Source organism: Tripterygium wilfordii, chromosome 2, assembly GCF_013401445.1.
Source record: "Tripterygium wilfordii isolate XIE 37 chromosome 2, ASM1340144v1, whole genome shotgun sequence".
NCBI lineage: Eukaryota > Viridiplantae > Streptophyta > Magnoliopsida > Celastrales > Celastraceae > Tripterygium > Tripterygium wilfordii.
Window position 1 is genome coordinate 10,357,736 of NC_052233.1, and position 138,686 is coordinate 10,496,421.

General features: G+C 38.7%; 18 protein-coding genes, 1 long non-coding RNA gene, 1 other non-coding gene and 1 pseudogene across 29 annotated transcripts; 7 read left to right on the forward strand and 14 right to left on the reverse strand.

Moving 5' to 3' along the window:
- Positions 1-1,033: 1,033 nt before the first annotated feature.
- LOC120004576 (nicotinate-nucleotide pyrophosphorylase [carboxylating], chloroplastic) lies at positions 1,034-6,129 on the forward strand. 2 transcript variants are annotated; one of them, XM_038853945.1, is made up of 11 exons: positions 1,048-1,360; positions 1,937-2,075; positions 2,276-2,446; positions 2,690-2,823; positions 2,940-3,003; positions 3,099-3,181; positions 3,828-3,911; positions 4,031-4,183; positions 4,370-4,546; positions 4,968-5,035; positions 5,695-6,129. In XM_038853945.1, exons 2-11 carry the CDS (start codon positions 1,946-1,948, stop codon positions 5,789-5,791), a joined length of 1,161 nt encoding a protein of 386 aa, XP_038709873.1. In that variant the 5' UTR covers positions 1,048-1,360; positions 1,937-1,945; the 3' UTR covers positions 5,792-6,129. The 2 variants fall into 2 exon arrangements, with proteins under 2 accessions (XP_038709880.1, XP_038709873.1); XM_038853952.1 differs by lacking the exon at positions 1,937-2,075 and having other exon boundaries at positions 1,034-1,360.
- A 4,287-nt stretch (positions 6,130-10,416) lies between these two features.
- Positions 10,417-18,726, forward strand: LOC120008607 (putative 1-phosphatidylinositol-3-phosphate 5-kinase FAB1C). 6 transcript variants are annotated; one of them, XM_038859012.1, is made up of 13 exons: positions 10,490-10,662; positions 10,855-10,902; positions 11,871-11,937; positions 12,151-12,903; positions 13,001-13,154; positions 13,238-13,582; positions 14,091-14,762; positions 14,853-15,184; positions 15,264-15,387; positions 15,500-15,664; positions 15,813-17,336; positions 17,411-17,677; positions 18,174-18,428. In XM_038859012.1, exons 1-13 carry the CDS (start codon positions 10,599-10,601, stop codon positions 18,426-18,428), a joined length of 4,770 nt encoding a protein of 1,589 aa, XP_038714940.1. In that variant the 5' UTR covers positions 10,490-10,598. The 6 variants fall into 6 exon arrangements, with proteins under 6 accessions (XP_038714925.1, XP_038714940.1, XP_038714933.1 ...); XM_038859021.1 differs by having other exon boundaries at positions 10,528-10,682; XM_038858997.1 differs by lacking the exon at positions 10,490-10,662 and adding an exon at positions 10,417-10,483 and having other exon boundaries at positions 10,855-11,937.
- A 317-nt stretch (positions 18,727-19,043) lies between these two features.
- On the reverse strand, positions 19,044-22,072 carry LOC119982567 (U-box domain-containing protein 10-like). Of its 2 annotated transcripts, XM_038826036.1 has the most exons (5): positions 21,502-22,072; positions 21,365-21,456; positions 20,955-21,071; positions 20,443-20,868; positions 19,044-20,346 (listed from the first exon to the last, which is right to left on the reverse strand). In XM_038826036.1, the coding sequence occupies exons 1-5, from the start codon at positions 21,656-21,658 to the stop codon at positions 19,276-19,278; spliced, it is 1,863 nt and encodes a 620-aa protein (XP_038681964.1). In that variant the 5' UTR covers positions 21,659-22,072; the 3' UTR covers positions 19,044-19,275. The 2 variants fall into 2 exon arrangements, with proteins under 2 accessions (XP_038681964.1, XP_038681955.1); XM_038826027.1 differs by having other exon boundaries at positions 21,365-22,070.
- Positions 22,073-23,734: 1,662 nt separating this feature from the next.
- On the reverse strand, positions 23,735-27,218 carry LOC119981675 (multicopper oxidase LPR1-like). Its single transcript, XM_038824764.1, has 3 exons — positions 26,961-27,218; positions 24,179-25,630; positions 23,735-23,965 (listed from the first exon to the last, which is right to left on the reverse strand). Exons 1-3 carry the CDS (start codon positions 27,168-27,170, stop codon positions 23,912-23,914), a joined length of 1,716 nt encoding a protein of 571 aa, XP_038680692.1. The 5' UTR covers positions 27,171-27,218; the 3' UTR covers positions 23,735-23,911.
- A 1,261-nt stretch (positions 27,219-28,479) lies between these two features.
- LOC119982445 (multicopper oxidase LPR1-like) lies at positions 28,480-31,452 on the reverse strand. The gene is made up of 3 exons (XM_038825825.1): positions 31,109-31,452; positions 29,092-30,543; positions 28,480-28,805 (listed from the first exon to the last, which is right to left on the reverse strand). Exons 1-3 carry the CDS (start codon positions 31,316-31,318, stop codon positions 28,752-28,754), a joined length of 1,716 nt encoding a protein of 571 aa, XP_038681753.1. The 5' UTR covers positions 31,319-31,452; the 3' UTR covers positions 28,480-28,751.
- A 2,529-nt stretch (positions 31,453-33,981) lies between these two features.
- LOC119981333 (heavy metal-associated isoprenylated plant protein 37) lies at positions 33,982-36,285 on the reverse strand. Its single transcript, XM_038824429.1, has 3 exons — positions 35,807-36,285; positions 35,553-35,628; positions 33,982-35,240 (listed from the first exon to the last, which is right to left on the reverse strand). Exons 1-3 carry the CDS (start codon positions 35,843-35,845, stop codon positions 34,204-34,206), a joined length of 1,152 nt encoding a protein of 383 aa, XP_038680357.1. The 5' UTR covers positions 35,846-36,285; the 3' UTR covers positions 33,982-34,203.
- A 5,064-nt stretch (positions 36,286-41,349) lies between these two features.
- Positions 41,350-42,988, reverse strand: LOC119981235 (heavy metal-associated isoprenylated plant protein 20-like). The gene is made up of 3 exons (XM_038824294.1): positions 42,783-42,988; positions 42,584-42,659; positions 41,350-41,873 (listed from the first exon to the last, which is right to left on the reverse strand). The coding sequence occupies exons 1-3, from the start codon at positions 42,873-42,875 to the stop codon at positions 41,581-41,583; spliced, it is 462 nt and encodes a 153-aa protein (XP_038680222.1). The 5' UTR covers positions 42,876-42,988; the 3' UTR covers positions 41,350-41,580.
- Positions 42,989-44,858: 1,870 nt separating this feature from the next.
- LOC120013014 (beta-glucuronosyltransferase GlcAT14A) lies at positions 44,859-49,100 on the reverse strand. Of its 2 annotated transcripts, XM_038864624.1 has the most exons (5): positions 47,774-49,100; positions 46,116-46,191; positions 45,910-46,025; positions 45,279-45,805; positions 44,859-45,186 (listed from the first exon to the last, which is right to left on the reverse strand). In XM_038864624.1, the coding sequence occupies exons 1-4, from the start codon at positions 48,255-48,257 to the stop codon at positions 45,291-45,293; spliced, it is 1,191 nt and encodes a 396-aa protein (XP_038720552.1). In that variant the 5' UTR covers positions 48,258-49,100; the 3' UTR covers positions 44,859-45,186; positions 45,279-45,290. The 2 variants fall into 2 exon arrangements, with proteins under 2 accessions (XP_038720552.1, XP_038720542.1); XM_038864614.1 differs by having other exon boundaries at positions 44,859-45,805.
- Positions 49,101-49,344: 244 nt separating this feature from the next.
- LOC120011100 lies at positions 49,345-50,130 on the reverse strand (annotated as a pseudogene).
- A 3,677-nt stretch (positions 50,131-53,807) lies between these two features.
- LOC120016623 lies at positions 53,808-54,418 on the forward strand. The gene has a single exon (XM_038869481.1). It carries the CDS (start codon positions 53,846-53,848, stop codon positions 54,284-54,286), a length of 441 nt encoding a protein of 146 aa, XP_038725409.1. The 5' UTR covers positions 53,808-53,845; the 3' UTR covers positions 54,287-54,418.
- A 5,603-nt stretch (positions 54,419-60,021) lies between these two features.
- LOC120016608 (probable ribose-5-phosphate isomerase 2) lies at positions 60,022-61,592 on the forward strand. The gene has a single exon (XM_038869458.1). The coding sequence runs from the start codon at positions 60,290-60,292 to the stop codon at positions 61,115-61,117; it is 828 nt and encodes a 275-aa protein (XP_038725386.1). The 5' UTR covers positions 60,022-60,289; the 3' UTR covers positions 61,118-61,592.
- Positions 61,593-62,301: 709 nt separating this feature from the next.
- Positions 62,302-63,522, forward strand: LOC120016641. The gene is made up of 2 exons (XR_005472014.1): positions 62,302-62,531; positions 62,900-63,522. It is a non-coding gene; the product is annotated as an uncharacterized LOC120016641 (long non-coding RNA).
- A 9,002-nt stretch (positions 63,523-72,524) lies between these two features.
- On the forward strand, positions 72,525-77,470 carry LOC120016512. Its single transcript, XM_038869326.1, has 9 exons — positions 72,525-72,914; positions 73,343-73,527; positions 74,408-74,586; positions 75,232-75,516; positions 75,607-75,665; positions 75,753-75,789; positions 75,886-75,957; positions 76,195-76,531; positions 76,758-77,470. Exons 1-9 carry the CDS (start codon positions 72,803-72,805, stop codon positions 77,190-77,192), a joined length of 1,701 nt encoding a protein of 566 aa, XP_038725254.1. The 5' UTR covers positions 72,525-72,802; the 3' UTR covers positions 77,193-77,470.
- A 368-nt stretch (positions 77,471-77,838) lies between these two features.
- On the reverse strand, positions 77,839-78,640 carry LOC120011110. The gene is made up of 4 exons (XM_038862162.1): positions 78,491-78,640; positions 78,242-78,429; positions 78,047-78,192; positions 77,839-77,897 (listed from the first exon to the last, which is right to left on the reverse strand). Exons 1-4 carry the CDS (start codon positions 78,638-78,640, stop codon positions 77,839-77,841), a joined length of 543 nt encoding a protein of 180 aa, XP_038718090.1.
- Positions 78,641-86,763: 8,123 nt separating this feature from the next.
- On the reverse strand, positions 86,764-93,507 carry LOC120016540 (sulfhydryl oxidase 2-like). 2 transcript variants are annotated; one of them, XM_038869375.1, is made up of 12 exons: positions 93,056-93,506; positions 92,299-92,323; positions 92,123-92,215; positions 91,125-91,306; positions 89,931-90,000; positions 89,756-89,824; positions 89,612-89,685; positions 89,369-89,525; positions 88,451-88,491; positions 87,642-87,788; positions 87,121-87,567; positions 86,764-87,011 (listed from the first exon to the last, which is right to left on the reverse strand). In XM_038869375.1, exons 1-12 carry the CDS (start codon positions 93,259-93,261, stop codon positions 86,996-86,998), a joined length of 1,527 nt encoding a protein of 508 aa, XP_038725303.1. In that variant the 5' UTR covers positions 93,262-93,506; the 3' UTR covers positions 86,764-86,995. The 2 variants fall into 2 exon arrangements, with proteins under 2 accessions (XP_038725303.1, XP_038725296.1); XM_038869368.1 differs by having other exon boundaries at positions 86,764-87,567; positions 93,056-93,507.
- A 10,821-nt stretch (positions 93,508-104,328) lies between these two features.
- LOC120011122 lies at positions 104,329-104,862 on the reverse strand. Its single transcript, XM_038862182.1, has one exon. It carries the CDS (start codon positions 104,860-104,862, stop codon positions 104,329-104,331), a length of 534 nt encoding a protein of 177 aa, XP_038718110.1.
- A 1,189-nt stretch (positions 104,863-106,051) lies between these two features.
- On the reverse strand, positions 106,052-107,902 carry LOC120016592 (GDSL esterase/lipase 6-like). The gene is made up of 4 exons (XM_038869436.1): positions 107,291-107,902; positions 107,042-107,187; positions 106,491-106,956; positions 106,052-106,411 (listed from the first exon to the last, which is right to left on the reverse strand). The coding sequence occupies exons 1-4, from the start codon at positions 107,523-107,525 to the stop codon at positions 106,176-106,178; spliced, it is 1,083 nt and encodes a 360-aa protein (XP_038725364.1). The 5' UTR covers positions 107,526-107,902; the 3' UTR covers positions 106,052-106,175.
- Positions 107,903-108,067: 165 nt separating this feature from the next.
- On the reverse strand, positions 108,068-113,160 carry LOC120016560 (tetratricopeptide repeat protein 5-like). The gene is made up of 13 exons (XM_038869398.1): positions 112,856-113,160; positions 112,331-112,440; positions 112,123-112,233; positions 111,939-111,996; positions 111,602-111,691; positions 111,431-111,525; positions 111,150-111,203; positions 110,423-110,560; positions 110,092-110,149; positions 109,849-109,963; positions 108,892-108,961; positions 108,610-108,681; positions 108,068-108,414 (listed from the first exon to the last, which is right to left on the reverse strand). The coding sequence occupies exons 1-13, from the start codon at positions 113,049-113,051 to the stop codon at positions 108,298-108,300; spliced, it is 1,284 nt and encodes a 427-aa protein (XP_038725326.1). The 5' UTR covers positions 113,052-113,160; the 3' UTR covers positions 108,068-108,297.
- A 479-nt stretch (positions 113,161-113,639) lies between these two features.
- LOC120016495 (vacuolar-sorting protein BRO1-like) lies at positions 113,640-120,118 on the reverse strand. The gene is made up of 8 exons (XM_038869308.1): positions 119,299-120,118; positions 117,794-118,744; positions 117,523-117,612; positions 117,232-117,300; positions 116,870-117,010; positions 115,901-115,949; positions 114,885-114,988; positions 113,640-114,515 (listed from the first exon to the last, which is right to left on the reverse strand). Exons 1-8 carry the CDS (start codon positions 119,974-119,976, stop codon positions 113,934-113,936), a joined length of 2,664 nt encoding a protein of 887 aa, XP_038725236.1. The 5' UTR covers positions 119,977-120,118; the 3' UTR covers positions 113,640-113,933.
- A 3,484-nt stretch (positions 120,119-123,602) lies between these two features.
- Positions 123,603-123,709, reverse strand: LOC119983991. Its single transcript, XR_005464820.1, has one exon. It is a non-coding gene; the product is annotated as a small nucleolar RNA R71 (small nucleolar RNA).
- A 5,071-nt stretch (positions 123,710-128,780) lies between these two features.
- On the forward strand, positions 128,781-130,871 carry LOC120016578. The gene is made up of 2 exons (XM_038869415.1): positions 128,781-128,895; positions 129,397-130,871. Exon 2 carries the CDS (start codon positions 129,402-129,404, stop codon positions 130,560-130,562), a length of 1,161 nt encoding a protein of 386 aa, XP_038725343.1. The 5' UTR covers positions 128,781-128,895; positions 129,397-129,401; the 3' UTR covers positions 130,563-130,871.
- Positions 130,872-138,686: the final 7,815 nt, after the last annotated feature.

The window sequence follows — 138,686 nt, forward strand, 5'->3', positions numbered from 1 at the left end:
GGGTTGTCCCACTTCCAATCCCTTCCAGCACGAGTTTCGACTTAGTCAACTATCTGAATGATATGTTAGACTGGGTGAGGATAGGGCCATTGGCCGCATGAGTGTATAGGGTTTAATTAATTCAACATCACAAGTTGGTAGCAAGGTTTGTGTTATTAGATAATTAGATTTGGTGAAAGGGTTCTCTTTTCTTAGTTTTAATGTTAGTTTAATGGATAAGAGTGGACAACAATGTTTACCGTTGAAACTAATAACATTATTGAAATTGACATATTTTTTTTTTAAATTAGATTCCGATAAATCATAAATATTTATAGTCAAAAGGGTTGATTTATTTATCTTGTCTCATCCCGAGATTTGTGGCCAAAGTTTCGCACTTGTTCGTTGTCATGATGAAAGTATTTTTCTTGTTAAATCTCCAAACTGATTTGAGTTTTGACCGATTTGATTCAAAGCAACAAGTTTCTTGTTAATACTAATCTTCAAATGGGACTGGACGTTTGGACTTATTTTACTTTTGGACTGTTTGGTTGGGTTTGAAGCTTTGAAATTGACCTCAATTTAATGGGCTGAGCTCAAGTAGTCAAATTGAGCCCAAGATGCCAAGATGCAGAAACGGTTATGGAAGTGTTATTCCGGCGGCCTGTCCATAAAGCGCCTATGGGGCCTTGTCGAGTCCAAAGACTTTGAAATGGATCAGCCCATACTGTCATCGGTAATGGGCCTCATGCCTCAACACTATTCCAGTCGTCTCTTTGGAGTTTCAATATCGATATAGAAATCTCGGTTTTTTATTTTTGACGAGGACGCCATTCAAGACCAAGATTCTACTACGAATCTGATCGGCAGAGGTCGAGCGCCGCTCTGATCAGAAACAAGTAATAGCAGCCAATGTAGAACACACAGTAACCATTGATTGTGGATTTTTTTTGTTCTGGGTTAATTCGATAAATGACATTCGCTGTTTTCAAGGTTGCCAATATTTGACAATAATTGAATGTTTGGATTTTGGTTGTGCGGGTGTTAGATGTGGACTAATCGTGTATTCCAAATGCTCTAAAACGTGACAAATATACAAATCTTTTATGCTATAAAACGTCAAAAGTATGGTGCTGCTCTCTCCCAACCAAAATCGGATAATTTAAACCCAAATAGTTTGTGGTTGATTATAAATTGGAAGGTATGGTTGTAGAGAACTGTGTGCGCGCTGGCTGGTAGTAATAGAATTTGCCAATTTGGGGAGGTGGGTCTCCGTCGATGAGAAGAAGGCTTCAACTTGACTCTTCACTGTCTCTCAGTCAGACACCAACGCAAACACAAGCCCTGCAACTTCTACCCTGCCCCAACTCCCCTCTTTCAGGTATGGCTTCAACAAATCTTCATTCTTTCTGTTTTGTTTACGTTTTATTGAATCTCAGATTCTATTTTGTTCATCTTCTCGTCACTCAAATTATTGTTAGCAACCAACCAAGCTAATGATTTCGCATTTGGGTTATCGATTTTATTCTTGAATGTTTTTGATTGTGCGGTGAATCGGACCACGTTATGTAGAAGATAAGCTGTTTGTGATAATGTTCCACTCTGTGTTGAAGCTCACACAACAAGAAATGTTCTTTGTTTGTTTTGAAGTTTTTTTTAATGGGATTTCGTTATGTGTTTTAGATGTCAAGCTGAAGGATTTAACTTTGCATGTCTAATAATTTGGGTCATGTCCCGAATCATGTTTGAGGACATGTACGATTGCGTAATGTGTTTAGACGGGCTTGATACGAGATTACCTGGTCATGATATGTGGACGACCAATAATTCTGTAGATTTGCGTTTGTGGGATCTCTGGGACCTAATTTGGTTACTTCAAGGAGTTATTGACATTTTTTTTTTCTTTAACAAAATTAACAATTGATGCTGGTTTAAACAATGGAATCACTGCGTGCAGATTGTTAGAATGTCTGCTTCTTTAGTCAGAACTCTTGGAATATCAACGGATTCGATGGCAATAAAGCCACCTTTGCATCGTAACTATGATACGAAGAGTTTCATCAAGCTAGCTTTTGCCATAGATTCAGGAAATCAAGGTTCAATTTAATTTGTTTCTCTTCCTCAGTCTATTCTAATCTTATCAATTGTTTCAGTGGTTTGATATCTTCTTTATCTAATTTTGATTTTGAGACTAGGCTTAAATTATGTTTAGACAGATCTTTGTAATTCTCTGTATATGCTAACAGGAAGGATCCTATAGCAGGTCCTGATATTCCTTGATAATTACCATATACAGGCAATCATAGAAAGGCTCCTACAAACAGGCGGATTGTTAGGATGTCTGCATCTGTAACCAGAAATCCTGAAATATCAATCAATTCAATGGCAATAAAGCCTCCTTCTCATCCCACCTATGATATGAAGGGTGTCATCAAGCTAGCTCTTGCTGAAGATTCAGGCGATCGAGGTTCAATTTATTGACCATCTTTTGTTTCTCTTCCCTGTTCACTGCATCGACTGCTTTCAATCCTTCAAATGTCATAATATTCAATAAAACTGGTTTTACGATGGAGTTGAAAATCTGTTTAGACCGTTATTAATGATTTTGCATATTTGTTACATTAAAGGTTACAACAAACAGGCTTGGATGTGATAGTTACTAATTTACTCTCATTTGAACATATGGCCAATGATATAAGTTATATTGCAGGAGATGTGACATGTATGGCCACCATTCCGTCTGAAATGGAAGTGGAAGCCCATTTCTTGGCCAAGGAGGATGGTATCATAGCTGGGATTGCACTTGCAGAGATGGTATTTCATGAGGTTGATCCTTCTCTGAAGGTATGAAGGCTTTGTTTTCTATTTGTCTCGGGCTGGTACAGTTTGGGGTTACGGAGGGAAATTATTTATCTCCCTCACTTGCACACTTTTTAATTTTGGAGATGTTTCAATGACAGGTGGAGTGGTCTCGAAAAGATGGTGATTACGTTCATAAAGGGCTGCAGTTTGGAAAAGTGTCTGGTACACCAATGGGAGAGAGAAGAAGATAATGAATCTTCATTGTAGTATTTGAAGCATCAATTGAGATGTTATCGTACTTTTGTTTCTTTTTGCAGGACGAGCACACAACGTAGTCGTAGCTGAAAGGGTTGCGCTAAACTTTATGCAGCGGATGAGTGGAATAGCGACTCTGACTAAGGTCTTTCAAAAATCCTTGAATTTTGCAATCAAGCACATAATTATCATAATTAACAACTACTATTTTTTGTTTTAGCAAATATTAAATGCCACATTATACGTTAAAGCACATAATGGGTGGTCAGCATTGGATGGTATATGATCTTATGTTGCTATGTGGATATTCATTGGTTGGGGAAGCACGGGAACTAGAACTTGGAGAAGTTTAAGCTCTACCTTTCGACGTCGATGTTTAGTTGGGAAAGAAAAAGAATTGTGCTTCTATTGTTTGTGATTTTTTCCCTTTTGAACAGAGCGACAAAAAATTTATTTGATATCTCTGTCAATCTTCTATCTAGTTTCTATGGAAAGTTGCGGGAACCTCCTACTTTATTAAGGATGGTATGGTCCATTGAAGAGGCTGATAATCCTTCACTATCTGTATGTGTTGGGGTGGACAAACATTATTGATGCATAATAATATTTGGTTAGAGGGTCTATCTCTGAACATGATGTACAAAAATTTGAGTTTTCCAATCAATATGGTCATAGAACCGTAATGCATCATATAGATTGTGTAAGTGATGACACTAGCAGCACATCCTCACTGGTCTGCCAAATTACTAAATGTGCAATAGAGCTTTTTAAAATGCCCATGTGTCCTGCAGGCAATGGCAGATGCTGCATACCCTTCATGCATTTTGGAGACGAGAAAAACTGCTCCAGGTTTACGACTAGTGGATAAATGGGCGGTATGGATCAGTTCCTTGATTTTCTCCTCTTTCCCCCCTTGTCCTTGCGTTCTTGATTTCTTCCTCTCTCTCTCTGATATTTCCTTGTCTGGTTGACATGTTGAATTATCTTGTTATAGGTAATGATTGGTGGTGGACGCAATCATAGAATGGGCTTATTTGATATGGTGATGATAAAAGATAATCACATATCAATAGCTGGAGGTATTATAAATGCCATCAGAGCTGTTGACCAGTATCTAGAGCAAAACAATCTTCAAATGGAGGTTGAGGTATGCTTCTTAAAAAATTGAGAGGGTTTACGAATAAACTACTTAATAATCAGAGGTTAATTAATCTGCAAAACGTAATCCCAAACACCCCCCCCCCCCCAGGCCCCAGGTGGGTGTGTGTGTGTGCATGCTCTGTACAAGCTGCTATTTGTCCTTCTCATAAATATATTTCCACTCTCTCAATAGGTTGAGACCAGGACTCTTGAGGAGGTAAAGGAGGTATTGAGCTATACATCTCTAATGAAATCGTCATTGACCCGGATAATGTTGGATAATATGGTTGTACCTCTGCCAAATGGGGATGTCGATGTGTCTATGCTTAAGGAAGCTGTGGAATTGATCAATGGGAGATTTGAGACCGAGGTACTTCCGATGTCTGTTGTATATTTATCTTCTTGTTCAATACCTTGTGTTTGTCTTCAGAAATCAGTACTCAGAGAAGCATTACTACTGTTGTCTGTTAAAATTTCTCTGTGCTGAAGCAGATAAGAACCTTTGTTCATATTATTTTTATCTAACCCTGTCCTGTCTGTTTAGTATTGATCTTGCACATCTTATTTGATAATCTTATAATTTCTGAGGCCCATCTCTTTTAAGTGCATTTTAACTGAATTCTCATTGTGTCTGTTAACTTTTCATTTTGAGGCATCCCAGTGCAATCTTTGGTATTAACAGATATTCTGAATGTTATATTGACTTTACCTGGAATATATACCTGATGCTTTCATTTTATTTGGTACTTCTTAATAAACAAAATTTGTGATATCTTTATTCATTCTGGCAGGCATCGGGCAATGTTACTCTAGAAACAGTACACAATATCGGACAAACAGGGGTGACCTACATTTCTAGGTAAAAATGCAACTTTCTTTTCAGAGTTTCTAATGTGTCAAGGCTATTCAGCCTGTTCCATCTAGACCTCCTATTCTCTTTATGATAGCACGACCTTTGGTAAAAAGAGCATATCAAAGACAAAATTCCTTAAAATTTCAGCCTATCCATTTCATGAAATAGACAAGCAACCATGCATTGGATATCAGTAATCTTTTTGCGTCGTAGCATTTCCTATGTGCATTACAATTTCACTTTGAAAGCGTATAAATCACTTCTTAGAGAAGTGGTATATGGTTTCTGATTTAGATATAACCACACGAGTATTATATTCCCCTCTTTGCGAATAAATGATGTAGAATGTACAGCCCAAACCAATGAGCTGTTTAACATCTGCCACTAAAGTAACTGTTTGCATCTCACGGAATCACTTGCCTCTTGACATTGATATGGTGAAACGGCTGCAGGGTTGCAAGAAAGTAGTGATCAACATTTCTTATCTTGCTTTTGCGGTCTCTCATCACATGGATGAGCCATAAAATTAGATTTTAGACATTTAAATGAGCTTTCCATAGACATGTCTGGGTTACATAAACATTTTATATTTCACATTAGTGTTTCTCTGGAAACATCATAAGATTGTGGAAGAAAAGTTGAGCTTTTCTTATCGATTTTTGCAGTGGTGCACTGACTCATTCTGTAAAAGCCCTCGACATCTCCCTCAAAATCGATACGGAGCTGGCCCTTGAAGTTGGACGGCGTACAAAGCGGGCATGATTTTGTTCAGACTACAATTTATTTCTTTCTTTGATGACTTTGTTAAGTGTTCATGAATCATGACTCGGAAAATAAGGTAATAAAAATAAGGGGAACTAGTCACCACCTTCTGTATTTCTATCAGAAGGGTGGTGGTGTGGTTTTAGCAGAAAAGTCTCTCGTTGGTTATTCTTCTTTTGCTGATAATACATAATTATGTATCTCGACAGCCTGACATAAGGATAAGGTGGCATGGATGTGTACTAGGTAGTTGTTGAGACTTTAATTAAATTACCGTAAAGTTTGATAAAGTTTGTGTTTCTCTAATGTTTAAAGGGGGTGTATGTGACTGGTTCTTATTTGTATTTTCTTCCCCACTTTTTCCTTGTATCAACAGTAGCAGCCTGCCTTGAAAATGCATCTGAATGTGAAGTCCACCTACTTTGGTGTCCACTCCCCCCCCCTAACAAATCAATATTCCTATTTCTTTTTTCTTTTGGTAACCCAGGAATAATCCAATTCAACATACTCTTTGAATAATTGAGCGGGCGTAAATCTCGGGTGGTCAGGACAGTTTGTATCATGTTGACGATAGATAAGATTGAGACGAAATCCATGAAGATGGGGGACTAAGAAGTGGGACAAGCCCATGGAACCATGATTTGACAAAGAAGTATCCTAGTTGGTTGATTTGAACTCTCGATCTTGGACAATGTACACCAAGATCTCAGACATTGTACACCCTAAAATCGGAGAGAGAACCGACTAAACTATCGTCAAGTGGTTCAATATTCTTTCCCTCTCCATATCATAAAGGCTAATCTCTAGAATTCTTGTGTTTGTATTGACGATGAAGCACTTAATGACCAATGCTTGAAATTCTTTGTAGTATACTCTCCATGTTTTTTCATGGGTACGTAGTGAATAACAAATAAAAGGAATCTCGACTGGAAAAGCTGCTGGTCATGTTTCAAAACTTCCAATTTATAACCTAATAGTCAACCATGAAGAATCAACAGAATACAATATGAATCATGAATATTACTTGTGCACTGTTTGTATACAAATATGATACAACGTTGTTTCCACATTTATGGAGAACTGGTGGGTTGGAATATGACGTACGTACCTCATACATCTTGTGAAACATCAAATTGAAATGACAACTTGGAATGACAAAAGTGGGTGAAGAGATAAGGCTGTACAGGAGCTATAATCGAACCGCCTATCACCGCCCTCTATCTATAAGCTTTGATGGGGAAGTGCGTATATACATATGTAGTATAGTAGTTGGTCCATTGATGGAAAAAAAAAGATCAAAGCACGTGAAAAGTACATAGGTAGCCAATAATCTAAACAATTTTACTAATTTTTTAAAAATGGATCAATATATATATATATATATATATAAAATTATACCTCTGCATGAGTCTAAATGAGAAATTCGTTTGGGGCATTCTCTGAGCATGAGGCGTTGCATCGGAACCTAAATGCAACGATAAATGATTAAGGATTGACATTGGCATACTTCAATTAATATTTAATAGCGACGCACTGCATTGGATTAGTTTAATAAAGACAAGTTAGGGCATCCCGCAAGCGGTGTGCACTTGAAAATAACACAATATCAATATGCAATTCTTCACATGAAAATCTATGATCGTCCAGCATGTTAATCTTTTTGGGTTGAAGCCACACTTTTTTTTTTATAACATCGGAATCCACAGCAACTATTGTTGAATATGCACAATAACCTTCAAACCACAAGTGTCAAAATACGCACATGATAATTTCATGTACGGAGGAGTCGGTAAGGATTTGAACTTACAACTCCAAGAGAGGACTCCCCTATAATGAATTAGGTTAGGAGTTGATACCAAATTTCAATTCCAACTTAATTATCTTTAACGAATTCATCCCATCTCATCATACATGACTGATAGTTATAGCTCTGAATTTTTGAAAATGGAATCTTGAGAAGAAAAAAATTAATTAAAAACGTCATCCTTAACCAGGCATGACAGACAAGTCCATAATCCCTCCTGTGATTAGTCAAATATCATCCCAAAACCGGTATTAACAAGCGTGAAATCGCATGCACTATATAACATCAACTCAATATAGGAGGTTATGCACTCACCAATTACACAATAATACACACTCAAATCACTAATTAAAGTGGTAAAGATTGATGATCAGGGTTTCGAATCCCCCTTGTTTCAAATGAAAAAGAAAAAGACACAATAATACACTTCTCTAATGGAACGTAAAATACCAAAAACCATATTAAGACAGGAATGTCTAATTCAACAATTCTGTGTCAAGGTCAAATTATCTTCTAAAAGTGGACAATGATACCATAGCAACATCGATCATAGCCTTCCTAAGCATAATTTTGTGCTCTCATAACAAAACAAACTCATCAATCGATCAACTTCTTAGCAATATTCATGCCATGCGTTGACCATTGGAAATGTTAAGATACTGTAGGGATATTTTTGGGATCTCAAGAAATGGATGATATATATATATTCAATGTGGGGCGGGGCCCTTTGTAGCCCTAGTTTGACGATCAATGTTCAATAAAAGCATACGAGGACATGGAGAGAGAGGTCATGGAATCTCCGAATACCATCCAAACCAAAAGTAATCCACCAAAATAACACCTCCTCCACATGGAGATGAGTCATGAACGTTGAAACATGATCATGATGATGAAGACCATTAGTTTTATGTAGGGGCGGCTCAATTGTATTGTTATTATTATGCCCTTTTTAGTGGACTATTCGGATGTAACCTTTTTTTTTTTTATATCAATAGCACGTCTTACAGATTTCAGTATTTCTTGTCTCAATTATCCCAAAAGATGAGATGGACTATGCACATAATTTCATATCAATCATGTGTGACATCTGGAGACTACTATTTCACATGGATCATGTATGTTTATCTCAACATTTAGGATAATTGACAAAAAAAAAATTGGGATTCTTAACATTTTCGTTTTTATATATACCAATTTGGTCACACCATAAATTTGGGTTCATTGAAAATTATTGTATTTGTTTTGTATGAGAGGAAAGGCCAACTAGATGAAGTGTATTAATTAATTGAAAAAAAAAGCCACATCTTTCGGCACCCCCTTTTGCAGATGTGGTATTGTCACCAACCCATATTTTGCCAAACTAATGCTACCAAACCCAATTCTATACAAGGGAGGGGACATCCCATCTTACACTATTTCTATTTGTTTAGGCAGTTGATGACCAGTACTATCAAGGCAATGTTGGAGATTAATCAAAAGCCTCCATTTTTATACCTAGCTGATAGGACAAGTCCACGCTATAAATTTTCTCTCGAAGAGCATATTTGGGAATTAAAGAAGTGTGATTGGTCTTTTTTCTTAAAAAAAAAAACAGTAATATTAGGTAGTCCATATAGTGGTAGTCTATGGGAACTCAAATCTCTTAAACGAAATTTTAAAACGTTTTAACTCTTAAAATACATGTTAGATTTTTAAAAAAATTACATATTCAGAATCAACACATAAAACTCTTTCTAACAATATCCATTGTCGATGAGTTTTATCCTGTAAATCTTAATTCCATTGTTTTTTTCAATAGAATTTCTTAATTCCATTATTTTTTTTCAATGGAATTTAAAAAAAATGGAATCTCAAAAACAAATGAATTATTCCATTGATTAAATCAATTGAATAAACTTGTTGGGCTCCCATGAGCTACCAAACTAATGGGTTATATGTCATTTTTAAAAATAATAAAAATTGAGAGTGAGGATTCAAACCCTGACTACGAGGATGATACACACCATTCTTACTACTCCAATTAGTGGATTGGGTGTAGTGTGATTGGTTTTTAGTCATTAGTATTATAATCTTAACCATTCCTTAATTTGTCATTAATCAATAGGAGTGCATTAAGGGGCAGGGGCACGTGATGCCTAATTAGTACTTTACTCATCCTCACACGACTTCACACGTGTATTGCATGAATTTACCATTAGTGAAAAATCAAGTATGTTGTCCCTTTTAATGACCCAATTTTCCAAACTTTCTGCGGCCCTCGCACGCATTCGCAATCACAAACGTAATTGAGATTCATTCAAATCAAAGTTTCTTCAAAACATTAGAAAAAAGTTGGAATACTAGGGAATCTCGTGAAAAAGGTCATTCAAATCGTATCGATTCAGGAGATTCTGAATTCGATTCTCACTGAGAATAATATTTTTGTTGACACGTATTGAGTTTTTACCCAATTTATAATGTTGATATATAGAAAATTTCTGTACGGATGTGCTTGACGGCTAAAATTTAAGTCTATCTCGAATATCGAAAAGACAAACTTATAGGAGATTGGTTGACCAAGAAAGTGTAAACCCAAACAAAGGAAATTCGAAACTCTAGACCCATCCAAAATTCGGGTGCGAGATTTGACCCGTTAAATCTGACCATCAAGGCTACAATTCTTGAGCTGGATCCCACGCGCACGGCAATAAATGCATGCGAGTGAATAAAATATTCAAATACAATACTAAATCCATGAACTAATTAAATATGATTACGTATAATAATACTGGTGCTGACTGTGAAATTACGCACCCATGAAAACCCTAAACACAAACCCATAAAAATGCATGAACCTGCAATTAAGCAAAGTAGAAGATGGTGAAGGAAGCGAAGGATAGAGAGAGAGGGTACGTGTGTGTGCCAGTGTGCTTTATTTGAACACCAATCGATATATACATATTTAAGGGTAAAAGCAATATAATAATAATAATATAGAGTTGGAGAGAGGGGGGAAGGGGGACGATGAAAGTAGGGGAACCGGGAAAGATGGAAGATGAAGGTTTTATTGATGTGCGAGCGGATTCCGGTAGAGAAGGAACCTTCTCTGTACTTCTTCTCTTCCTCCTTTTGATCCTCATTTTGCCTCGCATTTAATCTTTCTTTCTCTCTCTGTCTTTTCTTCCAATTGTTGGTGTTTAATTCGCTTTTGTGACTCTTTTTTTTTGAGTTCTTGATTGGGTAATTTATAATTTGACTTTGATTGGGGGTTTTCTTGCAGTGATGCTAAACTTGATCCATGGACGCATTCTTGATGATTCTGGATTAGGTTAGTTAGCTGTCCATTACTGTCTCTCTGAGATTAGGATTTTCTAGGGTTCGTTCTTTACTGATTCTATATAGGGAAACTCCGTTCCTGTTGTGACAAATCTGTGGTTTTATTGTGATACGATTTGGTGTATATACTATCAAGATTTGTGAATCTTGTGGTCTGATTTATTCCCTCGTGTTCCTCCTTGGATGTATTTTGTGGCTCTAGGAGGATTTTCTTTCTTTTTTTAAAGCAGTTGAACCGGGAAACTCGTCAATTGTGAGCTCCTAAGACACACTATAATCGCCACCCACCATTTTTATTGTGGGTGTTACTTTTATCATACCAATCTTTCATGGAATTCATATACTAAGCATTCAAGTCTACTTGAGTCAAACTTTAGATTTTTGTGTTTTTTTACCTGGAAAAGAAAAAAGTGAAAATACTCAATTTAGGAGAATATAGAACAAAGAAAGTTTAGAGCTGGGTAATTACTTTTATGGGAATACCTGGTCCTTCACTATTAGATCTATTGGAGAAGAAGGTTAGGTCTTGGATTTCCTGGAGAAGTGATCAACCTCGATTGTCTCGTGATTTTGAAATGGCCAATAACGCTGCAAAAATGTGTTGTGAGTGTGAAACGGAATTCACCCAGTTTTCTAATGAATACCATTGCGAAAGCTGTGGTCGGTGGTTTTGTGCGAAGTGTCTATGGGGCTATGAATCAGATAATGCCAAGAATTTCGACGGTGGAGATAACTTTAGGTCTTGCAAGTTCTGTGATGGGATTCATTTAACGCATGGAGACAGAAAGAAGTACAGTAAGAAAGTGCATCCTTTTAGGTCTCACCGGGACAGCCCTGAACCACCATCACCTTGTTTTAGTGGTGAAAAAATGGATTGTCCCATGAATAGCAAATTTATCCAGAGTGATCGTCTTGCCCACTATCTTGAGATACAAAATTACGGCTATTCTCCTCGTGCAGCAACTGGCAGGAGTATGAACTCATTTAGCAATCATCTTCCGCTGGAGAATGTTGAATCTCCTAGCAGGTATTCTGTTAATTTCTATTGAATATGTCATGGTTATTTTGCACGGAAGTGAAAATTTGACATTTGGACTCGTTTTGGTGAAATTCCAATCATGAATGTCTAAATTTGTCAAAAGAAACTCTAAATCGCAAAATATGCTCTTATTTCGACCACCTTTTTTTTTTCCTTTCCCTTTTCTGGTGAGTGGCATTTAATATCTATTTACTGATGTAGGAGCGATGGAGAAGCGGAGAATCGCCAATCAAGTGAATACTATCACGATGTTTCGGATGTAGATTCAGGTAATGCTATTGCTAGGCATGAATTTTACTGCAAGTCTGTTGGAACAAGTTCTTCAGACAGCCCCTCTAGGATTAATTTTAGTCCTCACAGGGCTGGGCATTCTGTACAGAGTGGGCAAGAAGGTAGCCCTATGTTAATGTCTGAGAACAAAGGTCCCTTTGATCAGGAAACCATGGCTGTTTCAAGAAGATCCGATGATCCCGAATATACAGATGATTACTCTGATGAGTCATTAATTTTGCGTCACCAAAAGCTATTAGATTTTGAAAATAATGGTCTTATCTGGTTTCCTCCACCCCCTGATGATGAAAATGATGAGGCAGATAGTAATTTCTTTTCTTATGATGATGAAGACGATGATATTGGGGACTCAGGCGCAATGTTCTCTTCCAGTAGCAGCCTTTCTAGCATGTTCCCTGCTAAAGAGAAGCAAAATGAGGGTAACAAGGAACCTCTTCGAATTGTGGTGCAGGGGCATTTTAGGGCTCTTGTGTCCCAGCTCTTACAGGGGGAGGGAATCAAAGTCAGCAAAGAGGAGAGCATTGAGGACTGGCTTGATATCCTTACAACAATAGCGTGGCAAGCGGCAAATTATGTTAGACCAGATACTAGCAAAGGAGGTAGTATGGATCCTGGTGATTATGTAAAAGTCAAATGTATTGCGGCAGGAAGTCGAACTGATAGGTATGACATGTTTTAAGTCATTGTATAAGCTCTGCATTTTAATACTATGGATCTTTCTCTCGTGCATCTACTATTTATTTACCTTTTGTTTGTGCAGTGCTCTTGTAAGGGGAGTTGTTTGTACAAAAAACATAAAGCACAAGCGCATGACCACCCAATACAAAAATCCAAGGTTGCTTCTTTTGGGAGGAGCACTAGAATACCAGAGTGTCTCAAATCAGCTGGCATCTTTCAATACGTTAATGCAACAGGTTATTTCTTAAAGAGCTGATGTTTTCTATTTGGCTGTTAAATGAAAGTAGCTGAAATGAAGTTGATGGCTTTTGTTGAACAGGAAACTGACCATCTTAAGATGATAATGTCAAAAATAGAGGCTCTTCGCCCCAATGTTCTTCTGGTGGAAAAAACTGTCTCTCCACGTGCCCAAGAGTATCTTCTTGCAAAGGAAATTTCTTTAGTGCTTAATGTGAAGAGGCCATTAATGGAGCGTATAGCCTGCTGCACTGGTGCTCTTATCAGTCCGTCCATAGATAGTATCTCTACAACACGATTGGGACACTGTGAATTGTTCCGATTAGAGAAAGTGTCTGAAGAACATGAGAATCCGAATCAGTTGAACAAAAAAATGTCTAAAACATTGATGTTTTTTGAAGGGTGTACAAGGCGTTTAGGTTGCACGGTAAAGTGTGTTATATTTTGGTACTTGAATTGTTAATGCATTTTTCTTTTTACCATGATGGATGTATGGTTATGCCTTTTTCTTGCCCTTGTCTTTTAAATTAGGAGCCGTGTTACTTTCAGTCTTGAACTTCCCCAAATGCTTTGAATGTATTTTCTATGGTATCCAGCTTACAGAATTTGACAACAGATTTTGATTGAGTCATTCTTACATGTCTCTGTTTATCTCTAATACTCATAGTTGCATCTAGACAGAATGGTTGAACTGAGTTTGTGGCATTGATCAATTTTCTTGCAAGCACGATCAATATTTTATTGAAAATGGTTGGATATGAATGTTTGGGCTCCAAAATAATATATTTCTGCTGCAGGAATTATTTTTTCAGCATACATGTTGATGAGTTTTTTGAGTTCATTAATTGGTCTGTTTCTGATGTCTTTGGCAACCAGGTTCTTCGATTGTCACCTTTTTAATCCTTTCTTTGATTTCCATGTGGTTACCTCTGCAGGTCCTGCTGAGGGGAGCTTGCCGTGAAGAGCTAAAGAAACTTAAACATGTTGTTCAATATGCGGTTTTTGCAGCCTATCACTTGTCTCTAGAAACTTCATTTCTTGCCGACGAAGGTGCTACCTTGCCTAAAATGACAATTAGACACTCAATAACCTTACCAGAGAAGACAACTGCTGATAATTCCATATCAATCATCCCTGCCACTATTGCTGCAAGGAATTATCAGGTGGCAGAAGCTTCTGCCCACGATGAAGGAATTGTTTGTCATGGAGGATCTGAGTTATTTTCTGAGTGCCTTGATCTTGGTAATTGTAGGGTTGGAGATGTGATGTTTGATGCACATGGTGATGAATTAGCATATGATGTGGCTTGGCATTCATCTTCTTTGAATCAAGGCAAAGAGTTGAAGGATTCTGCCCTACCATTTCAAGGGGAGAGGCAAGTCAAGGCAATCCATGAACAGACAAGATCTGACAGAACTGAGGAAGGTGAAGCCTCCGGGGAGTATTTCACCTCCACCGATAATCATCAGAGTTTATTGGTATACTTTTCAAGTCGCTGTGTACTGAAAGCAAGTGTATGTGAACGCTCTCGACTCTTGCGAATAAAGTTCTATGGCTGTTTTGACAAGCCACTTGGAAGATATCTTCGTGATGACCTGTTCAACCAGGTAACTCATTTTTGGTTCTTTTTGTCTTCTGTTTGCAAGTCTTATCATGTGGCAGAATATTGTGAATTAATGGAATTTATCATTGTCCAGACTTCATGCTGTCAGTCATGTAAAGAGCCAGTTGATGCCCATGTCCTGTGTTATACCCATCAGCAAGGAAATCTTACGATCAATGTTAGACGCCTTTCATCTATAAAGCTGCCTGGAGAACGGGATGGTAGAATATGGATGTGGCACCGATGCCTAAGGTGTGCTCATATAGATGGAGTTCCACCAGCAACTTGTCGGGTGGTTATGTCCGATGATGCCTGGGGGCTTTCTTTTGGAAAGTTCCTAGAGCTTAGCTTTTCAAACCATGCTACCGCCAATCGTGTTGCACCTTGTGGTCATTCATTGCAAAGAGACTGCCTTCGCTACTATGGGTAATTTCAGTGAAGTCTGGTCTTAATTACCTCTTGATGTTTTAATATGCTGGTGATCAATTAAAGTGTGATTGAACAGGTTCGGAAGCATGGTTGCATTCTTCCGCTACTCTCCTATTGACATTCTTTCAGTCTATTTGCCTCCTTCAGTACTTGAATTCAATCTTATTCAACAAGAGTGGACAAGAAAAGAGGCGGCAGAGGTAATTTTAAGAATATTAGATTGCAAGTTGCAGTTTTTCTGATGTAAATAACTGTTTATTAATTTCTGCATGTTTTGTAGTTGTTCATTCAACTTCCTATGTATTTTTGCAGCTTACGCATGAAATGGAAACCTTCTATGTGGAGTTATCTTGTATGCTTGACAGCATGGAACAGAGAAGTAGATGTATTGGACATGAATCATCAGACATGAGCGAGATACATAATCACATCATGGAGCTGAAAGATATGCTTAAAAAGGAAAAAAGTGATTATTATGTAAGCCCAATTATGTGCATCATCCGTCAATCATTATTCTTGCAGTTTTCGAAAGTGCCTGTCCTGATATATGTAACTTTATATCTTGATATTTTTCTTGTTTTATATGGTGGATATGCATGCTTTTAAATTATCTTCTCTTAAATAGGGTTTACTACAACATGCTGTTATGGACACGTTACAACTGGATCAAACAGCAACGGACATTCTAGAACTGAATCGCTTGAGACGTGAACTCTTAATTGGTTCTCATGTTTGGGATCGTCAGCTTTATACACTTGACTCTTTACTTCAAACAAATTATGGTTTCCTGGGTATGGGAGTGGATGCATCTCATGCCCAACTGAAAGAATTGAGTGATTCATTGTGTAAGGATGACAAGCTTAATTATGGTAATGAAGAAAATGTGTCCACTGCTACAAAATTTTATTCCTCTCCGGAGAATGATGTAGAGCCAGAGGTGAAGGACGCTAGTTTAAAACCCTTTGAACCTTCAACTGTTGAAGACTTAAGGTTGCCTTCAAGTGAACTTGTCAGGGAAAAAGAAGTACATTTAGATGGGGAAATTGCTGGCGGTAATAGATTGCTTGAAAATGCGCTCTCTGATGCATCCATTCTGTCTGAAAAAATAGATTCTGCATGGACGGGTACTGAACTTTCGACAAAAGTTCAGCTTGCACAGGCACACCAGGTGGAAGGACTCCAAGTTAGTTCCGTCAGGCAGCTTAGTCAAAATGATAATCCTTCTTTTAAAAGGGTGATGTCACCAATGAGATTTCATTCATTTGATTCTGCAGTAAGACTAAAAGAAAGAATCAATAAAGGATTGCCACCCTCTTTATTGCATTTGTCAGCAGTTAGATCATTCCATGCTTCTGGAGAATACCGAACTATGTTGAGAGATCCTGTTTCTAGTGTGATGAGGAGCTACTCCCAAGCATTGCCATTGGAGGTGCAAAAGTTGAACTCGTTACCGAGCTCCAATCCCTCCTTCATTACTTCTGTCTCTAATTTGGCTGGAGGGGCTCGATTGCTACTTCCTAAGAGGAGCAACAATGATATTGTTGTTGCTGTTTATGACAATGATCCTGCCAGCATAGTATCATATGCTCTTAGTTCTAAGGAATATGAGGATTGGGTTGCTGATAGGTCGAACGAGCGTGATGGAAAGTGGAGCACAGATGAGAGCTTCAAAGAAGATTCTGCATTTTCTGCTTGGCAATCCTTTGGCTCCCTGGATGTGGATTATATCCGTTATGGAAGTTATGCTTCTGAAGACACTTCTTCCATGAGTATGTTGTTTATGGAATCCAAAAAATCGCCACATTTAACAGTTTCTTTCGCTGATGAATCTACAATTGCTGGAGGCAAAGCGAAGTTTTCTGTTACCTGTTATTTTGCAAAGCAGTTTGACTCTCTTAGAAAGAAATGCTGCCCTAGTGATGTTGATTTTGTACGTTCATTGAGCCGCTGCCAGAGATGGAGTGCAGAAGGAGGAAAAAGCAATGTATATTTTGCCAAGTCATTGGATGAGAGATTCATTATAAAACAAGTCAAAAAGACAGAACTAGAATCCTTTGAGGAATTTGCTCCTGAGTACTTTAAATATTTGATGCACTCTCTTAGCTCGGGAAGCCCGACTTGCCTTGCTAAAGTTATTGGTATTTATCAGGTAATACGTAATTCCTTGCATGTATGAGGACTGGCCCAATGATCTTTTGACTCTTATCAAGTGTATTTTGACAGGTCACTGTAAAGCACCTGAAAGGTGGCAAGGAAACAAAAATGGATTTGATGGTGATGGAAAACCTTTTTTTCAGGAGAAATGTCACAAGAATCTATGATCTTAAGGGCTCTGCACGAGCCCGTTACAATCCTGATACAACAGGGGCAAACAGAGTACTGCTAGATATGAATCTGGTAGAGACACTGCGTACAGAACCCATTTTCCTGGGGAGCAAAGCCAAGCGAAGCCTGGAGAGAGCTATATGGAATGACACATCCTTCTTGACGGTAAAACTTTTTTTCTCTTTTACTTTTGAGATCTCATTTTTATGTTGAATTCTCAAGTTCTCTTCCTTTTTAGGTATGTGTCTGGGTCTGAATTTCGTTGTCTACCCAATTTCATTTTGTTTTGGTAGAGGCCAAAATAATGTAAATTTGGAGCAATTGATCTAAATGACATTTGATATTCTTGGCGCCTATAATTGAGAAATATTCAGTTTTTCCCTCTCACGTATTCAATCGTTGAAGTACTTTTTAAACATGGCCCCAGTAATAGGGATATTTGTTAGTATGTTGATGGTCAAGAACACCTCCAATTTGTGTCTACTAGGAGAAGTAGTAACCATCAATCTGTTAGTTTCCACAGTTCTTTCTGCTTGTAATACAGATTTCCACCCTGATCTGTTTAAACCAGGTGAAGGGTGTAGGAAAAGTTTATCTTCAGTTCTGCACTCACTTTTTTAAATCATTCTGGTAAGTCTTTTTCTGTCTCGTGCATTTTCAGTCTGTTGATGTGATGGATTACTCGTTGCTGGTTGGGGTGGATGAGGATCGCAAGGAGCTGGTGTTAGGGATAATTGATTTCATGAGGCAATATACATGGGACAAGCATTTGGAAACGTGGGTCAAGGCATCTGGGATACTTGGAGGCCCAAAAAATGCTTCCCCAACAATTATTTCTCCCAAACAATACAAGAAAAGATTTCGAAAAGCGATGACTTCCTACTTTCTCACAGTACCTGAACAATGGTCTTCATGAAGTAAGCCATTGCATTCTTTTTGTTAGACGCATTTGTTAATAAAGCTTAGAGATAACATATGCAGAGATAAAATGGAGATACTTTTCTTTCTGCTGAGAGCTTTTGTGTATAGGGCTGAAATAGCCCGAAGAACTGTGCATAGAAGAGGGGGAATATAAAATATCTTGTTGAGAGGTCATTGTACATCCTTTTTTATATATGTGCAACCACACCTCGATGATTGCTTAAAATGACTTGTTTGTATTGTACATTTCTTATTTTGATCTTAGCAATCTAGAAGCAAGAATATTTTATGCATTGTGAAAAGTTTAAATCTTTGCTGATGAAGTTCCTATTGAAGGGCTATTCATTGTGATAGAAAAATAGAGAAATTTATCATCAATGGCTAAGTAAGATGTATAAGCTACTAGCTTCTTCAATTTTTCAACAACAGCTAGCACTGTTCATGGCTGGATATCGGTCGATTTTTTTTTTTTGACATAAATTTACCTGAAATTGTCAGTTTTGGGTTATTGGTATGTTCTTTATAGAAATATCTAAATTTGGTTTGGTTATGATCGGTAATTTTGGACAACCCTAACAACATCTAGTACCATAATTCCAGAAGCAAAAGCTACCATCAATCCTCACAAGTGAAATTCAAAGATCAAATGTATTTCTTACACGTGGGAACCAAAAATCAAATGGAATAAATGCAAATTAAAAAAGCAATGAGAATGATTTTGTATCTCATGCTCTCATCCTCAGTTCACAGGCCAAAGGGATGGTGTGGTAATCACTGTCAAATAATTGGAATTGAAGAACTACAAAAGAAGTTAGAGAAGATCATTGCTTTCACTTGAGCAGCTACGGCCGCTGCAACTTGCGAAGATGTTCCAACAATGAAGTGGCCTTTCGCTTGGCTCTCTCTGTGCCACTCCGAGCAAGTTCCGTCAAGGGTATGACAGCACCTAGCCTACTAATACAGGCAAGATTATCTGTTTCTTTCTTACACAGAGCAAGTAAGATTGCGGCTGCATTCTCTTGGTTGCACGGCAGACCTGTTCTCAGAAGATCTATCAGAACAGGTATGGTGCTAGCCTTAACAATAGCTATCTTAGCCTCTTGGTTGCTAGCGAGAACTGACAATATAGTTAGAGCCTCATCAACCATGCAGTTTCTTGAATCTGTCAACATCTTCAACAGCGCTGTAATAATCCCTGCCCTCACAGCCCGACCCTTGTTACCTTGATAGATGCAGAGATTAAACAGTGCTGTTGCAGCATCTTTCTTCCCACGGATACTTCCATTTTGGAGCAATTCTACCAATGCAGGAATTGCACCTGAGGCACCTATGATAATTTTGTTCTCATCTGCAAGTGACAAGCTAAAAAGGGTTGCTGCAGCATTCTCTTTTGCTTCCATGCTTCCAGCTCTCAGGACTTGGACAATAGAAGGAATAGCACCAGCGAGCATTATTAGGCCTTTATTATTTTCAAATATGGAGAGGTTAAGAATGGAAGTAACTGCATTTTCCTGTATCAAAGTGTCATCTGTAGTTGAAAGGCTGACCAGAACTGGAATCACTCCTGCTTGTGCTAGGAGTATCCTGTTATCTGTGCTTCTCTTGGATAGTGAACGGATTTCCACCACAGCAGCTCTACGCTCCTCCATTGACCTGCTTGAGAGCTTGCGAACTAGTGTTTGGATGGCTTGCACATCACCACTAACATCATGTAAAGATCCATCACTCTTTTTCATCTTCCCATTCACTAATCCATTCGGCTGCTCAATATTGTGCTCAGTGCACCACTGAGTTATTAGATTTCTCAAAACATAATTGGGGGTCAGAGTTAAATTTTCTAACTTCTGCTGAGTTTTTGGGCACGTTGCATTCTCGCCATCTATCCATCTTTGAATGTAAGATCTCTCATATGTCTGCAAAATCATCAGAAAGAAAAGTTAGGAGGCCAAAATAACAGAGACATTGTGTACACACATATGTTAAATGGAAAATTGGCTATGGAATTTCACCTGTCCAGTGGCCACAATAACAGGGTCCCTCATTAGTTCCAAGGAAATAGGGCATAGAAAATCATCAGGGATTACAACTACTTGTTCTTTTTCTTCCTCTATATCTGTACTTGAGTTCTCTTGCTTGGCAGCATCAATGTCCTTCGACAAAGAGGTATCAGATGATGTAAACAAGGTCATTGCGCTTTCCGTTATACTAACCATCTGAACTGCTCCTCGACGCTTACGAACATTACTTCCAGGAACCATCTCCAGCTTAGCTGTAACTTCATGATTGTTACTGACACTATGCGCAATCATCTTACTAGATTGTGCCCTATCAAACTGTCTCTCCAATGGTTGGGATATGGCATGGGAGATCATTTTCGCACTACTACACCCGTATCTTTTTGCGGCCCTTCTCAATTGTGTTCTCACCAATTGAACCTAGTATAAAGAAGATACGTCAAGAAGGCTCATTTCAGCTGCGCAAATGAAGATCAAACAAACAATAAAGGTTCCCTGACTGGTACCTGTTCTTGAACTTCCTCAGAGATGTCAAAATGCTCATATGGAATGTTGCCAAGCGCCTTCTCCAATTTGGATGTCACACATTGAAACTGGAAAGCAATTCTCTTGGAAGCTCCATCCTAAAACAGAGATGAACGAAAATTCAGGGGCATGATTTCAATTTCTTGAGGTAATATGCATAAATAAAGATAATTTATCCAAACAATGTGTGTATTAACAGCTTCAAAACAACAAACAAGAATTATCTAACTATTAATTGATATAAAAAAAAAATTTTAAAAAAAAATTCTGCAAATTCTACAGCAAATCAGTAATGGAATCTGCTTCGTCAAGCCAAAAACACTGAATGGACATTCTTTCTTTGAGTACTAAAATTTCGGAAAAAACAGGGGAGAGGAGTAGAAATCCTTACAGAAATGGTGTTAGAGCTGTAGGAACTTGCAACTGATAGCAGGCGCTGAGCGGCCTGAAGCGCAAGCACCAGATCGGATCCCCAATCAGGCAAAGTAGACGCATCGGACGGCTGAGAATCTCCCTTGAAGTCCCTAATCTCCTCCAGTAAATGCGTCAACAACGCAACACGACGGACAAGATCCGTGGAATCCTTCTTAAACAACGGCGCTTCTTTACTGCCATTGCTTCCGCAGGAGAAGCTAGATATTTCCTGCACCAAGTCGAGTAGCATCGGCTCGCCACCTCCAGCCATTGCAAGCGAAATCTTGGCTAGCTTTCTCAAATTCTTGTATTCTTTCTCTGAATTGGAGCTACATGTGCAAAGCAGGATAAATGGGGAAGGGAGAATTCATTGAATTAGCGTTTGCAACTCAAAATTCTAGAAAATACTTACATATTTTAAACGGAACAAAAAAATTTTGTGTGTGAACCCAAAGTTATATGTTAAAATTTGATTTTATCCGAGCCAAACAAATCCGATCATTCGGATCAGATGAAATTTTATCTACGCTTAAGCTCTAAAGAAGCTGTTATTATTGCTGTAGACTTTATATTCTCCAATACAAATTTATTTATGTTGTGAACTTTATGATTTATGTTCAATCATGGAAGGCCGTGCTGACAATATCGGTGATGAGGAAGACAACTAATTAACATTGTTGAAAAAGGAGGTCCAAAAATTCTTCAAACAAGAAGATTAGGTCGGAGGCAGAGAAAATCATTAGAACGTGCAATACAAATTCATAGTGACTGACTTACTTTCCAATGGAGCATAGCTCAGCTTTTGCCAGCTAGCGACCAATACCTATGGTTACCTTTTCAATTTTCATGTTTTTAGAATGATTTATATCATATACTACTATATAATATAATTTCATTGTGCCATCTATATCTATATATTCTTTATAAACGGTTGTTATGCGCTTATGCCGGATTAATCAGAATCCTCCAGATGAAGACTCCAACGTGGGGTGGGTGAGGATGCAACTATGCATTGATGTGTACATGGCCGCACTTGGTGCTAAATTTTTTTGGGACAAATCATAAGGATTTAAAAATGTCTTTAATTTGATTTTCACTAAGAATAATAATCTTGTCGTCAGATTTTGACATGACTTATCATATTGTCATGTGAAAAATTCATGTGTGAGGACTTGGCGATCTAAGTAAGTCCATATGCAAACTTATTCATGTTTTGTTTTTTGTTTTATTTTTTTTATTAAATTGTTTTCACTTCACAACTTCATTTGGTAAGGATTACGAAGGTTAAGGGTGACGGATGATGAATAGTTCATAGCCTTGGAGGAGATGATGACTTGTGTGATGATGAAACAATGGCTCGTCTTTGGGATAATAATGCGAACAAATTTGTTCGTAGGAGGCAGAGGCATTGAGATTGTAGCGTAATTTTTAATCCTAAATATGTAAACAATATTAAGTTGTGTGATATTTAAATTGAACTATGACCATTTATATTTAAAAAATGTTTGAACTTGTTAATACATATTATATAACAAAGTGAAGTTATTTATTTGTTAATTTACCAAACACTACACGATTTATTCACTAGCTTATAAGCTAGTAACAGCTTTTAATTCGCTAAACACTTCACAACTTTTTACACAATTTTTATTGTAACTTTTTTCACAACTTTTAAATTAGCGTTAAAAATTAATGCAACTGCTCTATCAAACGGAGTCTAAGTTTCAAAACTCTCTGTTTTCTCTCTAAAAACCAAATTCTCTCTACCATCTCTCTAAAAACCACCCTCCCACTTCTTTCGAGTTTATCGGTGACCTCTTCCACCATCTTCTCCTCATTCCTAGCAATTATTTTACTGTTTTTTCCTTAGTTTTGTTTGCTTCAATAATAAGGACATACGGTGGGTTGCTCCCCTGGATTTTCATTTGAGAGATGATTTGGTTTCAAGAGCAGTGTATGATTGGAGATCCCTTTGCACGTTCTGGATTTCAAGCTTCAAGCTTCAAGTATAGATATGCATGATTTCGGTGGATCTGAATCTAGATCTACTTTGAGATATGTTCGGAGAATTGCTCAATTTATTAGATATGCTTTGTTCAAGTTGTTTTTTTGGTGTTGGTTGTTTGTTTAGTCTAGTCGGATTTATCACTGTGTAGCTTGTAGTCTAGTGATTTTTCGATGTAGTTCGACGTCGTTTGACAATATCCGGTGTCTATACTTTTTCCTTTTGAAAATTTTCTCATATTGTGGGATGTGTTCCATTTTTCTGGTGGCTCGAGTGATTTTGGGGCCTCAAATTCTCTTATATAATTTATTAGGTAAATGAATACAAATAGGTCCGTGACCTTTTTCAAAATAACTAAAAAAAATAATACTAGCTTTTTTTTTCGTAATTTATAATCTAACTTATTTTGACAGAAAAAAAACTCTACCAAATAGAGTCTGTCTAGAAATTAAACAGCCAAAACCTCAATTATCTGAATTCTTCTGTCACATATCCTCTAAAGTCTGAACTCGATCCTACTTATTTAGTCAGCTTCAATGGCCTAATCATATCATTGTCTTCATGGTCCAGTATCTGCATATGTGAAACAGGATGATGTGATTCCCAACAGGACAATATCACGATATCTATTGTTAGCTCAAATGTTGAGATAAAGATATATGATTCATGTAAAAATCATGAGTCTCACATGATTTATATGAAATCGTGTATGTCTAATCTAACATTTAGGATAGTTCGGACAAAAAATATTAGGGTTTGTAAGACTGAAGGAAATGAAACACTTACGTGGCAGTGATACAGATATCCTGGCTCTACTGTTGCATCAAACGGATAGGACTCATTTGAGTGTACGTACGAAAACCTCACGAGAATCTTCGTTGCGTATCCTGGTATTATCGGGTACGCATTCTTCCACCCCTTCTCTTGTGCTACAACCTCTACTTTCTTGCCACGTGCATACTTCTCAATCTGGCACTTGATCGCGTCGTTCATTTTCAACATACATGCTTTAAACTCTTCCACATCGACCAGCTCCGTCTGATCCAACACCACAAACAATCCAAGATGAATGTGCAGCGGATGATTATCCTCCGTTAGATTGATCACATCCCAAATCTCTGATGTCCCCACCTTAGGCGTCTCAGTTGCGGGTGCTTCGAATGGTTTCCCATTAAGAAGAAGATGAGTAGGCTCATCAATATCGCTCGCATACTCATACATAACTATGTATCGCGTGAGCACTGCACTTGATGGGTCCGCAGATGGGTATTCAATCAACCGCTCAGGCACTCGCCACGTGTCAACCTCTCGGTCCTTCTTGATCATAAATTTCATTACTTTTCCATTGGCTTCATTGACTGGATCTCCAGACGGATACGGATACGCTGCGTCATTGGCTAGGATAGCAAAGTCTGACGTTGACTTTGAAAAGTCAACAACCACGTCAGCAATCTCAGAAGGAGCAAGTAGAGTTTCATTCGTCATGACTGGTTCCCTAAGATAGGCCGAATCAGATGCCACGTGGATAAATTGCAAACCGTTGGTGAAAAAGAACCTGAAGAATCTGGCATTGCTGGCGTTGATTATTCGAAACCTGTACCTACGACGTCGTACGGTCATCTTTGGCCATGCCCTGCCGTTGACAATAATTGCATCACCGAAGTACTCCGGTTGCCATTGCGGGTGTATGGAGGGATTGTTTCCTGTAGAATTCATGTAGATGGAACCATCAACAGAAAAACTTCGATCAAACACAACCAGCGTACGATCAAATTCATCAAGATAAGGTAGTTTAAGTGGGGCCTCAACTACCGGATGACGTATAATGTAGGTCCCAAGCAGGCCAGCCAATAGGTTTTCTCTAGTCAACCCGATAGCATGATCATGGTACCAGAGATTTCCTGGTTGTTGATTGTTACGGTACAGATACGTTTTCTTAGACCATGTGGGTCCCCTTTCTTTGAAACCAGCGGTGAACCATGCATTGGCGTTTCCATCACTCTCCGGCTCTTCTATGCCGCCGTGAAGGTGTACCACTGTAGGGACTCCCGTCTTCGGCATTGCCGTAGGAATCGTAGGGTCCCAAGGCAGTATGTGTTTTGAAGGGAGTTGATTATGCCACGTCACGTATGTGGCAATCCCGTGGCGGGCTTCGATTGTTGGACCAGGTACTGTTGCGGTGTCCTCTGATGTACCGAAGGCGAAGACCGGTGTTGGAGGTATGTCTCTGTGAAATTTCTGTTAATGGAGATTAAGATGATAAAAGCAACCGTTAATCAGATAGTCCAAATTTTTGTGTTTAGTGACCAACATTCTAAACACAAAAATTTGTAACATAATTTATACAAATGAATTACTTTCTCCGAAAATGACACCACGACACAGTGTAGCTGCTTCTTTGAACATTCGATATAGATATAAAGTAAATGAGCATGAATCAATGAATTAAAATTTAAAGTGTGGCCACAATGTTATTATTATCAATGAGAATCGAACTATAAATATCTGTGAATTGCCTGATGTGAGTTGTGGTGAACTAATCCCAAATTGGGTATGGATTAAAAAAAAAAGGTTTCCAACTTGAGCATTGAAAAACATAACAAAAGGCACAAAGGCACAACAGGGTATGCCTTGCATGGTTCCTAGAACTTAAGTGAAACAAGGGTGGATCCAGGCTTTTTTTTTTTTTTTGAAAGACCCACAGGCCACACACACGCTAAGCCATGTCCGAGGGGCATGAAGACCACCACAGCGGATGGAAAACTACCCAAATCCCAAATCCCCCTGGTGAGAATAGAACCCTGGATCTCAAGGTCCTGGGCAGATAACCTGACCAACCAGGCTATCTCCCATTCTCGTGGATCCAGCCTTTTGAGCTATGATATCAAATTTAGAAAAAATAATCTAATAAAAAAATATTAAAAAATATTTAGGGTGGGAAAAGTCTTTGGGAGGGTACGAGGGCAACACCGTTGGAATTTTTTAAAGTTATTTATTAATTACATCTTCAAAAATATGGAAAACTCAAAAATCAAAATATTATAAAATAAATATATGTAATAATTGAAAGTTGATTTACAAATGTTGTCAATGATTTTTTTTTTATATCTTTAAAGTGGATTATCATGTCTTTTTATAAAGACTCTATTATGAAATATGAATCTATGATAGATCTTTTTGTTGGAACCAACTCACCAAATGAGGGGTCTTTTTACAATTTTATTGGACCTTTAAATAAAATTACAATGCTAAGTCCATTTTATATGGACCTTTTAGATTACTTCTATCTCAATTAAACATTAAGAAACATAAAAATTAGGCGTAGTCAAAATGAAAAATTTTGTGAGATCAAAATTAAAATTTTATGGGGTCAAAATTTAATTTTTACATATATGTATATATGAAGGAAAAAAAATGGTCAATTGACCACACAATCTTGTGTGTGGGTCCGTCCCTGAGTGAAACAAACAATGAAGGGAACTGCAAGTCTGCAATGGAGTGTAATAACTTAAGAAATATTGATATATAGATAATAAAAAGAAGGAATTAATTAAGGGATGAAGCATACCCATTTCTTGTTGTACATGCCAATTGTGAGGTTCTTAGGCATGAAAGCACCATTCACAACATCAAAACCATTGAGTTTGGGCATATCTGGAAGCTCATCAACAAACATTTCTAGCTTGGATAGATTTATAAGCAGGTCTTCTGCACATATTTTGGTCACCTCTCCTACCACAACCAATAATATGAGATGGAACACCAAAAGCCTCTCCATGGAAACAATCAACTAAGGCACTTCTTACATGCAAAGAGAGAGATACAGAGAAAAATATGAGGGTGAGTATGATGTGGGTTTACTCTTGTGTTTGGTAAGCAATTTTAGGTAGGCTTATGTAGTCCTTTGCTCACCAAACAACCATTTTGGGGCAAACAATTTTAGGACAATTTTGGTACAATAAAGGTATCATTTCAAAATGGCACTCATATGAACCATTTTGGGAAAACAATTTTAGGACAATAAGATAGCATTCCAAAATGGTATTCATATTAACCATTTTTGGAGAATTTCAATTTTGTATCCCAAAGATATCCTCAACTTATAACGTAAGTGACGAAAATACCCCCAAACCTTCGTTCGCTACTTTCCCCTTATATCGGTTTCAACTTACATTGGTGTTAGGTGAAAAATTTCTATATGTGTAGACCTAACTCCTTGAGTTTAAGCTCATATCGAATGTTCAAATGACAAATTTAAATGATATCATTCTCAGTTAAAAAAAATGTCAATAATGACAACATTAAATTTCTTTGAAATTTAGTGGCATATATGTTTGTTTTGTTAATCCGGATGTCGTAAGAAAAGTTTTCTATGAGTTGAGTTACACCTCTGACCTTATTTCTTATTCCCAATGAAGAGTATAATAAACTCACTCTTGAATTTTTATTTTTTTAATATGGGATTAGGTTCACAAACACCAACTTTAACCATTTCATGTGGACACTTTTGGGATTAATTTCTCATTCCCCAATATTGATTTTTGCAATGTAAATGTACAACGCTTATCTACACTTAAGAGATGTACATACTCAACTTTGGACCCGTTCCAAAAAACTTATGGGTCTCACATTTATTTGAGCTCAAAGTAGTCCCATTACCACCAATATCCAACATGTTTATCATCAACCGTTTTTGATATAGACAAACCATTTTTATTAGATAATATTATTTGGAAAAATGTGGATTAATTGAAGGTTGCAATCCTCCTAAGCTTAGTAATCTCCCATGTAACAAAGTATACAGCAACTAAATCCAATTTAGTTTTCAAAATTTTTAAACTGAATTGTAGTTTTTGACCCACATGAACATGCTTTGGGATTAATGAATACCTCGAACCAATTTACTGGGCCCAATTAAATAGAGTGGGCCTTTAATTTGTTGGACTTTAGATGGCTTTAGTTCAGCCCTCTGATCAGCCTTAAGGGCCTCATTATAGTATCTCGGTGACTACAGAAGCCACCTTAGGGATTGGGGTTGGGATAAAGCCTAAAGGTCTCTAGTTTCTACTCAAAAAAAGCTTGTGAAGTTTCTTACGAAGTAATGAAAATACATTATTTATCAATATCTCAACATATGTTAAACAGTTATAACATCAATTTATTAAGGTTTACAAAATAATCACGACCGTTGTTATTCTTACCGCTGTGTTCCCAGGTCGAACCTATATTCTAGTGATCCATTACATATCTGCTGCCGTGGAATCATTTCCTATGTTTTCATCCAGTGGAAAGAGATTGTCTTAGAAACCAAACGCTGAACTCTTCTGTCACATATCCTATGAATTGAAAACAATCCTTCTTATTTAATCATCTTCAATGGCCTCATCATGGCATTGTCTTCGTGGTCCAGTATCTGCATATGTGATACAGAGCAATGTCATTCCCTACAGGCTACATGACAATATCACCATATCGATTTCTTCAATTTGAAAATGTCGTGACCGGATTGTGCAGTGGTTATCATAGACGTCCATTCTACTTATCAAATATAAAAAATTGTGTGAACCTCACACTGATAAAAAAAAAAAACCGAACATACGTAATTAAAACTACAGTGACTTCTACTGCATGGCCCTTAACCCTGCATGGCCCTTAACCCATGTCGTGACCTTATGCGACTATAGAGATGAAATACTTACGTGACAGTGATATACATATCCAGGCTCCGCTGTTGCATCGAACGGATAAGACTCATTTGAGTGTACGTAGGAAAACTTCACGAGAATCTTCGTTACATATCCGGGTGTTATCTTGTACACATTCTTCCAACCCTTCTCATGTGCTACCACCTCTAATTTCCTGCCACGTGCATACTTCTCAATGTGGCACTTGATCGCGTCGTTCTTTTCTAACATACACGCTTTGAATTCCTCCACATCGACCAGCTCCGTCTGATCCATCACCACAAACAATCCAAGATGAATGTGCAGTGGATGATTATCCTCCGTTAGATTGATCACATTCCACACCTCCGATGTCCCCACCTTAGGCGTCTCAGTCGCGGGTGCTTCGTATGATTTCCCATTCAGAAAAAGATGAGTTGGCTCATCAATATCGCTGGTATATTCATACATAGCAATATACCGCGTGTGCACTGCACTTGATGGGTCCGCAGATGGGTAATTCATCAACCGTTTAGGCACTCGCCACGTGTCAAGCTCTCGGTTCTTCTTGATCGTAAATTTCATCACTTTTCCATTGGCCTCATTCACGGGATCCCCAGACGGATACGGATACGCTGCGTCATTGGCTAGGATAGCAAAGTCTGACGTTGACGTTGAAAAGTCAACAACCACGTCAGCAATCTCAGAAGGCGCAAGTAGAGTGTTATTCGTCATGACTGGTTCACTAAGGTAGACCGAATCAGCTGCCACGTGGATAAACTGCAGACCGTTGGTGAAAAAGAATCTGAAGAATCTGGCATTGCTGGCGTTGATTATTCGAAGCCTGTATTTACGACGTCGTACGGTCAACTTCGGCCATGCCTTGCCGTTGACAATAATTGCATCGCCGAAGTACTCCGGTTGCCACTGCGGGTGTATTGAGGGATTGTTTCCTGTAGAATTCATGTAGATGGAACCATCAATAGCAAAACTTCGATCAAACACAACCAGCGTACGATCAAATTCATCAAGATAAGGTAGTCCAAGTGGGGCCTCAACAACCGGATGACGGATAACGTAGGCCCCGATCAGACCAGCCAATAGGTTGACTCTAGTCAACCCCATAGCATGATCATGGTACCAGAGATTTCCTGGTTGTTGATAGTTATGGTACCGATACGTTTTCTTAGTCCATGTGGGTCCCCTTTCTTTGAATCCAACGGTGAACCACGCATTGGCGTTTCCGTCACTCTCCGGCTCTTCTATGCCGCCGTGAAGGTGTACCACCGTTGGGACCCCCGTCTTGGGCATGGCTGTAGGAATCGTAGGGTCCCAAGGGAGTATGTGTTTTGAAGGGAGTTGATTGTACCACGTCACGTAGGTAGCAATCCCGTGGAGGGCCTCGATTGTTGGACCAGGAACTGTTGCGGTGTACTTTGATGTGCCGTAGGCGAATACTGGTGTTGGAGGTATGTCTCTGTGAAATTTCTGTTAATGGAGATTAAGATGATAAAAGGAACCATTAACCAGATTGTCAAACGCGAAGAAAAGATGAATCAACAACAATGGCTACCGACATATCACCGACACTAGTTCAATTTGCATTATGTGAAGCAACTACAATTTTAGTGACTAACATTCTAAACACAGCAATTGTAACATAATTTACGAATCAACCAATGAAATATGAAACTAAATTAGGATCGTTAGGTCCGCGTAATTTTCAGGGTAATTTGTGCAAGAACTCAATTCATCGTCACAAGGATATCTATGAATTAAACTTATTACCTCCGGACTCCATACTTCTTGACATTATCTATGAATTGACTGATGTGAGTTGTGGTGAAAAAATCCTAAACTGGGTATGCATTAAATTAAGTTTGAAGCTTGAGTATTGAAAAACAGAGCAAAAGGCGCAACAGGGTATGCATTCCCTAGAAATTAAGTGAAACCAACAATGAAGGGAGAACTACAATGGACTGTAATAACTGAAAAACTATTGAAATATATATATATAATAAACGAAAGAAATAAATTGAGGGATGAACCATACCCATTTCTTATTGTACATGCCGATTCTGAGGCTCTTAGGCTTCAAAGCACCATTCACAACATCAAAACCATTGAGTTTGGGCATATCTGGAAGCTCATCAACAAACATTTCTAGCTTGGATAGATTTATAAGCAGGCCTTCTGCACATATGTTGGTCACTTCTCTTATCACAACCAATAATATGAGATGGAACACTAAAAGCCTCTCCATGGAAACAATCAATCAATCTCTTCTTAGTTCTTACATGCAGAGAGAAAAACAGAGACAGGGAAGCAGAGAGAAAGATGAGGTTGAGTCTGGGGTGGGTTTAGTCTGGTGGGACTTCCGATGCATTCGAAAAACAGTATATGTAATGCTAATAAGGACACTTTGGGTTGTGTCCAAAGCAATGCATTATTTTGACTGCAACTTTTTGTGACATTTTTGTCGGTTTCCCTTCTTCTTTGCTTGTGACTGCTACTTCCACTTTTTGCAAAGATTGAACTTTTCTTCTTCTCTACATGTATGTTTGCATTAGATTACTTGCTAGAAAGAGAATGGAGAACTTTGTGTCAATTCCTAGGCTTAATTCGGCTATCAAAAAACCACCTAAGGAACAGCTTGTTCTGGTAGACCATGTATGGTAGAAAAACTAGCGCAAACACTAAAAGTTAATATTGGCCTTTTTGAATAAAGATACATATGATTTTGTTCTTTTTTAGCCCTCGTCACTAGTTCTTAGGTCCATAAATTTGGACCTTTAATTATATGTCACTCAGTTAGGTTATGTCAATTCAATGTTAAACAAAGTTTAAACAATCTCCTACGCTTGTGAGTTAGGTAGTATAAGACCCAACAAGTGAACAGATAGAAGTAATATTCAAATAGACCGAGTTTTAGCTCTGATACTATGTTAAAAAATCCAACAAACCAAGATTGTCCGCTTTGGCCAAAATGCTAGCACGACTTCGTTTTTCTTGGGTCATTGTCATTGGTTTTTAAGCCTAGAAAACGTATTAATTGTGTAATATAGACTTAACCATCACTCGGATCGGTTGTGTTATCACTGTCATCTCAATCACATGCGAGATAAAATATTAACAATGGAATGAGAGATTTTTCTATATCCAGCCTGTACGTTGCACTAACCTAATTAATCGGATGCATGAATCATTACTGCTTATGCTAATCAATCTAGTGGAGTACAGTTTTCTTGCTTTTGATGTTGTGATTCCATTCACATGGGTTTTTCCACAATTTTATAAATTCTCTGTTTGACTAGTTTGAGTACAAAGTAGAAGCATCTCTTCATCTTTGCCTAGAATAATATTATGTGGCTTAGATTGTTTTGGTCTTTATTTGTGCATAAACTGATATTTCTTCATCAACTCTTGCCACTCCTTATTCTGTTTTGTGTGTTTGTAGCTTTAGATGCCGAGAAAGATAGACCACATAGTCGATAGACAGATCCCCATCTCCATGGGACCTTGATTTTGGAAAAAATTGTTCCTCAACCTCAAAAGTCTTGGTCTTGTTTTACGATGACATCAATCTGAGTCTTCTTTTCCCACGAGATTTCAAAATGAAGCAGTTACATCGCTTCAAAAGAATTAGCACTGTTGAATCTGTGGAAAAAAGGACAAATTAAATTTATGTTAATATACCCCACATGATGTTGAGATTTCTAATCCAAAACATATGGAAGATATTGTCGACTCTGGGTCACGGGACTGTACAAACTTTTTCTTCATAATCCATCGTTATTGGTTCGTAGGTTCAAAAAACGCACCTTCAATTTAGGAAGAGTTAAACTATATTTATAAACTATTTAATTGGGTTATGTAAGACCTATTGAAATATTGTCTCCTCACAAGACTGGAGTATTTCATAAAATTTAAATTATTATGCATATACTTACACACATCGTTAGGTTGATATGTTTGCTTCATATTGTACTTCCACTTGCTGCCTCCACCTTCCAGTGGCTCTTAATTTTCAGCTTTGTAGCTCATCATATCGTGTGTTCTTTTCGTGGGTGTCCATCACACGTGTAAGGCACTAGCAAGCATTATCTACTAATTTTCCAGTTGAGGCCGAAAGATGACTAATGATAGCACTCTAAAGTGCACTTACAAGTTAGAAAGGCACTTCTAGACTTAGGGATGGAAAAACTCTATATTGTTCGGATGATCGAATTTGTCTAACCTAGAATAAATCAAGTTTGGATTTAAGTTATATGTTCGAAATATGGGTCCAAACACGAAATTTTTGTCCGATTTAAAATATGTTCCGGATCCAAACACAACGGTTTACTTGTTCAGACCCTAACCCGAATTAGATTATTATCCGATTTACTTGTCCGGAGTTAAACAAATCCGGGTTTGGTCAATTAAGTACGTCCGAAATTCAATCTTGGTTAAAGTCCAGACATATAAATATTTCATAAACATGTGATGTTGTCCGACCCGGAACCAAATTTTTACCACCCCTACTCCTAGTATTATATACCATTGTTATCATAATAACCTTGACTACACATGTTTCTGGAAGGACATACTTTCCTTCTTATCCACTTTTGCTCAAATTACAAGCACATGCCTCCGCCACATTTTCCCTAAAACTACTATTTCATCAAACCACAAGCCCAAGCCCATATAAAAACCCACAAGCCCAAGTTTGTGCCCCTAGTTTTTCTGTTTCACTGTCCTGATTCTGTAGGAGCTTCAGTTGCAGGTACGCACGTGAAAGACCATTACCTAACTTTCACTAAACTAAGAAACAGAAGTTGGCTTGTCAACGCAGCTGCTGTTCCTTGTTCGGATGTTCTTACTACTCTCTGCACACAAAAAATCGCAACTGTCTCCCTCTCCTGTCTGGTGTGAAGCATATTAATTCGCAAAGGTCCTAAAAAATGTATTAATTAAACCAATCAACAGTAACCCATCAACCAAGGAAAGTAGATGGAGATAATTACAATAGTACAGTGATAAGATTCACTTGGGCATATGCCATCCAAGCACTACAAAACACTGTCAAAAACTCGCTTGACTCATGGAATTTCAAGTCAGAACAACCCAAATGCAAACCTCTACACATAAATTTGTTTTACCAATTAATTACATAATTGAACAGCTACTACTGTTCTCATCATTGATGGCTGAAGCACCACTGTGATCACCACCAAAATTGGGTTCTTCTCGTTGTTGTTCAGGATAGTAAGAGGGAGCAGGGTAATAACCATTGTAGTAATAGCCAGTGCTAGGAGGAATGTAAGGAGACCTATTGTACATCATCTGTGGTTGTTGCCTGTTCATCATCATTGATGGATGGTTGTATCCACTCATGTTCATTAACATTGATGAGGGGAACTGTTGACCTGCACCATACCCACCGTTGGGGAATAATCCTGCAGATGATGAACCCTGAAACCCACCATTATTGTTACTGTGTTGGACTTGAAACCCTCCAAGACCATTGGGATTGCCTCCTAAAGCAGCAGGATTGACAACATTAGCCACGTTGCCACCATTTGTAGGAAAACCTGCAAGACCCATCATGGCACCAATGTCACTTGTCCTTCTCCCCTCCCCAGCATTGATGTTTCCACCATTTAGATTCAGATTGTTCATCTTCAGTGCTGCCAAGGTTTTCTGATCAATCCCACTAGGATTTATCTTCATTCCCATATTTTGAATTGGGATCTCTTTCTTACCACCATTGACATTTCCAAGGTTGTTGTTCATCTTGCCATTGTTGGTGGGTTGCACACCAAGGCCCTTCTTAGCATTGCTCGCATTAATTGCCTGTCGGATTACACCCAATTGGTTGGCATTGTCCCCAGGAAAAGCGAGCTCATCTTCTTCATACATATCTTCATCATCATCACAAAACTCACCCTCTTCATCGATGTATAGAGGGAAATTCTGCTGGTTCTTGAAGTTCACAACACCTTTGACCTGACCTTGTTTCTGGCCTTTGTTGTTCTTGTCATCTTTTATGCAGTTGTTCTGCTTTGGGTTTTGGGTAGATTTATGGGACCAAAGCTCAGCATGTTTACCAGCTCTGACTAGTTTAGTGATCAAAGTTGCAGCATCTACACTTCCTGACACAGTGACTCTTTGCTGCTCTGCATCTATGCTGACTTGATAGACACCTATAAATCAAAGAAATCCAAACAAACAAGCTCTTCAAGGCTCACAATGGCAATCTTGGACAGAGAACAAAATAAAGAATGCTCTGCTCCAACTGATTTACAAGTTTGTGTTTAGTTATTAACATTGACAATTCTTCAAACTCACAAATTAAAATCCATTTTTGAAAGGTTGAGGTTCCCATTTTTGTCCACCTTCTGATCATTCATTTATAAAATTCCCAAACTAGAGTATAAAAAAGGCAAGCATCGCAAAAGGTAACAGATAAGCCAAGAACAAAAACAGAGAGTTAAAAGACTTTAAAAAGTTAGCACCTTCAATCCTCCGAAGCAATTTCTTCACTTTCTGCTTACACCCATCACAATGCATGTTCACCTTGAGAACACAAGTCTAGATAAAAAGAAAAAAAAAAGAAGCAAACAATAAAAACAAGAAGAAAAAGATTCTTGAGAAATAGACTAACACTCAAACTTTGCTGCAAAAAAATGTTTTTAAAAAAGGTTAAAAAGAGTAGCCATAATAGGACATAGAGGATAAGGTTAAGCAAGAGAGAATCAGAGAAAGAGACCTGGATCTTGAGAAGCTTAAAGTCCTCGCCTTTAGTCATTTCTTCAGTGCTGTTTGGGAGTGAAATAGGCAATCACACACACTGCTACAAAAGAGGGGGGAAAAAAGCTATATAACAACAGCAAAGCTACTGGGGAACATGGGGGTTAAAAGATTATCCTTGTGAGTTTCTTGTAGTTCTTCTCTACAACACTACAGAGATTCTCTTGACTTCTTTCTCCTTCATTTCCTTCTCAAAAGCAAACAAAAGGAAACCCACATGGGGGTTACAGGTGCTCTGCAGAAGTACTTAGTTCATAAAAAAATCAAAAAACAAAAACAGAGGAAAAAAGCAAGCAGGCAATGCCGAGACAAAACAAACAGTGGAAATATTACAGTGCTAGATAGGATAGAGAGAGTTTAGAGACTTGGCGAGGAGTGGGGTTCGCTCTGTGAAATCTGAAATGATGTGATTTAACATTAGATACTGAGTGATAAACAATAAAAGAAGAACAGCGACTGGACAGGCCCACTCTTCTTCAACCCACTGGGTACCGTTTGTCACATGTAAAAGTGGTTCGAAATATTAATTTGATTAAAGAAATGGTTGTATGTTTGTTATTCTTCTGCTTTGGTATTTGGGAGTGAATGTTTTCTTGCCTTTTCAAACTCACTTGGGAAGCGCCAATTTTGATGGAGATGGAGTCAGTACTTTGATTATTGGGTCCAACGGGCTCTGTCTCTCTCTGTCTCTGTCTCTCTTGTATTGAAAGCAGTTTAGTTAAAGTTCTTGTTCTGTTCTAGTTGGAGCACACTTTTGTTGGTTTGGTTAGGAAACAACTAACTGAACTAATGGAATCAAATCAAATCAAATCAGTCAATGGATTATATATGATCTTTGTATGCATAAAATTTGAAATTAGAGTGACAGAGAGAAAATTCCATCCATCATTGGTTACTGAGCAATGAGCATTCAAAATGAGTTTGAGCAAAAAATGATTTTAAGGTTGATTGTGTAAATGAAGATTTTTATACCTTCTTTTTCATAAGGAAATTTGATGAGGGGATTTGAACCCTAGATGACCTCATGATTGTGTGTGTGTTATATGTTCGTGAGGTTGTTCAAGACAATTTGGGATATCAAATGTGTAAAAAGGTAGTCCATAGTGGGGGCATCATGGTTTTCTCTTCCATTTTCTATTTATAGTCGCCCAAAATGATGCATATGTGGTTGTGGCTTTATCTCTGCCTTATATAGTTGTCTTCTGTATAATATTACTTTTTATGAACAAATGCCAACCACTTTAATGTTTTTTTTTATCTCAATTATCTCAAATGTTGAGATTGACACACATTATTCATATGAATTCGCAAGCTCTATATGATTTATATGAAATTGTGTGTATTCATCTTAGTATTTAAGATAACGAGAATTAAAAAAATGAAGCCATAATTGTCACTGACTAAATGATTGGAGGAAAGATGGCAATGGTGGTTCCTAAATGTATCAAATTTTATTTTATTTTTCTTGGGGTTTAATTTCTTGCTGGGTTGGGCCGGATGGATTGTTCGGCCCATTAACACAGTCGTTTTGAAAAAAAAAAAAAAGAGAAATTGACTGCTGTATGCGAATCCCCGTGACTCGTGGGGCCTACCCTTAGTCTGAAGGACAAATAGGGTTTTGGTTACGAGAACAAATAGTAATTTGAGGATTCTTTTTCCCATCCATCCTGTTTTAACATTGGGGAAAGGACCTTTTTATTGCTTTATTGCACGCAATCACACACAAAAGGAAGGCTATGAACACTGTGTGGTGCACGCTAGGTCATCATTACTTGCTTCCCCCTTACACCTGCATTCTGTCAACCAATGAACCAGTACTTAAAAAATTACTACAGCAATAAAAATTAAAAAACCAACCGACCCCCCCCCCCCCCCCCCCCCCATTTATTTCAATTTGCTTCAATGTCAAGGCTCTTTTGTCACGTTTCACTGCCTTTGGCTTGTTTAGGTAGTATCACTGGATCGGGACCTTGAAATCTCAGTTATTGACTTTATGTCGAAGATGATGACGAAGTTGGAGGCCTCCGCTGGCGAAGATGGCGCTGCATAGGCGGACTCACGAAGGTTCGCTGGAGATTGGACTCGCATAGGTACGGCGTTGGTAGAAGAAAAGGCAATGCTAAAAGAATTCGTTATTTGTATAAGAGATATGTGATAATGGATAAAATGGAAATAAAACTCAAAATGTTGCAAAAATTGTTCAAAATAGAAGCTTTTTGAAAAGGTTTTAAAATCCTTTAAATATTGCCTCGGACTTTGTGTAGGAAAAATGTTGTTTTGATGGGTATTATCATTAATATTAATAAATAGTGCAAATGTTTGTAAAAAAATCTTTATTAAACGGGCCCTTCTTCTCATCGTTACTTCGGTATTGTGGCATTTGTAGTCACATTTTATGGGCCTGTGTAGACCTTAGCCCATTAAATTTTACATGGGCAAGATGACCCATATCAGAAGAAAAATTTTATCTATGCACTATAAAAATACTAATTTTATCCCATTTTTCAATTTTTTTTATAGTTTACATAAATATTATTGTATAGAATGACATATTAACCCTTAATCTTTTAATCCACTATCTTTTCAACTCTCTCTCTGATTTCTCTCATCGACCATAAGAATTTGGCGTTTGCCATTCAACGCATTCATTGTTGAATTCCAAATCTATCTTCCCAGATATTCTGTGTACGCCTTTGTTCTTAGTATGTTTTAATGGCTTCCTAAACGGTCTTATATCTACGATTTTTGAGGCTTTGACTGGGTATAAATTTACCCTTTTCGTGTAATCATTGAATTTACCCATCCGTCTTGTTGCTTCTCCAGAGCTGACATCTCGCGCCTCCAAAATCCTTGTTCTTGATGCTTCAACTGGGTTCAAAAAGTAAACTTTGTATTGTTTGCTTAAAAATTGTTGGGAAAAGGTGATAATTTGCAAATATTGTCGTCTTCTTTTTTTTCTCTGTGTTTTATAGATATTGGGTTCTGATTAATTCATCATATGATGAACAATAGACGAGCAATTCTTTTCTCTCATTTTTTTAAAGTGAGAATCAGTGATAGCAATCATCTTGCTAATAGTTAAATCGGTAAGATAAGACGGCCCATGAATTTGGGGTAAAAGAGACAATGTGTTTGTCAACTTAATAATAAAATTTCTAATATTTTACATGTCAATGATAAATAGGACTTTTCACTATAATTTTATATGTAGACTTATAAATTTTTGATGTAAATTTATCATATTCAAAAAATGATGTAAAAATAATATTTTTATGACGTGTAAATAAAATCTCTCATATTAGAATTGGCAATACAAACGGGAAAGCCACCAACAAGTGATCCTTCCAAAGCCCTCTTGAACGACACCATATTAAATGCCCATAAAAGGGCCTATAAGTTTTAGGCCCAATAAATCTAAAGTCCAATTACTCGAGCCCATAGTTTACAAGGCTGAGGCAAGTTTTGACCCATGACCAAATCACCAAACATCTATCATGATCCAACCAATAGAAGGGACACATTTGTTTTGTAGGCGCAGCTTTAGGAAACGACGAAAGGCAATTGCTATTGTCCTATTAAGTTTGGACGTCAAGTCTATTATAGTCTTGCCTGCCCTACAAATCTAAACATCTTAGACTCTTTGACCCAGAAAACCCAGAAAACGCATTCACTATATTAGAAGATTTAACCTTGTTATATGCTGAAATTCACGTTCCTCGGAGGATGTGGAATTTAAAACACTGTCTACCTTTACTCGGTGGGTTCAACCTTCTTCTAAGTTATGCGCTAAATCTCTTAAGCTGATCTGGCTACTTCTAACAGAACTCGTCTAGTTGATCAACTGGTCTGGGTACCATTATGTTTCATTTGACTTTTTAAGTTATGCGCTTTCTCTGTTAGGCTGATCCGGCTACTTCTAACACACTTGTCTCGCCTTGTTGATCAACTGTCTCGGCACCATTGTGTTTCATTTGACTGCTAGGTTAGGGTAGACAACTTAGATTAGAGTCGGTGTGCGATAGAAACAAGCACCACATATGACATATCCAATACATTATCATTCCATATTACTATTTAAAAGAAAATTCCAAACCGATACTACTTGTGAAACTTTTCGACACTTAAGTTTAGTCTAAAAAACTTTATCGCTCAACTGTTGCCCGTTGATATTCAACCTAAACTGAAGCTCACATCACCATGAACATACTCCGATCGACCTTCCACCACCACCAATGGCAGTCCATTTGACAGAAAAATTATTGGAACATCAAGACCACCGCAAGACAAAAGCCTTAGATCCGATCGATTCTGGCGATAGTTCGCTATATCACCACTATCATTCGACTCCCCTCACTGAAACACACAATGTCCATGTAGATATGACCCAAAACAACCGTCGAATATGACTGTTTTAAAACAATAACATTGATCGGCCAATGTTCCTATTTTAAAAATACATGAAAAACGTGAATGATTTTAAACTCTTTTTTTTTTTTTTTAAAGGAATGATTTGAAACCTTGATTGTAATACTAAATACTACCTAGTAAGTAGTACCTACCTTATTGTATTATCGAACAGGCCCACGAAGTTTCTCAGCCTCAATACACGTGGCGAACACCCACAAAGTCAGGGAGTCTCTTACCATCAACGTCGATGGGATATCAATTATAGGTCCCAAACATTGAATAATATGGATTTTTATTTCCATGGCCCAAATTTTTTCGAAATTTTTAATAATTTGGACTATTAGGAAGATAACTAAAGATGTGAATGCTGCGTGCAACTATATAGCTTGATTCTTGACAGTGAACACCATTTAATTAATTAATGTGGTTTCACCTAAAGTGGGAGCAAATTTAGGCTCCATGAATTTTTTTTTTGAAAAATAGGCTCCATGAATTATATATATATAGTAATTCTCTTATGTGCACTTAAAATACGTATAATTTTTTAAGGGTGTGGATTAATGAAATGACAAGTAAGGCCCACCGTTTTGGGTCTCACATATTTCAAATCAATGGTGAAAACATAGATACGTATTTTAAGTGCATAAATTATATGCGCATAAGAGAATTACTCTATACGTACACAGAGAGAGAAGGGTTGGTTGTTTCAGAAGAAAAAAGAATGGTTGGTAGAAACACTATTAGGCAAGGATTACATGATAACATTCTTTTTATGTGTCATTGAAGGTAATCTAAAATCATGGAATTTTTTTTTTAAAAGTATGCTCCATGAATTTATTTTTTTTGAGCGAGGTCAATTTGGACATGACATCTACCTGTCCATTTATTGTATTTGACATAACCCAACCCATCAATTTTGGAGAGTGTTAAATATTTTATCCCACATTGGATTGGCATAACTCAATCGAGTGTCATATATATGAGCGAAAGTCTAATCCCTCTTACTTAATCAACGGGTTTTCTGAGCCTAAAAACCAATAATGACGACACAAGAAGAACAAAATCGTTCGAGCCTCTGGTTTAAAGTAGATAATATTAATTTGTAATGTTTAAGCGAATTTTCTAATATACACAAAATAGATAGCCCTATTATTAAAGTAATATATAACAATATCTTTGACAAACCTACATATCAAAATTATGTAAAGAACCCAACACGCCTATCTCACAATACAAAATATCACTAATAAATCTTAATATGCCTAATTAATCCATATATGGCAGATCTCTAGCTTCTACATACGTACATGGTGAATTATGTTTTGCCTACATAACTGAACATGCATGAGGATTTTCATCACTGAAGAGTGTAGTGAGCTTCTCTTCTGGTGCATTAGGGTTTGGTAGTGCTTGAACAACATTCCTAACATAACCAGACGGTGCCCTCTTATCATAAGCTTGAGCAACGTATGGATATGCAACCAAGTTGTATTCCACATAAGGCCACAACTCTGCTCTCTTCCCTGTGCTCCTCACTTTCTTTAACACCTTGTTTGGATCCACGTACCCAGTCACTGTTACTTTGCTCTGTTTTCTGTTCACTTCCACTGATCTTGCACCTATTCAACACAGAAATTAAACACAAAAGTTAAGAAATTAAGGGTATGTTTGGTTGTGGGTTAAAGCTAGATAGATTTGCGTTTAATGTTTTTTTAGTGGGATGTGATGTGTTTTTACCAAAAAGGGCTTCAATTCCAGCTATTATTAGTGATTCTACCCGAAAGGTAGAGTAATGTTTCAACCACCCAAAATATTAATCTCGTTTTACTTTCAAATCTATATGACATGTGAAATAATAATTGATTATAAATAAATATGTATAACCCATTTAACATACAATACTTCACATTAAACTAGGGTTGTTGGGTCATATTTTGAAAGTCTCGATTATTGCAATAAATTTGCATGGTTTTATTTATAAAAAAAAAAGAAGCCTAAAAAGGGTGTCTGGAGTCTGGTGTGGCAGAGTGTGCAGGGAAATTTGTGAGGTTTTGTAATGGTAGTTTAAAGAAAGAAAGAAAAGAACAGAGTCAACAATTATTATCATAGCAGGTTTGCAGTTTCCCAATACGAGGAAAACTCAGAGGTTCTGTGCTTCTTTGACCTTTCCCCTTTTTTAAAAAAAAATTTAATGGGTTGAAGACCAAGTGTTTTTGTTTATGAGTTAAGCATGCCAACAAGTAAATGATATATATATATATATATCGAAAAGGAAACTAAAGGAAGAGGAAGAGGAAGAAGGTGTAAGGGACAGTTAGAATATGTGAACCTTTCATGTTGGAAACAGCTTGTCTAACTCTCCTTTCACAGCCATCGCAGTCCATTTTCACTTTAATTTCAACTGTCTGCGGTGAACAATGTTAAACAAAATTAAACGATTTTCATATCATTATAATTAACCTACTACAATAAGAAGAAAATATATATGTTCAGAATTATGTCCAAAAAAGAAGAAGAAGAAGAAGTACCTGCATGGGTCTGCGTTTCTTGGACCTCCTGGCCTTTTTGGCTTCAATGAACAAGTCTGAGAGATAGTCCGCAACAGAGTCCAGAACACCCATGTTTTTGCTGCTTCTGTTTTTTTTTCCCTTCTAAATTGTGTGAGAAAGAGAAGGAGAAGACGAGGTGGGAGAGACTAGAGAGAGTTTGAAGGATACAACTATGTTGGGGGTGATTCACTGATTGGTTTCTCTCTCTCTCTCTCTCTCTCTCTCTCTATATATATATATATAGACCAAGGTAAAATGACGATGAGGAAGTAGGAACGTGGAGTTCAATTGTGTATGTACACAAGTTGTCCAATACGAAAATTAATTATAATAGAAAATTCATAAAAAAGAAAATGACGTGTGAGTATTTTAATAATAATGTCATATTCTTCGAAAATATCATGGCATGATGGCAACCACAAGCTCGGATTTTGGGTTAATCATGGCCTCGTGTATAATATAAGTACAAATTATAATATTAGAAAATTTAAAATTTAATGATTAAAGGAGATGTGTTGGAAGGTGCATGTTTACTGTTGCTAGCTGTTTTATATTAATTTTCTTATGCCAAAAGAAAAAGAAATCAAGGCAAATTGTTGTAAAGTTGGTCTTTGATTAATTGCTTAATTATTATAAGCTAGTTAGCGAGGCTTTGCTAATGTTAACCAGACCTTATGAGGTGATCAATCTCAAAACTTTTGAACCATAAGAAGAAGTGTATCTAAGGTCGACTAAACCACAGAGGTATATATGACTTCTTCCCTTTTAATTTAAATTAGTTCTAAATTAACTTAGATGCAACAATAAACTAATTACGTACAATATTAGTTAATGATGAAAATCATTAAATCATTACCATTATAGCCACCCAAAGATCATAGGAATATAGGATGGGCAAGTAGGTAGTAGCAAGCCACAATTTCGAATACGATATATATGTGTGTGGCCCCTTTTGTCGTGGTTTATTAGAGCAATTGAATTTTAAGTTGGCATAATTGGTTCACATGTGAGAATTGCGATATACATGCCATGTCTGTCACTATATGTAGACATTCATCTCCTAGTAAGATATCTATAGAATAGATGCCAACCATTTCGGTTTAAGATCTATCTATGGCTGACCATTTTGCACGTCCAGTTACCATGCAAAACAAGCCTAATATGAATGATTAATGTTTGAATTAAGAAGAAGACAGCCAGGCAGGTTTAGTTGGGAGTTCTGGTAAACGTCCTTATACACACACCCCCTCTGCTTCTAGATATCTTATTTACACTTCCACATGCAATTGCTACAAGTAATGTTGAAAATTAACCTGATAGAGCTAGGATTCAATCGTTGAATTATTGAATTGCACAAGTAACTTTACCTTGGCACGACAGCGTACCACCATCAACATCTCCTTACATAACGACAAAACAAAATAACTTTTAATATTAATGTCGTGTAACTCCTATCACAGACACTTGGATGACAAGTCTAGTGATAATTCTCTCTGTGACCATATCGTATGGAGTCGGGATGTCTTGAGTTTGATTTTACTGAGAACAATACTCTTATGATCACGAGCTAGCGCTTTGACCGAACTTACCATGTTCTCATGTGGGAAATTTATGTATACATGGACTTGATGACCTGAGTTTAAATGCATATGAGATGTGCAAAGGACATGTTTGTTGGAATTGATCCTACTATCAGACTATCAGTAACCACTAACCAAGGCATGACTTTTGTTTGGCTGGTTGGGCTATGGGCTTCGTCTGCACGTGAGCCTGACCATTATTTAGTTGGGCCTTTAATTATGCGCCTTGCTTTAGGAACATTTTGAGCTACTCTTGCACACCGATGAATTTGAGGTGAAGCGACCATTTTTTCCAATAGTTGTCGAGGAACTTAGAAAAATTTTGTGCAGGCGAGTAATGTATTGCTCCAATAACAAGAAACTTACAAGTCATTGAATCAAATGGCTCCGTTGTGGATAGATCCCAACACTGCCATGAAGTGAAGCCATCAACCCATGTTTGAAAATGAATCAACCCATTTCTGCAAATGATAAGAGAGTCGCAATGAGAGCAATACAAAAATTAGAATTTAATGAATGAGCTCGGTTTCGACGTTTCAAACTTCTAAGTGTTCAACAACAAAGGTTGAACATACAGCACTACAGTAAGCCAATGGCAGGTCAAAAGAGGCAAAGCTTCTTGATCTGATCGTCGCGGGTGTGCTCTAAATACTAGGCTCCAAGCAACTCTGTGAATGGAAAACCCAAGTGAATTCACTTGTTCCCCCTTCGTGTCTGTCTGCTCCTCGTATAAACCTCACTCTGGCCTGTAAACATTACCATAACCTGTGACTGGAAGAAAAGAAAACCCCTAAAAACGGGCCCTGACAACAAAGAATGTATCCCTAGTAATGTCAGGCTCTCTGCACCAGTAAGAATTCACAGGTGAAATTGAGAGAATCTGGATAGATCGTACTTTAATATACTTTCACTTGCACTGATTCGATTGTGAATTCCCGTCCTCAATAACGTTTGCAACAGCCTCCTCAAACTTCTTTGCCTGAGGCCCAGGGTTCAAAACATTAACATCCCCCCATTGTGTGCAAGGATCCATCCACCAGCTCCTACGGCCTGTGCACCACGCCCCTGGTACCACTTGGTGCCGTCCACGCTTGAGGATCTTGTCATCAATCACGTCCAACACAGGGTCATCCTTCTTAAACTGCCTCGCAAAAGCAGCTCCACTTTGAGCCATTTCAACATGATCAGATATGTTGAGAAAGTGGGGTTCCATTTTGGGAGGATTGTCCCAAATCATATATCTCAGATCACTGTTAACAGTTGTGTTCTGATACTCGGGTGAATTGCAAATGACGGAATGGAAATAACTTTCTTGAGACAGCATTACGTTGTTAAAATACATAAGGAGGACCCTGGGAAGATTATCCCAGCCAAGAATGCAATAGTCAAGAAATGATCGGTTTAGGATGACCCATTGAGAACCTGCAATGCACAGGAATAAGTGTAGTTTCTAAAGTTTGCACCATTCAAATATTTAAGACTAGATGTTGAACAAACAACACAATATTTTTGTGAAAGGGCTTTGCCTGTGAAAATCTTAAAAGCTTCAGGCATTGGCCGTTTCTCCGTAGCATGGAATATTTGGCTCCTTCTGGCAAGGTAGAGCCCAGGGTCAACTACAATAGGTTGGAACCTATGAACTCTGTGGCAAAATCAGACAAACAAGATTCAGAATTAATAAAAATTTATGTCACTTGAGTGCAACTAAATTCAGCGAAAAGTGTGCGCCTACTCTTTCCATCCAAGGTCACTGGAGTGCTCCACAAAATTGAGGTCTCTCCCAAAAGAAGAGAACACATGGGATAAGTCTGAAAGCATGACGAGAAACAAAAATAGAAGAGTCAATAATCTATATCCAATAACAAAAGAATAAATTTATACCTTAATCCCAAAAGAAATACTGAAATATGGCACGGCATCAATATTTCTTTTATTTGCTTTTTATGGAATTCATATCATTTAGACCTTGACAGAGATATTCAGAAGACGCAGTATGCAGAACAAAGTCGCAATTTATATATCAACTAACATTTTATTCTAACTACACAGGTTTCTGGCATTTCACATAGCCACTTCATATGAGGCATATCAAAAGCTGAATACCGATATTCAAAACCTGAAGAAATCATAGCAGACTGGTTCTGTTATTGCACAGCCATCCCTTCAATCAGGAAGATTAGTTGGCTTGGCATAAGTAAATGCTTTATCTGAGTCTAATAACAACCTCTGGAGTTACAATTACTAAACTGTTCAGAATAATATGTATTTCATGATAAACTGTAATTCCCTCACTTGACTATAATATACATTCTTCACTTTGCATATTCCAGGTAACCTAGTTGTATTCAATATAATGACCACTTTGACAATAGATATCCAAGTATGAAAGCTAGCAAAAGAAACCAATCTTTCTGCATGATATCAGTCAATGAAACAAGTTTGGCACCTGATCCTTGCCACAGTGAACCACTAACACACTGGAGTGATCCTTACATGTATGGGTAAGTTGGAAAAGAGGATATCCCTCTACAGAACAGTAATTCCATCCAGAGAAATAAGACGATGTTGTCTAACAGATGCTCAGAGGTGTAGTATAAGGGAAATAACCACAAATTCAGAGGCCAAAGCAAATTAACTTTCAAGAATTCAGCTCAAGAGTGTGATTTCCAGATTCGTTCTAAATCCAAATTCGATTAGCTAAACAGGTAACTTGGCCTCACTCTAATAAACTAGCGCAAAAATGGCATCCATAAAGAAAAAACTGAGAGATAGAAGCCATTAAAGTTACAGACTTAACAAACCATCAAATTTTAGCATGATACAAACACAGAGCTCAGCTCAAAATCAAACTACCAGATTCAGGCTCAGTTTGGCATTGCTTGTTTTTATTGGAACTGCTTAATGAAATAACTTATAAGAGCTTATTCCATGCAAACTTAACATTAATTTCCCTGAGCAACAATTTTCTTCACTTCAAATTAACTTTAAAGATAATCATAATATCTTCTTGTAATCACTGCACACTTTCTCAGTGGCCTTCACTAAAGTTTCTTTTGCATTAAAAACAGCTTTTCGTGTAACAATCGCATAGTAGTATTGCAATAAATTGTTAAAATGGGACCAAATCACGTATTAATGTTATTTCTATTGCGCATGTCACCACTATGAATGTTATTTCCCAATAATCATGTTGCCACTATAAACTAAACCAACCAAAGTAAGATCATCCCAGTAATAAAATCTTATTACCCAAAATAAAAGAAAGAAATCATAAAAATTCCTGAACTAAAACTTCTGCAGAAATCAAAACTCAGATGATCCTACCTTAAAACACACAACAATCAACAACTCCTAAAACAAAGAAAACAAAAATGTATGGTTAGAGTATACCGTCTTGTGTGATCAGTGGATAATCTGCCGCACTTAATGGAATAAACCAATTCCAGCCGCCATCCAACTTCAACAAAATTGACACGGCGTGCAATGTCGCTGCAATATTTGAGGCCCCCATGTAAGTAATCCGATCAGGCTTGCCCACAACATTCACATTCCCAAAACTCCTAATGGCGGGCACAGTCTTCACAGCTGCAACCAGCCTCTGTCTCTCATCATCGGATGCATCCACATCTAAGTGCAACAAGTACTGGTTCCTCGGATGATACACCGCGAGCAATAACCTCAGGATCCGGTTATTATCTCCTCGACCACCGAATATGTAGTAAGCGAAAGAGGGTGGGTAGTGAGACCCATGGTGTACCATAGAAGGGAAGGACTTGGGGAAGCCGAAAGTGGATATGGAACAGAGTGATAGAAGGAGAAGAGAGACGAATGTCGCGGAGAAGAGAGTGAATAGCCATTTCTTCTCAGCTCCCATTGTAAGAAACACCAAATTCTCCTGTTTTTGCCGTCGATCTCGCTTCGATGATGGCGCATATGGTTGTTAATCAAGTCCAAAACTTTTCAGCTGAAATTGCTGTCTTGATCGTTAGAGGAAAATGGGTTTTGATCGAAACATGAATTCAGAGCTAAAAATTTGTGTTCTGACAGTGTTTGATGAAATGGGTATGTGGGGGATCTTGCTGTTTATGGGTTTGACGGTGAGTTTTGTAAACATCGACGGTGATGCAGCGACAAGGGTATGGTTATAGTAAAGACAATGGCGTTGAAATCTTTTCTATATACAATTATACATACGATCTATTTTTCTTCCTTTTTTTTTTTTTCCATTTTTGTATTCAAGAGTTGGTTAACAGTAAAGCAAGAGATAGGGTTAGGATTTTCAGTTAAGATTTGTAGAAGAAAATATTTTATTTTCTTCATAATTGGTGTGATATTTGGTCAAAATTGGGTGGTAATCACTAATCAGAAGTTTTTGAATAATATGGAAATTAACAATGACTTATGTCGGGAAGTGATTGTGTTTTTGGCATATTGATTGATTGTGTCGGAGTACTTGATGAGTTGGTTGTTTTTTACAATGAGTAGTAGTATTTATGTCCTTAAATATTCTGTACTTAAACAGAGATTAATGATAGTTTAGCGTTTAATACAGCTTTGCTTTCACGTATTTATTATGATCCGGCACATCTGACATATATATATATATTATAGATAGATAATAATAACTATGAAAGAAGGTTTGAGTTGGGTTCAGAGCCGGCAAAGGGGGAAAAAAAGAAAAGGAACCTACATATATTTTATACTTACAAAGAATGCTTCTTTGTAAAGAATGTGGCATTGGCATAGGAGTCATTGTTCTTTGTTCCCTGGCTGATTCGATCCTATTTCACTAATTCCAACACGTTCATATAATTTAAAATCTGATGAACTATGTTTCCTGTTCTTCCCTGCTTACTCTCCTATAGAAGCAAGATTTCAATTTGATCTAATACGATTTTCAAACTTGAGTACACCTTAAGGATGTAATTAGCTTGATGATTTTAACTTCACAACCTAAAAGATTAAACAATTTGGTATTTAATGGAGAACATGTTCCATCATGTTACAGCTGGAATAATATAATTGATTTTGTCTTTTTTTGATAGGCTTGTAGGAAAACTGTCATCAGAACAACAAAATATGAAGAAGTGGGAAAGTAGATTGTAAATTAAATGATGCATGACAAAGGTTGCATGCATTGAACGCTAAAGAAAACCAGACTGACCTTGCATGATCTTGGATTACTGCATAGTCTAGGAGTGCTTTCTGGGACATTTTTGATAGCTCGGCCAAGCTATCAGATAGAGTTGATCAAGTCCCCATCACTGCCTTCACTATCACTGCTGCTGCCGCTTCTACTACTAACACTTGAAGTTGAAGTGTGTATTTCCCTCTACACTGCCTTCATCTGGGCTTTCAGTGCTTCTGCAGCAATTACGACCCTTGTCTGCTTCATCACCACTGTCATCTACATCAGCAATCCCATCATCGGAATCGTTACGATGTCGTGCATTCACGCCAAACACAACATCAACTTTCTGCTCATCTGGGTCCCCTGTTCTGGTGAGGCAGTACCGAAAAGGTCATCAATATCTATATCTTGATGATCCTCGGTGTCATCATTCTTAGGGCCTGGTAAGGCAGTGGCTACATTTGGTTGATCAGTCAGAGATTCAGCAACTCCCTTACCAGCCCTTTTTGCACCTAAAACAGAGCAAAGGGACTAATCAGAATATATACTGCACTCAACTGCTTGAAGGTTAATATATTACAGATGCTACTAGTTATAAACCTCCTTCAGACGGCATTTTCCTTGTTGAGCGACTTCAAAAATCCATCATATAAAATTAACGGGAGTTAATTCAGTACAGGCAACCTAAGTAGCTAGGGACTACTTGTACATTATACATTCAATAAGCAGCAGACACAAAAATTTTACATAAAACAACAAAAATTCCCGTTTATTTTTAGTATCTCAGAAGTGACAAAATTAATGCGTGAAAAACATGTATCATCTGGTCTCCTATATAAATCCTGCACTTAGTGGACAAAAAGTAGTGGACAACTTCAGCAGGGTCTGCCAGATGAAAACCAGTCACTCTTCATTGATCAAAAGAAAAGAAACAAAAAACTACAATCTATTCCCATTGCAGTCCAGATATTAGATGAGGATTATCACCATGTTGTATCCACATAAAATTTCAAGATTGAGAAACTCCACAACACTGTAATCCTAGACACCATAGTCAATAAATCCTAATTGCAAAAAGACGTTTGAACGTGAACCTCTCCAAATGTTAGGACTCAATGGCCCAACCTCGCAGAGAGAGGCCACAGAGACTAAGAACCACCAGCAAGTCACTAGCATAGAAAAAATCAAAGTTATAACAAGAGGTTTCAAACCCAAAACATCCGAATTTAATGGCTGGTCCTAGATTCCCCTTCCCTTACCACTGGGCAAACCTTGTCCGGGTATTATTGGAAAAGTGGAAAACTAATGCTAACCAAAGCAGCTCCTGCAAAGAAGGTTCCGGTATCAAGATATTCCAAAACATCAATTAATAGAAGATACAAGTTGGGATATAAACTAATTTACAAAAATGCATACATAGAAAGATTTCAAACAATCAACAGTGCGATTGGAGTAATGCAATTGAGTTTTCTTCTGCTGGCATTTTATTGGCATCAACAGATTCTGCATCTTCAGTTTATCATCAAACATGAATCAGTATTGCAATAAAATTCGAGAATTCATTCCCCTTCACTCAAACAATTCAAAGAACAACTAAATTTTTTCGCTGGCATAAACCACATCAAGGAAAAAGTTGTGGAGCAACCGAACATTGATCAACTAAGTCTGCAACTAAAGTAACTGCAATCAGCAACTCACCGGTACTGGAGGAACAAAGCTCCGACCACTATTCACTGATTTTGAGGACTTTGCGGCTGGAGACAGCCGAGACTCTACTGGAGGGGCAGATTCAACCGGCAATCAGAGGCGCCTAAGCTGATTGACAGCCCTGTAAAGCCGCTCCACCCTGAACGTCTCACCATCAAAAAATAAAACGGCATCGTTCTCCTTGTAATCTTAAGTCCTAACTGCATCCTTCAAAGGCCGCTTTCGGTTTCCCTGCCTGGTTGTTTTGGAACTCCACGGAAACCCTATTGTCTTTGTTCTTATTCAACGATCCCGGTTTCATCTTATCGATCGAGGCCGCCTTAAATTCATCTACAACAGTACCCCAAATTCACAAATTAAATTAAAAAATTGCTTCAAACACTGTTTAATAGAAAATTCGTTATGATTCCCTTAATTTCTCTCGTGACTTACATCGAAGGGTGTATTACTTTACTTATCGAAGGTATCGCCATTGAAGGAGGGGCCGAAGGAGAGTATGTACCATTGATCGGATTGGGGAGCGTTATTGGGCTCCACTTTGGCATTGTTGGCCATTCGCGAGGAAGATCAAGAGAATGCATAGAAGCTAAAGAAATCCCGATACACCCGCCCTCTGCAATCTGCCAAGATCTGGATGCTCTACAGTGTACGTTAGCGTTGGCGGGGACTGGGGGAGTATGCAGTGGAAGTTGAGGGAGTTCCAACGACAGAGACGACAGAAATTCTTTGTAGCAGTGAGATATATACACGGTGTGTAAGGTTGGACTTGTAAGTTGTACCTGACATGAATTGGGCGGGTTTGGAGTCCATGAAAAGGGTCAGCCCAATAGAGGAAATTACTGGGCCCAAACTACTTCCATGCCATGGGCTTTAAAGCCTTTAAAGAACTTTCTTGCTTTTGACTTCCACTTAAAACAGAGTTATGTTGAGATTATGTTTCTCATTGGAATCGAATTTAAGCACACATATACCTAATCCAGTCTATTGATAATCGAGTCATTTCTCGTTGATGCAGAGTTACGTTGTTGTGTAGGCAAATAGAGAAAAGCTTCATCATTTGGTGACATATTTTATGTAGAATGAGTGCTCTTTCTTACTTTTACAAATATTCTGGCACCTGGGAAAGATTATAAATTTAAAAAGGTCCAGAGATCAGGTTGTAAGCACTAAAAAAAATCATCTTTTCCACAGAGAAGAATATTTTTTAGGCCTGTAATGAATGGGAGTTGCTTGGATGCTACCAAATATTGTGATTGTTTTCCTAACGTCTACGTTTGAGGCTCCCGAATCTAATTTTCGTCTCAAATGGAAGCCATTTCCGCGTTAAATCGAATGATTCTTGATCAGATTTCAGGTCTCAAAACCCAGAAACCTCCTCCACAGAACATTGAGGAAAGTGAATGGAAAACACCGAACTTAATTGTGCAGGGATTGCATTCCATACTTCTTCTATTACCAAGAGATTTTGTTGTGTGGGTCATTACCTTGTTATGAAGATTGAGCAGCAGACATGTTGAATGGAACCAACTCATTGCCTTCCAATCTCTCACATATTTAATCCCTTCCTTCTAGAGAACCAAATATAATAGTATCACCTTAATGAAAGAGACCGTTATGGTTAAGATACGTTGTCCACAAATTAAAAAGACAGCCGCCCCCATTAAAGTCAAACAAAGTTGCGAGATTTTAGGAAAATATTTTATGAGATCGAAGATATCAAGGATCTCAGTGTTTTTTTGTCTCAATTATTTCAAATATTGAGATAGATTCATATGATTGATGTGAAATATTCACGGGCTCTACATGAAATGGTGTGCATTTTGAATAACTATGACAAAAAAATAACATTGGGATCCGTGAGATTGTTGGGATAGAATGGTATGAACTATGAAGGGATCAATAGTACGCCTGTTGTGCAATTTAAGCAATGATGGGGATTCCAACAACTGCTCTCCTAGTTATTCTATTTCAGTAATGATACGGTTCCCAACAATTGTTATCTCAGTTATTTTAGTTGCTAGGTTATATGCACCATATACAATTCCCAACAACTATTATCTCAATTATTTTAACTGTTAAGTTATATGCACAAGATTTCATGTTGACATATGAAGAACAGGATTTCACTTAGATATTGCAAAAATGTTAGGGATCCCAGTAAAAATCATCCCAATTATCTCAATAGTGGATCTTGTACCTGATGATTAAACCAGAGAATGACACATCCATTACTGAGATGATTGAGATAATTTTTATTGGAATCTCTATCACTTCTGTAGATATTGTGCGTTCAACTCAACGTATGAGATAATTGGATACCAACTGCCGGTACCTATATAATTTTCGGTGCAACTTCTGATAAAGAAATTTAATACCAATTTATACCTGTCAGATATCGACAAGCTTCATCAAATTTAACTGTAGCCTTTAGATGGGGCCATCCCAAATTTGTCTCTATATTGATGTGATAACACCAAACCCCAACTGATAAGAAACTTATACGCGTCGATTAATAGAAACACGGTTTTGCTTTTTCTTTTTGTCACCTTAATCATTCAATCCCAAGCCTATAAGTATAACACACACAGTTGACAGCACTCCCCATCAGAACCCAGAACTCAACAATGAATTCAATCTCACTATCTCCCTCAGCACTGTCATCACCCTATCCATTCTCGAAAAGGGTCTTTGATGATCCGAAAAAAGGTTGCTCCAGAACTAGAATCATGGCGTCAAGAAGATCATCATCAGAAGCACATGACAAGAACTATTACAATGGCAGGCTGGTGGACGAGAACATGATTGTTCTGCGCAAGAGAATTCATGAGATGAAGATGGTGGAGAGAAACTACGAGCCTCCTTCGGACTGGTTTGATTGGGAGAAGAGTTACTATACAAGTTATGATTCAATGATCTGTGAACTCATGGGGTTGTTGCAGTCACAGTTGATGGAAACCAGGCCTAGCTTGGCTCTTGGGATGATGGCCTTGATCACTTTGAGTGTTCCAACGTCCATGGCTATGATATTTCTCCATTTTGTTGATATCGCTAAGAATATCGCATAATTTTAGCCTATATATATATATATGTTGTTTGCAATCAAATGCTGGAATATTATATATATAAAATAATATATAATAGTGCTCCTAGTATATTTGATATTTAATGACGAATCATTAGCTGAGATGATAAACTTAATCACATAAAAACTCTTAACCTAAATAAAAGGTCATTAGCTCAAATCTCAAGTGTTCTCATTATCGTAGTTTGAGAGATGATTGATTGATTTCTTGCACAATCAGCTATTGTGTGCAAATATCATCATTCTTTATCTTTCTGCATTTGGCTTTAACCCAAGTCTCAATACTTACACACTTACACGATCGTTGAAGGGTTTTTCATGTGACTCAAGATTTACCAATCAATTGTCCGGTCAATCGTTATGCAACCAGGTGAGTTCCACTAAAGAAAAAGAGCATACGTTGTATGTCTTTTTATTGTTTTCATTATGTATGGAGTTCAAAGGCCTCACGTGGGCCTTTGACGTTGGGCGGAGAGTTAAGGCCCAAGTATAAAATGGCACCGGCAAAACACAAAGTATGGCGATATATATTCAAAGTTCAGGCCGGCCTGGATCGATCGGCTCTTCCATCTCTACTTGCTCAATTGTAATTTACTCACGCTATATATAGCATCATCAACATATGTTTTAGATCTTTAATGGCATTATGGTATGCAGACCACAGAAATTAAAGAACTATATATGAACTTCACACACACGTATGTGTATATATACATATTTAATCAAGTACAGAAGAATCAACCTTGCAGTGCCTAGATACACACACAGACATAAATACATATTTAACAATGATAAGCTAATTTTGATGTAGGAGCAATATCATATATAGACTAATAGAAGACCTTCACGATCCACATTTTAATCCAATTTATGTGATTAATTAGCTTCATTTACGTTGACCTGGCCATGGCTTGTGTAACAACTCCATGTGCTTGGTGTGGTCATAGTTCTTGAGCTCTTGCAGATCCTGCATGCCATGCAAGCAAGTATAAGCAGCCGCATCTCTCTTTGGCTAGCAACACATATAACAGATATATACATATACATATATATATGATATACATATATACTATATCACCTGCATAAAGTCAGAACATTTGATGAAAGTCAAACTAAACGAACTAGTATAATATAATGAATATATAGTAGTTATTTAAGGCAGAAAGGGGCTATAGAGGACTTTCATCAATAGTTATTGAGCTCTTGCAGATCGTGCATGCCATGCAAGCAAGTATAAGCAACCGCAGCTCTCTTTGGCTACACAGAATTGATATGTGTACATATATATATATATATATACACATGCTAGATCACCTGCACAAAGTCAGAAAATATTGATGAAAGTCAAACTAATTAAACAAACTAGAAAAGGGTGATAGAGTTGGAGGGAGCTCCCTTCAGTCCAAGACGTGACAACCATAACTGCTCGCAGCTCCTGCATCGTTGGATCAAGAACACACCTCTCTTGCACTTATGGTGAGCTCTTGAATCAACGAGTCAGCAGCTACGTTATCAGCTCTGGACTGCCTCGGACTGGACTGAAGAGAGCTCCTTCGAATCTTCGATCTTCTTCCACAAATATTCTTACACAAAATTAAACATGTTAAAACCACACAAGCACATGCAAATACATCCCAGCTTGAAACAATTTCATGCAAAAAGATGAAGATTTGTCAATAACTTTATGTTCGATCGACCAGGCTTTATACTAGCTAGCTAGGGGACTTGTTTGTGGTAGGAACGGCAGTAAAAGCTTGCATGATATGCAAACAACATGGGATTCATCGAGGGAGTGGGTAGCAAGCATGAAATGGAGAAGTACGAGGAGAGGAAGAGGAAGTGGTTGGTTTATATAAACAAACGAAAGAGCTAGCTAGCTAGCTATAAACGCCGACATACGTATCCAAAGCAGATTTAGGGCAGGCTTGTATTATATAATCATATTTGTTTTTCAAGATATTCTTACAAAATCTCGAGCTCTTAAAAGAATTTGTACTCTGTTCATCATCTTGTCATTACAGCTGGATGGCTCAAAATATGCAGCCTTATGTTTGTCTTCCTTTCTTGTATGACATGTCACACATATGTATAAATTATTTATGTATACTAAGCTTAAGCAAACCGTATGTTCCTAGGAACACACGTGTAATAACATCCGTGAAATCATGAGCTAGTTTCCTGAAAACAATGATAGCTTGTACAGTAGCTAGGGCTAGCTAGCTATCTAGTTAGTTCCCAATTCCCGTAGTGGAATTCCAACCGAACAGAACCATTTCTAGTTCTTTCGGAATCAATTATAGTTTGGGGGAAGAAAGCTTTTGTGTCTGTATTGGTTCTGTTGGAGACTTATTGATGATTCAAGGAAGACTTTGTAGTTTGTGGCGTCTCTCCTTCTTTACTTTTTGTTGCTCACTGTAGAACTGAAATGATATGACCATGAATTGAAGCAGAGGAATCTCGCAATTAACAACAAAAGTACTACCATCTACATATGCATATCTGTCTTGTCTTTTCACTTTGCAATTTGTACACTTGCTTACGTTATTCTTCATCCCTTTTTCTGTGTCCACCTCAATTGCCTCGATTAGGGCACTGTGTACACACAGCTAGCTACCATGGTTGCTTGCCCGTTAGTCTCAAACTAAATGTCACACGCTCTTCCTTTGCTCCCTTTAGAATTTGTCACTCGTACATATTTTTGTCAACATGATGCATATGTATGTGTGTGTGGTTAACCACGTACCAATACTTCAGTTGATTATATCTCTACGTTTAGGATAGATGCATGTTGTTAAAGTCGAGAATTCTAACCATCCCAAAATATTTTCCTGAAAATTATGATTTTGCATTTAGGATAAATGCATGCTGCTCAAGTTGAGAATTTTAATTAACCATTCAGAAGTATTTTCTTGGGGGTTATATCTCTGAGTTTAGGAGAGACGCATGTCGCTAAAGTCGAGAATTCTAACCATCCAAAAGTATTTTTCTGGGGGTTTCATGGTCATGTGGGCTTTCGGTCCATTTCAAGGAAGAGTTAGGAGTCACATTTTCACTTGCATGAGTTTCGGCCAATTCTTATATGTCGTCAGCATTAGGGGTGTTAAACGGTCGCTTTGATTAGTTTTTTGACATAAATTTAACAAACGAAAAGGTCGGTTTTGTCGATTGTTTTCGATTCGATTTTTAATAGAAAATTTTTTTTTTTTTGGAAAAAAACCTACCAATCGGTTCGGTTTTGGTCGATTTCGATTTTGACAGTTTTTTTTAACAGCCATAGTCAACATGGTGTAAGTTGTTTTGGAAACCTAATATATATGCCCATTTAGCAATCCGAAGGGCATGCTGGGGTGTGGATTAGGTGGTTCCTCAGTTTAAAAAAATTATTTGTGTATGTGGTTTTTTTAAAAAACGGTTATTTAGCAATAAATAAAAATAGAACAAAAATCCTAAAATAAATACAAATCCGTAACAATAAAGCTACTGAAGCCCAAAACCTGGCTATTTTAAGCGGAATGGGAGGCCCAAGGCGATCCGTCCTCGTCACTCGTCACACAGTGGGTAAGATGATCGCTTAGAAGCCCAAAAAGGAACGCATTGGCCCAAAAGACAAAGGACTTGTAATAAAATCTTGGAAATCCTGTTCTTTTGGGCCTTTTTCTGGACTGCCATTTTGGGCCGTATATTTGGATAGGTTGTAAATCAAGTTGATGGGTTCTGAGTTGAATGGCCTGGCTGGCATAATGGCATTGGAGGAGGATATAGAAACTGAGCATTCCAAAACACCCTTTATTGCTAGGATTTTTGACGACGACAGACCTCTATTCCTGACCTACAACATTCAGCAGATGGTGGTGGGAACAGTCTCAGGTTGATAAGGTGTTCGGCTGAGCCCAGAGTAGTCACTGATGCTTCCTTTACTACAAATATACTTGTTGGAAGTTGGAACTGCTTTCGAAAGAACTCCAAGGCCTACACTATGACTTGAACCAGGTAGTTTACTTTAGGCCCATTATCATTGGAATTGCTCCAATGGTTCAAGCCCAGTATTTGAATTTTCATGAATTAATTAGTCCATGAAACAGCCAGACCCATTAACTGTCAACCACTGAGAATATTGGGACCAAAATATGCCCACCAATTAATGCCTTGCCCATGCCCCCACCATATTTGACCAAATCTAATATTCTGGAGCCAATCAACTCGCGGCTCCTAAAAAAAGTGACCAAGAAGTAAGTAAATTGGCTTTCTTCCTCCTTGAGACAAAACATGCAAAAAGACAATGAACAGCGTTGTAATAGAAAAGTACGCATTAATGTAAGAATATTATATATATATATATGTACACACACACACGTCCAAATCCTTGTCAAATCTATGTAAGAGAGTGAAAAAAAGACTCCGACATTGAAATCAGATCCACTGATTGCGAATATAATCATCAAAATAACTTTCATTGCCTCTTTTAGCATGCTAGTTATGATGGGATCCATTGATTAACAATATGCGGATAATCGTAATCATCAAAGCAATTTTCATGCATTTTTGCTTGTTAGTTGTTAATATACCTAACTCAGTACACCATATCGAAATATCGAGGTATATAATACCCCTTTAGAGCAACTACAATAACTCCATCTTAAGAGGGCATGGATACATTTTCTTGCGTCTTTTGATGAAATATAGGAATAAAGTACCTCCAATGATAATAATTTGTTATCCCAATTTTGTTTGGAACAATATGCAAGAAGGATATATGAGATGCCTCCATGTTGGCTCTAACACATGGGCCCATTTATACTACACTTACAACTATACAAAAAAATCATTACTGGGTCACCTTTATTACACAAAAAAGTAAGTAAGTAAATTTACACTACTATACCAAATTACCAATACATTTTGTTAGCATGACCATATCAACAAAACACATTCCCCAATATCTTTTGTTGGCCCCAATAAAATTACACCATGGAGACCAAACACCATAAAGAAATCAAGAGTTCAAGAAGAGATCGACTCCACTTGAGAAGTGAATCACAATGCGATTCAATTTCATGTAAACCCGTTCAAATTAGAGAGATGAGATCTACTTCTATCAAAACCAGAACCCATCTAACTCATATAAAAAAGGGACTCCACTACATGTTAACGATACTAATTTTTGCACTCCTGTAATTTATTTGCTACTAGATAGAGCTTCGAACACCGGTCACCCCTAATTGATAGCTTACTCCCAATTGACAATTTATTGATTTGAGCTTACATTTTCTCATGTGCATTCTATTCTCCGTACAAAGGATAAAATCTAGCATCAATTTTACCGTTTAATACGTCATCAAGACCGAAGACAATTTTGAATGTAATTATCGTGGTTTGTAAGTTACTAATTTATTATGCAGATCCAATGAATGTAGCTAGTGCACGTCGAATGGTGCTGGAAAACTTCCACCAAAAAGGAAAAAGAAAAGGAGAAATTCCGTTACCTTTTAATAGAAAAATAAGCACCGCAGTCGCACTGGTTCCTTTCATTCTACCGTAATAACTGATTTAGCCTTACTCAGAGTCGCAACAAATATCATTTAGGAAGGGAAGATATTATACAAAAAGGGATTTTCCTTCGAGGATTATCATTTTCCCACCGCACGAAATACGCCTTTTATCATCTTTCTTTTTTAATTCGTTTAAAAAAGGGCTCCTTCACTCTGCCTTTCCCTCTTTAAATTTGTGTCTTTCCCGAGAACCAAACAACCCAGGACCCAGCCTTGCCCTACCTGGCTGTAAAAGGGCCGTAACCCACTAGTACACAATTCCCTCCTCTACATAAACACACAAACCCTATCCCTCTCCACCACCACACAATCCTGGATAATCCTTCCATGTCCTCCTAGCCCCTCCTAGCTTTCAATAACCCAACTGATTATTTATTTTGATTTTTCCTTTTTTATTCTTGATTTGTTAGAAAGTTCGATTCTTTTTACGAACGAAGATGGCAATCCCTTATCCCCAATTGTTTGCTACAGAGAAGGCACCAATGGAGGCGGGTTTGCCTGCCCTGTCTCCGCCTCTGTCGCCTTCCCCTGTTATTCTAACCCAAGACGATTTGAAGAAAATCGCCGCCTACAAGGCTGTTGAGTATGTCGAATCTGGGATGGTTCTAGGATTGGGTACGGGTTCCACGGCCAAGCACGCCGTCGATCGAATCGGCGAATTGTTGCGACAGGGTAAGCTCAAGAATATTGTGGGCATTCCCACCTCGAAGAAGACACACGAGCAAGCGAAATCGTTAGGGATTCCGCTCTCCGATCTTGACACTCATCCCACCGTTGATCTTGCGATCGACGGCGCCGATGAGGTGGACCCAGGCCTCAATCTCGTCAAGGGACGGGGTGGGTCATTGTTACGAGAGAAAATGGTTGAGAGTGCTTGTAAGAGATTTATTGTTATCGTTGACGAGTCCAAGTGGGTTCGTTTCATTGGGGAAGGTGGGCTTGCGATGCCGGTGGAGGTGGTGCCGTTTTGTTGGAAGTTCTCGGCGAAGAGGCTTCAGAACCTGTTTGAGTACGCGGGTTGTGTGGCCAAGCTTAGGACAGAGAAGGAGGGCAGTGCCCAGCCGTTTGTGACAGATAATGGGAACTTCATTGTGGACTTGTATTTCAAGGAGGACATTGGGGATTTGAAGATTGCCAGTGATAAGATTTTGAGGCTTGCTGGGGTAGTGGAGCACGGTATGTTTCTTGATATGGCTTCTACAGTGATTGTTGCTGGGGAGCTGGGGATCACCATCAAGCATAAAGGGGATCACCATCAAGAATAATTGGGGAAGTGGAGGTAGTTCTTTTTTGCCTCCATTGGATTGAGAGGATATCTGACAATGTTACTTTCTAAGGAGCTTAGATATGATTTGGTGATTTTTCTCGTTCAAAGGAGAATAATTTATTGCTGTAATAGGGGAGGGATTAGCATATTTGATATAAGTTATGGGAAGGGCTTACTCAAGTTTTGATGTTATCTGTCTTGACGCAGAATTTAGAAAGGAATAGTAGGAAAAGTAGTTTTTTTGTTGGAAGCTGAATGATCAGATATATTTTAATCTTGGTTGTCACGATTATTCAATTTAAACTTCGGTCCAACTTTAATTAGATGATATGATTCATATGAATATGATACCATGAATCTCAATATAATGGAATGGACTGGGTCAAGCTCTTTATACAGTCTAAGTGCCTCCTATATTTGTTTATTGTATGCTTGTCTGTTTCCCTGAGAGAATTAATTTGTTGATTTTGTCATCTTTCTCAGCAATACTTTCAAACCATGTCATTGTTCTTCTTAGTTTCGAAAATCCTGAGAAGTTCATCATGATAGTATTACGATATTTTGTTGATAAAATATGCGCCTGAGGCCGAGCGGTTCCCTCTTTAGTTAGGTGTGGCATTGTATTCCACGGAGAGAGGTTTCTGATCGTTGTGCACTTATTAGTGTGATAGTCACACATTGCCAACAAGGGGTTCCATGGCCGCGTGGCTGCTCTAGTCTCTGCAGTTGAAGTGAGGGGTTAGCCCTACAATTTAACTATTCAAAAAAGAAAAAGGTAGTTTGTGTCCATATTCTGAGGGTGTGGTGGTTACTATCTTTCGAGTCTATTGTGTGGTGTTTATATGTTCTAGATATTTGCTTTAGGTGTGTGTAGAACTTTTATTGGCAATTGGTTGCTCTTTCCATGTCAAATACAGGATTTGGTACCATTTTGTAAGAGTGCTCTATATTTGTGAGGTTCACACTGCCTGTACTTTTGGGATGGTAATAGTGTCCCGTTGTATTCTGTTTTTACTTGCGAGTAAAGTTTCTCAGCTTGCAACATCATCCATCTGCTTACAAAGAACCAATAAGTGATGCAGCCTTTAAAAGGTTTGGTGATTTTCTTTTGTTTCATGGTGATTTATTGCATTCATGATGTCAGTAATGGTGAAACATTTTGAGACCATTTGTTAAATTGTGTTAAATTGTGTACACATCATTGGAGTTTATAGACTAATGCACTCACACCGGAAGGCTGGTTGGTAGATTCACCACGTATCTGGATGTGGGATTCTAATGTGACTGCTTTATAACAACATTTGGCAGTAGCACCTGAGGCTGTTATTTGACTGCTGAACCCTTCTGGACTTTCGACGCCTAGCGGCATCAGGATTATCAATAGCTTAGGAGGTGCTGCAATTGTGAGCTTCGTAAGTATTTTGATTGCTGTTGCAACTGAAAGTTTTACAGATCTTGCTGAGTTTTTAACGATCTTTCTTCTTTCAAATATGAGTTTTATACTGTGATGCCTGTCTTCAAGAGGATTAGCATGCACAAATCTTTCTTTATAGCTCTCGTTGGCATTTTAGAAGTAATATGCATGTTGAACTCCTCATCTCCTGATGTAACTAGACTACTAGTATGGTAGTTAGAAGATGAAGAGAATTTGTACTTGCCTGCATGGTTAAAAAATTTTGTTTTGTTTGTTCCTCTGTAAATATTTATGTAGTCTTTGTTAGATGGATGACAGATGCTTGTTTTGTTCTCAAGCTAAACTTAATGTGCTACTATTTTGCAGCCGCTGAACGATTTTATTGCAGAAACATGTCGCGATCTAGAACGCCAACTTCTTCGCAGTGCTGCATATGTGTTGATGCATTACAGATTCTGGTGTTTCCTTGGGGAGCGAACTCTCCAAGTTTGCATGCACTTGAGTAGGCTGCTCAATGGATTGGAGAATCAGCCTGCGGGACTGGTAATTCATCTATTGAGAAATTATTGATGCCTGCCATCAGTAAATGCAGGAATCAGGAAACATTGTTCCAGAAATCAGACGAGGTTTTATTAGTAATCCATTCCTGTCTCTTGGTAGAGACTTGGGTTGGGTCACCAGGGTCAGAGTTTGGGCCTGGCAAACTGTAGTGGCTTTTCCTTATTGACAAAGCCAAGGCCTTGATGGATGTGCCTGCAAGCTTGCAGGTTTAATTATTGGGCGCCGACAACTTATGGCTACAAGGATCAATGTACTGGGTTAAGGAATTACAATTTATGGCCTTATTTTTCTTTTTCTAACTTTAGTCTCTCTCACTTTTGCTCTTGGGAGTCGGGAAAAAACAGAAAGGAAAAGGAAAAGCAGACGCGTAGGGAATGGATCATAGTATCATGTAAAGTCTCTTTCTTGCTTAGGGACGTGCTTTATTAAATGATTTTCTCATTTGTTATTGATCTCTCGTGAACTTAGAAGAAAGTCTCAAATGCCGTGTTCTTCGACTGCATTGTTTAATTGAATGACACCCGAATCACTAATTAAATTAAAGTGATAAAAATGATATGTATCACTTTAATGTGATGTGATCACTTTACATGAATTATTATGTTGTTAATATTAGGTGAAAAGACTAATGCCATCAAAAAAAGGTCAAAAGATCAATATGATCAACTGGACCCCCTCCCCAAATCCCGCGACAAAAATGTTAAGGTTTTATTAGCAGAATAATTGTTGAAGTCCTATTCTATAGGAAGTTTGATGTGTTTTACCAAGTCTTTAGGGAGAACCCCTGAGTTTAGGAGTTGTTAGTCATGGGTTAGTTGTTGCTTTTATTTTGCAAAGTTTGTTTCGATTCCTACTATTTAAGTTTGTGATCTCAGCAATAATAAGCAGCAAATTCAGCGTTATTCCTCTTCTTCCTTGTTTTCTGTATAACCCAGTTTTTAACATCTGGTATCGGAGCTTGAGGGGTTTAAAAACACAGCAGTGTTTTAGCAGCAGCAGCCAGCAGGCATTAAATGGCATCAGAAAATAATTATGTGCAACCAGCAATCCCTCGCTTTGATGGTCATTATGATCATTGGAGCATGTTAATGGAGAACTTTCTACGATCCAAAGAATATTGGACTGTCGTAGAAACCGGAGTGACTGAACCAGCCAGTGGAGTGGTGTTGACGGAAGCTCAACAGAAGAAACTGGAAGAACAGAAGCTGAAGGATCTCAAGGCAAAGAACTATCTGTTTCAAGCAATCGATCGTGCCATTTTGGAGACAATCCTCCAGAAAGATACTTGCAAACAGATATGGGATTCAATGAAGAAAAAGTATCAAGGCACAACAAGGGTCAAACGGCAGCAGCTTCAAACTCTTCGCAAAGAGTATGAGATGCTTCACATGAAGCAAGGTGAGTCTGTCGATGAGTACTTTTCAAGAACTCTATCAATAGTTAACAAGATGCGTATTCATGGTGAAAAAATTGAAGATGTGGCTGTGGTGGAGAAAATTCTTCGTTCAATGGCTCCAAAATTTGCCTATGTGGTATGTTCTATTGAGGAGTCAAAAGACCTCGATGAACTTTCACTTGATGAATTGCAAAGTTCATTACTAGTGCATGAACAGAAAATGACACCTAATCCAATCGAGGAACAAGCTTTAAAGGCATCTACTCATGCTGAAACCTCTACTTGGAAAGGATCTAATAGCAGTCGTGGTCGAGGCCGTGGCAGAGGAAGAGGAAGAGGTAGAGGTCGGGGTTCTTACACACCAGATTCAAGAGGCAGAGGCAGAGGACATGATCACCACCAGCACACAGTCACCAATGAATCAAAGTTTGACAAGTCCAATATTGAGTGCTACCGCTGTCACAGGTTTGGCCATTACAAGTCTGAATGCACTGCAAACTTGCACTCTGACAAAGGGGAGCAGTCTAACTTTGCAGAAAAAAAGGAACCAGAAACTCTTTTGATGGCATTCCATGTCAAGGAGGACAAGCTTGAACCTGACATATGGTATTTAGATACCGGCTGCAGCAACCATATGTGTTGTAGTAAGTCATTTTTCTCTAATCTAAATGAAGATTTTCGTACTACTGTGTCTTTTGGTGATCATTCTAAAGTAGATGTTATGGGGAAGGGTGATGTTCAAATCAGGACCAAAGAAGACAATATTGAGACTATCTCAGATGTCTTTTTTATTCCTGATCTTAAAAGTAACTTGTTAAGTGTGGGACAGCTGCAAGAGAAGGGATATGTGGCTACAATCAAAGCAGGTGTTTGTGAAATCTATGATCCTAGAAGGGGTCTAATTGCTCATGTTAAGATGACACCAAACAGGTTATTTCCGCTGCGAATTCAGAGCATCCAGACCTGTTTTTTGGCCAAAATGGATGATCCAGTGTGGCTTTGGCATTTTCGTTATGGTCATTTGCATTTCAATGGATTGAAGACCCTTTCTCAGAAAAACATGGTGACTGGTCTTCCTCATATTACTCCTCCCTCCAAAGTATGTGAAGAGTGTGTTGTTGGCAAACAACATCGTGTGCAATTCCCAAAAGGCAAGGCATGGAGAGCGCTGAGGCCATTGGAGCTGATCCATTCTGATATATGTGGTCCTATAAACCCTATATCAAATGGAAAAAAGAAATATTTTATTTCTTTTACTGATGATTTTTGTAGAAAAACATGGGTCTATTTCTTGCAGGAGAAATCAGAAGCTGTCACAGTTTTTAAAAGCTTCAAGGCTCAGGTGGAAAATGAAGTAGGGAGAGCCATTAAAACTCTCCGAACAGATCGTGGTGGAGAATATATGTCACAAGAATTTGCAAATTTTTGTGATGAGCATGGCATTAAAAGGCAATTAACAGCAGCCTATTCACCTCAGCAAAATGGTGTATCAGAGAGAAAGAACCGGACTATCCTAAACATGGTGAGAAGTATGTTGGCAAATGGTAGAATTCCGAAAAGATTTTGGCCAGAAGCAGTAAATTGGAGTATACATGTTTTGAATCGAAGTCCTACATTTTCCGTTCAAAACATGACTCCAGAAGAAGCTTGGAGTGGACGAAAGCCAGCTGTTGATCACTTCAAAGTGTTTGGGTGCATTGCATATGCACATATTCCAGATGAGAAGAGAAAGAAGCTAGATGACAAAGGTGAAAAATGTGTCTTTCTTGGAATCAATGAACAATCGAAAGCCTACAAACTGTTCAATCCCATCACGGGGAAGATTGTCATCAGCCGAGATGTCATTTTTGATGAAGCAAATACATGGAATTGGATCGAAAAAGATGCAGGGCAGCAGCAAATACCTGCGAGTTTTGATGGAAAAGAAGCAGAAACACACGAGCAGCCACTACTTCCTACTGATACTTCAATGTTGCAATCAGACCAGCAACTACAGCAGCCATTTGAGGTCATCGATGCTCAGGTAGTAGGCGAAAGCTCTCGATCTCAACGAATCAGGAGGAGGCCTGCATGGATGGAGGATTATGAGGTTAGTGATGATCAATCTAATGATACTTTTTCTCATTATGCATTATTCTCTGATTGTGATCCCATCACATTTCAAGAAGCTGTCAAAGATCCAAAATGGCAAAAAGCCATGGATGAGGAGATTGGGTCTATAGAGAAAAACAATACATGAGAGCTTTCTGAACTTCCAGAGGGGCAAAAATCCATTGGTGTAAAATGGGTTTATAAAACAAAGTTGAACAAAGATGGCAAAGTTGACAAGTATAAAGCTCGGCTCGTTGCGAAGGGATACAAACAAGAATTTGGCATTGATTACAACGAGGTTTTTGCTCCAGTTGCAAGGCATGAAACAATTCGAATGGTGGTGTCACTAGCAGCACAAAATTCCTGGCCTATTCTCCAGATGGACGTGAAATCAGCCTTTCTACATGGCAATCTACATGAGCAGGTTTATGTCGATCAGCCCCCTGGTTATGTGCAACAAGGAAGTGAAAATAAGGTATACAAGTTGAAGAAGGCTTTATACGGGCTGAAACAAGCGCCCCGAGCTTGGTACAGTCGTATAGATACTTATTTTGCAAAGGCTGGGTTCCAAAAATGCCCATATGAGCATACTCTCTTCATCAAACCTGGAGTTGGTGAAAAGATTCTGATTGTTTGTTTATATGTAGATGATTTGATTTACACAGGAAATGATCAAGCAATGTTTGAGGATTTTAAAAGGTCCATGATGGCAGAGTTTGAGATGACCGATCTAGGAATGATGCACTATTTTCTTGGCATTGAAGTAGTGCAATCAACATCTGGAATTTTCATCACACAAAAGAAATATGCTTTGGAAATTCTGGACAGGTTTCAGATGATGAATTGCAACCCAGTTGGAACTCCGACGGAACCAGGTTCGAAGCTCACAAAGGATTCTGAAGGGAAAAGGATAAACAGTACCTTATACAAGCAAATTATTGGAAGCTTGATGTACTTAACAGCAACTAGGCCTGACATTATGTTTGCTGTAAGTCTCATAAGCAGATATATGGAATGTCCAACTGAGCTTCATCTCCTTGCTGCAAAGAGAGTATTACGCTACTTGAAAGGAACACTTGATTTTGGTGTCTTTTATCAAAAAGGAACAGGATCAGATCTTATTGGCTTCAGTGATAGTGATTATGCAGGAGACTTAGATGATAGAAAAAGTACTTCTGGTCATGTATTTATGATGAGTTCAGGAGCTGTATCATGGTCATCAAAGAAGCAACAAGTGGTTACTTTATCTACAACTGAAGCAGAGTTTATAGCAGCTGCATCTTGTGTGTGTCAAGCTATTTGGTTGAAAAGAATACTCAATTTGCTGCACTGTTTCCAGCAGGAACCTATGAAGATTTATTGTGATAATAGTTCAACCATTAAACTCTCCAAGAACCCAGTTTTACATGGTAGGAGCAAGCACATAGATGTGAGATATCATTTCCTTCGTGATCTCACAAAAGAAGGAGTCATTGAACTGGTTTATTGTCGTAGTGAAGATCAAGTTGCAGATATCCTAACGAAGCCTCTCAAATTGGCTGCATTTGTGAAGCTTCGTGATTTACTTGGAGTTTGTTCGATTTCTACTTTAAACTGATTGTATGTATACTATTCAGTTTAAGGGAGGGTGTTAAGGTTTTATTAGCAGAATAATTGTTGAAGTCCTATTCTATAGGAAGTTTGATGTGTTTTACCAAGTCTTTAGGGAGAACCCCTGAGTTTAGGAGTTGTTAGTCATGGGTTAGTTGTTGCTTTTATTTTGCAAAGTTTGTTTCGATTCCTACTATTTAAGTTTGTGATCTCAGCAATAATAAGCAGCAAATTCAGCGTTATTCCTCTTCTTCCTTGTTTTCTGTATAACCCAGTTTTTAACAAAAAATGGTATGATTAAGACAACACTCCCAGCCTTTATCTCTTTTTTTTTCTCCCTCTCTAATTAGGTTGCCATCTTTTTCATAACAAAAGAGTCTTCCTTCCCCTTCACAAAATATTAATTAATTATAATCATTGACGTATTGTAAATACACTTACGTTTCATGTTAACACACGTCTCATGTGCCATGCCACTTAGTATTATATACTATATTATTAGGAAAAAAGAAGAAATAACCACAATATACAAGTTTCTCCTGAATATATGATATGGTCATATGGGCTTAAACTTGAGCTGCTAGAGTAAGTTGGGTCAAACCTCGTAACGTGGTCACGAAGAATATTGCTCATAGTGAAAATTGAATTTAGAATCTTTTGAGTCAATACAATTTGGATCCAGAGAGATTCACCACTAGAGTATCACACAACTGATTTAATTACTAGATTATATAAAAACAATCAAAAGCATGATGTGAAACCTAGCACAATAGATTGTCCCATTGGAAGGAAGCAACGAAAACTAGATTATCACATTGGAGTTGCGTAACCGTTTTGCCACATAATGTTAAATAGATAGGTGTAGTGGTTAGTCCTAATATGATAAGAGTAGATGCAATCGTCATACCCCAAATATTACAACACCAAACCAAACCTCTCCTTTGATGTGGACCTCAATCTACACCATTTGAAACTGATAACCCAAAGCCAAGTTAGATAGATATATAATGCGTTAATCAAGGCAACACTGATTACAACATCTTAATCTGGTAAATTATCGAAGCAAAACCATTAGAATGGGCAATGGAATGTATTGTAGGATACAAGTGCAGATGCCATCAAGTAGGAACATGACCTTAATGAATCAGATGATAGCAATGAGGCACATGGCATGTTAGAATCCTGCTCCAATGAAAATGTATTCAATGCGGACAAATTATCATTCACTAATAATGCACACACGCATATATAGCCAAGTGTCTCTGACTATTTGACATTGTCGGAGTGAGACATAAGTTTTCTTAAAATGAGTAGTATTAAGATTATTGAGGGGTTGTCATATTCAGATATCAGTTTTTTTTTTTTTTTTTTCTTTCAATCGAGAACGATGTCCTCAGACTTATTTATTTTGGAAAGTTAAATTGGGCTAAACTCAAGTTCGATGTTGAACAATTAAGTCGATAATGTGAGGGTACGTAGTATCAATGAAAGTTAGCCGAGAACATTTATTATGGTATCTCATCGTGTTTTAGTTATATATGCTGGATTAGTTCTCAAGAACCCTAACTAGGTTTTGCATGCTTATGACTGATGGGTTTGTTTTTTGGGGAACAAACCATAATAACAAGCAACAAGCAGGTGCAAACAAGGAGGAACAACATAAAACAGTGGACTTCAAATAGAACAGAATTAATTAAGAGCCAACTGAAGTTGACTCAGTCATAAAATTCACCATGCCTCTTTTTTTTTTGAATGGGAAGGGGGTGTTCACCATGCCTCTTTCTTTTTTGAATGGGAAGGGGGTGTGGAGGTGTTATGACCCACTAACAACCAAGGCCCAATCGACACCCATCTAAAGCAAGGCTTTGCTCAGACACCTACGCATGGGCCGCCCACCTTGTCCATGGGCCGGCTGTAACCAAGGCCCCAGTCAGGCCCAAAGGCCTCCACGGCCCCGCCCTCCTGAAAACCTTGACTACTAGGGAGGGAGGGTCATCCCACTTAAATATCACATTGGCACGCCCACATCTTCCGATGTGGGACATGACAGGAGGATGGATCCTAGTACTGGGGTCCTATTCTTATGCGCTTGCATGCAAAGTTTGGATGTGTGCTACTCAGCCTACTCAGCTCTCGCTTCCCGTGCGTTTTATTGTTTCCAATCATGTGCATAAAAGCCAAAAACAGAGGATTAGCACACAGGATTTTTGAATAATATTCTATCGATTAGGATTTAGGATTTAATTATCTAAAATGATAAGTGTCCATAATTGTTCATAATCTAGGTGACATGAGGAGAAGTGTGAGAACAATTTAATACAAAATGATCCCTACACTTCTCCTCATGCCACTTAGATTATGGATAATTATGAATATCAAAATTATGGACATATAATATTTCCGTTTAATTATATATATATATATATATATATATATATATATACACTGACAGACATTTTGATACCTAATTGGTCCACGAGATTATTAGGTCTTGGAAAAGGCGATGTGTGGATCCCAAAGTGGGATCTTTTTGAGTTAATAATATTCATCTCTACTGCTCTACATATATCATCTTTCGGCGGTATACATAAATGAACGAGACGTTCTATACGGACACTCGTATAAGATAATTTTATGGACCCTCTATTCATCATCATTAATCATTCTTCATTGAACCAACTGATTGTTAAGATCTTGTTGATGTTTGTTTATATTTAAAAGATTTTTTATATGTGTTTTCAACATGAGTTGAAGGGTAGAACGGTTATTAAAGTTTTGAAAATCTCATCCTAATTCCTAAACCCAAGTTTCAATCCCACTATATATATATATTTAAAGATGGTTTTGTTATTTTATAAAACTGTAAAACGTATTTTTCCTATATTTATTAAAACTGAACCTTACGTCAATATAAAGAATCTCGTCATTCTTGGTGTTTATGTGTAGAGATCATTTACAAGATGCTGTATTGTTTTATCTTAGGAGTGACGTTACTATATAATGCTAACACAAATTCAAAGACAGCCACAAAATCGTCTTAAAGAGAGTGACTTAATTCGTGACTCGGCCATCATTTCAAACTTGGTTCAATTTTTCTTATTTGTAGAATTTCAAAGTAATATTCAATCAGTTTTTGTGGTAGTGTTTCAACAGATGTTATAGATGGGTTTTAGGGCTTGACCAAAAGATCTCTCAAATGTTCAATGCATGAATTTCAAGATCTCCTCCGGAAGTCTTAAAAAGTGGACGACCACTATATATGTGAAGACTTGCAAGCACTGAAGAGATTAGTAGAGTCTTTGCTGATTTGGCAGATCAGTTCCTGGTGATGATCCTCAAGAACCATTAAAACGCTGTCGCTCACACAAATAGTATTCAATTCACTACTTTATAATCCGACGGCTGAAAGTAAAAAGGGCGTAACAAGTACGTGGCGCATATATGAACCTTATATCTATTGACGATACGCGTCACATGCATTAAGTGGAGCCCACCGGATCTTGTGAATGGGCTCCGAACGGTGCGCTTATTTTCTTTCATGCCGGTAAAATAGACTTATTGGTGAGAGAGTGGGGCCCTGGATGTCACTAATCACATGGTTCGTGGATCCCAACATTGTTCATGCCATGACCAGGATCCAAATTAAGAAATTAAAAAAAAAAGTTACAAATATATAACGTACTAAAGGAATGGGAGATTGTTACTGCCATATCGATTTGGTATAAATCAACGATCTGATTTATAAATTAGCACAACCTCAAACACTTGAGGTACATTTTAAGGAAAAATTATGCGGACTTTAGATATAGAGTGAACAAAACGTGAATAATACCTCAAACTGATTTAACTAAACCTATTTCACGTCCTTTTACTGCTTCTCGTTTCCTTTAAATTCTCCAAATTAAAACAGACATTAAGTTATATTTTCATAATCGAAAGGTCATGTGTTAAGAACGAAAATAAAATTCAATAATTAATTACCAAGTTGTAAGTGCAATAATTAACGACTTCTTGATAGAATTAGCTAACCTGGATTGCGAACGGCGCCGTTTAACCCAAGTTCGTTTCTTCCTAAAATGGGCCTGCAAAATGATCAGGATCACCACAAAGAACGGGGGTATTTTGGCCAACATCGTAAAGTTTTGGATATAAGAGTGATTAGGAATAAAGAGAAGGGCTTAACAGTAAAAGCCCAACCAAAAAATGTCCTAAAAGGAAAGAAAAGTGAAAACGACAAAATCACCATCATATCATTTTCACAATTTCACGTAAAGTAATTAAGAGAAATTAATTAAATTTTAGTCAAAATTAACAGACTCAATTAAGAAGAGTAATGGCCAATGATAGCTACTCAGCTTCATTACTCAACAAACACACCCGCCTTTTCAGTTTCCATCCACTCCCTCCATGTGAGACCCTCTTCACTTTCTTTTTGTTTCTTCCTACTCAGAACCAATTATATATAATACAACCCATGTCTTCTTAGAGAACCCTAAAAATCTGTGAGTAATTATAAATCCATTCCACAACTCTCTCTCTGTGGATTTGGTGAGGGAGTTGGAATGAAATCTTTTCTGTCAATGGATGTTCTTTGTTTGCGGTGAGGTTCTTTTCTGTACAGGAGACCGCAAATGAAGATCTTGGTTGCTCGGTTTGGTTTCTTGCTGCTCATTATTGGATCTTTGGACTCAATTTCAGCTTTCAGTGATGAACCCACCAGAGATCCCCTCAAGCTTATCTTAGGTCCGTTATCAGACTCTGTAAAGATTTGATATTTATGTGGATATTATTGTTATGTTTCTCCACTTATGGTATCTGGGTTTTCTTCTAATCATCGATTTTTTAACCTGGGATTCGTTGGTTGCCTAGAAAATAAGAGTATAGTGAAAGGTTTTGTGTTTCAAGAAATGACTAATGAGAAGTCTTTATTGTGCATTTGTGCTCGTTCTGTGGCCAACAAAATGGATTTTCGTTTTCTCTTCTGATAGAGGTTCAATTTCTTTATACCAGCTGACTGTAACGTATATGTTCCTTAACTTGATGACTACTAAAGAGAAGATACCGTTACTTTTCTCTGTTTCTGGCATGTGGAGATTGAGTTTTTATGGTTTCGCAATGTTGTAGCTGTATGATTGAAAAACCTTGTTTTGATAGGTTTGCTTGTTTTGCAGGAGAGGAGAATTTGGGGCCTTGGAGAAATGGAATCTCTGAGGCTGCTCAAGCTCCGGGGCCTTCGAACGGAGGACCTCAGGAAACTCTTCTGTTGGCCTCAGGTAGGACAAAAAGACCGGACATTCTCAGGGGGTTTAAGCGATATCAAGGTGGTTGGGATATAACCAATCGGCATTACTGGGCTGTAAGTTCGTTTCCTTATCATGATTATGCTGCAGAATCAGTCAATTCCATCAAACCTGACATCTGTTGTGCACTTGTGCTTAACATGTTTGTATGTTCTGTGGTTTGTCCGTTTGTGTGAGTTGTGCATAAAAGTGTGGCCTTTAGTACCATTTTATCAGATTAGACATGGATACTATGCAACTATGGTTTAGGTTATGGTGGGTGGGAGTTGAGGTTGGGTTGCTCTTCGGGTAATTGTTTTAGTATAGTTCGAAAATCATGCAATCAGAACAGCCGGGTTCTTTTGTTAGGCAGGGAGATATTCATCTTGCAGCAATAAGTTTAATTTGCTATTTGTCTCTTTGAAAAAAAAAGTGAGAGGAACTTTTGTTCGGTAAGGAAATTGAGTGATTGATTGACTGCTAATATCTGCCCAACCAAAAACCAAAAAAGAAAGAAAAAGAAAAAGGAAAGAAGGAAATGACCCTTCTCTGAAATTGAATCTGGACTGGTGCATACCAGCGAATTTGATTCTGATGATGCTTTTATAGGCTGAGGTTAGCAAATATAAATGCCCTGGCAAGATGACTGCCCACTTGTCATCTGCATCCAGGAGCTTTATTGGAATGTTTGGCTCAACGGCATAGCCCTAAAGTAGGGTTGGAATTGTTAGAATGCCTCTATGTCTTGTCTGTTTCTACATTAAAGCAAAAATGTGAGAATTAGCAGGGCTGTTGTATGAAACATTACATACTGGCATACTGCCATTCCCTGGTTATTTTGGCATCCAGTGTGCATCATAGCTTAATCTTTTGCTTCTTCTTCATCTTTCTTAAATGTTCATGTTGAGTGAAAACACTGTAAACTTTTTGGCTGCATTTTCACCATTTTGTGTGCAGTCTGTTGGCTTCACAGGTTTCGCTGGTTTTGTTCTGGCTATAGTTTGGTTTGTTTGTTTTGGCTTGGCACTTGCGTTACATCATTGCTGTGGATGGAGAATAAATATAAAAGGCAAAGCGTCACGGCGATCACAAAGGATTTGTCTTATCATGCTCATATTGTTCACATGTGGTGCAGCGTAATATTCTAAACCCAGTCTTTTTATTTCTGCATTTACAAGGTTTTCCTTTGGAGTTCATGTTTGCCTCTTTAAGATAATCACGCCTTACCACTTACAGCTCAATTTTCTTGCTCATCACTTGTTCATGTGTATTATACTTTTTAGCTAATTGGCTCCCTGATCTTTTTCAATTTCAAGCATGGAATTTCACTGAAGCTGGTGCTACCAGAAATTGGGATTTGCAGTTAATGAGCATTGGCAGTGTGACAAGAAATCATGCTCACTTAATGACCATTTTAGGCTTATCATCATCATCATTGTCGTGGTTTCAAAATTATCATGCAATACCTGAATCTTGTGAGATCATAATTTGACAGTTTGATCAAGCATTCTTTTGACATTTCACGGTTCCAGTGAATTAGGACTTTTAGTAGTTGCCTAACTATCAAACATTTGATTAAGTCTTGTTTCGAGTGGGGAGTATATATATATTTTCTTTGCAACTTTCACTTTTCGCACTACTTTTACGCTGATTCCTCTGAAAATGTACTGGTGTAACGTGATGAATTATTTCAGTTGTTCCTTCCTCCCTAGGTTTAGTGTGATGTTTTTCTTTTTTCAAAAAAAAAAATCCCTATTGACACTTGATCTTTATATCGCCAGGGTTGGATGTATTCTTCTTTCTGTTGGTCAAGATGAATTTCATGGTGAAGTTTTGCGTACTATGAATTATGTAGTAAACCAGTCCGACTTTACTGTCCAAACACTGAGAAATGTAACAGAGTATCTGTCCCTTGCAAAGAATATCAACGTGGCACAGGTTTTTCTTCCTTCAGATGTCTTGAATGACATTGACAAGCTGAATGGGGACCTCAATACTGCTGCAGATACCCTGACAGTGAAGACAAGTGAAAACTCTGGAAAAATAAGAAAAGTTTTCAATACCGTGTAAGTTGCAAATCATTGATAAAGTTCTACTTTTGTAATCATATCGATACTCGTGATATTAAATAGGCCAAATTCAATTTGTTGTTGCAGGAGATCTGCATTAATTGCTGTTGCGGCAGTGATGCTTATTCTGGCTTTACTTGGATTTGGTATGTATTATTGAACACTGACGACTCTTTTTCTCATCATCTTGGTTCTTGTGTTTTGAGCACTTAAACTGATTTATTTGGTTGCAGTCTTGTCTATACTTGGGCACAAACATGCAGTTCATATGTAAGTTCTCTATGTGCTTGGTCGGCGTAAAACTACTACACACTACCGTTTGAATGCTTTTATTTTTTATCTTATGGTACAATCTTATTGTTGCAGATTTGTTGTCAGTGGATGGTTGCTGGTGGCAGTTACATTCACCCTCTGTGGAATTTTTTTGGTTGTTAACAAGTGAGATTCTTGAACATAGATCGAAGACATTCTAAACATAGATCTAAGACATTATAACATCTTTAGTCTTTCTTAGCTAACATGAGACATGAGAATTTCACATGCTATGCTCACAATCGTTAGAAACCCACTGCACATGCATGCATAAAAAAACTTGCACAGTTAGGCGTACTTATTCAACACCGTAATCCCATTACCTTGCCAAGTCTGATTCTTTCTTTACTCGATAATTTTCAGCACAATTTCAGACACATGTTTGGCCATGGAAGAATGGGTACATCATCCTCATTCAGAGACCGCTCTTAGCAACATCCTGCCATGTGTTGATCAGAAAACAACAAATCAAACACTTGTTCAGAGCAAAGAAGTCGTCACGAACATTGTAAATGTTGTTAATACATACATATATAACATTGCGAACTCATATCCTACTCCAGCTACCCAGGGTGCCCCACACTACAAGTTCTACAACCAGTCTGGTCCTCTGATGCCTCCTCTATGTTACGCATTTGATCAGGAGCCACAAGATCATCAATGTGGGGATCAAGAGGTGTCCATAACAAATGCTTCTCTGGTACGTCGTCTTCAAATTTGCGATGAAGCATGGAAATTTAAATAATATTAGCTGCATTATAGTTGACTTCGATATGTAACTCAAGCTCCTGCTAGGCATAGTAGGCATAGTTTGGTTAAGTTTGTATATTTATTTATTATCGTTTGAATTTGATGCTCTAGTCGATCGTTCATGTAGGTTGCTACTTGAAACTAACTTGATGTATGTATGTTCCTTGAATCCTCAGGTATGGCAGAACTATGTATGTAGGGTATCGGCATCTGGATTGTGCACCACCACCGGAAGGGTGACACCTGACATCTACAATCAGCTGGTGGGAGCAGTTAATGAGAGCTATGCTCTGGAGTACTACACCCCGCTTTTGCTCAGTCTCCAGGATTGCAAATTTGTGAGGGACACTTTCCAAGAAATCACATCTAGTTACTGTCCTCCATTGGAGCATTATCTCAAGATGGTGAATGCAGGACTGAGCTTGATCTCTGTCGGAGTATTGCTTTGTCTTGTTCTATGGATACTCTATGCAAACCGCCCCCAAAGGGAGGAAGTGTTTGCGAAGTCATGCTTGCCGATAAAACGCAACAGTTGCTGCAAGAACCAGAAGGACATTTTTAACAATGATAGGAATGGCGGTGTACCATTACCAAATACAGGTGTAGCATAGACCATGCATTAGAAAATCAAAACCAGTGTAGGTTGATTCCTTTAGTTTTATTGCTGCCCTGTTACGGGAAGAGACCAAGAGGAAGAAACCAAGGTGGGGCGAAGCTCCATTTTGAGTTGGTGAGTATAATAGTCATCTCGTGTATTGAGCGACTGTTGTATAGCAGGTGAAGATATATGTTTTCTGTCTACTTTTGCTGGCAATGTCCGCTTGTTCCGAGGTTCTGAGCATCGCATGTCAATTCAGTAAGCTGGAAAGCCATTTTCAGTCTCTAAGCATCTCCATGTTTATTTTGCAGTAGATTTTAGACAACCAGGTTCATGGCAACAAGCCCTTTGACAAACATCATCCATTGAGAGGTTGCATATGACACCAGATTTTAGTCATTTACAGAACTCATTTTCTTTACAAGGTGCTCCAATGAACTATACCAGATAGACCAAAAAAAGTATTCGTACCTGCAAAATAAAGATCTAAAGCTAAGAGCAAACCTACAGACACCTCACCAGAGGCAGAGAGTGATGATTTTGCCCAACTACATGAAGCTTTCAGGATATTTTGAGCCTCAATTCAAGTTTGTCCCCAAAAGTCCTCTTTCTTGCTGTTTCTATTCTCAGAAGGAGATTTTCCAGTGCTTCCGCCCTTTCTAGACGTCTAGAATCCCACCAAGACCATGAACAACAAGCCACTCATTTTTATACACATCTGGAAAAAGGAATGGAAATTTTATTCAGCATCAGAACATCACCAGATTTCAGAACATTTATCTCAAATCCCTCCAAGTAGAGATTGAGGGGCAATAGCTGTAATTACTGATGTATCTGATTATCATCAGTTCATCAACTGGAGCAAACACAGCAAAACCCACCAATTACGAATCAAGAACGAAGCCATAAAACTGTACCCTCTCGACCTCAAAGTCGCAACAGCATCCTTCAAACCCAATTTACTATTCACCGACGCCGCACATCTTATACTGCGAGTAGGTTCCGAACTTGCCCTAAATTCTCGAAATCCGGATCGAAAAAGTTCTCAACAACAAAGATTACCAATTTACCAGAGACCCGCCATTGTATATCGGCAATCCATTAATCTTGACACCATTTACCGAAACCTGGTCACCATTGGATGGCGACGAAGTGACGGTCAGCTCGTGGTCGTAAAGGAGAGTGGGGATTTTGGTACCAGGAGAGGGAGAGAAGGGAGAGAAGTGGAATTGGAGAAACGAGAGAGATGGCTAACCCGATCCAACGAAGATAGTGTCAGAGGCAGAGAAGACGGTGTTTGAGGAAGATTGCAGAGTCAAGGAATCGGAGACGAGTTGGAGTGAGAGCCATAGAGAGGTAGCCGGAGCCGGAAAGGATTTCTGTGGCGTGAAGAAGGGTTTTGGACAGACGAGAGGGTGATGACTGATGAGAGAGCAGAGAAGCTTGTTTTCCAATTTCCATCGGTGGTTTGTTTGTTCCAAAATCAAAGAGTCGGTTCTGTTTCCGCGAATGTGAATGATTTAGTGAGGGAGGGGATACACAAGTAGGGGAAGGTTTTTGCCGGGAAACTGAGTGGACACGTGGCGCGATTAAGATAGAGAGTTCGTTATGAGGGGGTTGAGCTTGGCGGTTTTGCAGCAATGTGACTGAAATGGCCCTATAGAGTGATCAAAGGCAGTATCTCTTTTTCTAATAAAATCATTTTTCGGGTGAGAGATGACTCGAATATCATATTTTATATCACCAGTCCAATAGTGGCACGTATGCACACGGGTGGTTAGCCCGAAATCCAATAAAGACACCTAATATCTCCCACCCTATTCTTCATTTCCTTGCTCTCCAGCCGTCACAACCCCCCATCGACTCCAGACTCTGAATCAACCGTCTCTGCCAATCTTCAATGGTCCGTGCACTAAGGTAGATGAAGACAATGCCGTCAGTTCCAAACCCCTCTTTAGATAGGAAAGGTAAAATTGAAGATGCTGTGTCTTTGTTAGCTCTCAGACCTACAGGCAGTTCCACCAGGACAAGTGTTAGGTGTAAAATACACCTAGTTTTATGGGCTTAAAAGTATTATTTTTCTATGTTGATTAGTGCAAAATACTGCCCATATTGGTATTTTTATGAACAGGTACTGCTGGAGAATAAATTCATTACTGTATAGAATTTGTAACCTGTTCGCAACCTATGCGGCCGCAGATCGCGGGAATCAGACTTGTGTGATTGAGTTGCTGACGTGGCAAGAATAGATGGGCCAGTTTAGGGCTTGCTAAAGACTATATAAAGAGTGTTAAGCTGAGACAAAGGGTGGACTTTACTTTTGCGCAGCCGAAGACCAAATATTGAAGAGAGGGTGTCGGCAGGAAGGAGGAGAAGCAACATCAAAGCTGGGCACATCAATTCTTCAGCAAATTTCTACTCTTCCATTGATTTGAACATTGTCTATGAGTATTTATATGGTTTTTATTATGAGCATGTGTAGCTAAACTCTTTTCTAGCTAGGGTTTGGTGATTCTTCTACCATAAACCTTGTGCACAGATTTGATTGACAATCAGACTAAGTTTAATTCTTTATTCTCTGGATTGATTGCTTATTTCCTATTTTTATGCATGCCTGATCAACATCATAATTTTAGGAGTTGTTAGTTAAACATATTCGGCTGACCATGACCCGGTGTTTGACGAAGTAACAAGAACTTGCGTAAGATCCAAGTTTTGGGAACATAGGACATAATTGATTGGGTAATAGACCATTATCCTAAATTGTGCAACTGTCGATTTCCTAGTGCTTATGCTTGTCTTAGGAAACTCTTAGGATAGACCAACCAAGACTCCTTTGATAAGAAAAGATCTTGCAACTGGACCAAAGTCAGGATCGTTGTTTAGGGAAATCTAATTGACTGCAGCTGGACCAAGGCCTTTCAATTGACATTGTTAGACTTTTAAATTGTGTGATTGCATATTAATCTGTGTGCACAGGTGGAGGTAGTTGGCAAGCCAAACCCAAGTTAGTTTTTCATCCATTGATATTTAGTTTAATTTTATTGCTAGATTAATATTAGAAGCATCTGAATTTAATTTACACTATTGTTGGTAGTTATAGTTGGTAATTAATCAGTCCTCGTGGATTCGACCCCATTCACTATTATACTGTCAGTTGGCACGTACACTTGCGATTGGGATAAACCCGTCGGTATTGAGTTGCAAGTATTTCTTGCAATAAAAAGTATCGAACAAGTTTTTGGCGCCGTTGCCGGGGACTGTTAAGTTTATTATCGGTTGTTTCTTACGGCAATAGTGTGTATTTACTTATTTATTTAGTTGATTTATCCTACTGAAACTTACTTTAAAAAAAAAAAAAAAAAAATTTCTTGTGCAGGTCCAGAATTGTTGCTTACATTGCATGGTCAATACTCGTTCTCAACATCAACCATTAGAAGAATTTGACCCAGAAATTGAAAGAACTGCTAGAGCTTTGAGGCAAAGAAACATGGCTGAAAATCCACACAATAGAGAGATTCAAATTGCTGGTGGTGCTGGGAATGCTGGGGGTAATGTGCGTATACCCATGATGAACAGATATATCCCGCAGAACATTGCCCAGCCATCATGTATTACATATCAACCTACGGGAGCTGCCAATGTCAGCCTGTCGCCTCAACTGCTGAATTCTGTACCACATTATGAGGGGCGGTTTGATGAAGATCCACACCAACATCTGAAGGATTTTACTGATCTTTGTCGAACTCAACACATGACAGGGATGTCTACTGACAATCTGAAACTGGTACTCTTCCCCTTCACTCTTAGAGGAGGAGCCAAGATGTGGTACAACTCTATTGAAGCAGGTACTATTGGCACGTGGGAGCAGATGGCAACTAAGTTTTTAAGGGAATTTTTCCCAGCCCATAGAACTAAGCAGCTGGTGCGAGAAATTCAAAATTTTCAGCAAAAAGATGGTGATTTATTCTATGAGGCTTGGAAAGATTTCAAGAGCCGCCTAACTCGTTGCCCAACTCATAATCTACATAAGGATGATGTTGTGTTGCACTTTTATGAAGGGTTGAATGAGATTAATAGGATGAAGGTTGATTCAGCTTGTAATGGAGTGTTGATGCGAAAAAGTAGTGAGGAAGCGATGGAGCTATTCGAAGAATTGAGTGAAGATTCTCAACAATTTTCTACACGGGGTAGGAGCTCAACAAGGAAGCAAGGCATGTACGAAGTAAGTGCTGATACTATGGTACAAGCTGAGATGGGAAATATCAATCGAAAAATTGACATGATTGTTGAAGCCATGAAGGGAATGAATATGAAAACTTCGGTGCCAACAAGGCCAGTTATTGTGTGTGCTATTTGTTCAAATAATGATCATGTGACTGAAGCCTGTCCATTGACTTTTATGACGGACCAAGAACAAGCCAATTACTTGGGGCAAGGAAATTTCAACATGAGAAATCAGGCTTATCCTTGGCATAATCACCCAAATTTCTCATGGAGGAATGAACAAAATATGGCTGAAACAGTAGCTCCTGCACAGCAACCAGCAAGGAGGAGTGACTTGGAGACCACAATGATGCATTTCATGCAACAAACAACTCAAGCCATTCAAAAATTAGAGACCCAAGTGGGACAAATGGCTAAGGAGATGAGTGAAAGAAAGAAGGGAGAGTTACCTTCACAGCCCTTGAATAACCCAGCTGGGCAACTAGAACAATTGAAAGCTGTCACTACTCTCAGAAGTGGCAAGCAAATCAACAAGACAGAGCAACTGCAAACAGAGTCTACAAACTGCAGTAAAGCTACAGACAGGGTACAAACAGGCCGCAAAACTGCACCAGTGGAGACACAGGAATGGGAAAGAGATCCTCCACCTTTTCCACAAAGGTTTGCCAAAAAGAAAACAGATTCTAAAGCATTAGATATTTTTGAGAAATTACGTAAGGTGGAAATTAATATTCCATTGCTTGATGCTATTAAACAAATTCCTTCTTACGCTAAATTTCTTAAAGAATGTTGTACTCAAAAGAGAAAATTTGCTGCTCATGAAAAAATTGCTTTGAAAGAAGAGGTCAGTGCTGTGTTGTTAAATAAACTCCCACCAAAACTTAAAGATCCTGGTAGTTTTACCATACCATGTAAAGTGGGAAATCAATTTTTTGAAAAGGCATTGCTGGACCTAGGGGCCAGCATTAATTTGTTACCTTACTCTGTTTATGAAAAACTTGGGTTAGGAGAGCTTCAAGAGACTTCTATAACACTGCAACTAGCTGACCGTAGTGTCAAAAGACCCAAGGGAATTTTAGAGGATGTCTTGGTAACTGTGAATGACTTGATCTTGCCTGCTGATTTTGTTGTGTTGGATATGGAGGATAGTCCTAGATCCTCATCTTTACCTATTATTCTTGGACGGCCTTTTATGGTTACCGCTGACATGAATATTAGTGTGAGAAAGGGGACTGTAACTATGCAGGTGAATGACAAAGAATTGGAATTTCGTGTGTTTGATGCTCTCAAATCTCATGATGATCATAGTGATTGTTTTAATAGTGATACTATACATGATCTTGAGAGTGAGGTGTTTCAGGTTACTAGTATTGATCCAGTTGAAGCAGTGGTGGCGTCTGGTTTGAATGAGAAAACAATTTCTGAAGGAATTTTGGAGAATGATGACCATATAGAGGAGGCCTTCCAAGCATTCCAGTTGGACCGGCCTTATGGTGTTAAAGCTCTTGATTTGGAGCTGAAGGAGTTGTCTAGTCACTTGAAATACGTCTATTTGGGTGAGAACAACACTGTACCGGTGATAGTAGCTGCGAATCTAAGTTTGGGGGAGGAAGAAAAGTTGATCCAAATTTTGAGGAAGCATAAGACAGTTCTTGGGTGGACCATCGCTGACATAAAGGGGATTAGCACATCTAGGTGTATGCACCCGATTTTATTGGAGAATGATGCAAAGCCCACTAGAGAGGCACAAAGGCGATCGAATCTGCATCTGAAAGATGTTATCAAAGCTGGAGATAAGCGTCGCTTGCAACTAAACGAGCTTGAAGAATTGCAGCATGAAGCCTATGAGAATGCAAAGTTATATAAGGAGAGAGCCAAGAGGTACTCTGACAAGAAGCTTGTGCGGAAAAAATTTTCTATTGGGCAGAAGGTGCTGGTGTACAACTCTCGGTTGAAATTTTTTTCGGGGAAACTCAAATCAAAGTGGCATGGGCCATATGTGATACAAGCTGTGTTCCCTCATGGTGCATTAGAGTTAAAACATCAAGATTCTGATCACACATTCAAGGTTAATGACCATCGAGTGAAGCCTTATTGGGAGAATGTACAAAGTACCGTGGATGAAGTGGTATATCTCCACTCAACTGATCTCTGACCGAGTATAAGGCTATGTCCGGCTGAAGACAATAAATTTAGCACTTCATGGGAGGTAACCCATGTGGAAGGGAAGCATAATTTTGACAACTTGAATCAGCTAAGTCTCTCTTCCTTTTCCTTCACTTCATTTTGTTATTTATTTTCGTCATCACAAATTGTCGTTTTGTTCTTTCTTTTTAAACATTGAGGACAATGTCAACTTCAAGTTTGGGGGAGAGGGAATTTGCTTTTGCCGAAAATTTTTGAAAAAAAAAAATTTTGAAATTGTTTTGAGAAGAGAATTGGCATACTTGTGCTTAATTGTTATGAAGTGCTCTTGAGATTGATGGTATGATTATTTGCATGACCTTTTGCAATGAATGTCTGCTGAGTTTACATATTATTTGCAACACCAAGTAACTTGTGAGGAGCCTTCAGAAAATTTTGTGTGCTATGAATTTCATGACTGTGTATAGCTAGAACTTGCATTAGACCATCTGAAGTAAATACTATGTTTTTGTTCTTTGAAAGTGATGAAGGCATTCTTTGTCAATTTTGGCCTACCTTGGACCTTACCTCTGTTCCCATTCCTTTGATTGCGTATTATTCTCTTGCAATAAACCTTCCCATCTTTATGATGTGTTATGCATGTTTCATAAGTCATAAAAATAGAATTCATCATGAGACTATCGTTTGGAAGGTGATTGATAAGATGAGGAGGAGTTTAAGTGTGGTGTTTGAAAGAAGGTAGTTCTGAATATTAAAAGATGTGTATAACAGAGTTCTGGGGAATTTGCAACCTGTTTGTAACCTAAGTGCTACCTGAAGCTCACACAAAAATTGGAGACTCAAATCTGAAGCAGCCAGTTAAAAAAAAAACAAAAAAAAAAAGAAAAAAAAAAGAAAAAGAAAAGAAAAAAAGGAAGAAAGAGAGAAGCTGAAGTCTCTCAAGAAAAAATTCTAATAAGGTTTGCTCATGATTCAAGATCTATCTATGGTTACCAGAGGTTGAAAGCAGCAGAGATTTGAAGCTCAACAGAGGGAGATGTTTGATTTGATTCGTGACGGGACCTCCTTACCCTGATTTTATTTGGTTGATATGTTGATGATCTGATTAGTTTTGGTGATACTCTGACTTGTTAGTTTGGAGGAGTGGAAGCTCTTGTTATTCTATTATGTTGGTCGGTTAGATGGAGTTAGGATTAGTCTCATGATGGATGCCTATTTTTGAGACTCTATGGTATATGGCATGATCATCACATGTTTTGTTTGAACCATACCTTTATCTAGCCTATGCCATTCCTTGAAGCTTATCCTTGTTGCATTAAACTTAATTGTGATTGGATTATGATGACTTTAGTTTGAATCCAATTTATATTGATTTTGTGCATTTTTGAGCCTTCCTTAGCCAAGTTTCGTGCTCCCAATAAAGTCCTTCTGATTCAATGAATGAGAATTTTAGTGTGAAGTAAGGTTGGTGGACATGCAAGCATATGGCTGCAGGGTATGAATTCATAAGAGAGTAAACACCACCCTTATACACTAGAGTGAAAATTTTCTTCTACATATTATGTGTGTACCTTGGTGAGGGTGTGTGAGAATAATTGTGTAGACTAAAGTGGTTGTGAGCAGAGTTGAGGCGGTGCAACTTTCTACCGGATGTCAATATTGCATTGCAATAATGAGAGAGTACTTGTAGTGCCAATTCTTGATTGAAGTTTTTCAACTGATGCTTAAATGATTTAAACTTTCTCGTGATTGATTGCTTGCTTGAGGACAAGCAAGGTTGAAGTTTGGGGGATTTTGTTAGGTGTAAAATACACCTAGTTTTATGGGTTTAAAAGTATTATTTTTCTATGTTGATTAGTGCAAAATACTGCCCATATTGGTATTTTTATGAACAGGTACTGCTGGAGAATAAATTCATTACTGTATAGAATTTGTAACCTGTTCGCAACCTGTGCGGCCGCAGATCGCGGGAATCAGACTTGTGTGATTGAGTTGCTGACGTGGCAAGAATAGATGGGCCAGTTTAGGGCTTGCTAAAGACTATATAAAGAGTGTTAAGCTGAGACAAAGGGTGGACTTTACTTTTGCGCAGCCGAAGACCAAATATTGAAGAGAGGGTGTCGGCAGGAAGGAGGAGAAGCAACATCAAAGCTGGGCACATCAATTCTTCAGCAAATTTCTACTCTTCCATTGATTTGAACATTGTCTATGAGTATTTATATGGTTTTTATTATGAGCATGTGTAGCTAAACTCTTTTCTAGCTAGGGTTTGGTGATTCTTCTACCATAAACCTTGTGCACAGATTTGATTGACAATCAGACTAAGTTTAATTCTTTGTTCTCTGGATTGATTGCTTATTTCCTATTTTTATGCATGCCTGATCAACATCATAATTTTAGGAGTTGTTAGTTAAACATATTCGGCTGACCATGACCCGGTGTTTGACGAAGTAACAAGAACTTGCGTAAGATCCAAGTTTTGGGAACATAGGACATAATTGATTGGGTAATAGACCATTATCCTAAATTGTGCAACTGTCGATTTCCTAGTGCTTATGCTTGTCTTAGGAAACTCTTAGGATAGACCAACCAAGACTCCTTTGATAAGAAAAGATCTTGCAACTGGACCAAAGTCAGGATCGTTGTTTAGGGAAATCTAATTGACTGCAGCTGGACCAAGGCCTTTCAATTGACATTGTTAGACTTTTAAATTGTGTGATTGCATATTAATCTGTGTGCACAGGTGGAGGTAGTTGGCAAGCCAAACCCAAGTTAGTTTTTCATCCATTGATATTTAGTTTAATTTTATTGCTAGATTAATATTAGAAGCATCTGAATTTAATTTACACTATTGTTGGTAGTTATAGTTGGTAATTAATCAGTCCTCGTGGATTCGACCCCATTCACTATTATACTGTCAGTTGGCACGTACACTTGCGATTGGGATAAACCCGTCGGTATTGAGTTGCAAGTATTTCTTGCAATAAAAAGTATCGAACAACAAGAACCATCAAGCATTCAAGAACATTGTGTAGCCTCATATCCAGCTCTGATGCAGCCAACAAACATCCCTCGTCGTGTATGAGGCTTATGATCAACAAACATTTATCACTCAAATACCCAGCAATTCAGGGTAATAGAGTTAAATGGCCTGGGAGGAGAAAGAAGCAGACAGTATTGAAAGCTTCTAATCAAAACTGGTGATCGGTGGCTGTTCTCTCAAAAATATATCCTCATGGAGCATAAAATTAAACCACAATACAATTCAGCAATTAAAGACAATGTTCTTCCAAATATCAGATTAATCTGTACAGTCCAAATAAAAATGTTCAGGTAAAACTTTGCAGGTATACGGAACGGACAAGCCAGAAGATATAATTGCCGCAATCTTGGTTCCCGTCTGAGATTTCACCTGATTGGGCACCGTCTGGCCTTTGTATTGTATCAGCTTCTTCTTGGCCTGAAATGTTGTGCAAGGAAAACAAATGAGAAAATATCCTCATATCAATGAAAAAGCTCACCATCCTGGGCATCATATGTTCTTTAAAGAGTGTAGTTGGTGGTAATACTTCCGACTCTTCTGCTGTGAACGCCAGTAGCAAGCAAGAGCTCCAAAAGCACAGCTAGCAAAAGCAATCGCCAGTGCCGCCCCCATTGGCACCACGATTGCATTCGTTGAAGCCACCAGCTCTTCAACAGCCCCATCAGTTACGTCATTCCCAAGACGACTACCTTTTTCCTTATGCAAGGATACAAGCGTTTCCCCATAGTACTTGGTCAAGAACTTTAAGACCTCATTCTCGTCCCAATCAACCAGACCACTTCCATTATCTTTCTGGCCATGAGAGAGAGAACATGAAGAACAAAGCTGCTTTGAAGGCCAAATAATCTTTGGGAACTTGGGGTCACCAGTTCCCAGCGAAGCTTCATCCTTCATCAATCTTTCATTGACTTTGTTGTGTGCCCTCCACAACCAAAGGGCAAAGTCGCGGGATTTCTTGAAAGGACTAGTAACACTGAAAACGAATGCAGAGTAAGCAAATTGGTTGTTAGGGGAGCTTGAATTCAACATAGGTTGAGTTTATTTTACCTTGAACACATCTCATAAAAATGTTGACGACACTCCTCACAAATGAAGAAGTTGTGAATAAAATCACGTATAGCTTCAAATGCAAATTGACTCTCTCCATCATCAATTCTCACAGACAGTGAATGCAATAGAACCCATAGTCCACAACTGCAAATATACAAATAGATGAATGACCAAGTAACCGATAACAACTACAGCATTAAAGAAAACAGGAGATCTCCTATGCAATCGGTTCTATAAGTAACCTTCAGTTGATGGCTTAGGAAGATATTTAGCTCCCAAATTCAAGAAGAAATAATGTAAGATATCAAGGAAGGAAATGGGTGATAGGACATTGACATTTGCATATTGAAATATAATAATATAATAAAATCAATAGGTAGTCAGGTCAGTATGTGGGAAAAAGTAGACCAGCCTCTCAATGGCAGTATAACAAAGTAACAAACTAGCCTACTACAACTCCAATATTAATAAAACTACTCCAGAGCTCTAAAAATTATGGAAACATGTGCAGACAAAAAACACAGAGAAATAACAAAGAAAAAAGCAAAAGCAATATAGAGAATAAAATTCAATTTCATCTTTATACGGCCATGCCAACCTCAAATAAAAGAGCAGGCTAATGGCATATCACCAACCAAATGCAATTTTTTTTTTAATATGAGCAACAGTACCATGCATAGCAGCATCTACATAATCACTGCATTTACCAACCTCTTTTAAGCTTGCATTCACTAAATATATACAAATAACTTAAAGAAAATGAAGCGAAGGATGGATGAAAACATCTGGAATAAATAAACAATCACCTGAAGCCCCTTGTATCATTTTTGCTGCCACGGCAAAACATCTACAGACACACCAAGACCAGATCAAAGAAATCAGTTCTTTCTTTAAGTTATTACAATAAAATCGTAAGGAGCATTCATCAATGTGACTGATACAAAGAAGTAAGAAGTTGATGTAGGACAAATATGAATAAACAGTAACCCGTGAACAGTGTTGTCATGAACAGTTATGTGAATAGTAAACAGAGACTTTATGAGATCTCTCTTTGAAGAAGTAAACCTAAGCGTCACACCTAGGGTTCCTAGGCATCATGCCTAGGGTTTGGTTGCATCACACAAACCATGAGAGCAGCTGCAAGCAGTTGTCTTTTCATGAATCATCATTCGCCTTAATAATACTTTACATCCTTATTTATATAGGTTTATATGCCTAATCCTAGTGGGTTTGTTAACCAAAAAACGTAATTAAACCATAATAAAATCCTAATACCAAAAATACCCAAACTAACATAAATTGACTAGGCCCACAGAAATTATGCAAGCTTGGTCATGAATCTAGTGGGTTTGTAAAGCATTATGCTGAAAATAGTTGAACATTTTCAAGTATTGATCAAACCATCGCATGGTTAGAGATGATGCTTTCATAAAACTCACTTGTGATTCGTGAAAAGATAGCTATTAAAAGCCAAATAATCAACCAAATATTGATAATCAAATCGCAGTTATCTCAAACTTCAACAATGCTAAAAATACACTGGAAGTATTTGAAGCTAAAGTTCATATTATGCATGAAAAATGAGTCTAAGACTTGCCCAAACTACAGATAACATTAAAATTTTGATGCACAAATGGAGCAAAACATAGGGAAAAAAAAAAAACACTGCCTCACTTGAGAGAGAGAGGGAGAGAGACTAATCAGCAAATGCCTTTCACACCTACCCAGTATCCACGAGGAACTTCTTTTCCGCAAATCTGCAAATTCCTCAGTGCACCCTCGTCATTACCCATGACGACATCCAGCTTGCTTATTGACTGCATAGTTGATGGGTAAAAGCCATCGAAGTTTACAAGAACCTCTGCACTTCCCTTCCGGCACCTAATACAAATGTCTAGAGTGAGGCTATGAAGGAACCACCCTATTGGGCTAGAGAAAAGTACATCTAGAAAAGTGAGACCATTTACCTCCTGGAAGGATGATGAACCACCAAAAGCTGAAGGAATTTTATAAGAGAAGCCCGAGTTCCAGATTTGATCATCTGCAGGAAATCGTAAAATGATGGGAGTGAACCAAATAATAAATAAATAGCCGCGCAGAAAAATATTTACCTTGTGCTCTAATATGATGTCAAAGGCAGTAGTTGTTGCCTCCTCAACATCATATACAGCTTGTGCAATCTTTTTAAAGCCATCAGACAAAACAAGTTAGTATCTCAAATAAGAGAACTGAGCTTTTGAATATTATGGTTATGGAGTGTAATTAGAGCTATGCTCACAGAAAAACCTGTCCAGCGTCTGATAAATTTGATGTAAGCTGTTCATTTTCAAACTTCTCATCATCCAAGCCATATGAGCTGTTAACAAGTATGACAACAAGAAATGAGGAAAACATCCAAGGCAACAATTATTATCATATAAGGAGTGTAATATATAACATCAAACAATCCCGCTCAAATTTTCCTTCTCCTAAATTTTAAAAAGAACTGGCTCCTTATTATTAGATATCATGAAACTTTACCATGTATAATAGACTGAAACAATAATAAAATACATGCCAAAAGAGAATGGACAGTTTTAACAACAAAAATACTACTTATCATCTATCTCATTTTCCTCCGACAATCTATTAAGTTGCTGCAGTTTGTTTGTTAGTTGTTTTCATTTTCATGGAAAATACATAAATGTGCAAAGAAAATTGTTTGGATATATTTTTCTGTTTTTTGTTATCTGGAAAAAGAGAATAAGTAAAGGTAAACAACTTCCGTGCACAAGGCTCTTGCAGTGGGCGAGGTCGGGGACATGCAAGATACATGCAATTTTCCCTCGCATAATATGCGGAGAGGCTGTTTCCGGGGTTTGACCCTGTGACCTCTACGTTGCACCTCTACAACTTAACCACTAGGTCAAATGTTCACCTGAAAAATAGACTAAGTCTTTAGGAAAATGTGTAAATGCAGGTGCCAAGACTCAAAATGCAGGGACCATGCACTTTTTTTTACTCAAGTATTGTTAAAAAGAGGAACTAAAAAAAAAAAAGAGACCATATCATGTTTAAATTAGAGATACTGTAGTATTATGAGAAGAAAATTTTCACAAAATGATTAAATTGTCACACAAAGTAAACAAATAGAAAAGCTTAAATGCCAAAGATTAATGAATGCAAACTGATCTTCGACTCAACAAAGTTTGAAGACTCATAGTTAAGCTTTGAGTCTTCAAAGATTTGGCGACTTAGCTAGTCTGCCCAATTCACAAGGTGTCATCATGCGAGAATTTGATCACACACACGCACATCCACTTTTTACAAAGGATGTAATTCATCAAATTTTTCTCTAAAATGCTGACAACAAATAAATATAATGGTTTTACCAAGTAACCGTTCTTTCTTCTTTCATGAGCTTAACTTGAGCAGCATGGCAAGCTCATTTAATATTGTCATAGAACAGGCTTCCTAAGAAACTAGAGGAGTACCACATACCTGCCTAACTTCTTATTGATCCAATTAAGCAAGTGTTCAGCTGTCCGACAATCATCAATTAGAGTTATATCACTCTTCTCTTGCTTGGGTTCCAAACTAGCAGCTACAAACTTTGAAGGAGGGCCCCAAAATAGCATAGGATAATGACCCACAGAAAATTTATCACAGAGTTTATTGTTTATCTGTGCTGCCAAACAAGTGAAAAGGTCGTATTAATCATCAAGCCCCGATTTCTAATAGATGGAAGAAAGCTATATTTAAAACCAATGAGAGGTATCTACTAACACCACATAGAGTGTCAGCAGCAGAAGAAAGCGGAAAGCAGTTCTATTAAACATCATAATACTTGCACTAATCAATATGATTAACAGCACTCTTTTGCTCTCCCTAATATGCAAACAATATCATTGGGATTATTATATAGGTCATTGCATCCCCACAACAACCCCAGCACAGGCAACATCTATTAAATAGTTTGAACTTGAATTCTTTATCTGCACTGCAATAATTTCATTCTCTAATCTGACATTATAGGAAACCAAAGTGTATGTCATCCCTATTCCGCAAACCCCACTTAAGCAACCAATGCTTTCACTAAATTCAAAGACTGCATCGATTCCTAGTTTTGTTTCAGCCGAACTCGGTTGGTTTCAAGAAAGAAGTCCAACAACTCATTAAAGGCAAATTGGTTCTATGATGAGGTGAACCTCACTCAATTCAGGTATCCCACACTCTATAAGAGCAATCAATTCAATACAACACTTCAGGGAGGAACTAAAAAAAATTCTAAACACAACTGATGCTATCAACAAAAGGTATTTCCCACTCTATATGGTCAGTTGTACATGTGCCTTGAACTTCTTTCTCCCTAAAAATCTTGCACAGGAAAACGAAATTATGCCAACCAGCTAGAAGCCAACTTTTGGAATGTTTAAGAAAATGCGATGTTCCATGTAGATCAAATGAAAATGTAAATCAATAAGCCATATTGTATATACCTTCGATGCACAGTCCACCCTTGTCATCAATAAAATACCAGGATGCACTGCATGAGGTCCATTAAAGAGCCTTGCAACCTTTTCATAATGGGGCTGCAGATTTGAATCCCAAACAACTAAGAATATATAAAAATATATATATTCAGAAATGGATTACGGAAAAGATCATGTCATACCTTATAGTTTCTGCAAGCAGGACACCTGAATTGCAATAATTGAAGAGAAAGAAAAAAACTAATGTAAGATACGTCACAAACGAACAATGGTACATCATCAAAAATTTCGCGAACACAAGGCTGAATGGCAAAGCACTATGACATATGGACTTTGAGACTTGAACCAACTAAAGCATGTTACTGAAATACAGCTTGTATCAAAGTCAAAATTTCTTTTTTAAAAAGTACAACTAATAGAAAAAAATAATATCACGACACTATTTTGGTATCAACATCGTCATTTTAGAAGCTAGATAATTGTCAAATAACTGGGAATAATTTTAAATTCTAAGCAATAGATATCTCATTATCATGCATACAAAGCTTGATGTGATTGCTAGAAACAGCGAAAGACATCATGATCATGACACTGTCAACAACTGCAAACAACTCCAAAAAGTAATTTGTAAGCTGGGATCAAAGTAACCACAGTGACTCGTGACTGTTGTATGAGTTAGTCGGAGGTAAATGAATATAAGGACTCAATAGATTAAAGACAAAAAATAGAAATGGTCGTTCACTTGTTCTAATCCATCATCTGCAAGCTAAAACATCAAATTGATCGATACAACCAATACGATTTTTTGCATTCAAAATGCTCACAATTCCCGTTCGATAGCTCCGGAATAACAAAAATTTTGATGTCAAACAAGCTCCAGTAAAACTAATGCTCAATAAACAGAAAACAAGCAACAGTAATAATAAGGAAGACACTAACCAATTCGCGAAGAACTCGACGACGGCGTAGGTGGCAGGCGTGTCCCCAAGAACCGCATCGAAGCTAGTGGCGTTCAGTTCAACAGCGTAATCGACCTCGACCTTGTTGTCGTTGTTGATTTCACGAAGGATCGTTCGCGATCCGGAGATCAATTGAAGAAATGAACTCAGAAGAACCAAAACCAGAACCACATCAGTTTGAGACATGGAAACGAATTCTTACACACAGGGATTAATGGTGTATTAGGTTCTGGTTATACGGAAAACCTTTTTGGTGTTTTTGAGCGAAAGAAAGGGAGATGCGCTATGTGTTTTGTGTTGTCTAAAACTCTAAATAGCTGAAGAGTTGGTGCTGCGGGGTCAATTTCCAGCAGAAAGAATGCTTTAGGGGATTACGACGACTACTAGCCTATGCCCTATGGTCGGAAGTAAGAGACAGAGATCAAGTGACTTCACGAGCCAATGGGTTTACAAGTTACATCCTGGTTTAGGACAGTTGCTCGGGTCGTAGCATAGGGGTGACAAAAAAAAATCGATTTCGTGTTAGATAACAATAAGTGTATGAAATATTTATATATCCGGATCATAATTTGGATAGAATTTTAGATGTATTTAATTTATCAAGAAGATTTCGACATGAATGTTGAAGACGTTCATCATAATCGATTCCAGTAACCGCATTGCCATCAATTGGCAAGCCGGATATAAAAAAAATATCCTCTAAAGTGAGATATTTTATGGTTGTTAAAATTGAAAGAATGCTCAGAAATATCATATTTTTCTACCAAACTAGGCAGCAACTATGTCTAACAGGGTATGTCAATCCCTTTAAACAAGGGTCAAAGCCAATATTTTCAAGCTTCGCCATGACACGGTCATCAAGCGGCCAATCTTTCAGATTGTAAAAGTGATCATCCAATGATTCCTATAAGAAGAAGAAAATAAACCACACATTATCTACCTAAATCTAAAGAACTTGGATTGGCAATCAATAAAAGCCTTGATAAAAAGTGTGATGAAAAAAGATATGAAACATGATCAGGCTAAACCAGGCAATATACAATATGAGCTTCGAGAAAACCACTAGTCTAAAACAGACAAATACTAGTTCTACGCAGCACACTCACCATGTCAAAAGCAAATGTAGATAGATGCCCTATCGCATACAGATGCCGGCTGAAAAGCCTACATTTTAACAATTGAGTCAAATTAGAACTCATTTATATTATGGGACTTTTTAGTACCAATTACAACCTACCAAATAGACAAATAATCACTTACTAATCACAAAAAACAAACCTATCAAGTAAATAAATCAAATCTAAGTGTCCAACAAACACTCACAGTGCATGTATAGTGTAATTTGAGTCAACAGATTCCAAAAAAAAAAGTATCATGTTCTACTATCAAAAGCCTGACCAAAAGGAATGTTTCAGGAAGAAGGACCGCAACTATCAGTTCACTTCTCACAATAACAATTCACAACCAGCAAATGAGCAAAGGAATGTTCTAGGAATTTTCAGCGTTCTCATCCAGCAAAGTAATTAACTCCAAAAGCTCAAGCTGCAACAGCTTCGGTTGGACAAGAAATTGGAGATAGGCTACTGAATGCGAAATTACCTGATATGAACGTAGAACCTCCTACAGTTGCCGAGCCCGAAATTGCGTCCTTGCTTGCAAAAGGAAAGGTAACAAGTGGGATATGGCAAAATACAAAAATCAGGTGATTACCCTCAGAAAATAAAGTGAAATTGTTGATGAAAGCATTGTTAGAACTTTAAAATTTATGCATATGACGATCTGCACCGATAAATGCTCTCTCATTTACCTTAATTACAGTGCCTGCCACATGTGAAGACAAAAGTACCTAGCCAATCCCATTGTTCGGGTGTAATAAGTCTAGCTTGATATGCGCAAGGTCCAACTAAATCGGCGAACTAACTAGACTCATGAGAGTCTACGCTCGCAAAAACTCACGAGGGTCTTGAACAACGCTCGAAAGGCTCATTGGTGTCAGGACGGTCTACATGAGGCTCCTGAGAAGTTCAGCCAACAAGAAAGGCCCACAAAGGCTCATCTATCATCTATCCAACAAAGGCACAAAGCCCACACAATCAAGGAGTCTTTGGCCCAATCAAAACCCAAGGCCCATAAAATATTCATTTTTTTTTTTGATACTAGGGAGGGGGAATACCCACAAACAAACCAAAGGATTAAACCTCTACTTGCAATATCCGCCTAGGCCAAACAACTCCAATAAAATCCTCCCAAAGCAGACCCTGAATGCCAACAATAGGATGCTGAAGAATCGTTAGCCCATTGCCATGGTTGAGAGACTCAGATGCAAGGAAATCAGCAACCCGGTTCCTTTCTCTATACACGTGAATTGCTTTCACCTCCCAAGCTTGATGAACAAGCTTCCGGCACACACTAATCAAATTGGAAAGAGAGAGCTTTGGAACACTCTGCTTATTTAGCCAATCCGCAACCATATAGGAATCTGTCTCCAAAATAACTTGGCGAAAACCCTCTTCCCAAGCTAGACGAAGCCCATGAATCGCTGCCCAGAGTTCGGCCTCTATCGATCCACAACTGCCAATATTAGCAAAAAAACCTTTTAACCATACACCGCGATAGTCTCTTAGCAAACCTCCAGCACCAGCTGCACCATGCTCACCTTTACTACACCCATCAGTATTGAGGGTCACCCATCCTTGAGGAGGAGGAGACCACCCAATCATTTGCAAACCATACATGCCTTTATGTACAAGAACAGATGCATGAAGGCTAAAGGCTTGCTTGATTTCAGCCAAATACCTCTTGATCCACATGAGCTTAGAATCCACCAAGTAGTCCTTATCATTAAAAACCATGTCATTTCGCCACCTCCATATGCTCCAAATAGCCACGACAAACATAGTGTCCCAGCTAGCCCCAAGGTCAGTAACTGAATTCTTACACAAATTATAAGAAAGCCAATCTTGAAAACCCATTAAGTTTTGACAACGGATTTCAACAGGAGGCATTAATAAGTTCCAAATATGCACTGCCATAGGACACCTCCTAAATAAGTGATCCACATCTTCAATCTCACCAGGACAATTTTTGCAAAAAGGAACATCAGTAAATCCTCTTCGGACCCTTTCTGAATTACATAGCAATCGTTGATGTTTAACCATCCAAATAAAGGCCTTGACCCGTTGAGGAGCCTCAATTTTCCAAATAGACCTCCATATCTTATTTGTATTGACCCCCTCATAACCTGTAGCAATGTCATATGCAGTCTTGATTGAAAATTCGCCACTACAAGACTTGCCCCAACATAAACTATCCACAACATCATCATCTTCTGATAGCATGAAAGCCGCCAACTTTTGTTCAATATGACTAGGAAGGAAATCCTTAAGAGTATGCCAGTTCCAACCAACCCCTCTCCTCCAATAATGACTAATCGGCCTGTACATATCCACCATATTAACATTCTTTAAAGATATATCAAACAGAGGACTATCTCCAATCCAAACATCCAACCAAAAAAGAGTGTCCTTCCCATTGCGCACCATAGCCCTTATACCCTTAGTCAAAATAGGGACAGCTATAATCACTCCACGCCAAAGATTAGAAGCCCCATTTTTACTCTGTAACTTGTCCAGACTAGCATCTGAATGAATGTATTTGTTACTTACCACTTTGGCCCAAAGACTATCCTTTTCATTAATAAGGCGCCATCCTATCTTAGCAAGATAAGAATGGTTCATTTGACACATTCTTTTAATCCCTAGGCCCCCTGCATCTTTCGGTCTCGTCACCTTCTCCCAATTAACAATACTCACCTTTCTCAGCTCCTCATTACCTCCCCACAGGAACCTCCGCACTAATCTTTCAATATTCATACACACCCCCTTCGGTAATAAGGTCGTTTGCATCACATACGATGGGATAGATGTAAGGACTGATTGAGCAAGCACTGCTCGCCCCGCAAAAGAAAGATATTTCATTTTCCAACCTTGCAATCGAGAGGAAATACGATCCAGAATATAATTATAGTCCCCCATTGTTACTCGGCCATGAATAGAAGGAGTACCCAAGTACCTCCCTAAATGAGTCGTGAGAGTAAATCCTGACATCTGGGCAAGTTCCTGAGCAACACCAGGGTCCACATTCCTCGAAACAAAAATCTGCGATTTTTTAAGACTAATCTTCTGCCCAGAACCAGCACAGAAAGTTCTAAGACAGTCCTGGACTACATTCATTTGATCAATAGAAGCCTCGGCAAATAACACCAAGTCATCCGCAAAAAATAAATGAGAGAGATTTGGGCCCTGTCTGGAAAGTTTAATAGGTACCCAAGCCCCTTGAGAAACCGCTCTGTTAATAATATGACCCAGCCGCTCAATACAGAGAACAAATAAATAAGGAGAAATAGCATCCCCTTGACGAATACCTCGACTAGGATTAAACCAGTCCAATCTGTGCCCATTCCAAATAACTGCCATCCGAGATGTAGTGACACATTGCATGATATTTCTAACCCAAATATCATCAAGACCCACCTCTGTCAAAGTATCTTGAATAAAGTCCCAAGAAAGCATATCATAAGCCTTCTCAAGATCAATCTTGATAGCCATATACCCTTTACCACCTCGCTTCTTACCCATAGAATGCAACACTTCTTGATACACAATAATATTATCAGTTATTTGCCTTCCAGGAACGAAGCTACTTTGATTCGGAGAAACAATACTAGGCATAACCCGCTGCAAACGATTAGTTAGAGCTTTAGTAATCAACTTATAGCCTACATTGCAAAGGCTAATCGGTCTAAACTGGCTAACATATTCAGGCACCATAACTTTAGGAATAAGGACAAGAAGCGTATCGTTAATTCCTGAAGGCATTATACCCGAATCCAAAAACTCAATAACAAACCGGCATAAGGAGTTCCCAACTACAGACCACATCCTCTGGTAAAAACCTGCATTAATTCCATCAGGGCCAGGAGCTTTCAAGGGTGCCATATCAAAGAGAGCCTGACGAATTTCTTCAGCCGAAAATCGCATATGAATCTCACGGGTTTGTTCCATATTCAGAGCTGGAAAACAACCTCTAGGAATCAAAGACATATCACAACTATCATCCATAGTATACAAGTTCATGAAATAATCATGTACCATAACCTGAAGAGAAGCTGGATCCGAGATCCACATATCATTGGGCCCTTTCAGAGCTTCAATTCTACTTCTACTCTTACGGACCATAGTAGAAGCATGATAAAATTTCGTATTGCGATCCCCAGATCTTATCCAATTTTCTCTAGACTGCTGGTACCACAAAAGTTCCTCCTGAAATAGCACAACATCTAACTCCTTCCGAAGCTTGGACTCTAATTTCTGCAATCTCCAGGAGGGACTAACTGCCATCCGAGTTTGAATCCCTCCAATTCTAGCCCACAACCTTTTTTTTCGATGATAAATATTCCCAAAAGTATTTCTATTCCACCCAGTTAAAGCAATCGCAATATTAGAATTATTTTCCAACACAGACTGCCCACCATCCCAAACTTGCCTCACCAGCCTTTGAAAATCTGGGTGAGTAAGCCATGCTGCCTGAAACCTGAAAGATTTGATACAGTTATCACGATCTTGCTCTTGAAAACGAATTAAGATTGGTGAATGATCAGAATGATGCTTTGGGAGATGGACAATAGAGGTTGTAGGAAACATCTCCTTCCAACCACCAGAACAAAGCGCTCTATCCAACCTAGCGCCCTTTAAAATACACTCTCGAGAACCTCTGCTCCAAGTATAAATTGGCCCAGAAAAACCCATATCTATCAAACCTTGATCAAAAATCCAATTAACAAAACCTGCGCACCTCTTGTGGACCTGATGCCTGTTGGAGCTGACTTCATCAGAAGAAACAACTGAATTAAAATCACCAGCTAACAACCACGGCTCCGTAATGCCAATCTCCTCCTTGCGCAAATCTTGCCATAACATCTTTCTCAGAGTTGCATTTGGGCTACCATAGACCACAGTCAAAAACCAATTACGAGCCCCAACACCATTAACACACAAATGAACAAATTGAGGGTGGGTGTGAACTACCTCAATTTGATACTTATCATGCCAAAAAACCCAGATACCTCCACTGAAACCAAAGGCTTCCACCCTCACCCAATTTGCAAAACCCCATTGCTTACAAAGAGAATCCGCGTAAGAGCCACTAACCTTAGGCTCTAACAAACCCAGGACACCAGGCCTATGAAGGCGAAGAAGATCCTTTAGGGCGCGGTTAAACTCCCTCGAGGCCGCACCTTGACAATTCCAAATAACACAATCCATAAAAACCATATTAACAATAAAACAACGAAGACCAGAAAACCCAAGCACAAATCAAGATTTAGTATTCTCAACGCCTTCCACCACAGTAGGCGCCACACCTAAATCTCCACCAACTAGCAGAGGTTCATGCGTATCAGTATTACCACCATCTCGAACATCCATAAAATCATTCTCTATGGTATGACCAAGAGTATGGAACATAGGAGGATCCTGATGGTGCTCTATAGTAGGAGGCAGCTCTTCTACAATATGAGGACGAACATTATTAACCACCGTTCGAACTATCTCCTCTCCGCCTTTAGATCCACGCACCAAGACATGATCTGTTTCAGCAGCTGCACGCCGAGGCTTGTTGAAAGATTTGGGTGTCTCAGAACTAGTATCATTCTTACCCTTAGATTTGTACATATTGGGCCCATGTGAAACAGGCTGGCCCATTTCAATATTATATATTTCCTTTTGCACCTGCACATTGGGACGCTTTCCTTTACTACCAAGTCTTGCACCACCCACATCTTCTTGGCCCACCAAAATTTCTTCATTTATTATATTATCCAGCGTATTATCTTGCTCATGCGTGTCCAATAACGCAAACCGAGATTGCCCCTGAGTGATCTCCTTGGATTTAGAGACATCAATTATCATGTCACCTCTACTATTACGCCCTTTATTCAAATTTCCATACTTATCCTGCCTGGCAAGCGGTCTACGCATCTTCCTCGTGGCAAGCATCCAAGGTCCAAAGCTCTCCATTATCTCCGGATTTTCAGGAATATTGTCTTTCCTATTTCGTAAAGCATCCACAATTTTCTCCGTACTTTCATGCGGAATAACCGACCTTTTTTCAGTCTCCATCGGAACCTGACCCTCACCAGACAGACACATATCCTTCCGATGTCCATACTTGCCACACCCAAAGCAAATCAGATGTATACCCTCATACTCAATGCGTCTGATTCTCCTTCTCAACTTAAACTTAGCAAGCAATGGTTTATTAATGTCCACCTCCACACATAAACGAGCGAACTTGCCACGAGAAGCCATAATAGTAGTATCATCCACCTTGATTGGTCTACCAATCTTCTCACCAACCCGCATAAGAAAGTCGTAATCATAATACTCAATTGGAAGACATGGAAACCGAACCCAAACAAGTAGATTCTCCAGATTATCTTGATTGGGGTCAAAATTTGGAAACCATTGTCGTACCGTAAGATAGTGGTCCAAGATCATCCATGGGCCCTCATACTTAGCATACTCATAATCATCTTTAGAAGAAAATTTGGCAAGGAAGAAATCATTGTCAATAGCCACCAACTCCAAATGAGCCTTTGGACGCCATAACGCCTTAATCTTCTTCAAGAGGAAATTGTACCCTATAGGTCTCCCTAGCAGCTTCACAATAAGGGTATGCTTCCATGGCCTCCGTAATCTAGCTTTTTCCTCCTTTGATACAGTTATCACCGGGCAATCAACATCCTCCTCCTCCACCATATCTCCATCGTCATCTGAGACACAATCATCTTCATCCTCTCCACCCCAAGTATGTTGTGGCCCATTATCAAACCCTATGAGCTTATCCTTAAAAGAAAGGTGATTGCCATGACTCCCGTCCACCGAAGCCTGAATAGCAACTATCTCCTCCTCGCGATTCACCATATCAACATCATGCACCCCGTCCTCCACCCTATCAAGGGTGGTTTTAACCTTCTTGTTGCTGCGCTTAAGCAGATCTCGTTCCTCTTGAGAGCGTTCCTCGCGAGAGCGTTCCTCCATCCCCATAAAATATTCATTGGTAAGTGAGTACCACGTCATCATCGTACAAATACGTATGGGACGGTTAAACAAATGAAGGGCCATGATCGCACAAATACATATGCCAGCATATGTCTTTATGCGATCATGACCCTTGATTCTCCCATTGATTTTCATATAGTTGCTAATAATCACAGAACAGCCGAGACATATGCTGGCATATGTCTAAACAAATGAAGGGTCATGATGGCACAAAAACATATGCCAGCATACGTCTTTATGCGATCATGGCCCTTAATTCTCCCATTGATTTTCATATAGATTTTTTTTATATAGTTGTTAATAATCACAGATCAGCCTGAGACATATGCTGGCATATGTCTCTCTGCGATCATGGCCCTTGATTTGTGTAAACGTCCCAGCCATATGCTGGACCTTTAAACAAATGAAGGGCCATGATCGCACAAATACATATGCCAGCATACGTCTTTATGCGATCATGACCTTTGATACTCCCATTGATTTTCATATAATTGCTGATAATTATAATTGCCAATAATTACAGATCAGCCAAGACATATGCTGGCATATGTCTCTGTGCGATCATGACCCTTGATTTGTGTAAATGTCCCAGATTAGCCCAGACGTATGCTGGCATATGTCAAGTAATTGTTTTTTCTTTGCACAAAACCCTCGTTTTCATTTGCCGCTCATTCCTTCACGACCTCCGGACATAAAATACTCTCCCCTCTCACATCCTTTGCACCAATATTCACCAAAATCATTCCAAATTACCGGAAATCAGTCTTAAATCTCCTTCTCATGCAATTTTGGTCAAGAATCAAGCATTTAGAGGAGATTTGGTGAGTAGACAGAGAGCGATTTCCGGGGGCAGCTTCTTGCTTGTGTTGTGTCTTGATCCTTGAGGTAAACAGCTGAATCCTTGTTCTGCCTTCCTGAATTGAGAGATAAATGTGATTGGGAAGCCGTATGAACTGATTTGGGCTAGATTCTTGCTGACTCTTTGTGCATCTTTTGAGCTGATTTTGTTTTGGATGATTTGCGTGAATTGAAGGGCCATTTGTTTGAGCTAATTGTATTCATGTTCAAATTGTTCTGTTCGTGATTAATTTGTTTTCATCATACAACCACAAAAAAGTCAAAATCTTTAGCCAAATGGAGAAAATATTAATAATGAGCTTTCTTATGCTACTTAAGGCCCTGCTTGGATAGCAAAAAGTAGAGTTAAGTGAGGTTATGAGATGAGAGTTAAGTAGGGAGGGTTATGTGAGGGTGAGTAAACTCACTCACCCTTGTTTGGATATTTGGGTGGAACTTGTAAACCCATTAGCTGTTTGTTTTGAAATCCGAGAACTTGTAAACTTAAGGGCCTACTTAAGACCCTTGTTTGGATCACGAGCCAATGGTTTTACAAGTTACATCCTGGTTTAGGGCAGTTACTCTGGTCGGAGCATAGGAGTGGTAAAAAAAAATCGATTTCGGGTCGGATGATAAAATCCAGACAAGTAAATTGAATAATAACCTAATTCGAGTTAGGGTCCGGATAAATAAATCGGATAAGATTTTTATGTTTGGACTTGGATCCGGTTTTAAATGGGACAAAAATGTTAAGTTCTCGGATTTCATATATAGAAATTTATGTTCAAATTTAATTTAATCGGATCGAACAAATTCAATCATTCACACTAGAGAAAGTTTTGTCACTCATAGGTCGGACCAACATGTAATGGGAGATGATGAACCAGAACCACACTATTATTAAGCCCAGCCCATTTTTACTTGCACTTGTTGCTCTGAATCAGCCAATCAGGACACGTTGTGACTGACTATATGTCTATATTCTATATCGATGGCCCATTTACTGGAATTAAGGCCCACTTCCTAATCTGTATGACCGAGGTGGGCAAATAATAATATCTTTGACATTTCAAGATTTGGCTTGTTGGGCCATTGACAACCGCCTTGAGCCCATGGGCTGAACAAAGCCTACTCCTTTTTTGGACCTCCTCTGTCATTCTGGGCTTTTCATTCATCCAGTAAAGTAGAACCACCTAATTAATTCTAGTCCAATACCTTTCATAACAATTAACATGGGAGCATATTCGGTGACAAAGTCTACACGGTCTGAGTCGTCTGACTATTATGAATACACGGATTTAATGGCTTCAAGCCTTCAAATATTTAGCCACTTTTTTTCCTAGTCAAAGCCCTTCACCTTGAAAGCTTCTTTCCTCCTTTGATATATTATATTTCACGCTATTTCATTTTTTTTTTAATTGAGATCGGCACGATAGACACTTATCTTTTAGACATTGTGTCTAAACTCGGACGTTAGACCCGCGTGCACATAAGTTTCTTACCTTACGACATGATGAATTGAGCCAAAGCCCAACATGTGGCTATAAGAGTATTACTTCTAGTGAGAATCGAATACAAAACCTTTTGAGTCATCGATATGATTTAGAAGTAAAGATCAAATCTCTCTCAACCAAGAGGATCCTTTTAATGACAAAATTACAGTCTTAGGCTCATAGCGAACGATACATATTCGAGTTGTTTGGATTGAATTTATGCGCAGTTGATTCATAAAAACATATATACCATCCAGTTTTTATCGACTTGAAGCTTCAATCATCAAAGTCATATAAGATAACAAGAACCAAGGGCTTGGTCTAGTGCAGTTTGGGCTTCTATCCTCAAGTGGCACAATCTTCTATTGATCAAAGTTTGGGGAGTTTTAAAAGAGACGACTTGCATGAATGAATGACTTGAGATTTCTGGGTTTGAAGTGGCAAAGATATGACTCAACATACAAGAATATCAAAATGAATGCTTACAATGCCAAACCAGGAAAAAAGTACAAAACTTTGTTTCTACAGTATGTCTATCTTGTTTTACCGCCTAAGAACAATAAGAACAACAATGATTATACCAAACAATCATCATAACAAATCAAACAGCATCTACACATCTTCAATCTGATTCCATTTGTTTTTCCAATCAATGGGTGTTGATCTTCCAAAAACAATATACACTACCCAACTAATCAAGATCAAAACTTTGCCTCAACGGTACTATCTCTCTTTCTTAATTACATGAGAGCAAATAGAGGAGGAAGAGAATGACAAGAGATCTCTATCTTCTGCACAATTCCTTATCTAGTCCGCACTGGCTCTTCTCTTATAGTCTCCAAAGCAGGTTTCCTTGATCTACAAGAAGCTAATCTGTACTTAAACTCCGGTACCTGAAACTCCTCCATCCCCTCGAAACTCAATCTGGATTCACTCCTCTCTGGGGACTTTTCTCGAACATCATGGCTGCACCCACCAGCAGACTCCGGCAAAGCCCTCACTTTCCCACCCGATATCCGCTTAGCAGCAGAATTAGCAGCCATGAAATAGACAGCCATATCGGCGGCAGAGACAACAGAACTGACTCTCTTCATTGGGAACATTAGGTACACATTTCCAAGCTCCAATTCCTCATCCGCACTCAAAGGAGAAAACCTCCTACCAATATTAACAGACTGAGAATTCGCTAAAAAGAAGTTCGGACACTCCAACATGATTTCCGCCGCATTCACCGGCTCCCAGAACTGCCGCACTTCGCCTGTCGGAAAAATCACCCTTGTTGCCTTGTTGGTCTTCATCAAAGGCCCTGCTAGAGTACAAGACACATAGTTCCCCATATCGAACAGAAACAGCTAATTAAAGAACAATAGAGATAGTTCTTCCTCTTCTCTCTCTTTGTTTGTTCAAGGAGATGATTGTGACGATGAGAAGGAATGGTGCGGTTGTGGGTATATATACACATATATAGGTACAAGAATATCAAAAGAGAGTGTGTCAAAGGTATGGTTAGTTGGATTGAAAAGTACGCGCTTTGTGATGGGGTTTGTTTGGCTTGGCGTGGTTGGTTTTTTATGTGTGCGAAGACGTGTGGCGACTGGCTAATTGGAATGGGAAAAAAGGAAAGGAAGTTGAAGTTGCGTCGCTTCGTTCTCTGTTTTTTACTAGAATACTTGGAATCCTCCTCTGTTTTGTTGCAATTTGCAAACTGACCCAACTTCCCTGCTGACCCAGCTTATCAAGGTCATCAGAACATAGAAGCAAATAATGAAGACTTCGTTGACACAAGTTAGCTCGCTTGCTTAGAAGATCAGGCAGGCAAGTGCACATGGAATTGGAAGTTTCTCAACAGTTTCAAGTCACTTTCTTGATTGTGTGTTATTCACACTTGTCTGTTTTGACACTGTTTTATACGTCTCTGTTGAGGCAGAGGAAAACAGAGTGTTTTTTTTTTTTTTTTTTCTTTTTCTGTGAATTTAAAAGTTTAATAAGTGGAATGGTACATCAAAGATATTACTAATTTTGTTGGATAAATACAGGTTTTATCAAAGTTGCTGTTAATTAATTAAGTAATGATTTTCAGTTTTTAAATGATGATCATGTGATTTAGCGGCCCCGGCGGGGGTTTTGTGGATTTTGTAGTGTTGTGATTATTGCTGTAATAACATGTTTGTCATTGTTGAGAGAAATAATCAAATAACCAAATGAGTGTTTTACATTGTAAAAGATGTTTTGGCTAGCATAAGGTCCTAGCCTCCTAGGTTTCTTCATACTAAGAGATGTCCAGCTGCTACTGAAAAACTTGTGGCAAGTCCTAGGTCCTAGTTTTTTTCATTCTAAGAACTAAGAATTATGTCCAGCGACTAAAACAGCAGTTTGTGGATTGATTCATGTGGGTATATAAGATATTGCTTGGAATTGGATCTTGTGGTGGCCCATATGAATTTGGTAGGTGATTACTTAATTGTATAGCAGAAGAAACAGAATATTGCATCAAAATGGTCTATTACATTTATTCCTTTCCCTTGCTCCTGTTGCTTTTTTTTCCTCATGTCATACTGGTTCACATATGAGCAAGAAATAGCAAGTAAACAGCTACAGTCCAATTGAAATAAATTTAATGAAATATACTGGTTCTGTTTCTCAATATTCTTTAGTGAAAGGAGGTAGAGCTGGCTAGATACTTCAGATTAATTGGCCTGATTCGAGACGTGTCTCCGACCCATAAGGCCTGAGAGATCAGTTGATAGGTATGCTCAGAGGGATGAAAGTAATCCCAGAATAAGAATGAATTGGGATTTTGACACATCTTGTAACCCTCCTTGCCACATTGCACCAGTCCTCTAAGAGCTCCATAACCACAACACGCGTTTTCGACATCAGAAAAACCTGTGCCACAATGCATAAGAATTTTATAGTTTGTCTGTGTTTGATTAACAAAATAGTTGCAGAAAAATGGGAAATTTACCATAGTTTGTGGGAACTGCTCGAAAACGCTGAACGATGTCATAGACTGCTCCATAAACTCCAACGGCACCAGGGTACTTGGTGGGAATGTCTTTAACCAAACTCTCCAATCCAGTGTTAAATTTCTTAACCATCACATTGATCTTTTCGTAACATCTATTGACAGGTGCATGAGGCAAGAGGGCTCTTGCTGGAACGCAACCTACAGGGCCTAGTGAAAAAACAGCAATCCGGCGCACTCCAAGTTTGTGTATTTGGTCTATCAAGTTTGCTGCTTCTTTTAACATTGCCTGCACATAGGCATCTGGATCAAGTTTTGGAGGGTCAAAGGGCACGAAGTAGTTGAATATGTCGTTGGAACCGGACTCGAGGAAGAAGATTGAATTTTGAATTGAACTTCTGTCAATTTGGTTTTGCTTCACCAATGTTTGAAATTGTAGTAGCTGTTCCTGGATTGCAATCACTCCCTGTCACAGGCATTTAAATAACAGTGTTATTGTTTTGAGAAGCAACTCAAGTGTTGGATTGAGTCACTGAAAGAGAAATTCTTACCAAATCCTTGTTTGTTTCTTGCAGAAAGCCACTGCCAGCACTAGCAAAGTTGATTCCGTTGGAGGGGTAAGCTTTCCTACTTCCATTAATGACCTCAATCTGTGCTTCCAGATATGGTTTTTGGAGATCAATGCCAATAAATTCAGCTAGATATGCCACCATTTCAATGTCCAACAAAACATCAGCTTTTATTATCCATAAAAGCAAACATGGTGAAAAGAAATAGCAAGGAGGAATGTTTTAACTCACATATGAAATCAGCAACTGTTCTGCCATTGGTAAATCTTCCAGTGGGTTGGTGGAAGAAACTTGAACCATAAGGAGGGAAATCAGCCTGGGCGGAGCAGTTCTTGTTGAAGTGATTGTTTCCGGCGTCGAAAATGGAGTCTCCAAATGTGAAAATGGATTGTACATTGTATGCTGGATAAACTGAAACACTCGATGACGCGATGATGAGAAGAAGTGCCAGGAAAAATCTCTCCATGATTCACCAAAAAACCCGGTCGAGACTGGCGTGGTGTAGCAGGGGGATTAGGGTTTATGAATAACAAAAAAGGTAGCAAAGAAAGGACAAAATGTAACAGAATGCACGAGCATTATGCATGGAAGTCTTGTTTACATTACCATTGTATGTTAATGAATAGCCACTTAAATAAGTTCTCATGAATAACTTTCTGTTAGGGTGTGGTTTTGCGCTCCCATGAAATATGAAACCATCTTTTCCATGGCAGCTGCAAGAAGTAACTTGTGACCGAAGAAACAGCTTGAAAACTGATGTTTGTTAGGACCAGGTGGTTCTTGATGGAAGAGCAAAATGAAGGCCAAAAGGTCCTAAAATTTGGAAAAGCAATGAACAACTTCTCTGATGAGCTTTTCCTCAAGCCTCATGTCATTTCCTGTTCTTTGTTCGAGGTTATAGCTTTAGGCTAAACTTTTTAACACTCAAGTCCTAGAAAATCTGCAGAGCAAAACTGAACACTTAATGAAGTTGCATAGAAACAGCAACACCATTTTTTTTGTGGGCACTTGATCACTATAATTGAACATATACAAAAACCAATACAATCATATTACAATGTTCTCCGATATTTTGTCGGTAGCTATAATCTTGGCATGGCAAGATTAAATGCTCTTGCAGATATTCTTTCCTCTTTCTTCTCATCTATTTACAACACAACCCAGTATGGGCAAGCATACATATGCAAAAGTCCCCCTTCCAATCAAACAACACACGACAACACAAGCGTTTCAATCTTTCATGGTTTATGTTGAGCATAAATTGACGTACGAATTGCTTGATGAGGAGAGAGAGCTTTTCCATTCAGAAGCACTTGCTCCGAGAAATCCACACGAATTGATTTGAATTTGTAAGACTGCATGAAGAGAAGAGACAAGATTCAAATCATAAATCACCATCGTTGCAGGGGTCATCACAGGGCAGTTTTTTTTCAAAAGATTCAATCAGCTAGTCGGGGAAACATAAGACAAAGTGAAGGGCATATAAAAATGCATGTATTTAGAGCCAAATAAAGCAAGTTTCTCTCAAGTAAGTCCGTCAGAGAGTATACCTTCTCCTTCCAAGAGAAGTCAACATAGTGGTAACAAGGATCCAACAACGTAAGCTGATCTCCTTCTTTAATCTGTCAGCAGAGGGTTCCCATTAACACCACGTTACGGGACTATAGATCAAAAACACCATCGAGATTATTGAGTTTAGATCTCTGTGTGTGTGTGCGAGCGCGTGTGCTTGCGTGCAGTGCACAACTCAAACAGCACTTGAAACTTAAACCTCATAATAAGATGAGAGGTTGGAAAAAACTGAAGGATTCATACACTTATCTAAATCTTACCACATCATTGCGTATACCATACACTGACAGAACAAAGCACAGTTGACTTGAATCGCATACCAAATAGTATCTGCATAACAAAACAAGTTCAAATACGATTCCATCTCAATAATAGCACATTTCCAAGGGAAGTTACATCTTCATACTTAATATATTCCCAATACAGTGTGCTTAAAATACTTGGGACATTAACAACCTCAAACTCCCAAAAGATGTTGGAGGCCTGGGGATCAAATGTATGATCACTTTTAACAAGGCTTTACTTGGTAAATGGGTATGGATGTTTGCCACCAACAAAGATCACCAGTGGCGAAAAGTCATTGCTTGCAAATATGGCACAGATAACCATGGCTGGTCCACCAAACAAAACAGAGAACCCTATGGTTGCAGTATATGGAGAACCATCAGGAAAGGTTGGGATGTTTGGTTTGCTCTAACTCATTTTCAAGCGGGTTGGGATAACTCATCCGCTTCTGAAATGACCGTTGGACAGGAGATACAACTATTAGGGATTCTTTTCCTAACTTATACATTCTAGCTTCTTTAAAGGAGTCAGCGGACAACAAATTGATAGCCTGGAAATCTATAGGCAAGGAAAAGCATCAAAAGAGCTTCATTCAACTGGTTCCAATGTACGTGCTGTGGATGATCTGATTGAAAGGAATAACAGTCTTCAACAACAAGGAATCCTCCATAGATACTTTCAAAGATGGCCTGAGTGCTTTAATTTTTGGAGTTTGTCTTTCCCAGGGAATGTTTTTGATCACCCACTTGGTGCTTGAAGAAAAAAATTTTCCTTTAAAAAAAACCTCATCTGATAATTCTAAGCTGATTGAAAATTTCAGGATGGATGCTATAAATATGCAAGGATCGCATTGTTTCAAACTTTCAATGACCTACATACATTGACATGAGCAGTGACCAAATCCAGATTGTTCTATGAATCAGAGGACTTACAGGGGAGTGACATTCTCGTGCTTCACAATGAGTACCACCTTTCCCAATACAGCCACCGCTTTGTTCAGACCTTCTGATAGTAGATCAATTGTTGCTCTTTTATATGAAGAGTTCACTAAAGAAGTATGCATCACATACACAATCAGTATCATCCCCAAACTCCAATAAGAAATAATCAATTATAGGCTCATTGACAATCTTAATGTTATTAGACTAAACACATGTAAATATCAGGTAGCTTACAATTAACAGCAGCCAGTGATGATGCCAATGATGCAAGTCGCTTTCCTCTAGCATGTCCCTGTAAACCAGATTTTAACAAGTTCAGTTGAATCTCTGAAATGAAATATAGTTGAACTCAGAGTGTTGCTGATGCACTATAACCTAATTTATGCAACTAGCATCAGCTGTGGAGCTCTTTTCTTCTTTCTCACCAACTCATCAAAGCACACAGCACTAACATTACAAATGAGCAAATTCAAAAGCAAGCAGCTTTGAAGGGACCACCACAATTGTTACCGACCAAAGTACTACATGTATGTGATTAGTCAACATGCATAATAGATGTAATTACCCTCAACAAATTCTCTAGCTTCTCTAGAAGATTAACCATCTTTCGAACTTCATCAATAGAATTGAGAGCAGGATCCTTCAAAGCTGCAGCTTCGAATCCACTTAAAGCCCTCTCGTAATTCTCCAGATATTTGTTTACCTGAAAAGAGAAACTCTGTCACATGATTTTTTAATGCCTTTTATGAACATCCTTATTAATAGAGGCCTAGAGGGTATGAGCACATAAGTTATCAACAAAAAAAAGGTCATCAAAATGCAGTTCTAAACAGCAGCAGTAACATCCACTTGCCCAATTTATAAATTAAAGGTAGCCACATTTGTTGCTCTTTTCAACATATCTTTTTGAGGCATAGCATTCCTCCTGGTCGAAAGGTAATACTGCATCGTGCTTACTGCGTTTATCTAGTTTTTATCCACCACACAACACTCTAGAAGCAACATCCTCTACATGCTCTCCAAGCCTAGCTCTAAGACATCAGTCTCTTAACTAATACCTTTCTCTACTCCTAGTTCCACTACAATCATACATTTCATTTTACCATAGCATCAACTCTTCATCTCCCAAATTAAAACCAGTCACACGCATATATCAGATCCCCACATTAACACTAACTCAGTAAGACATATTAAACATAATATACCTGACAAAATTACAGAAACCTACTAGCCACATCATAATTTCAGAAGCCATTTAGAAGGAGAAGATGGGGAAGGAAAATTCAACTTACAGTGGCACAGTTATAATATAGGTCTGGATTTTCCTTCATTCTTTCATCTTTCTCCTGACATTATTACCAAGTATTAGAATGGAATACACAGTAAGAATGAGACCAAGTTACAGGAAAGTTAAGAGGGATCCTCCTATGCAGAAGACTACCCTATTTACGTGATAACCATCATAATTACAAAAAAATTCACATGTAGCATCCCAGTAAATTTTTTTAATCAAACTAGATTTTTGAGTCCCATAGACTGTTCTCAGTCTGCACTCTGCAGTCTGCATACTTACAGCATTTTGGTATGCTTTTAAAGATTGAAGGAGTCTACTGTGATCCCAAGCTCCAGTCATGAAAAAACTTGTAAGGCATGCATTTCCAAGATTGTCTGTCAATAAGACGAAATTATGTCAAAGAAAGATGTTATGGCGTAAAAGGAAATATAAGACTCAACAATAACTTACACCAAGAATTCCCATCCTTGACATCCAAAGAAATAGCTTCCTTGGCGTGTCGAATGCTTTCCTCAACAATTTCCGCTTGATTGTCAACACCTGCAGAAAGAGTTTTTTTGTAAGCGTGCTACTGCTACCAGACCCAGCTTGTAAACCACCATTCAGAACAAAGCTCAAAAGTCAAACAAGAAATATTCATGAATTATATCTTTGTACCAAAACAGAATAACCACTCCTACCAGACCACCATAAACATGACTTTAGTAGATCCAGAACTAAAACATAAGATGATTAGGAGAATATATTGAAGCAAATAAAGATTAAAAAATACATTAGAAATCCTTGCCTTGAGCCATACTTCTTTCAAGCATTGACAATTGACAAAGAATTCTCTTATTTGGACCCTGCACATTGCACCAAATAAGTATTCATCAGTACCAGACATCATCATACAGAGCCAGTCAAACTTACCACAACTACTACAGTAAGATATGCATAGGCAATACAACTTTGAGATAAAAAAAATGAACCTTGCTTAGTGCAAGGTTGAAGCAGTTCCTCGCGGAAGCTAGATCTCCTTTTTTCCAGATGCAGTTACCCAAACATAGCCAGGCATCTGCAAGATACGGGTTCAACTTAACCTGTGCCATTATGTAGTCAGCATTAAAACAGTGAAATGATCCATAGTAGTATTATAGGACATCATTCTATAACAACTAGCGAAATATTCTAGCTTACAGCTTTTGAGAGATGATCCTCTGCTTCTTTATTATAGTCGGGAACCACGTCCAATATCTTTCCTTTCAGATACTCATGCATAGCCCGCTGCATTGGTGTTCTCCTCTGTTCTGGAAAAAGAATATTCATAGCGGGTACCAAATGAGAGTGAGAGTACATATTACTCTCAGATAATAAGGGGAAAAAATGTTTGTAAATCATGGATTATTTCATTCAACTTTCTTTAGAATGAAAGAAAAAATAAAACATGAGCAGCAGCTACGGCAGTATTCACAAAAATATACTGAAAAGTGAAAACTGACTGCGAGCAGCAGCACATCCTAAAAATTAAAGGGTCCATCAAATTCTTTCCAATCCAAAATCTGCAATTCAGCTTATTCGGAAAGCACTGTTTAATAACTGAGAATTTCAAAAAAATAGAGGAGGAAATACACCTCACAAATCGCCTGTCCATCAATCTCATTCATTCAAATAAATATATCTATATCCCATAAAGTTCATTCAAACCGAAGTTAGGGTTTCTACCAGGATGAATGGAATCGAGAAGCTTGAGAGCCAGATCAGATTCATGTTGAAGTTTGGAGACTTTGTCAAGTGGATTAGCAGGGAAATAAGAATCTCGGATACGATACAGATCGTCAGCTGCTCCCTCGACTTTGACCCATATATCTTCTCTTCCTCCTCTTTCTTCTTCTTTGTTTACTTCGCCGTAGTTGCTCATCTCTCACACCAGTCCTTACACGCAGAGCAGCAGACAAAGACGGTCTTTTGGGCAATGAGCAGTACAAGTATGCACTACCCAGACTCCCAGAGAAGAACTTCATCAAAAAACGACATCGTTTACGTTTTTTAGATCCAAAGAGAGAAAATTATTTTTTAAAAGATTTAAAATATTTAATGTACAAAAGAAAAGGTAAGATTGATTAAGATAAAATGACAACTACCTTGTTGGTGTTTTTATTCCTTAATGATTTAATTTATGATCAGATTAACGTCAATTAATATGAATAGAAACATCACAAAAATATTTTTTATTCAATTTTAAAAATAATTAAAAATTTTAGAATACCATTTATTTATTCCAAAGTTTAACCTAAATTATATTAACATCAATTCATTATATTAATTTCTTGCTAGAGCTGACCCAGTTGACAATCGATTGAGTTAGACATATGTGTGCTCAAAATTCGATGCCAATAAAACACGTCGATTGAGCTAGACATATATGTACCCAAAGTTCGATTTCAATCAAAAGCATATTTCAAAAAAAAAATCCTTGCTAAAGGTTAAGCAAGAACATGCCTCAAAAAGTCAAAACAACAACAAATTAACTCTTATTAATCATCATAATGTATCAGAAATGACCGATTGTAGTACCCAGCTCTTCAAAACATTGTAAAACATAAGTTCTCAAGTATTATATTCACAAGCTATACATAGGAAACCATTCATGAACCAAGTGGATCACCTGACAACAATCTTGAAAATCAATACATGATACAGATTCTCTAAATGAATAAGATGTCTTCTCAAAAGTAAATTTAGGCTGAATCCAATCCGTTCCACTAAGAATGAAACATATAGAAAGATGGACACTGCACTACTATTGCTTATAATAGCCACCTTGGTTGGGAGGAGGATATGGAGATGGAGCAGTAGTATAAGGAGGCCTAGGAAAAGATCCATGTTGTGGGGCATTGTAGTATGGACCTCGCCATCCTGGATACGCAGGTTGGCCATACTCATGGCTTGTTGGTGGCAGTTGTTGAGCTTGTGGAGGGTAAGGGGAACCAAAAGCAGGTGGAATATGGTATGGAGGTGGCTGCTGATTGGAGCCGTAGTTGGGAGGAGTGTGACCATGACCCGGCATTGTTGGCTGCTGATTGGAGCCGTAGGTGGTAGGAGTGTGACCATGACCTGGCATTGTTGGCTGCTCAGGAGGCTGATAGTAAGGTGGCTGAGTACGAGGTGGGGCAGGCTGAGGATCTGATGGTTGCAACGAACTGGATCTCTGAGTTTGAGGGGGCTGCCCAACAGAAGGGTAGTTGTAAGAACTCGTGTTCTTGCGATCCTGAAAACTGAGTCCTGCCATTTGTCTCTGCACATCCTCCATCATTTCTCGGCATTGGATGTTCCTGGTCATCACATAATCACTGCACTGCTGCTTTACATTGGTGATTGCGTCCTGTTTAACAAACGGATATCACACATATCAACTCATCATGAGGTGGTAAGTTTGATTATCATCCGAAACAACCAAAAAATGTCACCGGTTGACATTATAACTAGCTATTTTGTATGGCAAAGGCTCAGTTTGAAATTGGGAAAAAAAATTGTTTATTGTTTATTTTATTTTTAAACAACGCAAGTTAACAAATCAAGAACGAAAAAAACATGACAAGCACTAACGTATGGACAGTAACTTTCAGACCCCAGACCAAAATATTCACAAGCATAAGCAGAGGGCACTGCACTTAGTTAAATAGAAAAATCTGCAAATAAATGTGTAATTAAAATTTGTAGATGACAACCTCGAAACAAATGAGAAATTTACCTGAAGAGTAACATAAAACTTCAATCCCTCATTGATGTTCTCCTTAATTTCTCGGTATTTTGCTATGGCAGCCTGTATCTGCTTATAACACCTCTCACGGGATGCTGAAACAAGTTGAAGGAAAAAGATGTTAGTTTGGAAGTCGGTTTCAAAGATAAAGATTCAGACTAAAAGAAATCACCAGAACAAACAATATTATTTCATGTGGCAACAGAACTGTTGACCTCTAAGAATTAACATTCACTAAACATCCTGCACCAAGAGAGAGACACCATACCACGAGCACCAGGAAACCATATTGCAGAGAATAATATTGATACCACATCCACATGTCCCATTTTTTAGTGAAATTAGAGAAAACAACTTGGCAATGGAAACTTTCCATGACAGAGTTGAGAAACAAGTACACCAATGTAGGTTGACAAATTGATGGTGGTCACAACACTACCAAGTATACCAATATCTTTTTTAAACAATACTCGAACACAAGGCTCCCGCAGTGGGGGGTAGGGGACAAGCAAGATGTACGCAAATCTTATCCCCACATATTTATGTGGAGAGGTTGTTTCCTGGAATTGAACTTACGACCATTGGGTTGCACCACTACAACTATACCATTGGGCAACATGTTCGTCTGTCAAGTATACCAATATAAGACCAAACTCGGAAAAAACATGGACTAACCAACCACATAATGAATTGGATAAACAGATCCGTCGGCGCCTAACCTAACATAACGAGCATGCCCACTAGACCGGGCAGCATATATACCTAAACACAAAAACATACCACCAATTCTTCAGCCAGTTTCCTAGTATCCAAAATTAAAATAAAGCAAGACTCTGATTTCAAACCAATCATAGCAAATGATTTGGCCTTAACTTTTACTTACCATAAGATGTAGCAATTGTTGAAGGTAATTGTGTGTCTATTTAACAAATGTGTAACCACAATCCACACACATACACACACAGAGAGATGGGGAGAGAAAGGGGGAGATGGAACAGAGATACAACCTTTAAAATCTTCAAGGTTGAAGACAGCAGAAAACTCATCATTTTGAGCCTGTAAACAAAATAAATATATAATAAGCTCCGCAACAGAGAGAATATAGTGTTTCTAAATATGTAAAATTAAGACATCGAAACATAGAAAATATAAACAGAACCCAAGGAATTAGAGTCCAAAAGGCTAAATATCAAAAATGGCAATGTAGTCTGTGGTGTGAATAATTCAGAAGATGCAAAAGTAGTAGCTCTTATAATAAGACAACATTGGCTGAACAGAAAAAAAAAATCATCAGCAGAAACATTCTGCAGATGCAGGTTATGAATGTAACGTGTCGTTGGATGTTAAGAACAAGAAAGTCCTAGCCGTTGTCATCATCGTCACCATCAAAACCTTCATCCCAAACAATGTTGGGGGCCACTAAATGAATCCATATAAGAAATAGTAAGAATTCATCAGGTGGATTCTCCTTCACCATTCATTACCATCAAAAGCTACCCTCTCAAGTCTCAACTAATCCCACAGGCCACAGTCCATTTCCTTTTAAAAAACTCCTACTTAAATTTGCTGAACTCTATACACTGCTGCATTCATATTAGTACATTGTACATTCCCAAATCATCTTAGCTGATTTTCTAGCATCCCATCTTCGATAGATGATATGCCTACCCCTAGATTTGGAAAGTCTTGTTTCTTACTCTATCCTTCCCTGTTTTATCACATAACCAACTCAACATTTTCATTTCTGCTACAGTGCTACTATAGGAATGTTCGCAAGAAAGTATTATCACAAATCATTAAACTGAATTGATGAAACACGATATCATCATCAGCAACATCTTTCAAACAGAGAGCCACTCGTTACCATGAAAACAGAATACAGGGTCAAATGGTCAATACAGATATCTGGGTTTTCAGATGATGATAAAAGTGAGGAAAGCAATTCCAGAAGACCAAGGAGCAAGGAGGAAAATAACCTGAATTTGTATCAACAGTTGTTCTTGTGCCTCAATATTTTGGGAAATTTCCTGGCAGATGTGATCATACTTCGCTATTTCTTTCCTGAAAAGATCCTCATAGGAGCCGGTGGATGTCATCAGTTTTGGTAGGATGTCATCCTGAAGCCAAACTTAACGTAAGCCTTACAAGTTTACATCAAGAGTAGAGACTATCGCACCATAAATTACAGGAGAAGTGGGATGAGGCAAATTTTACTGGCAATTCATGGATGCACTCCGCTAGCATCAAAAGATTTCAGAACAAACAATTACAAGCCTAATCCATAAAGTAACAGCAATATCTTAAGTCATTTCAGTGGCTAACCCAGGGGATACAATACCTTTCTTTTCATCTCTTTGAGCATATCTTCGAGACCAGCACGTTGAGCACCAAGAGTCTCCAGTTGCCTCTGCATAACCAAACAAGCAAAGAGACACACTGAACAACCGGAAAAACAACCTCATGTAACTGGTTATGCATTAAGTTTAGAGGAAGACAGTGCAATTTCAACAATCAAACTACCATACAAATGATGCAGGCATAAGAGAATCATTTGTTCATTGTTTATTGGGAGGTGGAACACAAGAAAAGAATTTATAACAAAAGATTCAGAATTGAACAGAAACCTTACCAAGCTCTGCTTCAGGGCACCAACAACAGCATCTTCATTCGCATCCAAGGACATTATTGGCCGAGCCAGAGTAGGGAGGGCATTTTCTATCTAATAAAGGGCGAAGACAAATAAGTATGTAGCAATGCAAGACAGACTAATTATAATCTTCTGAGAACAATGCCATCTAAGCATTCGAGGGATAGCAGAAAAGTTGCACCAGTTAACATCACACAGAATAATTATCAAATTTCATATAACAAGCTGACACAAATAGGTTAAAAAAGCATACCGGCCGCCGATCCAGGATCGACATCAGTGCAGAATGATCTCTCACAGAACGCTCAATACGGGCATCACTATCTGCGGCTTGCTTTAAGTTAGCCGCAAATCTGTTTAACCTGTCCTGCAAGTTCTTTGTCAGTGTGCTAGACTGAGGCCTCGTCCATCGTGTTCCAAATTGGCTTCTAAATTGAGCATCTTCTGCTGCTTCTTTCTGCAAAAGTTCCTCAGTCTGTACCAGCAATTCCTGGTTCACCCTCCTCAAATCCCTGAGTTGCTGCAACTCTGACTCCAAACCAGCAGGGCCTCCACTAATCTGCACTGCTTCGACATCTTCTTTGAGATCTGCTGGAAGTAAAGAACTTCCTTCCAGTGCAAGGATAGAATCAGGCAAGTCCATTTCCTTGAGCCTCACTCGCGTTAGCTCACTCCCTTGTTGCAATTTCTCAGCCTGTGTCCTAATGGTATCATCTACCATTTCAGTGTATCTTGAAAGAGCCTTTGCACTGCTATCGGGAACAAGGCTTCCAAACATTTTCTCCTTGCTGGCATCCAATACTTCATTCATTGCCATTGGCTTAACCATTGAAAATGCCGGAAGGGGTGGTAAAGAACTTGGGGAAGGAACTCTCATAAGGTAAACTCTATCATTTTCCTTTACAGCCCTTTCAAGGTTGCGATTAAGGTTAACCTCTAGTTTACTCACTGCATCCAGAAGCTGTGCTGCGGCTCCCTTTGAGGACTTTTTTGCCTCAGCCAAAGCACTAACCCCACTCCTCAACCGTGCAATTTCTTCTGCAATCTCTTCTTTCTCATGCAGCTCTAGACTGTAACTATAGCAAGCTTCGGCATATAAAAGAACTGCCTTAAGCTGCACATGAGATATCCAAGCCTTATCGAAGTGCTCCTTCAGAGGTGTAACACTTAATGCTGCTAAAGCTTCCTCGTAGTACAGACCAACCTGTAACCAAGCTGACGTTAAAACAATTCGAAAAAATTTCATACAATCAACGAGAAAATCTTGGCTAGATGAAGAAGGTAATCCAACATACCAAATTCCATCAAAATCCCGATATAAACACTCAATAAAATGGCCCAATAATGTACAAAGAGAGTAAATGGAAAACAATAGGATGCACAGGGGGAATGCTACAGATCAACTAAGCAGATGATTCAAGTATGAACACTAATTATCTCACCATTTCTGAGTATTTTGTGCCATGCACATTTACTGAAATGTTACCTCCGTATAAAATCCATACAAAATCCTCAAACTCATGCATTCCCCTAGTTATTGGCTCTGACATTGACCAAATCTCTCTTTTGTTAAACCCAAACATCAACCCAGAATTCATTCCTTAAACTCACAATAGAATCCATTTGTCCTAAAGTCATTAATTATGGCACTGCGTACAATAATTACCAAAGCCTTTTCTTTTGCCAAGTATCTTGCTACCAAAGCCAGTCCTCTATGTGGATCAAAACACAAACACGAAATAAAAAAAACCCACCAACCTGTCTAGAAATCTTGGCGCGAACACCAGGCGTGCTCCCTTTGGCAACGGTATTCTCGAACACGCACTCTTGTGCCTGAGCCAGCATCAGCCGCTCCAGCATCCCAACACACTCCACTGACACGTCCACCGTGGTAGAGCTGCCCATGGACGCCTTGATCGCTGCATTATCCCTCAAGAAAGCAAACGCCCCAGCAGCCCCAATAAAAGCGTGGGAGGCCTGGCGCCTCCCTTCCACCGTCGTGCGATCGAACGACAGCCCTAGCTGGCTGTATGCAGCCCCCAAATTGAATAGCACCGCAGCCTTCTCAAGGTGAATGTTCTGCTGAGATGCCTTCTGTTTCTGCTTGAAGGCATCATGCCAAGTGAAAGTAACGGTGTTGATGTGGTCAGAGTCAGGAGAAATGGGGAATCGCGTCTCGACAAGGCAGAGGACCTTGAAGTAGGATTGAAGGAGGTCACGTCGAGCGGCGGGAGAGGGATCGATTACTCGTTCTATGTCTGAACGGAGCTGCTTCAGAGTCTGGAGGTCGTCCTCGAGGTTCTGAGCTTCCCGTTCTGAGTACGTGAAAGTGATATAGTTGCGGAGAGGCCGGTAGAGGTCGATGGTGGTTGTCTTCTTCTCGTAGATCGCCAGCATGATGTTGGTGGTCGCGGTGGAGGAGGAGGACGCGGCCATTTCTTGAATTGGCCGATTCGAGAATCGGATCTGATCAGAGAGAACAGGGATTGAGAACTGATGAGGGGTGATCCTCGTCAAATTGATCGGATTGACTCACTGGTTTGGTCTTGTTTTCTTTTTCTTTTTTTCTTTTTTCCTTCTCGTAGAAGAAAGACCGAAGAAAAATTAGCTGGGCCGGGCCTTATACCGCGTATTTTTCTGAACATATTGATACGAAATTTATTTTATATTTCAAAATCTATTTTTTTATATAATTAACCAAATTTTAAATGATTGATTTTACTCCTAAAGTTTTATTCATGATTATATAATTGCTTCTTTTTAATTTTTGGAGAAATTTTTTTATTACAATAAATTTGGAATTATGTTGTGTTTTGACCTCTTGTAATGTCGGTGAATTGTGGTGACAAAATTTGGCGTGTCACTAAAATAATGTGGTAAGATGAGGGTAAAATTGAATATTTCATTCAAAATTATTTAATTTTTTTATAAAAATATAAATAAAATAATAAAATTGATTGAGAGCAAAATTAAAAAAAACTCGTGTTTTTATGTCAAAAATACGATCAAACGTTTCATAGGGTGTGGAAGTAGTTCCCTCCAACTTCAACTTCAAACTCATCACGATACAGTGATACCATAATGTTCTGCTTGACCAAACACTCCAAAAACCTTCATCAATCATCATCAATTTATATATACAAAATGGAGGCTTCAAGGATATTTTCCTTAATTATGAAAAAATCATCAATGCTAATAATAAATACCCACCAAAAATTAAGTAAACATAATATTAAAGATGTTAATTATAGGAAAATCAATGTTAATAATTTTGGTTCAAGCTTTTGCCACATGTAATAAAATAAAATTGAAGTTGTGTCAAGAAACGCTTTCAATCATCACGTCTTTCCGCCTCATATGATCAATCATATGTTACAATTCAATAATGTCATGTTATATATAACAGTGCTCTTATCTTGCCACTGAATGTACTCGCATCATAATTAAAATTTTTGTGAAGTGTATTGCACTTCAAACTTGACTACTTTCAAAAACCTTTTAGTCGCTTGAATAAATGGGGACACATATTTTCGCTCTATTAAAACTACTGAGTACTCAGGCTTAGGATGGGATTAATAATTTGTCCATTTACTACTATGCATAGAATGTTGTCCATACATATGTTCTTGATGACTTTTGTCACTTTGGAGAAAAAAACAACGCAAATAATAATTGCTAAACTCTGAACATATTTTTTCTTTATGCATCAAATTTTTTCCTCCCTCTTAGAAAATTATTTTCTTAGCATATTAAGAAAAATGTATTGTAGTTATTTGTTCATCTCACAATTATCTCAATTTTCTATAATTCAAGCTGTTGATAGGTGTGATAATACCTATTGTTTTTGGTAGGAATCTCCCCCTCTTAAGCTTCATTTAAATAAATAATGAGTGTATTTATGTTTTGATTTGTATTTTTTGATAGGTTGATTGCGGTTTGGATGAAAAGTGATGAAAAAAGGGCTGAACTGAAGAAAATGTCCACCGACCTTCGTGTGTTCAAATACTTATAACTTTTTGTCACGTTATCGGAATCAAGCGAAATAAAAGGCATTGGAAACTAGACATCTCAAGCTTTCCGTAGACGCTAAAATCGTGCAAATCGGACGTCGTATGGAGATTTTGGAAGCATTCCACGCCTAGGCGCAATATTTGTGCACGCCCAGTATCACTTGTGCACGCCCAGTCCAGCGAGTTGGGGCGTGAATTTGAAGTTGTGCACGCCTAGGATTGCGCCTAGGCGTGCGCCTAGGCGTGCGCCTAGGCGTGGTGCGCCTAGGCGTGAATACAACGCGCCTAGGCGCACAAGACAGTTTTTTGGGATGTTTTAATTCGCGAACTTGCCGAGCCGCAGGACACTTTTGAACCTAGAACTGATTTTCTGGGGAGCGAAACCAGAGGGGGAAGGCGATTCTTGGAGCTAGGAGGAGAGATTCTTCAGCTCAACTTGGATCTACTCAACTAATTGGGTTTATTCATGATTTTCTCATCTCTCCTTTTGTGTTTTTCTCTCATTATGTGTAACTAAATCTCTTGTGCCAAGGCTAGGATGAAGCCTTGGGTTTGATGACTTTGTTTATGACTTGATTTACATATATATGAGTTGATTTGGGTATAAATCTTGTGTTTCTATGTTTGATTGCAATTTCTTCATGCTTGTGGTGTTTGGCCAACACTTTAGGTTTTTGGATGAAATTGTTTGGAGAATTTGCTTAGACAATAATATGTCAAGTAGATTATGCTTCTTGAAACACTTGATTATGAATGTGTCTCCCTTTAATTAGGTGACAATTTTGTATGAATCCTAATCTCCATAGAACTCCATAAATTCCTATGCATGTTTAGACCAATAAGATGGCTAGAATGTATTTAGGAATATCCGACCTAGACCAATAAGATGGCTAGTAATCGATTTTAGGGAGATTTGGCTTAAGTGCGCTAAAACCGACTTAGGTACGGATTCGTTATGCCCGAATTAGCAAATATGTGTGTGAATTTATGTCATTCCAAGTCATTTCCCAAGGGGGATTCCGAAGCCTTGGTGTTCATCTCATATTTGTTAAATCATCTCATTTGCATTAGTTGCATCCTAATTCTAAGAAAATACCAAAAACACTTTGCTCTTTGCTTGTTTTAGTTTAATTACCAAACCAAACAATCTTGAGTTGAATTTTACTTTTGATTGCATTGTCCATATATACATACAAATAGACATTTGGATTAAACATAACACCGTCCCTGTGGATTCGACCCTTGCTTATCATTGTGCTGTAGTCGCCGACTAGTACACTTGCTAGTAAGGTTAATTTAGACCCAACAAGTTTATGGCGCCGTTGCCGGGGACGGTTGCTTATATTTGATCCATTCTTGTTTATATACATAGATACTTACATACTTAGTTTAGCTCTTTCTTACTTGATAATTAGTGATCCTTATACTTTTCTTTCTTGTTTGTAGTTCATGCAAGGAAGGCGTTCTCAAGATACAGAAATTCTTCCTGTCGATCTAGACTTGGAACGTGCACGAAGGAACAAGAAAGACAAGGATTTTCTTGAGGAGAAATCTTCCACTCGTTCTATCTCTCCTCCTATATCCAGCTCTAGTTCATCTAGTGACAACATTTTGGGAGAACATTCTGAACAGGAGAGCATGGCTGAGAATCGTGAGGAAGTTGGCAATAATGCCAACAATGCAAATGCTCCGGTCACAATCATGGACTACTCTATGCCACAATTCTCTACTAGACAATCTTGCATCATATTACCAACCATTCCGCCAAATCTATCTTATGAGCTTAAATGTCATGTGATTAACATGCTCCCATCATTCTCAGGAGCGGAAAATCAAGATGCTAGTGATCACATTGATAATTTTCTGGAAATTTGTGGCACTCAAAAAATTCAAGGCATATCTGAAGAATTCATACGGTTGAAGCTTTTTCCTTTTTCTCTTAAGGAAAGTGCTAAGATCTGGTTCAAGACTTTGCCACCAAATTCTATCACTTCTTGGGATCAACTTTCTGCTAAGTTTATTCAGAAGTTCTATACTCAATCAAGGACACAGAGGCTTCGGGATCAGATTTTCCATTTCAGACAGAACAAGGGAGAACCACTTTTTAAGGCTTGGGAGCGATATAAAACTTTATTGATTGGTTGCCCACATCATCAATTCTTGCCATGGCAGATTATATCATACTTTTACCAACATCTGGCTGATGAATGCCGCCATAGGTTAGATGCAGCTGCTGGAGGAAATATTATGGCTAAGGAACCGACTGAAGCCAATGAAATTATTGAGACTGTGGTAGCAAATTCCTCACAATGGGATAATCGTGATCTTGATGCTCCTAGACATATGGTTTATGAGGCTAGTGCTTCAAATTCAGAGATGGCGTCTGTGGCTAGGAAATTGGATGCGGTAGTAACTTTGCTGAGCAGAAATTTGGAGCCTTGTGGCATTTGTGGAGGCACCGATCATCCTACTCATGTATGTTCTAGAAGTGGGACATTTCCTGAAGCTGAAGTTAATGCAGTTCAACCTTTTCATAGGCAGCAGAATGATCCATTTTCTCACACATATAACCCAGGATGGAAGAATCACCCAAATTTCTCCTATGCTTCATCCCAGAATTTCAATCAAGGGCCCAGACCTTGGCAAGCTCCACGACAAGGACCACCTTCTCAAGATGCAAAGAAGTCTGCTATGGAGGACCTTATCACCCAACTTGCTCAATCACAAGTCACAATGCAGCATTCCCAAGCAGAGATGAGCAATTCAATGACTCAGTTGCAACAAACTGTTTCCAGCAATACTCAGTCCATCGCAAAGCTTGAAATGCAAGTAGGACAACTTGCTCAGGCTTTGAGTGAAAGACAACCGGGAAAGCTTCCAAGTCAACCTGAGGTAAATCCTAAACAGCATGAAGATGCTAATGCTATTACTGTCTTGCGAAGTGGGAAAAAGGTGGACAACAAGATTGAATATAAAGGGCTTGATGGTGAGAGTCATGATGAACCTACAGTGGTGGTACCGAGTGCTCCCACCACACCTCATGTTGAGAAGGAAAAGCCGGAAGAAGAGGTTATTCCAACAGTGCCTTTTCCATCTCGTCTTGCACCGGCTAAAAAACACAAGTATAATCGGGACATTTTTGAAGTTTTGAAGAAAGTAGAGATTAATATTCCACTTATTGAGGCAATTAAGTCTATTCCCGCATATGCAAAATTTTTGAAGGAGTTGTGCACTAACAAAAGAAAGATTGGTGATCATGAAGAAGTATTTCTCTCCGAAGAGACAAGTGCTATTTTACAAAAGAAGCTCCCACCCAAATTAAAAGATCCGGGTAGCTTTACCATTCCTTGTATTATTGGAGAGAAAGAAATTGAAAAAGCCTTGATGGATCTTGGTGCGAGTGTGAATATCATGCCTTATTCTGTTTACACTACATTGAAGATCGGTGAGTTGAAACCAACATCAGTCACTCTCCAATTAGCGGATCGCTCTTTAGTGCATCCTTTTGGGCTAGTTGAAGATGTTCTAGTGAAGGTGGGAGAGTTTGTTATTCCGGTGGATTTTCTAGTGCTTGATATGGAGGGTGAACCTAATCCGGGAAAAGATGTACCAATCATTCTAGGCCGCGGTTTTATGGCAACCACCAACACCATCATTGATGTCAAGATGGGAGTTCTCACTATGACAGTCTTTGATAAAACAATTCAGTTTCGGCTCTTTGAGGCCATGAGACATTCTAATGATTCAAAGACTTGTTTTTGGGTGGATGTGGTGGATAGAAGAGTCGACATGGAGCTGCATAGAAATGATAAAACCATTGCTTTGGAAGCTTTTCTAGTGGGAGATATTGAGAGGACTCTGGACAATGATACTCAAGAAGTTGTAAACATGTTTGAGGCTTCTCCTAGTTATCAACACAAGTGGCGTCCGACCTTTGAAAATTTAAGGGACTCTCCAAATCTTGAGAAGCTAGTACCATCTATAGTGAGTCCGCCAGAGCTAGAGTTGAAGCCTTTGCCCGCACATTTGCGATATGCATTCTTAGGTAACTCTAAAACTCTTCCTGTTATTATTTCTTCTAATCTTTCTCTCTTGGAAGAAGAGAAATTGCTCCGTGTTCTCAGGGAATACAAGAGTGCAATTGGGTGGACCATTGCGGATATTCGTGGCATTAGCCCCTCTGTGTGCATGCATCGCATTTTGATGGAGGACGGAACTAAAGCCACTAGAGAGGGACAAAGAAGATTAAATCCAAACATGAAAGAAGTTGTCCGGAGTGAGATTTTGAAGCTCTTGGATGTTGGCGTTATTTATCCTATTTCTGATTCCAAATGGGTGAGTCCAGTCCATCTTGTGCCGAAGAAATCTGGGATTACTGTCGAAGCTAATGAGAACAATGTGCTTATTCCTACTCGGAAGGTCACGGGATGGCGAGTTTGTATTGATTATCGGAAACTGAATTTAGCTACCCGAAAAGATCACTTCCCATTACCTTTTATTGATCAGATGCTTGAGAGACTGGCAGGGCATGAGTATTATTGCTTCCTGGATGGTTATTCTGGTTATAACCAAATTGCCATTGCTCCCGAAGATCAAGACAAGACTACTTTCACTTGTCCATTTGGAACATTTGCTTACCGTCGGATGCCTTTTGGCTTATGCAATGCTCCTGCAACATTTCAGCGTTGCATGATAAGCATCTTCTCTGACATGGTGGAGCGTTTTATTGAGATATTTATGGATGATTTTTCTGTCTTTGGGTCAAGTTTTGACAATTGCCTTCAAAATCTATCTATTGTGTTGAGGAGATGTGAAGAAACCAATTTGGTGCTAAATTGGGAAAAATGCCACTTTATGGTGCAACGAGGAAATGTGTTGGGGCATATTATCTCCAAAAATGGGATTGAAGTTGATCCGGCAAAGATAGAGCTTATATCGAAGCTTCCTCCTCCGATTAATGTGAAAGGAATTCGTTCTTTTCTGGGACATGCAGGGTTCTATAGGAGGTTCATTCAAGATTTTTCTAAAATTGCTAGGCCTTTATGCAACCTTTTGGCCAAAGATGCAGTTTTTCTATTCGATGAAGCTTGTATGAGGGCATTCGATTTGTTGAAAGAGAAACTTACTACCGCTCCAATTATGATGCCTCCAGATTTTTCTTTGCCATTTGAAATTATGTGCGATGCTTCTGACTTTGCCATTGGAGCAGTGCTTTGTCAACGAGTTGACAAGAAGTCTCATGTTATATATTATTCAAGCCAAACACTCAATGATGCTCAAGTCAATTATACCACCACCGAGAAAGAGTTGTTGGCTATTGTTTTTGCCTTGGACAAGTTTCGTCAATATTTAGCATGCTCTAAAGTGATTGTCTACTCTGACCATGCAGCATTGCGGTATTTATTGTCAAAGAAAGACTCCAAGCCACGGCTCATTCGTTGGGTACTGCTTCTCCAAGAGTTTGATTTGGAGATTCGGGATAAAAAGGGGTGTGAGAATGTAGTTGCTGATCATCTCTCTCGGCTCGCTATCAAGGAAAACGGTGAAAGAGATATGGATTTCAATGAGACCTTTCCAGATGAGCATTTATTTGAGGTCGAGGAAGTTCCTTGGTATGCAGATATCGTTAATTATCTGGTAAGCCGGAAGTTACCTCCGGGTATGACCACACATGAGAAAAACAAGTTTCTATCCTCCATCAAATATTACTATTGGGATGATCCTTATTTATTCAGATGTTGTCCTGATCAGATTATCAGACGATGTATTCCGGTTAATGAGCAAGAAAGTGTTCTTCACTTTTGCCACTCTCATGTGTGTGGAGGGCATTTTGGGGGGAAGAAAACTTCTGCCAAGGTACTTCAATGTGGATTTTATTGGCCCTCTCTGTTCAAAGATGCTCATTCTTTCTGTTTGACGTGTGATCGATGCCAACGAACCGGGAATATTTCAGCAAGAGATCAAATGCCATTGAACAACATATTGACTATTGAGCTATTTGATGTGTGGGGGATTGACTTCATGGGTCCATTCCCCAATTCCCATGGAAATCTATATATTTTGGTGGCGGTTGATTATGTGAGTAAATGGGTTGAAGCTCTACCGTGCAAAACCAATGATCATGGTGTGGTTTTGCATTTCTTGAAAAATATGATCTTTGCAAGGTTTGGAACTCCAAGAGCTATTATTAGTGATGGTGGATCGCATTTTTGCAACAAGTACTTTGAGAAGTTGATGAAAAAATGTGGGGTAACTCACAAGGTTGCTACACCTTACCACCCGCAAACGAGTGGCCAGGTGGAGATATCGAACCGGGAGATCAAACATATTCTTGAGAAGACGGTTTCTTCTAGTAGAAAGGACTGGAGTATTAAGCTTAATGATGCTCTTTGGGCTTATCGGACTGCTTTTAAGACTCCTATTGGCATGTCTCCTTACCGGTTAGTCTTTGGGAAGCCTTGTCATTTACCGGTAGAGCTGCAACATCGAGCATACTGGGCAATCAAGGTTTTGAACTTTGATCTCCAGGAAGCTGGCAATATGAGGAAGCTCCAACTTAATGAGCTTGATGAGCTGCGGAATGACTCCTATGAGAATGCTAAAATCTACAAGGAAAAGACCAAACTCTTTCATGATAAACATATCTCAAGGAAGGTATTTGAAGCAGGTCAAAAAGTCTTGCTGTATAATGCTCGCCTTCGATTTTTTCCGGGAAAGCTTCGATCAAGGTGGAGTGGTCCGTATGAGGTGATTAAAGTTCTTCCTTATGGCTCTGTATTTATCAAGGACCCTCGCACAAGTTTTGAGCAGCAAGTAAATGGTCACCGCCTCAAGCCCTATTTTGAGACCTCTTTTGATATGGAAAAGTACAAGTTACGCTTGGAAGATCCTCCATCCCTTTGAAGATCTTAGCACCGCCACGTCTGGCTGAAGACATTAAACTTAGCGCTATTTGGGAGGCAACCCAATGCAGTATATCCTTTTGTGTATCCTTTTCTTCTTTATCATTCTATTTTTATTGGCAAAAATTTTGTGTGGATGTTAGTTTGCATGTGCTGAAATCTGGCTGCAGGAAAATTGAAATTTCTGGGCAATATGTTACAGCCAGACCACGCCTAGGCGTGCATATCCACGCCTAGGCGCAACTTATCACCACGCCTAGGCGTGGACAATCCACGCCTGGGCGTGTCTATTTAAAAAAAAAAAAAAAAAAAAAAAAAAAAAACTCTTCATTATATACCACACAATCTGTACACAGTCACATACCCACGCCGAGCTTTCTCTCTACCGCGTGCCTAGGCGCACCTCTCCAATCCTCGCCTAAGCGACAATCTAAGCGCATCAGGTATGTAATAGTTTCTCTATGCTTGCTCTATTCCAAGCAAGAATTGAAGTGAGAGAATTGCAAAGTTTGGCAATGGCATCTCCTAATTTTTGGAAGTTTAGGGCTAAAGTATGGGATATCTTGGTTGATTCTCTCATTCTGAGTCATGTAGGACATATTGGTTGCCTGATCTGCTGTTTTTGTGTACAAAGTGTGGGATTTGGTGCTTGAAGCTCGGGTTGCCATGGCAACCCGTGCGTGTTGGGGAAGAAGGGACCACGCCTAGGCGTGGTTCCCTCACGCCTAGGCGTGAGTTCGCCTAGGCGTGGTTCACTCACGCCTAGGCGTGAGTTCGCCTAGGCGTGGTTCACTCACGCCTAGGCGTGAGTTCGCCTAGGCGTGGTTCACTCACGCCTAGGCGTGAGTTGGTCTTATCTCATACCATCTTTTGTCATCTTTCTGTGCAGTATTGCGTTAATGATTATCCCTGCTATTCTTAATTGTTTTACATTGCTTTTGCAGTAATTATGCCGCGTCAAAAGCTAGTGGCATCCATGCGCAAGAAGCGCACTTCTCGGTTCACAACACCTCAGCCACCTCCTGCAACAGAGGGGTCTACTTCTGGAGCTGCCATTGATTACTTTGACATTGCTACTCTTGTGCCGGAGGTATATTTATCTGCTGATCTGTTGAACAAGGTTGGGGTAAGAAGTGAGCCTTTCGGCCGGCTCCGCCACTTTTGTTCTTTCATTGCTACCCCGGATGTTTCTTCTGCTGCTGATGTTCCGGTCTATCCAAGCCTGGTGCGTGCATTCTATCGCACCGTGGAAGCAACAGGGCCTGGCCTCTACCAAGCTATATTGCCTTCCGGGATGATTACTTTTTCTGCTGCTGATGTTAGTGCCAGTATTGGACATCCTACTTCCCAGCCTCCTGATAGTGGTTTCCAGCCACCTATTCCTTCTGCCCAGCTGGAGGATCATGAGTGGATGGTCCAACATTTTACTGGTCGGCGGGGAAAATTTGTTCGGAAATCTGCTCTTCCGCAGGTTATGTATCTTGTGGACCGGCTAGTGCATGGTAACTTATGGCCAACTGGGCACCAGAGTGAGAGGAGGGAGGAGGCCTTGGAGATTCTTTATTGTATCTGGACTGGTACTTGGTTTGATCTTGGCCACTATTATATTCAGTCCTTTTTGGCTATCCGTAGGAGCGTGGAGGACACCAAAGTCAAGGTGAAGAGGCTCTTTCTGCCGCGGATCATCACTCGCTTGCTGACATATCTCCAGGTGCTACCTCTGACTCTGCAGTCTGTCTCTCTTCCCATGGAGGCGTATGATTTGAGCAACTGGCGTATTAGTATAGCTCGTATTCGCTCTGCCCCTGCTGGGAGAGCTCGATATGCTCCGGGTGTGCAGCAGTTTGCGGAGGAGGACGAGGATGGCGAGGAGGAGGATACCGCTCCGAGTGATGCCGATGCTGCTGATCATGATACTCGGATCAAGGAGATGAGCGACCAGCTGACTCGTCTTGAGCACACTTTCCAGTCTCATGCTGAGTATGTCCAGCAGCAGTTCCAGACTCAGGGTCAGCAGATTACTGATGTCCTATCCATGCTCCAGGAGATGCGGCGCGACAAAAATCTCACTTATGTTCGCCGCAAGACCTCTGGTGGACCCACTCAGTAGTTTCCCCTGCAGGTTGTATTGTTCTACGCTTGTCATCCATTTTATTTTGTCCCGATTATTCCTCTCTTATGCTTTGAGGACAAAGCTTGTTCTAACAGTGGGGTGGTTGGGTAGTCTTATTTTATGCTGCTGTTATTAAGGTCAAGTACTATGGATGATGCCCTCTTATTTTCTGTTAATCTGTGCGTGGATGGACTCCCTTATGTTTCATATTTAAGTTGCGAACCCATCTTGTCCCCTTATATGCTTGAGGAATCATTGATGCCTACTTGATTATTTACGAAATTGATTCACTTGCATTGAAATGTAGTGGGGTATGACTTGGTTGGATATATGTGTTGAATGTGGATTTTCTCTTAGATGAGCTAGAACATCATTTCAGTAATATCATTGGCACTAGTTATTTGTATACAAGTAAAAAAAAAAAAAAAAAAAAAAAAAAAAAAAAAAAAAAAAAAGCTTGAAAATGATGAAAATCATGTTCCGCTCATGTGTTTTTGCTGAGTAACCGGGGCTCTTGTCTAACCAACTTGAGTTTCGCGTAAAAAGGTGAGGCAGTCATGATGAACATACTAGGCCTGCTTAACTTCGAAACCTTGTCAACTCGAGAAATTGATCCGAGGGGTGCTTTGTCACCTAATGCCCTAAACCTACTGGTTGGGAGTCATTGGTTGAGAACTCGCTACATGGGTTGACTAGAAAGTTTAATGGAGTGAGCATTGCACGGTTCTAGATAAAAAAAAAAAGAGAAAACCTTTAGACAGAGTAGTATGTATATAAATAAATGTGCCTTGGTATCATTGTTTGGTTGTTCTTGGGATTCTTGGAATGTGACTATGTTTAGCATGTATAAACTCTTGGAAGCCACATTTTTATGCATTTCCTCTTAGCACTGCATGCCATCTAAAAAAAAAAATATATTTAATTGAGTAGGCTGAAAATTTTCCATGAGTATATCATGCGGATGAAGTGTGGGGTGTTTGATATCTTGGGACTGAAATGTTTGTGGGTGTCGTTCTTGTAAGCCCTCAGGAGACACAACTCCTCCACTAGGGACACCTAGGGGTTTAAAGGCTTGTTGCATATGCTAAATGCAACCGCGATTCCTGCGTTAGTGAGTTAAGATGTTAGTGGTACATGTACTTAATCTAGTTTTACTTGAGGACAAGTAAGGTTTAAGTGTGGGGTGTTTGATAGGTGTGATAATACCTATTGTTTTTGGTAGGAATCTCCCCCTCTTAAGCTTCATTTAAATAAATAATGAGTGTATTTATGTTTTGATTTGTATTTTTTGATAGGTTGATTGCGGTTTGGATGAAAAGTGATGAAAAAAGGGCTGAACTGAAGAAAATGTCCACCGACCTTCGTGTGTTCAAATACTTATAACTTTTTGTCACGTTATCGGAATCAAGCGAAATAAAAGGCATTGGAAACTAGACATCTCAAGCTTTCCGTAGACGCTAAAATCGTGCAAATCGGACGTCGTATGGAGATTTTGGAAGCATTCCACGCCTAGGCGCAATATTTGTGCACGCCCAGTATCACTTGTGCACGCCCAGTCCAGCGAGTTGGGGCGTGAATTTGAAGTTGTGCACGCCTAGGATTGCGCCTAGGCGTGCGCCTAGGCGTGCGCCTAGGCGTGGTGCGCCTAGGCGTGAATACAACGCGCCTAGGCGCACAAGACAGTTTTTTGGGATGTTTTAATTCGCGAACTTGCCGAGCCGCAGGACACTTTTGAACCTAGAACTGATTTTCTGGGGAGCGAAACCAGAGGGGGAAGGCGATTCTTGGAGCTAGGAGGAGAGATTCTTCAGCTCAACTTGGATCTACTCAACTAATTGGGTTTATTCATGATTTTCTCATCTCTCCTTTTGTGTTTTTCTCTCATTATGTGTAACTAAATCTCTTGTGCCAAGGCTAGGATGAAGCCTTGGGTTTGATGACTTTGTTTATGACTTGATTTACATATATATGAGTTGATTTGGGTATAAATCTTGTGTTTCTATGTTTGATTGCAATTTCTTCATGCTTGTGGTGTTTGGCCAACACTTTAGATTTTTGGATGAAATTGTTTGGAGAATTTGCTTAGACAATAATATGTCAAGTAGATTATGCTTCTTGAAACACTTGATTATGAATGTGTCTCCCTTTAATTAGGTGACAATTTTGTATGAATCCTAATCTCCATAGAACTCCATAAATTCCTATGCATGTTTAGACCAATAAGATGGCTAGAATGTATTTAGGAATATCCGACCTAGACCAATAAGATGGCTAGTAATCGATTTTAGGGAGATTTGGCTTAAGTGCGCTAAAACCGACTTAGGTACGGATTCGTTATGCCCGAATTAGCAAATATGTGTGTGAATTTATGTCATTCCAAGTCATTTCCCAAGGGGGATTCCGAAGCCTTGGTGTTCATCTCATATTTGTTAAATCATCTCATTTGCATTAGTTGCATCCTAATTCTAAGAAAATACCAAAAACACTTTGCTCTTTGCTTGTTTTAGTTTAATTACCAAACCAAACAATCTTGAGTTGAATTTTACTTTTGATTGCATTGTCCATATATACATACAAATAGACATTTGGATTAAACATAACACCGTCCCTGTGGATTCGACCCTTGCTTATCATTGTGCTGTAGTCGCCGACTAGTACACTTGCTAGTAAGGTTAATTTAGACCCAACAGTGCACTCGGGATTACTCTTGCAGGTTCTTGAGAGATACTGGGAGCTCCAAACTGGTCCAGTTGCTAAGTTTGAAATTTGAAGGACGCGAGATGACAAAGCAAGGTCTAGCAGCTGAACTCTGTTCCCCTTCCACCACAGCAACTTGGAATTTTTCAAAATGATCACATATATTTGCCAAAATCGCCCTAGTTACACCAGTCGAGTTTTGAAATGACAGTTTTCCAAAAACTGCCCCAGTGTCAGTCAAACTTATCTTGTTTTGCATCCCTCCATACACAAAACTGTCATAAAGCCAGGGAATCGGTTTCTTTTCAACTTCCAATTCCTTTCCTTCCAGACGGGCAAGCCTCTTCGCCTGTTTTTCTGCTTGCACACGATTTCTATCAACCCTAGTTGGCTTATAACCCAAACCCCAGCGTTCTGGATGTTTCACCATTTCTACTGGCTTCTTAATTCCCTGTCGATTCTTACCGAGTCCTTCTCCTGGGCGAAACCCCTTTTTCAACATAAATTTTGCTACATTCTTCGTAACCTTTGATATTTGTGGCTTTAGGGGAGAAAGTCCTTCCTTCCCGTAGCTAGCACTAGCAATTTCGAAAGATTGGAATGAACTCTGAATCCCCTCTGTCGGAGCATCAATAGGAGAACTATTAGACAAGCTGGCAACCATCCATTCTGACTGACCCTTTACTATGTAAACCCTTCCATCATAAACAAATTTGAGCATTTGGTGCAACGATGATGGAACAGCTCCCGCAGAGTGAATCCAAGGGCGTCCCAACAGGCAACTATAGGTTGGTGAGATATCCATTACCACAAACGGCACATTGAACATTACACTTGCAACCTGTAAAGGTATTTCAATTTCTCCCATAATCTCTCTACGTGTTCCGTCGAATGCTCTCACTACCATTGGTACTTGTCTTAGATAAGATCTGTCAATTGGTAGCTTCTCAAAAGTCTCCTTTGGTAAAATATTGAGGGATGACCCATTGTCCACCAGGATACTTGCTAATTCCTTTCCACGGCACATGGCGGAAATATGCAAAGCTTTGTTGTGCCCCATCCCTTCAGGCGGAATATCATCTTCAGTAAAGGACAACAAATGGGTGGCCAACACATTTCCCACAATGCCATTGAAAGAGTCTGTAGGAATCTTGTCTGATACATATGCCTGGTTTAACATTCTCGTCAAGACTTGTCGATGTGGTTCAGAACTCATTATCAACTCCAAGATCGAAATCTTTGCAGGGGTTTTCTTCAATTGATCCACCACCATGTACTCACTCTGCCGAATAATTTTCAGGAACTCCTGAACTTCCACATCAGTTACAACTTTCTTTTTCTCTTCTGGGCGCACAAAAAGACCTTCTTCTGGAATAAAACCTGACTCTTCAACCTCAGGTATTGCTTTCCCTTTCCTTTTACGCTCTGCTTCAAGGTCCACCATTAGATTCCCTTCTGTCTCATTTCTCGTGTAACATCTCCCACTCCGGGTAACTCCACCAATGCCAGAAATATTATCTACCACTTCTTCTTGCTTTCCACTAGCTTCTGCTTCATAATTCCATGGCACAGCCTTATCATTCTTGTACAAAGTATCTATCCTCGGAATCACAGTCACTGGCTTGTCCTCTATAGAGTATTGCAAAACAAAAGGTTTCACGTAATTCGGCCTTGGTCCTTGGTAGTAACCTCCTAGGACATTGACTTCATTTGATTGACCTTTCACCTCAAACTTTATTATCTTCAAATCCATCAACTCTTGTTCCTTCTCATGACAATTCTCAATAGCATGCCCCTTTTGTCCTTTATGGGACTCACAAGTCTTCATGGCATCAAAAAGTCCACGTTGAACGGACATATCCACTGCTATCTCTTCGACCAATCCTTCTTTCCTCAACACCATAAACAACTGGCCCAACGACATTGCAATCTCTGAAACCCATCTTTTTGAAGCACAAAATTCTTCAATGGCATTCACCCCCTCCTTCTCATGATTAGGCAATGGATTATTGTTGACATTGGGTTTATTGATTGCACTAAGATCCAGCCATTTCGCTTCAATCATCCCCTGGACTATCCTTTTGAATTGTAGACAACTTTCAGTTGAGTGCCCGGGTGCGCCTCCATGATATAAGCATGTGCTATTAGGGTCGTACCAATGGGGATATGGAGATTGGTGGACCCGTCCCGGAACAGGAGCTACCGCTCCTTGCGCTTGAAGTTTCGTGAAACATTCAGCATAGGTTATGGGCAAAGGATCGAAATGCTCAACGGGCCGTCTGGGTCTTTGGTTTTGGAAATTTGGACGAGGACTTTGGTAAGTGTTTGGGCTTTGGAAATTTTGATAAGTGTTTGGTTTTTGGAAGTTTTGGTAAGTGTTTGGGTTTTGTGGGTATTGATTGGGTGATGGTGCGTTGAATCGGGGTGGATAAGGATTCTGGGTGTGGTTATGGTTATGGTTATAATAGGCTCCTGGACTTGACATCCTTGAGGAATTGCTTCTAGGGCGATAGTCTGAAGTAAGCGCACCATAAACAGCGGGATCAAAATTTACAGAATGCACTTCAGTCTTTTTGCCTTTACTTCCTTTAGCTGGGTCCGGTTTATCAAGGGTGGGATAATGCAGAGTACCTCTCTTCATACATCGTTCAACTCGTTCTCCTGCTTGTATCATATCAGCTAGGTTATTGTGGCCACCGCCCGCCAAGTTGGAAGTATAAGGTTCCTGGAGAGCATCAATAAAAGCATTCAACAAATCCTTCTCTGATAGTGGTGGAATTATCTGAGCTGCCAAATCCCTCCATCGATGAGCAAACTCCCTGAAGCTTTCCCCACTCTTCATTGTTGTATTCTGCAGATCATAAATGGTAGGGATCTTCTCTTCATTGTGCTTATATTGCTTCATAAACACTTCAACCAAATCCTCCCACGAAGCTACTGATGAGGGATTAAGGGTATTGAACCACCTTTGAGCTGCCCCAATCAGACTATCTTGGAAATAATGCATAAACACTCATTGCTTGCATATGGCTGCATACGTCGATAATACATCGTTAAATGATCCAATGGAACTCCAGTGCCATCAAAACTCACTGAATTTTGGTAGTACAAAATCATGCGGAATATTCAGATTCTTCACAAGGCACAAATTGGTCGGATTCAGCATCCCTGAAACATTAAAACCCTCCATGGCTCTTAATCTCTTTTCCAACTTCTTAGTGGCATCTATTGAGTTATTTTCTTCATTCTGAACTCCCTCATTCACTACTCCGGCTGTTACAACTCCTGCAATATTAGCATCGACTGTGAAGGGATTATCATGCACATGGGTCTCAACTGGATGAATATATGTCGGGTTCTGAGTGGTTGCCTGTGGGAAACATACTAATGCTGATGCAAACCAGGCAAAGGCTGATTACGAATAGGAGTAAACCCGGGTGGGTAAGTTGGTATTTCCTGGTGCAGATGATTCTCAGGAATCTCTAGTATTTCAGAATTTTCAGCTACTCCCTTTCCTTTCATCAGCAACACCATATTCTTCATCAATAAGGCCATCTGTTCTTTGATTTCAGCTATATCCTGATTCTGACTATGCTCACCCATTTCCTGCTCCATATTCTCAATAATTCTTGATTGTAGGTGAGTCTGATAGGGGTGACGATGTTGCTTTTTGAAAGCTATGATTAATGATGCACTAAAATCCCAATTAAGAATGTGTACAACAAAACATCAGCCACAAATGAATAAATCACACAAAAATAAAACATGCCATTACATGGGGTATCCTAAATTTCTGGAGGTTTCGGCCATGGATCTAGGGCTTTATAAAGTGCATGGGTAAGTTTATCTAACTACTCCGCGAGGGTCCCAGATCATGTTGCTTTTAAAATCCCAACTATTGGGACAAAAGCTCCTCCCTTAACTTTTAAGGGAAGTCGATCCGGTGAGGATATCTTCCACTATCCATGCGGAGACGGAATCTCACGAGAATAGTGGTCAACCCTCTCTAATACTAAAGGTGGAGCCCGGGTGGTAGGCTACAGTGAGTGTAAATGTATGAGATGACAAATACTTTACCACAACAAAATAAATCAACATCTCTAACATATAAAGGAAACAAACAATTAATCATACAAAAAGAAGTAACCGTAGCCAATCAATTTAATCATATGGGCTTGACCCTCTTAGGTTTAAAAACCTGGTTTCCCCAGCAGAGTCGCCAGTTGTCGCAACCGGGGTCACGACGCGGACCGGCGTTTGAGGATGAAAAATGTTTAGAGTCGCCACCAATTGATTTAAGGTGCAATTGGACACCGAAAAGACCTGCGAACCAGAGAAAAGGGTACGGGGATCGATTGAGTGTGGGGAAGGTGTTAGGCACCCCACAACTCCCGTTTGAAAACGGTTACCCTAATTAATTTCATGGCTATCTTATGGATACTTGCTCTTTGCAAGATATAATTGTTAAAGTTTGAATTATTACTTTCAACACACTTATCAACTTATGATAGTGTTTGAAAAAAAGCTTGGAATATTACTATCAATTTATGATGGTTTTTATTTGGAAATAGGTTTGAAATAACACTATCAACTTATGATAGTTTTGGGAAAAGATTTGTAAGAATACTATCAACTTATGATAGCATTAAAAGAAATTGTAATATTACTAAAACTTATGATAGTTTTTATTTGGGGACACACTACCAACTTTTGGTATATTTAATTTAAAACACCAACTTATGGTGTTAATGATAAAATGTCCTACCAACTTTTGGTAGGTTTAATTTTAAACACTAACTTACGGTGTTAATGATAAAATGTCCTACCAACTTTTGGTAGGTTTAATTTTAAACACCAACTTATGGTGTTAATGATAAAATGTCCTACCAACTTTTGGTAGGTTTAATTTTAAATACCAACTTATGGCATAAATGATAAAATGACCTACCAACTTTTGGTAGGTTTAATTTTAAATATCAACTTATGGTATAAATGATTATTTGGAAAAGTGTCATCTATCAATTTAACCTATTATTGCCAACTTATGGCAAATTCATAAATGAAATCAAATAAGGTTCATAATTCAAATAAAGGAAATCAACTTATGATTTCTTTAATTGAAATGACCTATATTCAATTTTAAACTCATATACTTATAATAAATAAATAAAAATCCAAATAATTAATGTCCAAGTTATACATGTTAATGGGGGTGATATACTCAACATAAGGGCCAAATATACATACTTAAACAAAGAATAAAGAATATCTTAAGCAAAATCCTAAAATTATTCAAGCTCTCCTTGATCCCGGCCCAAATGATGTTCAACTCAATCCAAACCCAACAAATAAACACAAAAATGGGGGTCAATATGGGTATTCAAATATAATATCAAACCAAACACATACTTAAAGATTTACATA

Excerpts from the sequence above, each read along its gene's own strand:
- LOC120016578 (XM_038869415.1), top strand. The coding sequence starts at position 129,402 with ATGCCGCGTCAAAAGCTAGTGGCATCCATGCGCAAGAAGCGCACTTCT.
- LOC119982567 (XM_038826027.1), bottom strand. The coding sequence starts at position 21,658 with ATGGCTGGAGGTGGCGAGCCGATGCTACTCGACTTGGTGCAGGAAATA. Across the intron at positions 21,072-21,364 it reads ACAGCTCTAACACCATTTCT|GATGGAGCTTCCAAGAGAAT; the intron begins GTAAGGATTTCT and ends TCTCTGTTTTAG. Across the intron at positions 20,869-20,954 it reads CTGAGGAAGTTCAAGAACAG|GTTCAATTGGTGAGAACACA; the intron begins GTACCAGTCAGG and ends TCTTTATACTAG.
- LOC119981333 (XM_038824429.1), bottom strand. The coding sequence starts at position 35,845 with ATGACTAAAGGCGAGGACTTTAAGCTTCTCAAGATCCAG. Across the intron at positions 35,629-35,806 it reads TTAAGCTTCTCAAGATCCAG|ACTTGTGTTCTCAAGGTGAA; the intron begins GTCTCTTTCTCT and ends CTTTTTATCTAG. Across the intron at positions 35,241-35,552 it reads ATTGCTTCGGAGGATTGAAG|GTGTCTATCAAGTCAGCATA; the intron begins GTGCTAACTTTT and ends TTTGATTTATAG.
- LOC120016540 (XM_038869368.1), bottom strand. The coding sequence starts at position 93,261 with ATGTCTCAAACTGATGTGGTTCTGGTTTTGGTTCTTCTGAGTTCATTT. Across the intron at positions 92,324-93,055 it reads GTCGAGTTCTTCGCGAATTG|GTGTCCTGCTTGCAGAAACT; the intron begins GTTAGTGTCTTC and ends ATTGCAATTCAG. Across the intron at positions 92,216-92,298 it reads CTGCTTGCAGAAACTATAAG|CCCCATTATGAAAAGGTTGC; the intron begins GTATGACATGAT and ends TCAAATCTGCAG.
- LOC120004576 (XM_038853945.1), top strand. The coding sequence starts at position 1,946 with ATGTCTGCTTCTTTAGTCAGAACTCTTGGAATATCAACGGATTCGATG. Across the intron at positions 3,004-3,098 it reads GCAGTTTGGAAAAGTGTCTG|GACGAGCACACAACGTAGTC; the intron begins GTACACCAATGG and ends TTCTTTTTGCAG. Across the intron at positions 4,184-4,369 it reads ATCTTCAAATGGAGGTTGAG|GTTGAGACCAGGACTCTTGA; the intron begins GTATGCTTCTTA and ends CTCTCTCAATAG.
- LOC120016592 (XM_038869436.1), bottom strand. The coding sequence starts at position 107,525 with ATGGAGAGATTTTTCCTGGCACTTCTTCTCATCATCGCGTCATCGAGT. Across the intron at positions 107,188-107,290 it reads AACAGTTGCTGATTTCATAT|CTGAATTTATTGGCATTGAT; the intron begins GTGAGTTAAAAC and ends TGGCATATCTAG. Across the intron at positions 106,957-107,041 it reads AAGAAACAAACAAGGATTTG|GGAGTGATTGCAATCCAGGA; the intron begins GTAAGAATTTCT and ends TGCCTGTGACAG.
- LOC120016608 (XM_038869458.1), top strand. The coding sequence starts at position 60,290 with ATGGCAATCCCTTATCCCCAATTGTTTGCTACAGAGAAGGCACCAATG.
- LOC120008607 (XM_038858997.1), top strand. The coding sequence starts at position 11,384 with ATGGGAATACCTGGTCCTTCACTATTAGATCTATTGGAGAAGAAGGTT. Across the intron at positions 13,583-14,090 it reads CAAGGCGTTTAGGTTGCACG|GTCCTGCTGAGGGGAGCTTG; the intron begins GTAAAGTGTGTT and ends TTACCTCTGCAG. Across the intron at positions 15,388-15,499 it reads CAAGAAAAGAGGCGGCAGAG|CTTACGCATGAAATGGAAAC; the intron begins GTAATTTTAAGA and ends GTATTTTTGCAG.
- LOC120011110 (XM_038862162.1), bottom strand. The coding sequence starts at position 78,640 with ATGGAAATTGGAAAACAAGCTTCTCTGCTCTCTCATCAGTCATCACCC. Across the intron at positions 78,430-78,490 it reads GTCTCCGATTCCTTGACTCT|CCATCTCTCTCGTTTCTCCA; the intron begins GCAATCTTCCTC and ends GGATCGGGTTAG. Across the intron at positions 78,193-78,241 it reads GGCGGGTCTCTGGTAAATTG|GGCAAGTTCGGAACCTACTC; the intron begins GTAATCTTTGTT and ends TCGAGAATTTAG.
- LOC119982445 (XM_038825825.1), bottom strand. The coding sequence starts at position 31,318 with ATGGAGAGGCTTTTAGTGTTCCATCTCATATTATTGGTTGTGATAAGA. Across the intron at positions 30,544-31,108 it reads GCATGTACAATAAGAAATGG|AAATTTCACAGAGACATACC; the intron begins GTATGGTTCATC and ends CTCCATTAACAG. Across the intron at positions 28,806-29,091 it reads GATATGTATATCACTGTCAC|ATACTGGACCACGAAGACAA; the intron begins GTAAGTATTTCA and ends TCACATATGCAG.
- LOC120016560 (XM_038869398.1), bottom strand. The coding sequence starts at position 113,051 with ATGAGCAACTACGGCGAAGTAAACAAAGAAGAAGAAAGAGGAGGAAGA. Across the intron at positions 112,441-112,855 it reads TCTCGATTCCATTCATCCTG|AACAGAGGAGAACACCAATG; the intron begins GTAGAAACCCTA and ends TTCTTTTTCCAG. Across the intron at positions 109,964-110,091 it reads ATCACTGGCTGCTGTTAATT|TGAACTCTTCATATAAAAGA; the intron begins GTAAGCTACCTG and ends ATACTTCTTTAG.
- LOC120016623 (XM_038869481.1), top strand. The coding sequence starts at position 53,846 with ATGAATTCAATCTCACTATCTCCCTCAGCACTGTCATCACCCTATCCA.
- LOC119981235 (XM_038824294.1), bottom strand. The coding sequence starts at position 42,875 with ATGGGTGTTCTGGACTCTGTTGCGGACTATCTCTCAGACTTGTTCATT. Across the intron at positions 42,660-42,782 it reads AGAAACGCAGACCCATGCAG|ACAGTTGAAATTAAAGTGAA; the intron begins GTACTTCTTCTT and ends TGTTCACCGCAG. Across the intron at positions 41,874-42,583 it reads AGCTGTTTCCAACATGAAAG|GTGCAAGATCAGTGGAAGTG; the intron begins GTTCACATATTC and ends TGTGTTGAATAG.
- LOC120016495 (XM_038869308.1), bottom strand. The coding sequence starts at position 119,976 with ATGGCCGCGTCCTCCTCCTCCACCGCGACCACCAACATCATGCTGGCG. Across the intron at positions 117,301-117,522 it reads GTGCCCTGAAGCAGAGCTTG|AGGCAACTGGAGACTCTTGG; the intron begins GTAAGGTTTCTG and ends TTGGTTATGCAG. Across the intron at positions 114,989-115,900 it reads CAACCTTGAAGATTTTAAAG|CATCCCGTGAGAGGTGTTAT; the intron begins GTTGTATCTCTG and ends AACTTGTTTCAG.
- LOC120011122 (XM_038862182.1), bottom strand. The coding sequence starts at position 104,862 with ATGGGGAACTATGTGTCTTGTACTCTAGCAGGGCCTTTGATGAAGACC.
- LOC120013014 (XM_038864624.1), bottom strand. The coding sequence starts at position 48,257 with ATGGGAGCTGAGAAGAAATGGCTATTCACTCTCTTCTCCGCGACATTC. Across the intron at positions 46,192-47,773 it reads TCCACTGATCACACAAGACG|ACTTATCCCATGTGTTCTCT; the intron begins GTATACTCTAAC and ends TCATGCTTTCAG. Across the intron at positions 45,806-45,909 it reads AGCTTTTAAGATTTTCACAG|GTTCTCAATGGGTCATCCTA; the intron begins GCAAAGCCCTTT and ends TGTGCATTGCAG.
- LOC119981675 (XM_038824764.1), bottom strand. The coding sequence starts at position 27,170 with ATGGAGAGGCTTTTGGTGTTCCATCTCATATTATTGGTTGTGGTAGGA. Across the intron at positions 25,631-26,960 it reads GCATGTACAACAAGAAATGG|AAATTTCACAGAGACATACC; the intron begins GTATGCTTCATC and ends CTCCATTAACAG. Across the intron at positions 23,966-24,178 it reads GATATCTGTATCACTGCCAC|ATACTGGACCATGAAGACAA; the intron begins GTAAGTGTTTCA and ends TCACATATGCAG.
- LOC120016512 (XM_038869326.1), top strand. The coding sequence starts at position 72,803 with ATGAAGATCTTGGTTGCTCGGTTTGGTTTCTTGCTGCTCATTATTGGA. Across the intron at positions 75,517-75,606 it reads AGAAAAGTTTTCAATACCGT|GAGATCTGCATTAATTGCTG; the intron begins GTAAGTTGCAAA and ends TTGTTGTTGCAG. Across the intron at positions 75,958-76,194 it reads ATTTTTTTGGTTGTTAACAA|CACAATTTCAGACACATGTT; the intron begins GTGAGATTCTTG and ends GATAATTTTCAG.